Here is a 144179-nt window from a genome sequence, read left to right as displayed (position 1 = left end):
TGGTGGTGTCTCCCTCTCTGACACAGCAAAATGTGAAACTATTGGCGGTAGTTGACCAACACACATTGTTCTGAGAGATTTCTGCAATCAATTAATTGTGCAATTCATTACACTTCTAAACAAATAGTGTGCTCCTGAACTTAAATTTCCAGCTGTTTTAAGGATTGACATACAAAAACAACTTCATGGTCCAGCAGCAACAGAATTCGTGTTTCTTTACCTTATTTGTAAATCTGAGGAAGTTACGTTTGTACTGGGTTGCTTTTACAAGAAACTGTGAACATATTGCGGGCTTGGTGGCCGTGCGGTTCTAGGCGCTGCAGTCCGGAACTGCGGACTGCTACGGTCGCAGGTTCGAATCCTGCCTCGGGCATGGATGTGTGTGATGTCCTTAGGTTATTTAGGTTTAAGTAGTTCTAAGTTCTAGGGGACTGATGACCTAAGATGTTAAGTCCCATAGTGCTCAGAACCATTTTGTGAACATATTGGTGCTCTTCTTTAGGTATCTTGGTTGACTATGGGGTGAGGAGCACGGAATGTTAATGAAATATATTGCGATTTTACACGTTTGGGGATGGGGTGGGGTACAGCAGAAGAGGCAAAAGAGAGTACTTGTTCTATCAAATAAATTTTTTTTTATCTTATAAAGTTTCTCCTTTCAGTTGAAAGAGGGGAATATTTATCTTTTCTAATGCGCATGTTTAAAAAAGTTTAAGCTCAGCAGTATTTTCGATGTATGAAGCCATTTTGTTTCCTGTTTAGAATTCCTTTCGTTGAAAACGACTTTAATCTAATGACTGGCAACAGTTGGACATTTAGACATGTAAATTAGTTCACATTTCCAGTGACGATGTCAAACGAAAATAAATAAAAGAAACGAGTTCATTGTAAGGGATTGGGGTAAGTTTCGATAGCAAAATGGATCAAGAAAATATAGTTACTTCAATGTAAAATTTCCGAAGCTTGCAATGGGGCAAAGCATCTTCTCATATTGATTTACGTTTGTTTCGACAGGATTCAGTAATACAGAACTGTGATCTTCATTTGTAGCTTTACGATAGTAAAAAAATCTTTCATCTAAATAAAACTGCAGAATCCAAAACAATACCAAACATTTTGTTCAAAAATAAGAGGTTTATAGTGATGAGCACGCCCAGGCGTTTCTGCTTGCAACCGACCTAGCGTTCCCCGTGGCTAGCTGACGTGACGGCACTAACAAGCGCCGAGGCCTTCCTTTGAGTCGGTGTTGCTCAGACACGTACTATCCTCTCCTGCGGTTAGCTCGCCCACAGCTGTTGTTATCTTCTATACTGGCGCTGGGACGCACCGACTTGACATTCGAACTGGTTGGTCCCTCACAACTTCTATCGGGGACAGATCTGCGGATCTTCCTCGCCACACAAACACCCCTCTCAGTCCATAGAGACAAGTACCATGAGTGAACGACCGTTGTCCTTGTGGTGTCACCGCCAGACACCACACTTGCTAGGTGGTAGCCTTTAAATCGGCCGCGGCCCGGTAGTATACGTCGGACCCGCGAGTCGCCACTGTCAGGATTGCAGACCGAGCGCCACCACACGGCAGGTCTAGAGAGACGTCCTGGCACTCGCCCCACTTGTACAGACGACTTTGCCAGAAGGGGATCACTGACAATTACGCTCTCATTTGCCGAGACGATAGTTAGCATAGCCTTCAGCTACGTCATTTGCTACGACCTAGCAAGGCGCCATAGCATTTGATATTGAGATTATAACATGTTCCGTCAAGAGCGATGTACACCAATTGTGGATTAAAGTTAAGTATTATATCAACTACGTACTTTATTTGCTACTATTAATTCCCGTAACTGTTCCAGACCTCGCGCCAGCCTGCGTGAGCTTAAGCGCGTGCCTTTCGGCTTCCTCTCATAGTGACTTGGCTGTCTTGCCAAGTGACAACAGTCCTGATGAAAAATGGCAATGGCACTACTGTACTTTCGCGTTAGCGATAAGACGTGAGGACGGAGGATCCCTGTCGCGTATCGATGTACTTATATATACACTCCTGGAAATTGAAATAAGAACACCGTGAATTCATTGTCCCAGGAAGGGGAAACTTTATTGACACATTCCTGGGGTCAGATACATCACATGATCACACTGACAGAACCACAGGCACATAAACACAGGCAACAGAGCATGCACAATGTCGGCACTAGTACAGTGTATATCCACCTTTCGCAGCAATGCAGGCTGCTATTCTCCCATGGAGACGATCGTAGAGATGCTGGATGTAGTCCTGTGGAACGGCTTGCCATGCCATTTCCACCTGGCGCCTCAGTTGGACCAGCGTTCGTGCTGGACGTGTAGACCGCGTGAGACGACGCTTCATCCAGTCCCAAACATGCTCAATGGGGGGACAGATCCGGAGATCTTGCTGGCCAGGGTAGTTGAATTACACCTTCTAGAGCACGTTGGGTGGCACGGGATACATGCGGACGTGCATTGTCCTGTTGGAACAGCAAGTTCCCTTGCCTGTCTAGGAATGGTAGAACGATGGGTTCGATGACGGTTTCGATGTACCGTGCACTATTCAGTGTCCCCTCGACGATCACCAGTGGTGTACGGCCAATGTAGGAGATCACTCCCCACACCATGATGCCGGGTGTTGGCCCTGTGTGCCTCGGTCGTATGCAGTCCTGATTGTGGCGCTCACCTGCACGGCGCCAAACACGCATACGACCATCATTGGCACCAAGGCAGAAGCGACTCTCATCGCTGAAGACGACACGACTCCATTCGTCCCTCCATTCACGCCTGTCGCGACACCACTGGAGGCGGGCTGCACGATGTTGGGGCATGAGCGGAAGACGGCCTAACGGTGTGCGGGACCGTAGCCCAGCTTCATGGAGACGGTTGCGAATGGTCCTCGCCGATACCCCAGGAGCAACAGTGTCCAAAATTTGCTGGGACGTGGCGGTGCGGTCCCCTACGGCACTGCGTAGGGTCCTACGGTCTTGGCGTGCATCCGTGCGTCGCTGCGGTCCGGTCCCAGGTCGACGGGCACGTGCACCTTCCGCCGACCACTGGCGACAACATCGGTGTACTGTGGAGACCTCACGCCCCACGTGTTGAGCAATTCGGCGGTACGTCCACCCGGCCTCCCGCATGCCCACTATACGCCCTCGCTCAAAGTCCGTCAACTGCACATACGGTTCACGTCCACGCTGTCGCGGCATGCTACCAGTGTTAAAGACTGCGATGGAGCTCCGTATGCCACGGCAAACTGGCTGACACTGACGGCGGCGGTGCACAAATGCTGTGCAGCTAGCGCCATTCGACGGCCAACACCGCGGTTCCTGGTGTGTCCGCTGTGCCGTGCGTGTGATCATTGCTTGTACAGCCCTCTCGCAGTGTCCGGAGCAAGTATGGTGGGTCTGACACACCGGGGTCAATGTGTTCTTTTTTCCATTTCCAGGAGTGTATATATATATATATATATATATATATATATATATATATATATATATATATATCAGCCATGACCTGAAGTCATATCCGATGGCTCCCCATAACACGACGCTAGCAGTCACAGCGATGTGCGTGTCTAAAACCCTGGAAGGCTGAGACCTTCTCCCCAACTGCCTGCCATATTCCCCTACGACGGCCGTGCGGGGTGCTGCAGAACTGCGATTCACCATCGAACACAATGCGATGCCATTCACCAGCAGGACCGAGCACTACAGCACTCCAGACGCAGCCACTTGTGTTGCTGGTGGTGCTAATGCCAGCCTATGCATGGGACGCTAATCCCCTGCGCCGGCTGCTGCTTCTCTCCGACCAGCGGTGTGGGATGACACACGGTTGATGGACGTGTACTGCTTGTCGCCGGATCTCAGGCGCAGCGTGAAGGGCTACGGTGTGCTTGGTGCACACAGTATGGCGCTTCTCCTCTGTTCTGGTCAGACGTGTTCGACCGGAACCTTTCCGACGTGTGTGTCTGCCCAGACATTCGCATGCTGACCAACATCGTGCCACTGTCACATCCAAAAGCCCTGCACATCTGGATGTCGCACGATTCGACCAGCTGCCCGGACGGAGTCGCTCGGTGAGACCCCTTTCAAACTACATCAGGTGCTGACAACGCTGTCTCACACGAGTACAAGTCATCGCCGTCTCCTTCACAGTGACCGCTGGATACCGGACGCTGTTCATGCCGTTGTACAGCCCACCAGGCCTGGAAACGACATTAAACACAAACGAAAGTAATGCATCCTGTTGGCGGTTGTACTTTTCGCAAAGAACTGCCACTCTAGTAATTTACGGTGTGTACGAGGACGACGTTACATTCGCATCTGACCACGTCTTCTGCGTTGTTTCCTTTTTTTCAGACAGGCCAATTTAACTTTTGCTTTAAAAAATGGTGTCACAGTAGTGTAGTGAATGTAACAACTATACATGTGCCGAAGTGACCAGTCCTCTCATGAGAAATGATAGACACATATAAGTATACTGTGTAAAGGTGTACACATCAAATGAAATGGTTATCTGAAGGAATATCAGATTGTTTGGTTTGTTGGCCGCTACAAGCATCTCTGCTTGCCACAACACACGTGTGACACGTATTGTTTGGCTACCAGAGATTGTATTATTTGTATGCTAGATTTGCCGCGCAAAGACTGGAATGTTATTGTAAATGCTCCCCGACGTATGATTGAGGATAAAGGATATTTTAGAGGGCATTTTACAGAGAGACGACATTTTCGGGGAAAGGTAATTTGTACTGAGTTTATTTGCTGCAAGCGCTAACAGAGTAATTATTGTAGTGTAAAGATTTCCTTGCGTTTTACTAATCTACCTGTTGGTATCGAGGGTGAATTATCGGTGATGTGTTCACTATTCTGATAAGCTTCCTCCCTACACGGTCGGTATTTCACAGGAAAGTAAAGGGTGAATTTTTATTAATTCAAATATTGTACGTAAATGTAATTCCTTTGTGGTTTATTTATTTACTTAATCGTATGGCTAGGGCACCCCGCAGGACAGACTGTTCGCCTGGTGCCTGTCTTTCAATTTAACGCCACTTCGGTGACCTGCAGTCGATGAGGATGATAGGATGATGATGAAGACAGCACAACACCCAATCCCTGGGCGGATAAAATACCCCGACCCAGCCGGGAATCGAACCCAGGCCCAGAGGACTGACAATCCGTCACGCAGACCATTTAGTTGCCGGGGGCCGACATTCCTTTGTGGTGTATGACAGTGTTAAGGAGAAGTTATAGTTCAGTTTAGTACGAGTCACTTCTGTGTTATGAAAAGTATTTAATCTAATTTCAAAATACCTTTTTATTCGTTTACAAATATGTCAACGGAGCTAAAGCTCACTCTTGAATGAAAAGTAGATGTGGTTAAACAGGCACTGTCGCGCGTTGCATAACGCGTGGGCTGTGAGCTGTATCTTAAAAAAGACAACAGTAGTTTAACCAACAAGCAGCATTAAAATAAAGTATGAAAAGGTAACTTCCTGGCAGACTAAAACTGTGTGCCGAGCTAAGACTCGAACTCGGGACCTTTGCCTTTCGCGGGCAAGTGTTCTACCATCTGAGCTACCCAAGCACAATTCACGCCCCGTCCTCACAGTTTCACATCTGCCAGTACCTCGTCTCCTACCTGTGAGGACGCGGCGTGAGTCGTGCTTGGGTAGCTCAGATGGTAGAACACTTGCCCGCAACGGTCCGGAGTTCGAGTCTCAGCCCGGCACACAGTTTTAATCTGCCAGGAAGTTTCATATGAGCGCACACTCCGCTGCAGAGTGAAAATCTCATTCTTAGGAAAAGGCAGTTTGCCGGGCAGTAACTCATTTCAGGTATGAGTACATGCAGTTCGCCACTTCATACTCCTGCAGTACACACACAAGTCAGCAGAGAGTGTGACCAAACGCGCAACAGATGTGATGGTCTAGTGGGATACTGAAGATGTTGTTTTACTCCGTCGATATGAAGAGATACTGTTGTGACTTAGCACGACAGCCAAGTCACAACGAGAGCAAGCCGAAAGGCACGCGTTAAGCTCACGCAGATGGGCGTGAGGTCTGGAACAGTTAAAAGGAAATGAGAACTTAGAAAATGGACGCAGCTGCTGTAATACTTAACTTAAATCCACAATTGTAGAACATCTTTCGTTACGGTACATGCTTCATAATATTAATTATCAATTGAATACGGCGCCTTGCTAGGTCGTAGCAAATGTAGCTGAAGGCTATGCTAACTATCGTCTCGGCAAATGAGAGCGTATTTGTCAGTGAACCATTGCTATGAACGTCGGATGTACAACTGGGGCGAGTGCTAGTACGTCTCTCTAGACCTGCCGTGTGGTGGCGCTCGGTCTGCTATCACTGACAGTGGCGACACGCGGGTCCGACGTATACTAATGGACCGCGGCCGATTTAAAGGCTACCACCTAGCAAGTGTGGTGTCTGGCGGTGACACCACAGGTACCTTTGCTGAAGGCGATCATCGACGATTATTGCTGTGTCAGGAGCGCGACTTAATTTGGGCGAAGTAAGCTCCTTAATTTATGGGGTTTTCATGGAGCAGTAATTACGTGAGCCACTGCTGTAGATCGGCATACGTCACTGGAAGTTGTCATTGACCGTTGTCCGCTCCAAATAGCAACTCTCAGTTGGAGACCAGTTACTGAGAAGATCCAGGGGTCAATACTGGAATATGAACGAAGCTCTCTTCAAGAATTCGAATTCGAGATCGTGACGACTCTGTCGGCTGACTGAGCCTTCCTGGCATTACGACGAAGGCGTCTGTCTTTTGCTTTCGGCGTGTCATTTTGACGATCACTCAGGACTTATATAACTTTAATTCTAGGCTGTTCACCTTAGTGCGTCCGTCGAGTTTTGGTCCCCCTGTTCACGTTGGTCATCTGAATTTTAAGCTGAGACCAGTTCGAGAGTTCTACCTAGCCGTGAGCTATTTCTGGGCTGACATATAGCAGCGGAGGGTGCTCATGATCATTTTTTTGTCGACTCGATGGGAAGGGATTCGCTGCCTCAATCCCGCTGAACAATTATCACCGCAAATATCCTGTAAATTGTGCGGGCCAGCATCAGCCTCTCCGTTCTATCAATGGCAGCGGCCAACTCGTGGTACAAAGTGGTCAACATTTGATTTACACCAATGAGCATCTATACCGCATCGGGATTAGTGACACAAATAATGCAGTAGGTTTGCGTCACTAGATACGCTGCAGCACCGGTTTACTTGTCATGGTCACCAAGCAAACTGGTCCTGGCTCACGAAGCAACTGGCTTTCTTCACTCGGTCTGTTGAAGCTGCGTATTCCACTGATATAATCCTGCGGCCAGCTGCTTCTTTTTTTCCTGCGCCTAGGACTAATACGGTCGTATGGTTGGTTCGTCTCTTTGTGCCTTTTGTCGTTGCTAGGGAGCGTAATGACGCACATTTGACTTTTCATCACTCTATGTCTACGGCATACTGCCCGCCCCCGGTAGCTGAGTGCTGCCGGCACGGTAACTCAGCGTGTTCGGTCAGAGAGTCAGCTGCCCTCTGAAATTAAAAAAAAAAAAAAAAACTGAGTTAATGGATCAACGACGAACTGAAACCCGTGTCTTGCGACCTCCGCCCCGAGCAGATACAACGAACAAAAACGAACAAAATGAGACCAATAAAAAAAATTTAAAAAAGTGGTCAGCGCGACAGATTGTCAATGCTAAGGGCTCGGGTTCCATTCCCAGCTGGGTCGGAGATTTTTCTCGGCTCAGGGACTGGCTGTTGCATCGTCCTAATCATCATCATTTCATCCCCATTGACGCGCAAGTTGCCGGAGTGGCTTCAAATCGAAAGACTTGCACCCGGCGACCTGACTACCCGACGGGATGCCCTAGTCACACGACATTACTACTATTATTATTACGACATACTGGTCCTGCTTGCGACTGCTCCGTTTCCGAGACCTCTTTGCCACCATTCTGAATCTTACCTTTCAAATATAGGGCGTTGGATGGTTCCGGCGGTAGCTGCTGCCCTCCATGTGCTACTGTTTCCTCGTCTCTCTTTTTCCTCTGTATTCCTCTCTTTTGTGCTGTTGGTATTGTTCTTGGAAAATTAAAACAAAAAAAGGAAGCCATGTGAGGCAGCAGCTTTGTGACCTGGGGGGGGGGGGGGGGGGGGGGAGACGCGATCCTTTCGCACTTTGCCACTTTGTCTCCACCGGCCTGAGGCTTCTCGTAAAAAACAAAACAAAAAATCCTGACCAGGTCAATTTTTTTTCGCTTTACCTAGTACTCATCTCTCAGAGATGTAGAGATTCGCCAGAAACGAAACGTGCCTCGGGCTCCACGTTACACCGTAGCTCCCATTCTTCAGGTTCCATAACTGGTTAGGGACAGGTAAGTCACGTAACTAACATCCAGGTGATTTCAGTCATCTCAGAACAACTGCATAGCGGAAAACATGCAAGTCCAAAACCTGTAGCTTTCCATTATTCACGCGTAGTATAAAACGTAGCAAGGGATGCAACTTTATTTCGTTTATATAATTAAAGTTTTACAGCAGTGTAGAAAATGACTCACTTTCCTTGAGTTAAAGATAGATGCGAAAAGATTGACTGCGTGGTGGGACGAAAGATATTATTTTTCTCGACACGTTTCAAATTATAGAGAAGACTGGTAAACGAATCTCCACTGGCGAAAAAGAGATTTAGGCCTTTTAAAGATCATACAGACATGGGCACGATCTTCTTGAATGCGGTTCAGAAATCTCTTGCGGACGAATATACAGGATATCGAAATACAAAAATTTTTGAGAGACACATTTAGAAATATGATGACAGTTTCAGACTGCCAATATCTGCTTCCCTTACATTAACAACCGCAATTCGCACTCTTAATCTCCTGCAAATTACTCGAACCACGGGCAGTGAGTTACTCAACTTTAGGGCATCGCAATAAGTATCTCCAGTAACGAAAAAAATGATAACCTCATCAGTAGGCTGTCATGTGAGACTTACAGTTTGCAATAATCAGCAATAGTTACTCTGCAATCGTTTGAGAGAAATGCCTAGCGAAAAACATCCGAATCTACTATATGTGGTGTTTTATTTTTGGGTTTCAAGCAATTTCTTTTACGAAAAAGTATTTCAGAAACTTCTGATCCTTTATATTCAGAACTTTCTTTCAGCAGTGCAGCAGATGAGTGAACTTTCAGTTTTCTGCTTTCACTGAATCAAGCGTACACGTGGACACGATTCTTTCCGTGGCACGGCGAAAATGTCTGCCACAAAGAGTCCACGACAAAGAACTGCAGCACGGTGTCCAAACAATGCATCACAGTGCATTCAAGCTACACAAGAGCGTTGTTATAACACAAGCTAAAGGCGTAGGCTCTACATTACGGATCATTCGAGTTTTTTTCCTATTTTTTTTTCTTTTATTTGCGCCACATCAGTCAGCCTCCGATACATATTGAATCCCTCCCCTCACACACACACACACACACACACACACACACACACGATTCGCATACAATATTTACTTTGGTTATAAACATATTATGCACACCACGATGTGCTCCCATCACTGCCATGAGCTTTCACTCCAAACGCCGATTCAACACAAAACATACACGCCTCCAGACAGCTTTCATGAGGTGCGCTGCTTACAACACATAAGCTGGGGCCCATATGCAAGTGATGATATTCACTTACTTAACATTGTTCTCTGAATTTTATTCGTGGGCCCAAACAAAATACACTACGCCATTCAAGCCGCGTAGCCACACATACATAATGCTACCCGTGCGAGCCATTCTGTTTATTACTGATAGCCATTGTTTGTATTCAATCTTATTTACAGGTACTGAGATACAGTTTAGATTAATTGGTATCATATACATCAAAAATAATTTTCTTAAATACGTACGTGTTCAAATGTAGGGTACTAACAGCTATTCTAGATCAGAATACATGGGCGATATTTTAATCGGAATTTAAAAGTACTTTCTTTCACACTGTTAGCGAGAAGTTTTGGCTCGCACACACACGCATGGTTTCAAATTACTAAGCAACAGCTAGAAAGTTCCAAATGTGGAGATTTTGCCCCACCTGAAAGAGCCTCACCATCACCTACTTTTGCCCACACCTACGCAGGTGACGCAACGGAGATGTCAAGTTACTGGTTGTAGAATGCGCATTTATGTATAATTTTGTTCATGTTTTGTCACAATGTAGATAGTCATTGGGAATATTTTATGTATTCTGTGGCGATTCTTTGTGTCCTCCTTTTTATGTATGGACAGTATGAAGATGACAGCTGCCTTGTCGAATGTGGTAATTGCAGTGGGAAAAGTTCTTGTGGTTGTCCCACAAGAAAATAAAAGAAGAATGATATTTCCTATGGGTGCTGCCCTGCACAACGTATCGTCTGCGAAAAGTAGTTATCCCAATTTGACGTCCAATCCGGCACCAATATTCAGTGACAGATGGAATGCCGTAACATCTTCGAAACTCTGTTACAGCCTATCTGTCGGCTAAATTACATGCAGCAGTCCTGTCGTGTTACAAGACGAGCGACTGCGGCACCTGAAGTGAAAGATGGCAGAGCTGTACACCTTAGCCTGTTATTTACCGACGTGCAGCTAGTCCGTATGAGGCAGACAGTAATTATTAAACACCTGTCTCAGAATATAGAAAGATGTACAATCACTTCAAAAACAGCGTACAAAAAGATGAATTAAATAAAGGCCGAAGTAAATCCAGGTAAGTTACGTTCTACGAAGGGCATGTACATACGGATCTGCTATCACGCAGTGAAAGCTCCACATGGGAAGAGTCGAACAAAAATCTTGAAATTCATCGTCGTAAACGCCTTACCTGTAACAGACAAATAACAGAAATTACTATAAAGCAAGTAAAGTGTTAGCCACATTACATCGTTTAAAAAGTACAAGAGCACTGTTGAACCGGCCAAACAGTAGCTTGGTAAACAAATAGACAACATATTAGCATTACTGTGAGTCTGCTATTTAAACAGAATTGTTAGTAACGTACATCATTAATTCTTTGTGATTAAAAGCGCCGGCCGCTGTAGCCGAGCGGCTCTAGGCCATTCAGTCTAAAACCGCGCTGCTGCTACGGTCACATGTTCGAATCCTGCCTCGGGCATAGATGTGTGTGATGTCCTTAGGTTAGATAGGTTTAAGTAGTTCTAAGTCTAGGGGACTGATGACCTCAGATGTTAAGTCCCATAGTGCTTAGAGCCATTTGAACCAGTTTTTTTTATATAAAAAGCAAGACACTAACACTGAAGTAAACGATAATTCCTTTTTTTTCACAGGTTTATGTATCGAAATAGAAACGAAAACTATTTCAGTAGAGACTCAGTTTATATGTAAAGCTTCTATAGTAAGCTCCCTAATTTGGCCGACACAGAAATTGACCAGCTAGTGTACTTGTGAAATTACAAAACACTATAGTCCATACATTGGACTTGCCCGGTGTATACTGGTAATAAAATCCTCCTGGACTTCCATCCGTGTGGCTATGTTGAAATTTCGGAATTGCAGAATTTAAACGCAGCCACCCAGATGAAAGCTCGAGAAGATTTCGTCAATGGTAGCTTTTTTTCTAATTTCTTTCAATGTTCACGGGACACTTGCATAAAATCTAGGTTAGAGAGTTTTCTACCAAATGAAATAATGCCTTCATCATGCTGTGGAGTCAGTTCGAGCTAACCGGGCGTAAGCCTCAGTTACAGTCATGACAGGTAGGTGCGCTAGTGCAGCGCATGAGCCACGCTTACAGATTAGCACACATTTTTCATCACTGAACATCGCGCACTGAAAACCACCTATCATAGTAAAAGACGTCGAGCGTGGATAGGGCTATATGTCAAAAATGTTTCTAGACAAGATTAATAAAAAATGGAGAAAAGTTAAGATGATTTTAATGTTAATGTTAATGCCCCACCCTCCCAACTCACTTGGGTAAAAACACAGAAGGTCCATATAACTACATGTAACTAGGAAAAGTCCTTCTTTGTGATGATGTTCAACTCGCGCGTCGTATTGACTTGAACGTCGGTTACGTCGTCGAAGCGTTGACCCGTCGTGTGAATTTCTGCACTTTGCTTTTTGTGGTAAGTTCGGATTGATAACATCAACTCTCGCTAGCTGTGATGACATTTTAGCAGAAAAGTACTTTGCATTTCGATGAGGTAGCGGCAAGTGTCCACATATCACTGTTTTTGTTCCGGATTCACGGCGGATGTGTGGGACAATTTTTGCACACTCAACACCAACATGATAGCAGTAACTAACAGTTTGTGGCAAGCTAAGAATGTACCGTTAGTTAACTGCAGTACTGCAGTACAACACCGAGCTTACTGTTTCATACACAGGAGCGACATCTCATTACCACATAATTATCAAATAATCTGTGGCATGAACACTTCATCCTTATATGAGCGACTGTAGATGAAATGCTGTCTAGCAAGAGTACACCCGTGTGCGCCTTAGCACCTCTGCGCATGCACCACCTGTGTAGTGGCCCATCATTTATGTTTCCGTAGTAGTTTGCGGCCCGTCACAAACAAACTTTATGAAGTAAAATATTTGGTAAGTAATTATTATTACATGCTTAAACTTCCTGTCACTGGTATTTATAAGTTTTATGATGAAAAATTACTTCCCTACGCTACAAATTACCATTACTGTGGAACCCGTCGGTGGCTGGACAGTTTTGTTATTAACAGAGACAAAAGAGTGAGCGACTGGTAAAACAGATTGACTACCGACTCTCCAGAACATGGAATGATTTTCCTCGGTTTTTTTCTTTTATATTCATACTTTCGGTCCCCCTTCTCACCCCCTCATCCCCCACCCTTCATCGCACCGTAAGTTAACGGTTTACTTATGTTCCTCTTTAGGTTCCGGGTACTGGCTCCGAATCCACATATCCACATTAGTTTATTGTGAGCTGCGACATGATTTTTAGAACTGAGCGAAGTTATACGAATCGGGGCGAGAGATTAATATCAGCTGTACTCCAGTATCACGTTGTAATTGCAAATATTGGTCATTCCCACATTTCGTATTTCTTGCGTTCAGCCACTTTTGACTGCCATAACGAAACCGGTCGTGCTTTTAAAAGAAAGTAACCGTACAACTGCAGCGGTGTTTTTTATTCAATATCTAGGGAGTGTGGCACTCAGAACATTTCGATGAAACTTCCGTATGGCAGTGGTCTCCACTCTCACTGACATCGAAACATTGGAGCTCAACCTGCCCGTACTGAGCTACACGTGAAAGGGTGCCGGCGCGACGTCACATGAATGTGGTCTAGGGGGTGCTGCTGGCCAGGCCCCGGTCAAAGCTGCACGGCGGATTGGCAGTGGCTGGTACATCGGTAAGACTGATGTGGCTTTTAGGCGGTTTCGCACGCTCGTTTAGGCAAATTCTGGGATGGTTCCCAAGTTCCGCCTCAAAAACTACGATACACAAGCAGTCTAAATACAAGCACACACAGAATACAGTTTAGACAGTTGAGATAGGTGGCGCCCACGACTTTCCTCCCTCAGGTAAATGACGAATGAGGCAATGGGAAGAGCACAAGGCTGTAGTGAAATAAAATAAATTTTCCATATCTTGAGTACGGAAAAAAAGATTAAGGCTAGCGAAAATAAGAAAGAGAAGACAATGGAGCAATAGTTCAAACATCCACAACTGTCGTCAATAATACTTCTACAAGCTTCTCTATCTCACTCATGTACAGGGTGGTCAGAAAAAATCTGAAAAACTTTTAATGATGTTCCAGAGGAGGCTGTGCTGAGAGTGCTTGCTAACAAAAGAAAGTTCGATGCGTTCCACCATTTCCGAGTTATTTAGCATTGAAGCGACCCAATCAGATTGTTGCGCGAAAGAACTAAAGCTCACCGGCAGAGACAGTGTCGCCAAAGGTGTTCTTCGTTTCTTTCCTTCACTTCAACAGGTCCTACCTTACGGACCCACAGATGTCAATTTATTACCGCATTTTAGCGTGTACAAGAGCTTCAATTTGTCATGCAACGGCCTGAATGGCAAACTCCCATACTAAATAACTCGGAAGTGGCATAACGTATAGAATTTTTTTGCTTAAGAATTGTTTCTCAGCGCAAACTCCCATGCAAAACCCTTACACGTTTTTCAGACTCTTTCCGGACACCCTGCATACAAAGTGATTCGGCTGCCCCTAGCGATGTCGTTTTACGCAACCCGCAACGTTATATCTGGCCTTCAAAAACCATGTTCGAGATTTTCATATTCTTTTTCCCGCTCTTAGTCCTATACAAAAAATGAGCAGTGCCTTTTTGTAGCAAACTAAATGCAGGTAAATTCTGCGGCGCGTTTTCGCAGGAGGCCACAGTTATTGAGTTATTCAAGAGAAACATGCAAATGTGACCTTCGAACGCACTTCTACCCCTACTGTTCCTTACTAGTCAGGATTTCTAGTGTCTTGTTCGTTGCACTCCCTCCAAACACTGTACAAAAATTGACGACTACACGAACTATTCCCGATATTCGACCATTTTTGGTCTCTGTTAACTGGGGTGTTACGCCACCAGCATAATCGGCTCTTTCGTTAACGTTACCATGAGGGTAATGAAAGAAAAACAACCTTTGTAATCGTTACGCTAAAACTAATTACACTGACAATTCGATCAAAACTTAACCCTTTCAATCACAGTAGTATCGTAGTTAGAAGGCCTGACGAATACGAAGCTGTAAATTATTTATTTTATGCTGTCAAAATTCACAAAATTTTAGGTAAAATTTACGCAAACACCAATTTTACAATTTGTAAGTGCTCGACTAAGCCGGTGGCATAAAATAAATCGTGCACTCCCAATTTTTTTTTTTTTTTTTTTTTTTTTTTTTTTTTTTTTTTTTTTTTTTTTTTTTTTTTACAGTGCTAGGAGGGAGTGTCATGAACGACATACCAGAAATCCTAAGTTGTGGGGGCTGAGTGTCGAAGTGAAGGTGCGTTTTAAAGCCACTTCTGCATTTTTCTTGAATAACTCTAAAGCGTATCCTTGTATAAAATTCTATATTAAATTTCCTACAAAAAATATGTCCTGTTCATTTTTTCTGTAGGAGATATAGCTTGCGTGTAGCGAACTAGACAATATGAAAATTTCATACGTGGCCGTAACATTAAGGGCTGCATAAAGCGACATCAGTGTGGGCAGCTGAACCACCCTGTACACACACACACACACACACACACACACACACACACACACACACACGGTCGGTACATCCGTTTTTGTATCACATCTACTTTTGAAACAACGTCGCATGAGCTATCACTTGTGTATCTAGACTGCCTTTGGCATTAAACCTTATGTTCATATTCCCTCTGTCGTGTGCTTAACTTATAAAGACATGTTGGTTTTACTCAAAGTCTGACCAGGAAGAAGCTTCACGAAAGAAGACATAGTACTGAATAAACAGACGGATCATTGATGAGCATAACTGAACAGATAGTCAGTCTTTCTAAGTTCTTTTTTTAAAATAATGTCACAAGAGGTTTTAAATCACCTCAGTGTTTTTCTATGCGACATATTCATTTCTTTAGGAAGTCTGTTCAAAAAATTCATGTACTTCGTCTGCAAAATTTTTCTTCGCTTACCTTTCACTTATTGTGCATGGTCTCCTTCGAAATGCTTTCCTCCACAATTGATAACACCGCACCCAATGCCGTTCCACTTCCGGAAGTGGTCTTGGTATGCATTTACTGGATTGTACGGAGCGCCGACTGTGAATTTTCTCTTATCTCGTCCGTCGTTGCAGATCTTCGTCCCTCCAACTCGATTCTCAACTTTGGAAATAAGAAGTCCGCAGGGGCCAGGTCTGTAGAGTACGGGGGACGACGCATCAAAATGATCTCGGTTTTTTGTGCAAGAGTCACACACCAACAGGGATCAATGTGCGCGTGCGTTATCGTGATGCAAGACCCGTGAACTGTTGGTTTGTTGTTTTGGGGAAGGAGACCAGACAGCGAGGTCATCGGTCTCATCGGTTTAGGGAAGGACGGGGAAGGAAGTCGGCCGTGCCCTTTCAAAGGAACCATCGCGGCATTTGCCTGGAGCGATTTAGGGAAATCACGGAAAACCTAAATCAGGATGGCCGGACGAGGGATTGAACCGTCGTCCTCCCGAATGCCCCACATTTCGGGCTGTTTCCTTCTACCATTTTCTCGCAGGCGTCGTAATACTTTTTCCTGAAGCACGAATGTATGATGAACTAATCCTTCAAACTGTAAGAAAGCTACCAGCATGGTTTCGGCGTTTGACCTCACTTGGCCAGATTTTTCTTTATATATATTTTTTTTTTACTTGAAGAACCTATCCCAACCCATTGTAGAGATTGAACGTTGGTCACAACATCGGAACTATAGACCTACGTCTCATCATCAGTTATGATTCTCTTCATCTCATTCTGATTTGTGCGATCCGAAAGCTCTCCACAGAATGTGAGGTGAAGGTCTTTCTGGTCTTGAGACATGAGCCGTCAGACGAACTTGGCGGCAGCACTGGGCATTTCGAGATGCTGTGTCAGGATTTGGTGACATGATGCAACTGAAACGCTTCGTTCTTCTGCAATCTCTCGGGCAGTCAGTCTTCGACTGGCACACACAATTTTGCTGACGTTCCTGACGTGAGTGTCGTGGGTAGTCGTCGAAGGACGTCCTGAGCGAGAATAATCTTCAACTTTCGTCAGGCCATTTTTAAACCGTGTGTGCCATTCGTAACACCGGGTACGGCTTCAGCATTCATCACCGTAGGCTTCCTGCATCATTTGGTGTGTCTCTGTAAAGGTTTTCTTGAGTTTCACGACAAATTTAATGCGACGTGTTGCTCCTCTAACTCTGCCATCCAGAAATTCGCAACCTGTGCAAGAAAACGTTCCACTCAAAACAGCACTGAATTTTTTCCCACACAAGAATGAAACTTCCGGCAGTTACACATTAAACACAGGCGTGTGCACATAAACGTGGGAGTGTGAAATTAATAGCGTTTGCTGTATAACGGTTATGCTCATCAACATACTTACACAACTTCAGCCCTGTCAAAAACAACGACAACAATAATAGCAGTAATAATAATAATAAAATGCATAGCTTGTCTGAAAATAGAAAGATTTGTGTTGTGGAATTTTGTTGTTTTGAGCTCAATTAAGTGAAATTTATGGAATTTCTAACTGGGAGTCTTCTTGCTTTTTTTTATTTCTTGGATAAGTGTACAAGACCCGAATACACGTATTAGTTAACGAAATAGCTGCAGGGCCGGAAATCAGACATTCTTACGTTGCACTCACACAACTTAGGCTTATTAAAGCGTATTTTAATGTTAAATGTTCGCTTGTATCACGCTTATTTCATTTCGTGTGCACAGATGCCAACCGCATTTGGCTCCAACACAGCTTTGGGGCGAAATTATGAATTTTCCGGAATTTTTTGAACAGATCTCGTAATTACGGGATGGTTAGTTACACTTTTTTTTCTTTCTTGGTGCAGATCAGATGACGGCGGCAGTTGGCCACAACTGGTCGTCGTTCAATACTATTCACTTTCATTGAGACAAATAAAAACGGCAAGACCATAATAAGATCATTGACACAAAAGACAATACGTTGCACTCGGAAAGTCCAAATGTGGCACGAAAACTCAAAGCTGATAGTACACGGTGCATGAAAACTTTCGGTTAAATACACACACACACACACACACACACACACACACACACACACACACACACACACACTACCTGGTCAGTAGTATCCGGACACATATTTGTGGACATCAATATGGGATGTGCCCAGTGGAGGCTCGGAAGTATGCATTCTGTGTGTTTACAACTTTTTAAATTCACATAAACGTGGGAGTGTGAAATTAATAGCGTTTGCTGTATAACGGTTATGCTCATCGACATATTTACACAACTTCAGCCCTGTCAAAAACAACGACAACAATAATAGCAGTAATAATAATAATAAAATGCATAGCTTGTCTGAAAAAAGAAAGATTTGTGTTGTGGAATTTTGTTGTTTTGAGCTCAATTAAGTGAAATTTATGGAATTTCTAACTGGGAGTCTTCTTGCTCTTTTTATTTCTTGGATAAGTGTACAAGACCCCAATACACATATTAGTTAACGAAATAGCTGCAGGGTTGGAAATCAGACATTCTTACGTTGCACTCACACAACTTAGGCTTATTGATGATGATGATGATTAGTGGTGGTGGTGGTTAGTGTTTAACGTCCCGTCGACAACGAGGTCATTAGAGACGGAGCGCAAGCTCGGGTTAGGGAAGGATTGGGAAGGAAATCGGCCGTGCCCTTTCAAAGGAACCATCCCGGCATTTGCCTGAAACGATTTAGGGAAATCACGGAAAACCTAAATCAGGATGGCTGGAGACGGGATTGAACCGTCGTCCTCCCGAATGCGAGTCCAGTGTGCTAACCACTGCGCCACCTCGCTCGGTTTAGGCTTATTAAAGCGTATTTTAATGTTAAATGTTCGCTTGTATCACGCTTATTTCATTTCGTCACTTTCTCAGACAAAGGATCCTGTTTGGGAGGCACTAGTTCCTTTGCGGCTAACTTTTCTTGTTGAGTTTCTTTCCTGTTAGCACTTAAAACAGATTTAACAGAGTTCGTGTTGACTCTGCACAGGGAAGCCGATTTCTGCACAGTAAACAACCAACTCCACGCACAAACTGCCGTTTGCGGAAATGATTAAATTCAAGTAGTACTATCTACCAACAACGTCACCTGACACAAATGCGCTGAGAGCAAGAAAGGCGAAAAACACACCGTCTCAGACCCCACATTTAAGTGAATGTCAGAGAAACCAGCAAGACAGCTTTTCGTGAGAGTTCATAAACGAAGAGCCAAAGAAACTGGACGCCTGCTTAATATCATGTATGGCCACTGCGAGCACACTGAAGTGCCGCAACACGACGTGGCGTGGACTCGACTGATGTCTGAAGTGGTGCTGGACGGAATTGACACCATGAGTCCTGCAACTGTCCATAAATTCGTACGAGTACAAGGGGGAGGAAATCTTCTGAACAGCTCGTTGCAAGGCATCCTTGATATGCTCAATAATGTTCATATCTGGAGAGTTTGGTCGCCAGCGGAAGTGTTTAAACTCAGAAGAGTGTTCCTGGAGCCACTCTCTAGCAGTTCTGGACGTATGGGGCGTTGCATCGTCCTGCTGGAATTGCCCAAGTCCGTCGGAATGCACGATGGACAGGAATGGATGCAGGTGATCAGACAAGATGCTCAAGTACGTGTCACCTGTCAGAGTCGCATCTAGACGCATCAGTGGTCCCATACCACTCCAACTACACACGCATCACACCATTACAGAGCCTCCACCAGCTTGAACAGTCCCCTACTGCCATGCAGATTCCATGGATTCATGAGGTTGAGTCCATACCCGTACACGTCCATCCGCTCCATATAATTTGAAATGAGACTCGTCCGACCAGGAAACATGTTTGCAGTCATCAGCAGTCCAATGTCGCTGTTGACGGGTCCAGCCGAGGCTTAAAGCTTTGTGTCGTACAGTCATTAGGGGTACACGAGTGTGCCTTCGGTTCCGAAAGCCCATATCGATGATGTTCCGTTGAATGTTTCGCACGCTGACAGTTGTTGATGGCCCAGCACTGAAATCTGCAGCAATTTCCGGAAGGGTTGAACTTCTGTCGTGTTAAACGATTTTCTGTAGTCACCGTTCGTCGCGTTCATGCACGATCTTTTTCCGGCGGCAGCGATGTCGGAGATTCCATGTTTCAGCGGATTCCTGATATTCACGGTACACTCGTGAAATGGTCATACGGGAAAATCCCCACTTTCTCGCTACCTCGGAGATGCTGTGTCCCATCGCTCGTGCGCCGACTATAACACCGCGTTCAAACTCACTTAAATCTTGATGATCTGCAATTGTAGCAGCAGTAACCGATCTAACAACTGCGCCAGACACTTTTAGTCTTATATGGCGTTGCAGAACGTAGCGCCGTATTCTGCCTATTTACATATCTGTGAGTTTGAATACGCATGCCTATACCAGTTTCTTTGGCGCTTCAGTACGTACAATGTGGGCGTACGGTACAGATAAACCTGACGCACTCTAAGATCAACAGATGTCAGAAGCATGAATAAATGTTACAGTCTCATTATCGACGGTGATATGCTTTATGATTCTCAGCGCCTCAAATGGATTACTGTTCAATAGATTATAAAAGTTAATGTATGGTATCTCATACAGAATCCCACAAAATAGGTTTTTCTATCAGTATAACGTTACCATGTACTGATGTCCGATCTAATTTTGCTATGCAATGAGTGGACTGGCATGCCTGAGGAATATGGTACCGTCTATCGGGATTTATGCCAAGCAAAAGGCGGATAAAAGTCTGCTGTAGTGTGCTATCACCTGGTAGGATCGACGTAAATTTGTAGTTGAGAAGTAAAGGGCTAGCTGTGCACGCCAAGAACTGTGCACGTTGTTTATCAAGTCCGTGTGTATTTGGCCCGTAAGGCAATTACGTCACGCCAGTTGCGCATGCGCAAAATCTCCTTAAAAGTTGCACAACTAACAGTGTGCTCGCGATCCTGATGCAAACAAACCGAGTGTAGAGGTGAAATGTAGCAGAGCGGAGTAAATTTAGTGCTGAATACTTAAGATTACTACATCTACATTCCGTTTAACGGCATTGAAAGAAAAGTAACCAATAAATCTGCACGGTGTAACAAGTTGGAGTGTTGATGTGCTCTTGTGCTCTTGCACAACAGCCGCCACTGTGTGTGTCCACCGTTCGCGTTTATGGCGACTTGAATTCTGTTGGGGACGCTTTCGTTGAGGTGTCTCAGTGTCTCTAGAGGGCCGGAAGCTCACACTTCGAAGCCAGAGTAGGCAGAAATGTTGGCTGCAGAGGTCTGGGGCGAAGTCGACGCTGTAACTCATCCTGAAAGTGCTCCATGGTGTTCAGGTCGGGACTGTGGGCAAACTACTCCATCCACAAAGTATTGCCTCACAAACGCTGCTGTATGACAGGGTCATGCTGACACAGTCATCGTCTCCGAGATTTCCTCTTCTGCCCGCAGTACACAACACTGCAAAATGTGTTCATGTCCTTCCTTGCACATTTAGCGGTTTCTTAAACGCAATAAGGGAACCGTACTGTAGTCGGGAAAATACTGCAATACCGTGACATGGCTGATTTGATGAGATCTTTTTCAGTCCGATTCTACAAACATCGACAGTGCCTGCCGGTCAGTACATGAGGTGTCCCTGGTCTCGATTTAGACGTGGCTGTCCCTTCGCGATTCCGCTTCTCAGCCACAAAAGCATCAGTCGAACACTTTCAGGAGGTATTAAATGTCAGTGATGGATTTGTTAAACTCCTCCCGAACAGGCCATGAAGGCCCAACGGTACCTCACAAGGGGAGTGCCAGGGTTTGGAAATGAAGTTCGGAGTGGGACGGCGCGTGTTTGCAGCACTACGCCATAGTGTTACAATGAATGCCCCAGCCATACGGCCAGATGGCCAGCCATTCAAGAGAAAAACGCTCCGAAACTTTCAGTCCTACAGTATATAATACCCATGTGTCCGCTCATTGAACCGCTCACTGAACGATGACATCCTTTACTTTTCAGCGCCTGCAGACTCCACCGAGGATGTGCTTTCGCAATGTTGACGCATTGTATTTTGTATTCTAGCGGAATATACGTAGGCTGTTTGGATTTTTTTCCCTGGGAGTTCATACTCGTCTGAAGAATCGTCTATTGTAACCTCTTCGAATTCTTCATCTTCACCACCTTCATTCTCGTGAAGTAACTCTTCATCAACCACGATAGTGTTTTCACTTAAGAAATCTGTCACAGTGTTGTACAACTTCTGTGCCATCAGCATTGCTTCGTGTGGAATTGACGGCGAACCTTTTGACGCTAGTAAATCGTTTTCAACTCGCAGTGCATTGAAATGGGTAACTGCATCTTCAATCAGCAACTTCGGTTTCTCGCTGTCTAGAGAATCTTTCGGTAATATCTTCTACAAGTCCCTCAGAACTCGCGATGTGTTCACTTTGAAGCATTGTAACCACATAACGTTAGTAACAGGAAAAACTTTCACACACGTGTACTAGTTCCAAGCGCGCAAAAGCAACTGCTAGGTTCTTCTTCCCTGTTTGTAGCGCAGGGAGCGCGGATGCGCGGCTATCCCTTCGCTCTCCAAGTTTGTCAAATGCCCTTTTGTAGGGAACCTCCTTTACAGCGGTCTCATGGCACTAAAGTCGATCGTGTACCTGAACTAGTCGGATAGAAGCTGTACCCTCCTGTTCGACGGATGTTATGTATAAAATACATGATAGAAATGAAATATTGTCAGTATACAATACGAACGAATATTTGAAGGAAATAATTTGGTTGGAAAAGTTGAAAATGTTAAAAGAACAAAAGTTTTCAATTTTAACGTCATTGTTTATATATACATTTTTTTCAATAAGGAAAAGCAAATAGACACTTTGAAAATACGAAGCACGAATTGTTACCAATACTGCATCGGCCACCGCGTCATTCGGTTCAGTGAGCGGCCGCATGGGTAATATATACTGTAGGACTGAAAGTTTCGGAGCGTTTTTCTCGTGAATGGCTGGCCATCTGGCCGTATGGCTGTGGCAGTGCTGCAAACACGCGCCGTCCCACTCCGAACTTCATTTCACAACCCTGGCACTCCCCTTGTCAGCCCACAGGCGTAACTAGATGCAGATATGGAGGGGCATGTGGTCCACACACCGCTCTCCCGACCGCTACTTCTCAATCAAGCAGCCCCTCAGTTTGCCTCCCAAGGGCTGAGTGCACCCCGCTTGCCAACAGCGCTCGGCAGACCGGATGGTCACCCATCCAAGTGCTAACCCAACCCGACAGCACTTAACTTCGGTGATCTGACGGGAACCGGTGTTACCACTGGGGCAAGGGCGTTGCCCGATGGATTTGTTAATCACGTGACACACTATGTGTAGTCCGCGTTCGTGTGCACTGAGATCTCCTGAACTACTGATTCTGCTGCTAGGGCTTCACTAATGACAACACGGTACTCGCCGCTTCCATTTATACTGGCGGGTCTGCCTCTCGTGATATGTGATGGTCAGCTAGCGTAGGGAGCCTTGTTTTGAAAAAACTTTATGAAAAGACTTGTCTTGATGTATTAGTGGAAATGTCTTCTCTTTGCTTCTCTATTTTTATATTTTTTCGGTATTCCGTGACTCTTTCTATAGTCGGGCAATTTCGTCTGAAGGAAATATAACGAAGATTGAATTTCGTATCACGTGATGTCACCTTCAGGTGAAGGTAAGCAAGGAAAGTAGTAGTTCCGTCGACTTCGTGGAAGCAGGAGCGCTGTCATTAGTGTTCAGTCTGAGCGGTGTAAACTGCCAACAGAGCAGCCTCAGTTCCATCTGCGGTTCGGAAATGGAGCATGGCGATCCGCGGTCGCCGATTCGGTGCGGCGGAATGGCGGGGGGGGGGGGGGGGAGGGGGGGGGGATACTTAAGGGTGGGGTGGGGCGAGGCGCGCAGCTGCGCTGACTGGGACGGGCACAGAGGCAGAGACAATGCGGCGCCGCTTTTGTGTCGGCCGACAACCCCCGCGGGACCGATATCGGCCATGGCGCGGCGCGCAGCCTAGCACACGCCGCCCGCGGTTTGGAAACGCTCGCTTCGCGGATTGGACCCAGATGTTCAGCTGTTCGGACCCACCGCACGGGAAACAAACGCGCGGCCGAATGAATTACCGTCCCGGCTGGCGCGTAAAACGACATCCATATCGGTGTTCGGCAGACGATATCGAAGTACTAGTAGCCTCTATAGTTATTGGGACTACTTTATACGAACATGGCAACCGAATGGACTACCAGAATCTGGTTTCCCCAGTTCTACAACAAAAACAGTTTATGAAAACAACTCATATATAGAAAAAACAGTATTTTCTAATCTCAACGAAACTGTCAACCGATGTTTACATTTGAAGAAAAAACAAACACCACTAAAGTAAACCAATGAAAAACTAAAAACAGAAAATACAGACATCAGTATGAAAAAACGCCGGTCTTCTAAAACAGAAATAAGGGAAGGCCCGCCTTTCAAAGTTCAAGAGTACACATACCGAAGCTTGTGCTGTGCTGTGTTGTGCCCTTACTAGAGCTGAGCATCCTACACGACAACTTAATAATAACACCTGGTGGTTACTGTAAATATACGTGTATGATGTATTAAGCAAAACGAGGATAATGGAATGTAGTCGAATTAAGTCGGGTAATGCTGAGGGAATTAGATTAGGAAATGAGACACTTAAAGTAGTATAGGAGTTCTGCTATTTGGGGAGCAAAATAACTGATGATGGTCGAAGTAGAGAGGATATAAAATGTAGACTGGCAATGGCAAGGAAAGCATTTCTGAAGAAGAGAAATTTGTTAACATCGAGTATAGGTTTAAGTGCCAGGAACTCGTTTCTGAAAGTATTTGTATGGAGTGTAGCCATGTATGGAAGTGAAACATGGACGATAAATAGTTTGGACAAGAAGAGAATAGAAGCTTTCGAAATGTGGTGCTACAGAAGAATGCTGAAGATTAGATGGGTAGATCACATAACTAATGAGGAAGTATTGAATAGGATTGGGGAGAAGAGAAGTTTGTGGCACAACTTGACCAGAAGACGGGATCGGTTGGTAGGACATGTCCTGAGGCATCAATGGATCACCAGTTTAGTATTGGAGGGCAGCGTGGAGGGTAAAAATCGTAGAGTGAGACCAAGAGATGAATACACTAAGCAGATTCTGAAGGATGTAAGTTGCGGTAGGTACTGGGAGATGAAGAATCTTACACAGGATAGAGTAGCATGGAGAGCTGCATCAAACTAGTCTCAGGACTGAAGACCACAACAACAACAACGATGTATTAAGGAAAAAAAAGAAGTTGTAGATGAGCCGCGAACGTTGACGATAAAACAGGTGGTGAGGGCGCGCGACTTGAGCGATGCAACAAATCGCCTTCTCTGGGTCCAGAATTGCTGCCTGAGCGACGCAGCGAATAATTAATTAATTGTCAAAAGTTGGCGTGGCGCTGCGTGTATGTTCGATTTAATTGGTTCCTGTGGTATGACATAAAGAGTTAGTTAGTTCCCATGTAGTCCTCTCACCAACTAAGTGGATATATCGGCGTGCGTCTGGGTCTGATAGTAGAGCGACCCACTGCGTGGCGTAGTGAGTTACCGCAGCTGGCGGTTAAGGCTTTGGAGAGGGAAACCAGTTTGGACTGGTAGTACACGTACTTTAATTTGGGTACAGTTCGCGGAGGCAGCGTGGCTATTTAGTCTGTTAGGCCCCTGCTCATATACGTGGCTGTGATGGTTGTTTCGTCCCAAAGCTGGGCAACGGAATATACAGAGATTCTGTGGGATTTTCTGAATAGTCGCTGGTGATGCACCGGTTTTGGTGAATTTTGGTGCACGCGCTATCAATTGATTGTCGTCTTGTGGACAGTTTCCGTCGTAAAGTTTGCTGTGGTAAATCCAGCGTGAGCGTGGTTCGAGAGAGAAGTAGATTTGTAGGTGCCGAGTTTTTGGGAATCGGTGGAACCGATAATCTGTCCGTGTTGTAAGATTAGTGGTCGCGGCTCGTCCAGAGGTAACTGGGTTGTTAGCCGTTTTGTTGAAGTTGTTTGGTAGTGGTTGGTGTGTGTGTGTGTGTGTGTGTGTGTGTCGAGAAGGGAAAGCCTCGAACACATGTTCGTAGTTGTTGTTTAAATACCACTATCTTACAGCGGACCGAGAATTGGCTCCAATAAATACGAACTGTTTCACTATATTGTGATAGAGTGCACCAGTAGTTGAGTGGGTAAGCGACGAGAAAATAAAGGAACTATTTTACAAGCAGCACGCAGCTAAACAAAAACTTGATTAGTCAAAGTGACGAGTGGCCGAATTCAAGTAGGAAACTTAGTGTATCGCGTATTGTCAACGCCTGAAGAGGTTCAGAATTGTTTTAAATTGTCGCTTAAGGTTAAAATTAAAGTGGCGGTGGCATTTAGGATTTCTGTTTAATTTTTTTTTTTTATTAATGAATTTCCGTGTCGTGGGGTCTAGTCTTTGATGGCACTCGCTCACTTACGTGAATGAAATTGTATTGAAATAATTAGAGAAAATAAATTCAAATTTTCTTGAGGTAACATAAACATTACGTGTATTTTATTAGCATCTGGTGTGTGTATATACATTTTACGAGGAAAGCTAAGGGTGAATTCCAGAGATCTTAACACCGCTTGCTGGACACAAGTATAGGCAGGTATTTGTAAGTTGGCCTAATCAAAAGTTCATTGATTGAGTGGAACCACGATAAACCTACAGAGGGTATATATTCTAAAAAGTTAAAACGATTTCATTGATGGAAAGAGTGTCTAAGTAAATGCAAGTAGTATTGAAGTTGTCGTAATTTATTACGGAAAGGTCAACGATTACACCAAGGACAAAGATTAGTCAATCTGTGAAGCACGTGACGTCGTATTATTTACATAGCAAAGCTCGGCTAAGTGGAAAGAGATTTATTGGTAGCATAAACTATTTCAATTCTTATCGATATTCGCGGAAGCGTCTTAACAAAAACCGGTCGCAACACGACGGTATATGGAATAGGAATTTTGTAAGTAATTAAAAAGTTACGAGTCTTTTCCAGAGTAAATGTACTGCATTGTGAGACTTTCATTGTGTGGGAGAACAATTGCAAGCTAGATGGCCATTTATCTCGACATAATATAAACAGGTACTGTACTTAAAGAGATTTGATGCTTGGATTCGACCAGTAGCTTAGATAACGAGAGTTGTTACCTAAATTGGCCTATCTCGTAATTATTGCTTGATATTGGTGATCATTGTCATTAGAATGTTTGGATGTGTATATTCGTAGTGTAATCGTGTCATTGTTCGATCTCTACATTGTGTAAAGTAAGGGTGCTGTCTTTCATTATTCGATATTCGAGCCGGCTGCATAGTCAGTGGTTGAGGTTGCCACAGTAGTAATTAAACTAAGGGTGATCTGTCTTCAATTCGTTCCCTGAGAGTGCGATTACGGTACGAGCTAGACTTCGAGTTGTCGCCAGGCGCTCCACTACGACTGGAATCTTCTAAAATCAGATAGCGATCCGCAGCCATAACATCGACAGTGAAATTAAAAACTGAATCTGATTAAAGCTGTAGTCGTCGATTGGTTCGCCCAAGTATTTTGCCATACATTAACGGCATAGCGACTTTGGTACTGTACGATCCATTTTCGCTGTAAGTTCGATCTTGGGTACCGCCAGTCGGCGCGTTACAACCTTTCGGTTTATTGACACGCGTTGGACTAAAGTATGAAGACATCATGTGAAATACATCCTTGAACGTACAAAGGCTGTTCGGAAAGTATGATGCGATTGCTCGCGGAATGGAAACCACAGTGTTTATTTGCAGTGGTTAGCTACACCTTCCAGATACTTCTGTACACAGCCGCCACACCAACTGAGACATTTGTCACAGCATCGCACCAACTTTCCAATAACATCGTCATAGAAGGCAACCGCCTGTGATTTCTACCAGTTATCTACTCTGACCTGCAGATTTTTTGTCTGTGCCAAAATGTTGTCTTCATAACGTGAGCAGAGATGAAAATCAGAGGAAACCACGAAGAAGGCAATGCCTGGCAGATACGCTGTGCGGGCTGCATGAAATCAGGCGAAAGCTAGCGGCAGGCACCCATACTTGGCGGAGACACTGTAGTTCTAGGCATCTCTCCGTGCTCATTCTGCGCCCAGTACCGAAAAGAGCGACGTGACACGATCGACGGGCAGACTAGAGACGCTGCCCAACACATCTAAAGCTTCGTCGGATTTTCACTGTGGCCTGCATATTGCGAGCGAGCAGTCCTTATTTTCTGAACGGCCCTTGTAAGTGCTGCACAAGCTAGCCAGGCCTGCAAGTTGCCACTGTTGGATTTGACCACCTCTGCAAAGTCCTCATTTCGTTACTAACATCAGTCGCGCGTGTGTGTGTCTTGGGGCTTATGGGCGCTCAGCGTCGAGGTCATCAGCGCCCTGACACACATTAAAGGGAACGAATGTGGAACAACCTAATATAACTTAAACACACACGCAAAGAAAGCAGGAAAAGAAGGAAAATGCGACATAAGAAAGTAGAATGTAAGGAAAGGGAAAACGTAGCAACAAGAATGCCACAGTAAATTGTCATTGGCTTGCCACTTACATAAAATATGGGCGAGCTAGTCACACAGTGAGCAAATTAAGATCCTCTCCCTAAAATCTCTGTAAAAACATTTGACATGGCACAGAACCTGAAAACTTTAACCACATTCATTTGAGTATTTCCTAAAAAAGATGGCAGATCCACCGGCAAGTCAGCCGCGGCCCGCTGGTCAGAAAATAAAACGCAATCCAATAAAACGTGGCGCACAGTGACCTGGACGCCGCAAGCACCACACATTGGAGGGTCCTCTCGCCGGAGAAGGAAGCCATGCGTCATAGGGCTGTGGCCTATCCGAACCCGAGTGAGGAGAACCTCGTCCCGTCGACGGGGCTGAAAGGAAGTACACCAGTCGTGGTGACATCTTTTGCAAAGCCTCGTCACCAGTTTAGTCAACACCTCCTCACTACTGCTGTGGATGCCGAGTTGCCATTGTTGTTACTGCAGGCCGAGTTTGTGAGTCTGTGAAACGGCTTCTAGTGCAGTACACCGCAAAGACAATTTCTTCCTGCCACTAATTACACAGCTGTGCCCGAGGGTGAGGTAACAGGATAGGAGAACGAAGTTTCTACAACACTCCAACAAATTATTAACAAAGTCACGCAAATAAGCGAAAAAGATTTACCTATATTTGAGACTTGATGAATAAAGCTTGCAACACTGCATGTAATGTAACACAAAAAAGGCCCTCAATGGCTAAGTGCAAATAATCGTAGAAAACTTCACAGTGCGTAGCAAATGCAATTACAACTGTCGGTTCACTTCTAAGAGTTCACTATACAACTTTCCTTGTCTAAGTGAGTCCTGGGCGACGATCTGTAACCATGTGGGCGAGAGCTGCTCTTCTAACTTCCGAGTAGGCTTCTCTCCGTAGTCGTCCAGTCATTGGCGGATTGTGCTCGGCCGGCAGTTGGCCGGGGCGAGATCGATATCTTCATCCTCAATGCCGCCCGTGGCGCTGATGGAACTCGCGCAACTGCGGAGTCTCTATGGTACTGGCAACAGCTGACATATTCGCGCTGAAACGTCCCCTTTGAACAATTTGTATAGGACTGTGCTTAACCTGACACACAATATTTTTAGCGCAACGCAATCTGACTTTCAAAATTCCCTACAAAACAATGGCCCTCACTAACATTTAACTATACCTTTCACAAATCACTTACCTCACAAAAATCTTCGCTGCTCAAGCTACTGCAATACAGCAAGCGCCACTACTGCCAGCTAAATAAAAGATTCAAACTACTAAAGGCACTAACTACTGATAGGGATAGTTAGCAAATGAAAGATATTAATAGAGAACAAACAATGTATTTACCTTAATATCATCACAAGTCATAATATATATATCAGTTCATGACAAATTGCAAACCTCCGCCATCTCTCTCCCCACATCCACCACTGCTGGCGGCTCACCTCCAACTGCGCAACGCTACGCGCTGTTCACAGCCAGCTGCCGCTGCCCAACACTACAATGGCAGACAACAATGCAAACTAGCCACAGACTGCACACAGCACAGCCAGTGATTTTCATATTGAGCGCTACGTAACGTTGCCAATAAGAAAACATAAACAGCCTACTTACATAGAGAAAACATAAACAGCCTACTTACATAGCCCCCATGCTCCCCACAAAAAATTTTACAAATTGGATTGGGCAGTGGCCAATACAGATTTGAAAAATTTTTTTTTCATAATTACAATAACAAAGATATCAAATGCACACACTTATTGATACAATGTTGGCCAAAAGCTAAAAATTTCTCACAGTCCATAAAGACAGTCCTGATTCATCACAGTAAAATTGCAGTGTTTTTCTCAAAGTCTGAGCAGTAAAAGAAAATGCACACAGAAGTAGTGGATTTCCATGCAGTCTTGAAGAAGTAGTGTTGTCCTTCCAACGGAAAGACAGTGCTGACTCTTGACATGCTGACAGGTAATGCTCCACAACAGAGCAAACCGACAGCAGAGTCATTCGACGTTTTGAAGAGTATTGGTAGGTAAGTCATCACAGAGCGGACCCACTGTAGTCCTGGTAGGGAGTATGGTATTGGTGGGCCACCAGAGGTGCAGACCCACTGCAGTCCTTGTAGAAATAATGGTATTGATGGATCATCAAAGATGTAGACCCACTGTAGTCCTTGAAGAGATGGCCAGCAGCCATCTGTTGTGACTGTGCAGGTGCACAATTACCATTGAAGAGTCTTGCGGATAATATAGCAAGTCCATAAACCACCACTTGTGCACTCACAAAGTTTTTGAAATTGTCCTTAGAACCAGCAATGCTGTTATCCAGTCCCTTGCTGAGTTATTAACACACGTGCAAACACTAACAGTCCCTACTTCTCATATATTGTCCACATACTATGACCAACAGAAACGTGTGCAGTGAAATGTAACTAACAAGTTAATAATGTCATGAACTGGTGACAATTACAATTTTATAACATAAGAATACAATTACAAAGGTACAAAATACATCATTAAAAACATAATAATACAGATAACATTTGTAGTACAGGCTTTACAAAAGAATAGAAATAAACATATACATGGCAGGGTCGCCATATGAAACGTCCCCTTTGAACAATTTGTATAGGACTGTGCTTAACCTGACACACAATATTTTTAGCGCAACGCAATCTGACTTTCAAAATTCCCTACAAAACAATGGCCCTGACTAACATTTAACTATACCTTTCACAAATCACTTACCTCACAAAAATCTTCGCTGCTCAAGCTACTGCAATACAGCAAGCGCCACTACTGCCAGCTAAATAAAAGATTCAAACTACTAAAGGCACTAACTACTGATAGGGATAGTTAGCAAATGAAAGATATTAATAGAGAACAAACAATGTATTTACCTTAATATCATCACAAGTCATAATATATATATCAGTTCATGACAAATTGCAAACCTCCGCCATCTCTCTCCCCACATCCACCACTGCTGGCGGCTCACCTCCAACTGCGCAACGCTACGCGCTGTTCACAGCCAGCTGCAGCTGCCCAACACTACAATGGCAGACAACAATGCAAACTAGCCACAGACTGCACACAGCACAGCCAGTGATTTTCATATTGAGCGCTACGTAACGTTGCCAATAAGAAAACATAAACAGCCTACTTACATAGAGAAAACATAAACAGCCTACTTACAGCGCTTGTGGTGCTTTTTTCCTGACTGTGTCATGTTCGGACGATGCAGCAAGAACGATTTTCTGTGTTAAGTTGTGAGTCCATTATTTTGGAGCTAAGTGAACTCGAAGGTGGGCAAATTGTTGGTGCTCGTATAGTGTGGTGCTTCCGTAAGAAAGATAGCTGAAGTGCTTGGTGTTTCAAGGGACACTTTACCGAAGATTTATACCGCATCCACGGAGAGCGGGAAGACATCATCCGCTTAGTCACAGCGCGGACGAAAACGTCTGTTGAGTGACCTTGACAGACTATCATTGGAGGGTATGGAGACGAAAAATAAGAGGACGACAGCCGCAAAAGTCACTGCAGAACTGAATGTCGCACTCGCCATACCTGTCAGCACTAAACCAACACAATAGGTGCTCCATAACTCATCAGCGATGCAAATACCTGTAAACAGGAAATCATGGTGACGAAGCCATAAAACGTGGACCGTCGAGTATTGGAAGAAAGTCACTTGCCCTGATGAGTCTTGGTGCGCTCTGTTTCCAACTTCTAGCCGAGTTTACGTCCCAAGAGTGGAACACTGCGGGTGCTCGGTGATGACTTGCGCACCCATTTCCTGGTATTCCGTGGGCCCCGTGATTACTCTGCAATGCCGCGCTAGTGTCAACGATTATGTGGCCAGCTTGGCTGACGCGATCCATCCCATGCTACAATGTGTGTTGCCCAATTATGATGCTGTGTACCAACACGGCAGGGACCGTGTTCACACAGTTCGTACCGTCCAGGACTGGTTTTGAGAGCACTAGGATGAACGCTCACATCTCCTCTGGATACCAAATTTACCAGAGCTCAATAATATCGAATCTTTGTGGTCTGCTTTGGAGAGGAGCGTGCGTAATCGCTATTCACCCCCGTCACTATTACCTAAACTTCCCATTAATTTGCTGGAAAAATGGTATGATTCCCTTTGAAACCATACAGGAGCTACATTTATGCATTCCGAGATGATTGGGAACTGTTTGGAATGCTAGTGGTTTTCCTACACAGTATTACGCATGGTAACGCGGTTTTTGGTGCTTGAATATTTTTATCGACCCCCTGGGATGTGATAAAAAAGTGAGTCTGGGGTTTCAGCTTGAGACTGTGCACTTCTGTCAGTATACCCACTGAGGTGACTGGTGCCAGTGCGTCATGCTTTGCCTACAGGAAGCCCAAACAGAAAACAAATCACAAATGGAATTATTATGAGTAAGACCCATTCTACAAATCACTCTACGGCGCATTCAGAAGTGCTTCTCTGACAAGATTCTCGCGATTCCTTATTTGACTTACCTTGTTGTTTCACTTTGTTTGATTTCGAATTTTCAAAATTTAACATATAATTATATATCAATAGTAACGCACTTTTTCACAACTTCTCTCCGCTCACGAGCAAGAGAATTTGTGCTAAAGCAAAAGCATTCTCCTAATGTATTCCGCAGGTGTATCTACCTGTTTCTTCTACTCACGATTATACTTTTAAGACGGAACGTAAATCAAGCCTATGTGATGAGGGTTAATTAAACACGGCGTGGCAATGCTAACTGGGTTAGTTGTAGCCTGCGCATTGCCTATTTGCATCTGCGTCTGTGAGAGGTGCAGAGCGGACCTGAGAAAGCAACTTACAAAACAAGATGAGCAGACGCGGCTGCAAATGCTGCTGTGAGAGCTGGCCATAGCGCAGTTTGCGGCCGCGCCGGAAATAGTGATGTGGGGGTCAGCCAGATAAGGCTAAACGTCCAACGGAATCAAAAACGAGAGGGTGTCCGTCAACAGTTTCTTCTCACACAGATCTGCCTCCAAGTGTACAGTGCGTGCGAAAAAGGCGCGAGTCAGTCTCTGCCGCCGCGGAGCTTTCGGAATACCTCGAGTAATTTGCGTTAAGGTATTGGGCAGGATAACGATCCGCGAGACGCAGACCATTATGAACAAGGCACATCTCCTTGAGATGGGAACAGAGATGAACCTCTTCCCGAGACTGCAAATTGCTGCAGTAAAATAGAAGTCCAGATCAGTATGGTACGGCCTGTAAGCAAGAACTGAGTCCGAAGTGAGAGAAAGTTTAGCGGTCAACAAGAATACGGCCTGTCGCCGTCAAAGCGACAAACGATGAATGAAAACCAGTTTGATGAAAATGTATTTCTCGCTAACGCATAGTTCGTGGAGCAACCAGTTTAAGATGAGGTCCACGACAACACTTGATGACGACCATGAACTGCTGCAGTGAACTTAATACTGAATGTTTCTTTCGTAAGCCCATTGTATGTCATATCGGTTAACTACTAAGCTAAACACCTTTTGAACAGGCCTCCGAAGACCAGCCTATAGGCGTCACTGGATGCGGATATGGAGGGGCGTGTGGTTAGCACAGCGCTCTCCCGACTGTTGTCAGTTTTCGTGACCGGAGCCGTTATTTCTTAAGGGAACAAGCTCCTGAAATTAACCAAAAATTTAAAAAAATTCTTGATCTATAGAAAAGAGTATTTCATGGTTATTTCAAAAATGTATAGTTTATGGGCATTATCATTTTCCGTTCGTTCTAAAATTAAGATTGAACGTAATGTTGCACAGGGCCCACCTGTCAGTTTGAAGTGCGTCAGAATACGTGATGCATTATTTTGTTCTTCAGTTTTCTCTGTCGTTAGTTGCGGATAGTTAACACAGGTGTATTCCAGAAGGCACTGACTCCCGGAACCTAAGTACAGGCATGTTTAGAAGGCTATGGTCAGAATATAAACAAAGATCCGAGAATATATGATTTCGGAATTTCATACGCGTGTGTTTTTGTAGTTATTGTGTGTTGTTTTGTTTCTGTGTGTTTCTTTCCTGTGCTACAAATGCCTAGAGTAAAAAAAAATTTGCCCCAAACGGAAGTTTCGAGGCAACCGGTTCCAAACACAACCAAATGATACACATCAGTTGCTTCAAAAGTCGCCTGCGGAAACTCTGTCTACAGGGAGTGCTTCTAGACGTAAACTTTCACCTGAATGTAATAAGAACAAGCCTAGCAGCATTGTGATCAGCAGTAACGACGGAAATGTTGCTGTGAACGTAAATATGGTGTCAAGACTTATGAAGAGTGCTGTGAAATGTAAGTGCTGCAATTGTGAAGATAGTAGGCCTATTGACGTTCCTGAAGACATTTCAGCAAGTCTGTTAGTGATTGCCTGTAAGTGGTGTAAGATCGACAGTGATAATATGACATCGCCAGTAACTGATAGTCAACATTAAAATGTAAATATTCACTTGCTAATGCAATGCGATGTATTGGAAGGGGAAGGAGAGCTGCCCAGACTTTTTGTGCAGTGATGGTTTTGCCTCCACCTCCACTGAGGTTTGGCAGATACAATAAATTAATACATAATGCGTTATGTGGTGTAAGTGAACATTCAATGGAAAGAGCAGCAGAAGAAGCAGTAGCCTTATCTGAGAATGCAGACATTGTAGCAGCATTTGATGGATCATGGCAGAAGAGACGTCATATTTCTCTGAATGGGGTTTTAACTGCCACATGTATTGAAACTGGTAAGATACTAGATTATGAATGTAAAACAAAGCACTGCTAGGGTTGTTCAAGTAAATTTATTGGCACCCACGTTTGTGTAAAGAACTTTGATGTCTCAAGTGGAAACAAGGAAACGAAAAGAGTTCTAAACATTTTTAGACGATTAGAGGTCTGTCGTCGTGTGAGGTATATAGTCTACTTTGGGTATGGAGACTGTAAAGGACACACTACTGTTGTTAATGACAGGCCATATGGGGACACTCTGATAGAAAAGCTTGCATGTGTTGGGCATGTACAAAAAAGAATGGGAGCTCGGCTGAGAAAATTATTTAAAGACTTCAGTGGAAATAAACTGTCAGACGGAAAACACGTAGATGGTCCAAGTCGCCTTACAAAAAGTGAAATTGATTCTTTGACTCAATATTGTGGACTAGCAATAAGGAGAAATGTAGGAGATTTGGAGAACATGAGAGGAGCTGTTTGGGCAACATGGTTTCACAGAGTGTCAACAGATGAAACCCCACAGGTGGCTGACCAATCCTACAGGCATACAATATACCCACAAGCATTCCTTACAACTTGCTGTAATGGAGTCAATTAGGTCTATATATAGGGATCTGGGAAATAAAAATCTGCTTACAAAATGTAAGCATGGTCTCTCTCAGAATGCAAATGAAAGCTTCAACAGCTGTATATGAGTGAGAATACCCAAAACTGTATTTTTTGAGCTGATAGTGCTAAAGATTGGTGTAATGGATGCAATAATAACATTCAATGATGGTGCAATTTCAAGGATCAATGTTATGAAGAATTTCAACATCCAGATGGGAAAGAATATGGCTTCCAACTGCTACTGATAAGCGGCGGGTAACCGAAGAAGAGACAGCTGCAGAAGCTGCTACCAAGGGGTCACGGCTAAAGAAAAGATTGAAGAGAAAGAGTATGGAGGATAAGAAAACAGGAGGACAACTGGAGTATTCAGCTGAAATGTTCTAAACGAGCATAGTGATAAGTTAATAAATCTGTATCTTCTTTTGCGATTTACCGAAAACTTGAATTTTCATCATTCAGGTACACTTTTCTCCTAAATGACTGAAGTTAAACTCACGAAAATTGGTACGTTACAGATATTTAGAATGACCTCCTCTACCTCTCTTGCCTACTATTTCCTGAAAAATTTATATCATGATGATGATGTCGGCGATATTTGAGCTACATTTTTTAATATTTTTGTTGTAGTAAGATAAATTGCTTTCTTTTTCGCAGATCAGCATCAGGGAAGGAAATTGGGGTCATAAAACACTTATGTGAATGTTGTCTGTACTCTGACTATTTTTCCAAGCTGAGCAAGCTGTGGTTCCAAAGAAAATGGTACCGCAGTGAAATAGTGTTCAGTTTTTTTATACCATTATAAATATTGTTGTTTGTACCAAAATATAATAAATATCTCAATGATTTTTTTTCTTTTTTTTGGGGGGGGGGGGGATGCTTTGACTAATGACCCGAATTGTGTGTAATAATTTTGAGCTATCTCTCATTTGTAGATCAGCTTCATTATGAGGGTGAAGATACTGCTAAACATGCAGCCCCTTTAGGGGCGTGTGCCCTTAATCATGAAGCTCCTCAATTTTCCTCACAAGATGTGAGCGCACCCCGCTTGCCAACAGGGCTCGGCAGATGGAACGGTCACCCATCGAAGTGCTAGCCAAGCCCAACAGCGCGTAACTTCGGTGATCTGACGGGAACCGGTTTTACCACTGCGGCAAGGCCGCTGGCGTCATTTCGGTTAACTGCTGTTTCCAATTGGATTCCTGGTACACATTCGAGGGGGCCAGTCTCGCAACATCCCGAAACATTAACGAACCAAGAGCCAGTCCCGTAGTAATTGCCTTTCCTCATTCATGCTATCATGTGTCATTTTACCTTGCATTAAATTAGACTTTCAGTACCAGCCTTGTGTTAACTGCTAATTCCAACAGCTAGGCTTCTCTTTCTTTCCACTGGCCCATCAAGTATTCGGATGATGTCCAGAAGAAGCTACTTAAAGATTCTCAAAATGATCGTCCAAACTGAAAATGAAAATCAAACGTTACCGAAAAAAAAGTAACTAAATTTTCTCATATTGAGAATACTGAAGGGCGATTTGCTTCAATTGTAAAACGCATTCAACAACCAATATCGCATAAATCGTTTCTTTATTCAAGTCTACCGGTTTTAACAGACTACGCCACTAGATGGCTCTTACACCAGAATCTTGTAACAGATCTTAAATACTTCTCTTTTCATATTTAAAATTAACCACTTTAAATCTGTTACATGGCTCTGTTGTAAGAGCCATCTAGTGGCTTCAGTACACTATGCAAATGTTATCTTTGCAATAATACGTGTCAGTTGTACCATAAACGCCATTTAAAGTGGATTTGTACCGTTTAGAATACGTCCAGAGTATGTAAAGAGAAGTGCTATTGTGTACCGTGTTTATATGATGTAACAAGCATTTGTAAGAAATATGTATATGGACATGAACTTTTGCGCAGGTTCTTTTATGGTTTTAAATATTTTAGCGATGACAGACATTTTACAAGTGCTGATTTTTATGCACTTGACATCTTGTGTGTGAGGCTCAGCGTAGAATGAACGTGTTTTACAACACAAGATTTTAAGGTATGTAAATGTACAGGTCTACGTCCGGTTCTTGTAATACCGAACTAAAACTCTTATATCAAATGTTGCATCTTAACTTGTGAGACATATCCCATGTATATACACTTTCTTACAGACTTAAGGATGACAGCGTAGTCTGTTGAAACAGGTTATCTTAAATAAGGAAATATTTTATGCGGTCTTGGTAGTTAAATCCTTTTTTTTTCGTAAATACTTTTTCTGCTACAAGCATCGGAAACGAGGACTCTCTGATTTTGACAGACACATAGAGTCTCAGTCACGCCCAATTATATTTAGGAGACTAATGTCCACATTTATTTTTATATCAGACACTACCACATAAAACGATTCGAGTGATACCCGTGTCTGCTATACCTTGGCCATCTTGAGATTCCTCTAGTCGTAGGCGCCATTTAACGGCCATGCCCTGTCATTAAAAATCTAAAGTTTTGAAACTTGCTGTCGAAACTCATTATGTTTCTTGTCATAGTATTATAAAAGTGGTTGATTGTGAAATGGAAAATATGAGGAATAATAATGTTAGCCTCTGTTCTCCATATACAGAATGTCGATTTCTCAAAAAGAGTGCAAGTACTGATGCAGTTTACGTCGTAACATTGTATTTTTAGAATGCTTTGCAGCGTGGATTCATCTGGTATCTTGAAGAAGTAGACTGTTCCCTCAGTATCGATGAGCGCTCCACAAAATGTCATTGGTCTCGGTGAAGGATCTATAAAAAATTCTGGGAGGTTCTGATTTTACGTAAAGTCAACGAACGGATCCGAACATTCCGTCCAATCATCTCTCTATGTAATGTACAAAGTAGGAACTCCGCATAAAAACCCGTAGTACTCGCACATGAGGAAACGTATTCATTTATGACAATGCAATCACAGTAACGTTTGACAGGCACATCCGCTTGCAAATGAGACGTTAGGATGACCCCTCCCTTCCCCTTTACTGTAAATCAAGACTCCTTAAACAAAGTAAGAGACCGTATCCTGACATAGGCTCCGTATTAGACTTTACATCGAAAACGCTAAAATGCTCCAGTATCAGCCGCTTTCATAACTCACGGCTATTGAGAATATGTAACGCAGCATAAACAGGGCGTTCCAAGCGGAACTGTCAATATTCAGTGACATGACAGGAACGATCATTCGAAGCAGAAAGGTCAAGTAACACGCGCTCTAAAATGCACGTCTTAAGAGATATCCGCACTTCATCTTCGACAATGTGAAACAAACCTCTTCTAAAAGTTGTCTAGTAAACATGGGCTCCAAAACGCTTAACATCTATGAGCACTTGTTCAGAACAAGGATGGTGTTTCACAACAGCGAAAAAGAAAGAGTGCTCGTATTTCTTAAGGTAAGCACCTTAATGTCCATATCTACCGGACATTTTAAAATGTGGGTAGCAAAGAACTTGCAATCTCCACCATATGTACAATACATCGTATCATACCCTGGAAGATCATTCCAGAAACATGCAGAAAGTGGCGCATTGACATTTCAATAATAAAACAACATTTACATAAAATATCATGCACTGACTGTGCAAGTCATGCTCACGCAATATATGAAAGGAGCTCATTTCATATATACATGGCATTTTATGTAAATGTTATTTTATTATTGACATGACAATGCATCACTTTGTGCATGTCCCTGGAATGACGTTTCAGGACTTGACACGATGTATTGTACATATGATGGAGATGTATTTAGATGTATTTGCATAAAATGTGATAATAGCAACTTGGATTTGACGGAAAGAGGTATCAAAAATAAAATTATAGTTAGCAATCTTGGCTATTGAGGTTTTTACTTCTATATTTCACAAAATCCAGATTAATTTGACGACCCTGTGAAGACACGTCATAAAGCCAGCAAAAAGACGGAAGACTACGATGTTAGCACAGGTACTCAAACAGATGAACCACAAGGGCGCACGTGACTACCGTCAGGACGAAGAAGGGCAAGGTCTGCCTTACTGCTCCTGTCGTCAAGACGTTCAGCTGCGTGACGTCACCTAGCCACTGGCGGCCACAGCCCTCCTTAATGCCTGGCGACACTTCCTCGCGACGATGTCGAATCCCACAGTGGACTCAATTGGCGGCTTTATTTGCATACGGTCGCGGTCGCTCCCAACGTGTCGGGCCATCAGTCACGAATTGTCATTCAGCGAACGTTAATCAGCCCACTTAAGCAGAAGCAGTTGGTCGTTAGCATATGACCTCCAGTGCCACCTCTGGCCGCTTCCTGCTCACTTAGCTGCGTCGTGGCGCGCGGCAGCTCGAAGGCGCGGTTACCTGCAGCCGCCGACTTGAGTACAGTAGATACGTGTAAGCGGACTGAAATGGGATCTCGGTTACGGTTATCGGTGACGTTGTGATAAAAGTACGGAAACAATAAAGAAGTCGTAGCAAATTATTTCGCACCACGTCTTCGACAATGTCGTTTGAATCTGCTAATCTTAAGATGACCGTAGTGAGAGAATTAGTAAAACATAATAAAAACAACAATAACGTAAACACGCTGAAATAAAAAATACACAGTTCATAACAATTTCTATAAAAAACTATGTGAATGTCACTGCTGTCTGATGTTTGTGGATAAGAGCAGATTCACTGAACAAAAGTGAGACGCTAACTGCAAGAGATAAGACACAACGCCACGCTAACAAAAATTAAAACCATTTTAAAACTGTACACCCGATTCGAGCTGCATATGAGTTGTTTTTTTTTTTGTGTGTGTGTGTGTGTGTGTGTGTGTGTGTGTGTGTGTGTGTGTGTGTGTGTGTGTCTGTGTGTGTGTCTGTGTGTGTGTGTGTGTTCCTCGACTCCCAGCTTGCAAATATTAGACTGTACGGCCAGCATACCGACGCCTTCGACAAGGGCCAGCCACAGAACAAGTCACGCACTCCCTTCGAACTTATGGGCTTCGTGCGCGCCATAGAAGCTATCGAGACGTGACTGCTCATGCAAGTTCCGAATATTTCTCTCCTGTGCTTGATGTGGTAGTTTCATTCAAATTCTAAGGCACTGATACAACATCATACTTGTCTCTGAATAAATTTATACCGCAAAAGTTTTCTGTTTTTCATGTTCCTTATACAGCAGTTCTGATGTTTATAAAGTAATCATTTTGTCGTTTCACGTCTTGTTGTTTTCTTTTGAAGTGTCATGTCGTGCTATTTAGTTTCTACTTCTTTCTATTGTCATCAGCTTTCGAGTTGTTTACCTTGTGTGTTGTGCGCAATTAACAAGACTGCTCATGAATGTGTGTATGATATGGCTTCAACTCTGATGAGGGTAGAAAACTGGCAGAGCAGATAACAAAACACTTCTATCCTACAGCAGTAACATTTACGTTGTTGCCAGCCGCGGTGGTCTAGCGGTTCTAGGCGCTCAGTCCGGAACCGCGCGACTGCTACAGTCGCAGGTTCGAATCCTGCTTCGGGCATGGATGTGTGTGATGTCCTTGGGTTAGTTAGGTTTAAGTAGTTCTAAGTTCTAGGGGACTGATGACCACAGATGTTAAGTCCCATAGTGCTCAGAGCCATTTGAACCATTTACGTCGTTAACACGTATCAGGTTGCAGTATACTGCTATCAAGTCAATTAAAGATTCCAAGAACTTAGGTTTATGACTAAGAAATGACCTACAACTGACATACTCATTTTTGAAAGGACCTTATTCCCAAGTCTTAAGTTTTCAGGAATGAAGGAAAACATCCGACGGGTGAGTATATGGAATGTAACGTGATGGGTCTTTTAGTTGTTAAAGAACAGAACGAAATTGATATTTTGCTATTACTGTAGTTGCTAAGTTTCGCTATCTCGATGAAACAAACTCCAAAATCTTCGAATAAGGCCCTTTCTTGAGAAAGTGATTCACATGCAAGGTCAAGTTACGGTTTTGGTAGTATTTTAAGGTGTTTCTTCATATTTTCAAAGTACTAAAACTCTAATCAAAGTGCATACAAAAATGGTTTCATTGATCATAAACATCAGCAGCAATCTTATGTACAGGCCATTTCACCAAATCATTATACAAATATCTAAATTCATATGGACTACAATCAAGTAAACGTTGAGTGTCTTGCATTTTGTTCCTGTGAATGCCTTTCCACAATTAAATACAACATAAACTTTCTGAAATAAAAGATAGATTGTATGTTTCTGTAATCTTCCTATGAATACAGAAGCCACAACTAATGAATGAAACTTACTACGTTCAAAATGCTTTAACGAAGATGGTTGAAACCTGACTTTCTGGCATTTTGAAACATGTCTTTCTCGTGATTCGATCGAGAACGCCCATTCCTGTAGCATATTCGCCACCACTAAGAGAAGCTGTAGATATCTTCAGTCTCTTTTAGTTTTATGGTGAAATTAGGATTTTTGTAAGCACTGGCAATCATTTCACAGTACTCTTCCAACGTATAAATTCTATCAGATCTTCTGGTTACCCGTCCCACCGTGAAAATAACCCGTCACGGACATTATACGAATGTCCACGAATAGGAAAAAATTGTTCCACTATATCAAAATATTTAGAGTCCACCAAAGATGTGCATATTCGAATTATACAGTGATTCTTATTTTCCCCATTGCATCCGTCGGAAAGCAAACATGGTCTTTTGACATTTTCTAGTATGTATTCTTTTATATAATAAAATGGGAAGGAGCAAACTTCATTTCTTCCTTTCTTCGCAATGCCTTCATGATAAACAAGCATTACACACTCATTGTTCTTCTGGTTTCATTGTTCTTCTGGTTATGGACACAAAATACATTTACCCATAGCCGCCAACGGTGCAGTATATCCTGTAAACGCATTTTTGACAGTGCCAAGTTTTTCGTGAAGTCAAAAAAAATACCTAGAAGTGAATCAATATGTTTGCATTCATCTTCAGAATTTTCTTGCTCCTGGAGAACTTGTCACCAGGGCGTTTATGTACAACAAATTCAACAGCGGGTACTCTTTTAGCTGTATTGTTCAGCATAGGATTTTTCATTTTTTATGTGAGTGCGTTATTCATAATGTGTGGAATAAAGTCCTTTTCATGCAGAAGGATGTATTTATGTCTACAGAATCTGTTACCATTCTTAACTCATTTTGTCAAAAACTGGAGTAAGATGCTTTCAAAAATGTCTGTATAATTGCAGGTAACAAATATGTGAAAAGTAAATATAATTACAAAATAGCTGTACCTACATGTTGATCAAGACTACTATCACAAAATTTGTAGTTTGATTCTTCAACCCAAAAAGAGAGTAAGGTATCATGTTCATGTAGGTACGAAACTACTTTTTTCCTTACTTTTATGAAGAGGATATTTATTGTTCAGTTACTGGTGGGCCTGCTGATGAACTGTCCCAGGCCATCTACAGAAGGTAGAACAAGGTTGACTGGGTGTTGTGTGATGTCCTTAGGTTAGTTTGGTTTAAGTAGTTCTAAATTCTAGGGGACTGATGACTATAGATGTTAAGTCCCATAGTGCTCAGAGCCATTTGAACCATTTTTTTTTTTTTTTTTTTTTTTTTTTTTTTTTTTTTTTTTTTTTTTTTTTTTTTAGAACAAGGTTGGTCATAAGCAACATGTGTGATGCAACACATTATTTGACTGTACCGTTACTGTCACATTTCCCTACACAACGTTGTTGCATTCTACACCCGTGTTTCATGGTTATTATTTTGTAAATACTACACTTGTGTGCTTAACCCGGCAGGTTAGCCGAGAGCGCTAATGCACTGCTTCCTGGACTCGTGTAGGCGCAAAGGGCCCGGATCGAATCCGCCAGGCGGATTACCGACGTCGGTCGGTGTGCCGGCCAGCCTGGATGTGGTTTTTAGGTGGTTTTCCACATCCCGCTAGGTGAAAACCGGGCTGGTCCCCACGTTCCGCCTCAGTTACCCTGGCCTTGCTCTCGGCAGGGTGGCACCGTACCGCCATAGCCATCGCCAAAGAGTCATTGAGTTCGACATTTTTGCCTTTTCTGCGCGGACATCAAAGGCTAAGGTGCCGCAGCGCTCCCCATCCGGTGCGAGAGCAAGTGTTGCTTTCGATTCAAAATTCTGGTTACCTAATCGAACTGAGTCACCCAGCCACCAAATTTGGTGCGAAAGGCCTGACCAGTCGAGGAAACACTGCACTAGGCTGGTAATGACCACAGGTTTGTTAGTGTGCCTTTTTCACTTCAAGGATGGGCAGTTTCTGGTGTGTTTCCTTGTTTTTCTCTGCTTGGAGTCACACTGAAAACAGCACTGTAGAGATTTTCCGAAAGCTGAGTGTGGACGGCTTTGAACTCAAGATTCTGGGAGTTTATCCCTGATCCGTCATAAAGAAGGAACCGTCTCCAGCCGCCGTCTGATGCACACTGTCACACACTAGCTGATTTGGAGAAATGTTAACTCACGCAAATGACGGCAGTGCCATCTACATTCTGAGCAGCTCCTTAGTTCCTTACTTTGCAATGCAACTTGTGTTGCTTAGTTTGATTATAATTTATGGGATATTTTTGTATCATTAACTTTCTATTTCACGAGCTGTCCACATGAGCAGAGTTTGTTGTGCTTTCTCCATACAGTCTTCCACATTGTTTGATACCTCTTCACAGTGGTAGAGTCATTTTGTAATCTGACTTGAGTTTTAGAGAACTTCGCTCTCTGTTAATTCTACTGCAATTCATGTCAATCATCAGAGCGAATAAACACCTCATAATCCTAGTCTTGACATAGTTTTCAAGATTCTACACTCTTCTACGACATTTCCATGATTATGCGACCAATAAATAACCCTTCGTACATCCAGTTTATTGTTATCAGTGTCATGAAAAAAATGGTTCAAATGGCTTTGAGCACTATGAGACTTAACATCTGAGGTCATCAGTCTCCTAGACTTAGAACTACTTAAACCTAACTAACCTAAGGACATCACACACATCCATGCCCGAGGCAGGATTCGAACCTGCAACGGTAGCAGCAGCGCGGTTCCAGACTGAAGCGCCTAGAACCGCTCGGTCACAGCGGGCAGCCAGTGTGGTGAGATTCTTGTTTTGTGCAATGGAAAAAACTCAGTGATCAGTTCTGTTAAGAATTCATAGAAGAACATTGCACTCGTTCATCTTGTAGGATCAAGTAATGAGTCCTCATCTATTTCGTAAGAATCTAGAATTGTCAGTATTGCAGCCTTACGCTGGTTCTTGTGGTTTCTGTCAACATTTTTGGTGCCCATCTTGCAAAAAACTTGCGACAGCCTAGCTTCCGTGCGACGATTTCATGCAATAACGTCCGTAAAATTTATGCAAAACCAGAAGGCAGCTCAGTCACTGTGAATCGGTGACTTTCTTGCATATTCTTATTGACGTTTGCGAACAGTTCACAACTCAAGATATTTGGCCGTCCACATGACTCTTCATTGTGAACATTTGTTCGGCCACTTTTAAGCCTAATGCACCACTGGCGCACACCACCTTCAGTGATTGTTTTCGTACACTTCTCTCAGGTACAGATAAATTTCAATCAGTTTATGGTTTCTTGTCAACAAAAACCTTATTACTGAACGCACTTCGCAACTCACGGGATTTTCAGTTCCAGCACACATTTAATACTTTTATTGTGAGGAAACGGAAAACGACGGCGCTGGCACGGCAGGACGCCTACTTAACGGAGAAATGCTCAGAGAACAATGTGGCCGCGCTGGCGCCACCCATTGTTGCTGAAGGCGAAAACGTATCTACTTGCTGGATAGCCATCGTAGACACAATAGCAATATTGCGTGGCTCAGTGGCCCGCTTAGATTCTTTCTATCGGACGCCAGTCAAGCGACTTTCGTGTCTTCTAACCTCCCCCATTTATCCGACAGGGGAAAGGGAATCTCCGGTTTAATTTGGAATCGGAATGATGTTCGTTTCTGGTGACTCGACAGATTGTTGAGAGGTGAAGGCTAGAGTGAAACGAAGATCGAAAATTCGTGGTCGGGCGGAGATTCGATCCCATGACTGGTCGGTTTTCCGCTACACGCCCACATTTATGTTGATAGTTTGTCTATATAGTTTGATGACTGAGTACGCGACTATCAGAATATGTGATATAAGTGCTTGTATCTTTTCATTTGCAGTTACTTAGAAGCTTAAATTACTTACAGCGCCAATGGATTGCAGACCCTGGTTCAAATGGCTCTGAGCACTATGGGGCTTAACAGCTGAGGTCATCAGTCCCCTAGAACTACTTAAACCTAACTAACCTAAGGACATCACACACATCCATGCCCGAGGCAGGATTGGAACCTGCGCCGTAGTGGTCGTACGGTTACAGACTGAAGCGCCTAGAACCGCTCGGCCACACCGGCCGGCTGCAGACCCTGGATTTGACATAAATTTCAATTTGGTATCTCCGCCCTTTCCTGACAAAAGGGGGTCTATACAGATGGGAAGGGTTCCATTTTTATCGACTGAGGTCTCAGACCCTAAAAATGGTTCAAGGCAGGAATTTGGATTGTTTCCCAAACTGACACTACACGCACATGTTCCGATAACTAACCAAGCCATGAAATTATCCGTAAATTGTGCATTTGCACGCAGTGATAAACAGAATAATAAATCTTCAGCGTGAAGATCAGATTAAAATAGCAATAGTAAAATCGAAAATGGTAAGGAAGCTATAAAAAGATTTGAAAATTCAAAGATTACGGGGTCATAGCAAAGTCGGCAACACGCGCACTGATACCTCAGACATTAGCGATGTCTCTGTGCTGTGTGCAACGAAGAACGGGAGGCACTCCTGATCACACGCCCCCTCCCTCAGCACCGCAGCGTCATCGCGCAGACGTCGACATAGAGCCGAACATGGACTCAGTCTCCATAGCTCATGATCTCCGATGAAAAAGTAAACATCATGTTAGGACACCACTGCTATTCTATTCTCAGATGGAAGTGTGCTTCTGTAAATGCTGAACTTGTACTTCAAGAGAAGTGTCTGTAATTGTATTCATCGCGTGATGCTGTACTGTTTAACGAGATTTGCAGCTATTCAATACACTCCTGTGGCAATGGACTGTATAAGGTTAAGTAAATCTTCTAGTCTTTCTTGTAACAAAGTGACCTAATGCTTCATATGTTGTAGTTGCGATGAGCTATCTAGCAGATCAGTCGAAGAACCCACAGTTATGACCAGACGACTGTAGTTTCGTCAGGCCATAACACCACCCATGGAACCGAACCATTTGTAATGAATCAGGCGCTGGTGCAGACACTGTAGACCTCGCAGCAGACCGTGATGAGGCTGCACGATGGCAGTGTGGGTGGCGCATACCAAAAAGCACAGTTCCCCAGCTGTCGTTGAACAAAAAGGCTGTGAGTGTAACGACATAATTTGGCAGAATTAACACAGATGAAGTTGCCAGTGGCCCGGTGTTTTCTTTGGGCGTCGGCCCTCGCTTGTCCCAGTACGTGGCGGCAGCAGACGGCCACACGGGAAACAAACTCGGTGCCTCGGCGGTGCGGAGCTGCGTCAGGCCTGCACAGGCCAGAATCGCAGTTGTAGCATACTCCGATGTAGGATGGCCGAGCCGTTAAGTGCAATTGCAGCATCCAGTCAGCAGCTCGCAGAGAACATGATGGTGGAATAGGCAAAATGAGAAGTGAGAACAACATGTGATTGAAAGATTACTTGAAGCTTGCGCTAGAACTTCTAAGTTTCGTATGAAACTAAGTGAGAGCTGCGTAGACTCAAGGACTTGGTAATTGTTCGGCATATGCCCTGTGTCAACGGTGTGTGGGAGATCACAACCTTGAAAATTCGGGAACACAGTAAAAGAGAGAGATAGATAGACAGATAGATAGATAGATAGAGAGAGAGACGCGACTGTATTTGATAGTTGCGACCTTTACTGAGCAGGATCCCGGTTGTCGTTTTACGAGATCCCGTAAATGCAGCGGAAAGCCTGCCAGCTAATGAGGAAAGACGGCTCAGAAAACTGGAAACCAAGGACAGTAAGGACTTGAGAAAAACACTTGGTTCATTTAGTAGCTGATACACAGTACAAAAAAACTACGAACAACACATTTTGCTCTCTCTCTCTCTCTCTCTCTCTCTCTCTCTCTGTCTAGCTACCTCTCTGAGTCTCTAGCTCTCTCTGTCTTTTTCTGTGTTCCCGAATTTTCAAGATTGTGATATCATGGACGCTCGTTCATCTTGCACTGACTAATGTTTTACTTTCACTATTGCATGACTTCCTTTTTCCTTAGCCATTCAGCGCCGATAGACACTGAAATCCCCACGTCACAGCACTGTAGAATTCAACTAGGGCAGTCAGAAAAAGAAGTGGGGTATCGTGCGCTACTACATTTTCTGCAGTTGAAGGGAAACACGCAGCAACAATCCATGTTGACCCGTTGAAAGTATAAGGCAACAATGCACCATCATGTGACGCAGTTTGTAGCTGGCGTAGACGCATCCAGTGTGGTCAGACAAGTGTGAAGGACGAAGAACCAAGTGGCACATCTTATCTCTGAGAAGAACACGGAATCGCGAGAGAAGAAGAGGCCGTGGTACTCGGAAACCTGCGTCTCACAGGTCGACCTGCTAGTGCAAAAAGTTAAAATGACTCATGGATCAGTTTTCAACACGTACTCAGAGACAAAAAAAATTAAAATCGAAAAGACACAGCAGGAAGAAATTATGCGAATGGGACGCAAATCCTTGGATGTGATGTACATATACAGGCAAACATATGATTACAATCTAAGGAAAACTGGATGATTTATTCAACAGAAAGAGCTTCACAGACTGAGCAAGTCAATAACACGCCGGTCCACCTCTGGCCGTTATGTAAGCGGTTATTCGGCTTGCCATTGATTGACAGAGTTTTAGGGTGCCCTCCTGAAGGATGTCGTGCCAAATTCTGTCCAGCTGCTGCGTTAGATAGTCGAAATCGCGAGATGGTTGCAGGGAGCTGCCCATAGCGCTCCAACGTTCTCAACTGGGGACAGACGCGGCGACCTTGGTAAGCACCAAGATTCTAGCTGAGTGCGAGCGGGCATTAACTGGCTGACATGTAAACCCAGGATGACGTGGCATGATGAGCAACAAAACGGTGTCGTTCACATACGGCTGTGCTATAAGGATGCCGCCGATAACAACCAAATAGGCCCTACCATTAAAAGGAATGGCACCCCAGACCATCATTCCTGGTAGCTGGGCCGTATGGCGAGCGACAATGAGGTTCGTATCCCACCACTTCGACCTGGAATCTCATTGATAGTACCAGAATCAGTGATGAGCCCCTCTTCGAACTGAGCACCGATGACGACCGAACACCTGTCTGGGAACGTCCCGGACAGTAGTGGGACGCCATCCTGACTGTCGCCTACCATACGACCCCACAGCCACAAGTGATGGTACAGTGTGCCATTTGCTTTATTACCACGACCCTTTTGGTTCTCAAGCGCGGCACGCTTGCAGCAAGGCGGTGCTGCGTCGATATTCTATGCCCCGTTTTCTTGCCCTTCATGGCAAACTATCCTGGACTTGCATTTCAGCGAGATAATGCCCCCCACACAAGGCGAGAGTTTCTACTACTTATCTTCGTGCTTGCCAAACTCTGCCTTGGCCAGCAAGGGCACCGGACCTCTCTCCAGCTGACGACGTTTGGAACACCGTGGGCTGGTCCCTCCAACCGTTTCTCGATTCTGACGATCTAACGCTCCAAACTGGTCAGAATATGGCGCGATGACTCTTGTAAAGACATTCAAAAGTTATATCACACAATGCCAAGCAGAATAACTGCTTGGATAAGGGCCATAGGTGAGCCAACCCGTTATTAACTTGCCTTATTTGTGAAGCTCTTTCTCATGAGTGAATCATTCAATGCTTCTGAGATTGTACGAGGGCAGTTCAATAAGTAATGCAACACATTTTTTTTCTCGGCCAATTTTGGTTGGAAAAACCGGAAATTTCTTGTGGAATATTTTCAAACATTCCCGCTTCGTCTCGTATAGTTTCATTGACTTCCGACAGGTGGCAGCGCTGTACGGAGCTGTTAAAATGGCGTCTGTAACGGATGTGCGTTGCAAACAATGGGCAGTGATCGAGTTTCTTTTGGCGGAAAACCAGGGCATCTCAGATATTCATAGGCGCTTGCAGAATGTCTACGGTGATCTGGCAGTGGACAAAAGCACGGTGAGTCGTTGGGCAAAGCGTGTGTCATCATCGCCGCAAGGTCAAGCAAGACTGTCTGATCTCCCGCGTGCGGGCCGGCTGTGCACAGCTGTGCCTCCTGCAACGGCGGAGCGTGCGAACACACTCGTTCGAGATGATCGACGGATCACCATCAAACAACTCAGTGCTCAACTTGACATCTCTGGTGGTAGTGCTGTCACAATTGTTCACCAGTTGAGATATTCAAAGGTTTGTTCCCACTGGGTCCCTCGTTGTCTAACCGAACACCATAAAGAGCAAAGGAGAACCATCTGTGCGGAATTGCTTGCTCGTCATGTGGCTGAGGGTGACAATTTCTTGTCAAAGATTGTTACAGGCGATGAAACATGGGTTCATCACTACGAACCTGAAACAAAACGGCAATCAATGGAGTGGCGCCACACCCACTCCCCTACCAAGAAAAAGTTTAAAGCCATACCCTCAGCCGGTAAAGTCATGGTTACAGTCCTCTGGGACGCTGAAGGGGTTATTCTGTTCGATGTCCTTCCCCATGGTCGAACGATCAACTCTGAAGTGTATTGCGCTACTCTTCAGAAATTGAAGAAACGACTTCAGCGTGTTCGTAGGCACAAAAATCTGAACGAACGTCTCCTTCTTCATGACAACGCAAGACCTCACACAAGTCTTCGCACCCGAGAGGAGCTCACAAAACTTCAGTGGACTGTTCTTCCTCATGCACCCTACAGTCCCGATCTCGCACCGTCGGATTTCCATATGTTTGGCCCAATGAAGGACGCAATCCGTGGGAGGCACTACGCGGATGATGAAGAAGTTATTGATGCAGTACGACGTTGGCTCCGACACCGACCAGTGGAATGGTACCGTGCAGGCATACAGGCCCTCATTTCAAGGTGGCGTAAGGCCGTAGCATTGAATGGAGATTACGTTGAAAAATAGTGTTGTGTAGCGAAAAGATTGGGGAATAACCTTGTGTACTTCAATGCTGAATAAAACAACCCCTGTTTCAGAAAAAAATGTGTTGCATTACTTATTGAACTGCCCTCGTAATCAACTGTACATGTACATCACATCCACTGATTTCTGCCCATTTAGGTCAATTCCTTCATGGTGCGCAGTTTTTCTTGTCTTAGAGTGTATTTTGCGACATTTTATACATGACAAAGGCCGCCACCAATTGTGTTCCGCGACTACTGAAATCCATTCAAAAACCCCGCCGACTAGCGGCAGCAGCGGAAATGGTGGAGCTGTGCCAAGTCAATCCAGATGACCGCTTTATCCGGTAACTCTCTAAGTACTGGGTGTATCACTAAAGAAGAAAGCAAGCAGTGGATCAACGGACAACGTGATCTGTTCTTTGGGAGAGGCAAGGTGTGGTGCCAATGGACTATGCACGTGAAGGGCAGACTGTCACAGCAGCATACTACCGAAATTTCCTAACAGGGCCACGGAAGGCTGTCACGGTAAGGTTTCGCGGCAAGCTGTTAAAGAGGCTGTTCTTGCTCCACGACAACGCCTCAGCTCATTCCGCATACACTGTCGCACATGTAGTTTCTTCGTAATCGAATTGGAAGGACAATCAGCATTGGTCGTATTTTTATGTTTTTGTTTTTTTTTTTTTGTTTTATTATCCGCAAAATCTATTTTCGGTCACTTAGTGACCATTCTCAGTGCTAGAAGTTAAAAATTTCACATAACGATCAGAGAGTATAAAACGGAAAATCACAACTACATCTGCGTATGAACATAACAGTTGGTAGGAACATACCTGTAATATACAATTAAAATTGGTAGGCACTGGTGTCAACATGCTTAGAGCTATCACATGAACTGAGGCCGCTGTTTACATGCACCTGTTCAGCAGACCTCGGTGTGACAGGGCTTGGAACGTCCTCTATGTAACATGTGTCACGTGAAGACTTAATATTACTGGTTTTGCAAGATATTAACACAAATAACTCTTGTGCAGTTGTGAATCATGAAGTAATTCAAATTTAAAATGTACATAAAAAACATAGCAGACGAAGGGGGAAGGAAACATCTAAAATACAATGGCGTACTGTTTTTAAAAAACCAACTTAAAAAACATAAAACAGATCGATAATAAGTTGTCAGAGTGCAGGACAAGTAAAAGAGGAAAAGACAATGAAAAAGAATAATATATGTATAACATGAAATGAGGTATAACACAGTTTTATAAAAAACATAATAGCCACCATCTGGAGTGGGAAGTTAAAAGTACAACTTCGTGATTTAGGTAAAATGTTACGTTAAGACTAATGAGTCAAATATATAAAAAATAGTAATAGTACGAAAATGCCATTACGTAATAATTAAAATGCCGTGAAACACAATAGCCGGCCGCGGTGGTCTAGCGGTTCTAGGCGCTCAGTCCGGAACCGCGGGACTGCTACGGTCGCAGGTTCGAATCCTGCCTCGGGCATGGATGTGTGTGATGTCCTTAGGTTAGTTAGGTTTAAGTAGTTCTAAGTTCTAGGGGACTGATGACCACAGATGTTAAGTCCCATAGTGCTCAGAGCCATTTTTTTTAAACACAATATTCATTGCAAAAAAGTTTGTAGGTGTGCATAAACAATCTTGTTATCATATTTAACCGATATGATGATGTACCTCTCGTTTGTCCCTTTGGACAAGCTAGCATTATTATAACAATGGTTATACGCTTCCGCATAAGCACTGATTCAGAACGCATACATACATGACATCAAATATACACGGTTGCTTAATATAAAACATAGCACCCACCATTTGGCGTGGGAAGTTAGAGGTATATCGTTCTTGATTTGTGTAAAATATTACGTTAAAACTGAGGAGTCAAATATATAAAAATAGTAATCTCTACTTTCACCTCGGCCCTTCTATTCTCCTGACATGGAAGAAAGTGGTTTCTGTCTCTTTCTTTCGATGAAGAAACCTTTGCGTGAGAGGCGTTTCCTAAGTGACGGCGAGGTGGAACGTTTCTTGTACAGCCAAAATGTAGACTTATACAACCAAGGCTCCGGCAAGCCGATCATCTTCGGGAAAAAATTGTACCGCATTGAAGAGTGAATATGTTAGAGAAGAACTAACAACATCTAAGGTTCGAGGTTGCAGCTTGATTTTTTCGACGTGATAATTAAATCTTTGTGACTACTCCTCGTTACTTAAGAGAACAAAGAAAATCGTATACGCCCAATGCAGTGTTCCGTATGTACACGAATTTACAGTATTACAACGTGGCGTTTCTCTCGCACAGAGGGGAAAGTCGATCACTTGCCACGACGTGGAGGGGAACCGCCTACGGACCACACGCGGTCTGGCCGGCATACCTGTCAGATCAACGGTCGCTAATCAGAGGCAGCTCGAATGTTGAGAGGGACTGGGTCGGCTTCCCGTTTTTCAAGCAGCATTCGCCTCATAGAGCTGCAACCAATGTCAACAACACTGGGGATTAAAACATTTCTGGTCTGTTCTGACCTCAAGTATTTTGCTGTCTCCATATTTTCTTTAATCGCTCTATCTCCTTTCCCCCTTTTTGGTCTTATACACCAGCAGAGACTTTGATACTCTTGCTTCTTTCACTCTTGACACATGCCTTCCCTCCTGTATTTCATTATTTCTCTGCTGCTACGTTTATCTTCCATCCTTTCAAGTAATGCTTTCATAAATCTCGTATCTGCAGTTTCTAGTTCTTTCAGCGACCGTTTAGCAAGTGTCCAACAGTACGATCCATACAATAATATTGGCACTGGCACTACTTTACACAGTTGAAGTAATTTATCTCTTCTACTAATTTCGAAATGTTATTTGATTGCGCCATATAGGTACCGGATTTTCTGTACCTTTCCACTTACATCATCATTTGATATATATGGCGAACTAGAAATCCACCGACAAGTTTTCAGAGGTAGTAGAAAGGACCAAAACAAGGCAAAAATGTCGCGTGTGCATGGGTCTTAGAGTCTATACGTTAAGGGTTACTGGCACTTCATCATCTTTATTACTGTGAAACACATGTTTCTACTGAATAAGTGCTCACAGCTCTTAAGGTATGCTCTTAATGTATGTTTGCTGCATGTTTTTGCCTCTTTGTGGTCGATACTACTACATCTCAGAACATGGAAATCAGAGTCTTTTAACAATCTCAGAGTATGGAAATCAGAGGCAGTTTAACATAAGATGCGTCGCTCACACTAGTGTAGATAAACAAGTGCTCATAGCTCTTAAGTTATGCATTTTAGAGCCCGTGTTTGCTACACTTTTTTTTTCTCTTGTCATGCTGCGTACTATCACCTCTGAAAGTTTCTCGATGGAGTTCTGATTCACCCTGAGTAAGTAATACCACACTCACGATAAAGAAAATTGTTAAGTTAATGTGATGGCTTTTTATTACTTAGAATTTGGTGAGAGAGTATATCCAGTTGTTCGGGCATGAAATACATAGCATTGTCACGCCTTCACATTCTCCGTTGCTTAAATGATAGTCCTGTAATGGAATTCCAAAGTGAAAACATAAAGATCCCTATGATACCAAGTAAGCAAAAAAAAATATTGCGTACACTTGAGCTTGAGTTAATGAAACAATTCTATAAGTGAGTCTCATAGGCAGGCCCTTGTTAAATTAGTCGACAATGTCAGGTAAGTACAGAAGTCGAATTTCATTTTTAGTCAATCTTATGCCAATCTGTAGATACTCCCCTCATCTACTCCCCCCTCTCTCCCCCTCTTTTACAAGTAACGTCACACGCCTATGCCTGCATCCCGTACTGACACTAGCTGCGAATACCAGGTGTAGAAGTATGAAACCGGAATTTGATTGCAACAATTACATGTCTATTATCTGAAACTGATAAACATTATTTTATTCAAAATAATTTCCTTTGCTATTAATACATTTCTCCCACCTCCCTGACAGGCTACGAATGCCAAGCCCCCCCCCCCCCCCCAAAAAAAAAAAAGACAAATAAACCTTCTTTTGAAGCGAACCAGTCAGCTAGCCATTTTCGTACATTTTCTTACGAAATGAAGCGTTGTTCAGCGACAGCGTGTCCCAGTGATGCAAATAGATGATAATCGGACGGAGCCACGCCTGGAGAATAAGCCGCATGTCCTAGTATTTCCAAACTGAATGCCTCGATCGTTTCCCTGACCTGGTTTGCCGTGTGTGATGGGGCGTTATCATGCATCAATATGATTTTGTATTGCCTTCCTCCATATTCCGGTCATTTTTCACGTAATGCTCGATTTAAATCGATCATTTGCTGTTGGTAGCGATCACTGTTCACGGTTTCACCAGGTTTTAGCACCTCGTAATAGATGACACCCTTCTGATCCCACCAAACACAGAGCACTGTCTTCTATCCAAAGCGATTTGGTCTTGCAGGGATGTCGATGGCTTGACTGGGTTCGCCCATGATTCTCAAAATATATCAATTTTTCATCACCTGTCACTATTCGATGTAGGAACAATTTCTTTTGTATCTGGCGAGCGGCATTTCACAAGTGGTCTTTATATTTGCTTGCTGTCTTTCATTCCGTTCATGCGGAACCCATTTTCAGACTTTCTGCATCTTTTCCATAGATTTCAACCGCAGAGAAACGGCTTTCTGCGTCACATTCCATTGTTCCGTCAGTTCCTGTTAACCACGATGAATTCACGAAGCATCGATCACTGGAAACCCATCTCGCACTTTTATCACATGGCGTCCTGAAGGTCATGGGTCAGTACAGTCAGGTGAAGTCAGTTATTAACGATAGTACCATATTAGCCCAGCAACAAACGAAATTTGCGACCAAGTTCAACATTTCCTGGGAGGGAAATGCAACATGTTTTAATGGATAGAGAGTCGAGGACACTTCGGTGTGCCTCAGAGAAGTGCGGTGTATATCAATGTTCTGGCAGACAGTGTTAACAGAAGTCTCAGATTTTTCACGGATGATGCAGTGCGGTACTGCCTGTAAAAAGCTGCACAAATATTCAATTAGAACTTGATAAGATTTTAAAGAGGTTCTAAGATTGCAAACTTGGTTTACGTTTTCACAAATGCAAAACTGAGCGTTTCACGAACGAAGAAACGTAGTTTTCCGCAACTGCAATATCAGTAAGTCAGAATTCTAATCGGTCGAGCAATGTAAATATCTCAGTGCAAAAATTTTTGGGCAGAGGAATTGGAACGCACAGTCGCAGCTAATGCAGACGGTAGACTTCGGTTCACAGGCATGATAGTAGCAAAGTACAGACGATCTATAAAAAAGATTGCTTAGAAAACACTTGTACGACTCATTTTACAACATTGTGAAAGTGTGTGGGACCCATACCATATAGAACCAACAGCTGAAGGTACAAGTAGCGCCAATGGACTAAGGTTTGTCTAACGCACGGGAGGGCGTCACTAAAGTACTGAATGGCCTGAACTGGCATACATTTGAAGATTAACGCCAACTATCTCGCAGAAGCGTTTTAACAAAGTTTCAAGAACGAGTATTAATTAAGGCATCGAGTAAATTACTACACCCCCTCACGTATCGCACCCGTAGGGACTGAGAAGACAACATCACAGTAACTATAAGAGGCATTTCAGCAGGTTGTCTCCCAGCGCTCCATATGAGAATGGAATGGAAAGAAACCCTGATGTGTAGTGCATCAGGAAGTGCCCTCTGCCATGCACTTCGCAGTGGTTGGCATAGTATGAATGTAGATGTAATTGTAGAAGCTCGGCTCGACAAAGCGGAAGGAAATCTGTGTCCATGGCAAATTAAGAGAATTTGGGAAAGCAGGGAAATGCTAAATTTTGATGCCCTGTCCGGAATGTGAATCAACTCTGCACCGTGGCACCATATCACTGCTGTCTGTGGCTTTACGGAAACCATGTTGCAATGAAGTCTGGCGTGAAAGAGTGTCCCTATGCTGTGGACCTAAGTTAGCGTCCTGATACAACCATTAGATAGTCCATCAGATTCAGATCCGGATTGTTGGTAGGTCACTCTATAGCCGATATATCTTCGTTCCTAAGCCATCGAAACCCCTTTCCCTCTCCAGAAAACAATGTCAATAACGTTTCAGAAATAAACCGCTTTCAGGTGTGTATGGACTTTTACAGGAACACAACCGATTTCGTGATGTTAAATCACATCTTCAAGTGTACATCTACGAAATAGGATACTTAGAATCGACATTATGATAAAAAACAAATAACTAACCTAATAATGTACGCTTTATGACAACCAACTGTAATACTCACACGTCAGTAAAACATTTAAGCCCTGATGCGGGAAGGAGAGGGACCCAACCCTTTCAAAATAAAATAGTGTTACCTGCAACAGACTGGGCGTCATAGTCCAGCTGATCAATTTGAAATATGAAGCCCCGCTTGTTGTAGGTAACACTATTTTATTTTGAGGAAGCTGGGTCCCTCTCCTTCCCACATCAGGGCTTAAATGTTTTACTGACGTGTGAGTATTTCATATTGGCTGTCATACAGCACAGATTATTAGGATAGGTCCCTTGTAGATGTACATCCGAAGATGTGATTTGACGTGATGACAGAATGAAGCCAGTTGTATTATTGTAAAAGCTCATATGCAGCTGAAAGCCGTTTATTTCTGAAATATGGATTACTTCAGCTACGGTTCCCCTCAACAGAAAACTATCTGTAATGCCAATATTGGTGTCTAAAGTTTCTTGGGCGTTATCTTTCCATGGCGTATAACTGGCGGTTACTTTATTCTAACAAAACTTGGTCACTCCGAAATTGGCCCTTAACAAGGCACCAGAACTACACCGTGAATACTAAATGGCAGATAAAGCAATGCTTCTGGGAACATTAAAATTTGATTTCTGAGCTTCTTTTACTTTTGTCGGACTCACGGAAATGAAAGCTAGAAATAGGTCTCGGCTATGTGTCCAGTACATAAGAAGGGTGACAGATTCTGAAAATGGTTGCCACGAAGTTATGTCGTGCGTGCACTGAAACTTCGCTGTTGCAAAGATAATAAAATATGGAGAATAAAATTTAGCACGTAATCACCCGCTTTTTCTATTACCAAAAGGGACTGGACATTGTAGGCGTAGAAATACACCAAATCTTGTTCAGTAAGTATCTCCCACAACTTTTAATGTAAATGACTGAAAGCGTCACAACAAAACTTATTTAAGAATTTGAAATGGCACCGTACCAGCAGGCAGAATGTTTGGCGTAGGATACAGTCACACAGTCTTCTCAGTATTTATACAGATAAAATCTTTAATGACTGGAAGAATAAACTACTTGCAAATTTTACAATTAACGACATTATTCGAAATAAGACATGGCCAAAGAACGCTCCGGCCTCCCCAGTGCTCATTTAGCAGCAGCGAGTGGGACTGACTGAGCGAAAGAGGGGGGGGGGGGGAGGGGTGTAGAGAGAATGGAAACTGCAGCCAGACACCGCTAGAGCTAGAGCCTTGTCACGCACGAGCAGTTTGCTGACAGTACTATTACTGATAAACTACACTCTTGTTCTGCAATAGGAGAAATACGACATGTAAAAAAAAAAAAATCGTGTCGTTTAAATCATTACAAAGTGCTTAATATGCTATCGTACTATCACAAGCTGGAAAAACACTTGCCGAAACGTAATTACAGCACCAGCCACGAAGACGATATGATACACTTGTTTTCTGACGAACTACAGTGACTGGTGGCTGAACTGAAGGTGGTTATTATGGAAAAAATTAAGGTAGTTGAGGTTAAGTAGAGTGGTGGCACAATCTCTTACAGTGACATCATCAATTATTTCAATTCATTAAGTGTCTTAATTAAATGGGGGAATCATTGTGTAACAGATACGGTGGACAAGAGTGATGCTATCAAACAAAAAGTAAACCTACGGAAAACTCAGCTTCAGGATCATCACATTGAATAATTTCCTGTAACTCAAGGCAGTCATTTGTGGACCAGAAGTGACTGATTGCGTTTCAGTAATTGAAACATTTCGTCATAAGTTCTCAAAGATATCCGAAGACACTACACGACTGAACAGGATTTCGATTTATTTGTCAAGCCATTCTCGCTTTTGATGCTAACGTGCCTCTTTAATACCAACTTTAGCTAATAGAAGTAAAGTGTAGCACATAGCTCAACGACCTGTTTACCTAATCTAGGAATTTACAAGACATCTGTAAAATACTATCCCGGGAGCAATACCTTCGACTGCACTGACAAACTGGTAAAGTTACGAGGGCTTATTCGGAAAGTCAGTTCCGATCGGTCACGAAATAGAAACCACTCTGAAAATCAAAAATGTTTCATTTGCAACAGGTAGCTACAACTTCCAGATACTTCTCTAAGCACTCGTCGTTCCGACTTAGGCAAATGTCGTTGCGTTGCGCCAACTTTCCCGTACTCTCGTCATAGAAGGCAGCCGGTGTGCTTTCCGCCAGTACTCTACACCGGTCCACAGGTCGTTGACTGTACCAAAAGGTTGTCTTCAAAGCGAGCGGTTTGTGTGTGCGCTGATGAAACTCAGGGGCAGCCAGTTACGGGCAGTATTGCGGGTGATGTAACTCTTCCCATCTAAAATGCCGCAGGAGCATCTTCATCGCCCCTGCAGAGTGCGACCGATAATTGTCATGAAGAAGGGCCCACATGACAGTAGTGGGTTGCATGACATCAGGCAAAATCTCTCACCAGGCTCTCATACTTGGTGGGAGGCGCTATTTCTTGGACATCTTTACGTGTTCGCTGGGCACTCGCAAGGGAAACTCCCCATCGGATCCCCCTCAGATTTAGTGGTAAGAGGGTCCAGTGTACAGCCTGTCAAAAACTGAACACAGCCAAGTGTGAAAACACAAAGAAGGCGTACTGAACTGTGAAAAAAAACGGAATGAATATCAATTCGTAACTAATTTACAAATCTCTGGTGTCTTGTTTTTTTCTGTCTTAGAGAGTACATCTGGAACAACCGTTCGTGAAACAGCGAGATTAAAATCTAGACAGATTAAAATCTAATGCACGAAAAGAACGTTGCAAGGACTTTGTCAATTTCGTAACAGAAAAAAACATTCGCACCCACGTGTTGAACCAAACATTGAAATACGAGGGCTATTCGGAAAGTAAGTTCCGATCGGCCGCGAAATAGAAACCACTGTGAAAATACAATGAAGCGTTGCACAGATGTGCTGCGCGTTGTTTCTAGTATGCACACCGATCATGTCGCGTCGCTCGTTTCTGTTCTGACAATGGAAACTCCCCATCAACCCCCCCCCCCCCCTCAGATTTAGTGGTAAGATGGCCCAGTGGATAGCCCGTCAAAAACTGAACACGGATCAATCATGAAAACAGAGAGAAGGCTGACTGAACTGTCACAAAAAAGAAGCAAAATAGAAACAGTGAACGGTCGAAGAACAACACTTGCAATAAAGAGCAACCTGAAACAGCAACAGCGTCGTGGTTAAGTGGTGACGGTGTTGGATTGCCTCGCGGGCGATCAATGTTCAAATCTCATTCGCGCCTTTTTCTCCTCTGTTCGATTTATTCAAATGTGTGTCTGTGTCGTGGTGTAACGTCCTTTTGCAACAGCGAGGTGAAACGTGGGGATCTATAACGACAGTTGATTCTGCACAACTCTCTATTAGCAGCCGAAAGAAAGTGGCTTTCGAGCTGGAACAGCAGACGTCTGACGACAAGGCGACAAGTCAGCCGAATCCTCCACCTAAAAACACGTATGATGAGTCGTACGCGGCATTACTCACAGTACGCGTGTCATGTGACAGAAATCTCTTATCGACGCACCTAATTTGTATGGCTGGTAAGTGAGTGAGATATGTCTCGTTGCCCCTATAGGTGTTCGTATGAATGTGAGCTCACTCCCAAGGAAATGATGAAAACATAATACTTCGTCACATAAGATGCAACAAATGAACACAACAGTTTCACAGTCATACAGTTTCTCTGTGCTCTGCCAAACATATGTTTTTAACGTTTTTGAAGTTTCGTTTCGTTTTGTAAGTCTTGACTCTGGAATTCTTTTGCTGTAACGTATTTCGCACCCGTTTACATCTACATCTACATGGTTACTCTGCAATTCACACTTAAGTGCCTGGCAGAGGGTTCATCGAACCATTTTCATACTACTTCTCTACAATTCCACTCTCCAATGGCGCGTGTGAAAAAGGAACACTTAAATCTTTTCGTTCGAGCTCTGACTTCTCTTATTTTATTGTAATGATCATTTCTCTCTAGGTATGTGGGTGTCAGCAAAATATATTCACATTCGGAAGAGAAAGTTGGTGATTGAAATTTCGTAAATAGATCTCGCCGCTAAGAAAACTGCCTTTGTTTCAATGACTGCCACTCCACCTCGCGTATCATATCAGTGACACTCTCACCCCTATTGTGCGATAACACGAAACGAACTGCCCTTCTTCGCACTTTTTCGATGTTCTCCGTCAATCCTACCTGGTAAGGATCCCATACCGGGCAGCAATATTCCAGCAGAGGACGAACAAGTTTAATGTAGGTTGTCTCTTTAGTGGGTTTGTTGCATCTTCTAAATGTTCTACCAATAAAGCGCAGTCTTTGTTTCGTCTTCCGCACAATATTATCTATGTGGACTTCCAGTTTAAGTTGCTCGTAATTGTAATTCCTAGGTATTTGGTCGAATTGACAGCCCTTAGATTTGTGCGATTTATCGTATACTCAAAATTTATCGGATTTCTTTTAGTACCCATGTGGATGACCTCGCACATTTCTTTGTTTAGTGCCAATTGACACTTTTCGCACCATACAGAAATTCTCTCATTTTGTATCTGGAATTGATCGTCTGATGATTTTACTAGACGGTAAATTACAGCGTCATCTGCAAACAAACTAAGAGGGCTGCTCAGATTATCCCCTAGATAATTTATGTAAATCAGGAACAGCAGAGGGCCTATGACACTACCTTGCGGAACGCCAGATATCACTTGTGTTCTACTCGATGATTTACCGTCTGTCACTACGAACTGTGACCTCTCTGAGAGGAAATCACGAATCCAATCACACGACTGAGACGATACTCCATATGCACGCAATTTGATTAATATTCGCTTGTGAGGAACGGTATCAAAAGCCTTCTGGAAATCTAGGTATATGGGATCGATCTGAAATCCCTTGTCGACAACACTTCATGGGAATAAAGAACTAGCTGTGTTGCACAAGAACGATATGTTCTGAATCCGTGTTGGTTATGTATCAATAAGTCATTTTCTTCAAGGTGATTCATAATGTTCGAGTACAGTATATGCTCCAAAATCCTACTGCAGATTGAGGTCAGTGATATGGGTCTGTAATTCAATGGGTTACTCCTATTTCCTTTCTTGAGCACTGGCGTGACCTGTGTTACTTTCCAGTCTTTAGGAACAGACGTTTCGTCAAGTGAGCGGTTGTATATGATTGCTAAGAAAGGCGCTATTGTGTCTGCATACTCTGAGAGAAACATGATTGGTATACCATCTGGACTGGAAGACTTCCCTTTCTTAAGTGATTTGAGTTGTTTCGCAACACCTAAGATATCTACTTTTATGTCACTCATGCTAACACCTGGTTTCGAATTCTGGAATATTTACTTCATTTTCTTTCGTGAAGGCATTACGGAAAACTGTATTTAGTAACTCCGCTTTTGTGGCACCATCCCAAATTTCCATCGATATCGCGCAGTGACGGTATTGACTGTTTTTTGTCACTGGTGTACATTACATACGACCAGAATCTCTTTAGGTTTTCTACCATATTTTGAGACAATGTTTCATTGTAGAAACTAATAAAAGCAACTCGCATTGGCATCCGCACTAAATTTCAAGCTTCCGTGAAGCTTAGGCAGTCTTGGGGATTTTGTATTCTTCTGAGTTTGGCATACTTTTTCGTTGCTTCTGCAACAGTGTTCTGACGTGTTTTGTGTAGCATGGTGGATCAGTCCCGTTCTTATTATGTGGTATGCATCTATCTATTGCTGTCGATACTGTATCTTTGAATTTGAGCCATATCTGGACTACACTTACATAATTAGCTTCGAGGGAACGGAGACTCTCTCTTAGGAAGGCGTTTGGTTCAACACGTGGGTGCGAATGTTTTTTCTGTTACGAAATTGACAAAGTCTTTGCAACGTTCTTTTCGTGTATTAGATTTTAATCTGTCTAGATCTTAATTTCGCTGTTTCACGAACGGTTGTTCCAGATATACTCTCTAAGTCAGAAAAAAAACAAGACACCAGAGATTTGTAAATTAGTTACGAATTGATATTCATTCTGTTATCGAAAGAAAATGAAAAATTGTGAACTTTGGTGACCGGTGGGTGAATGCGTGACGCAGCAGCGCAGCTTCACTGCCCATCTGACAAGGATAGTAAACAGGTGACATATCGATAACAGGGCATAAAATCTTCGCCAGTTTCATTCCATGTGCTGAGTTGGACAGTAACTACGGCTCACAGACAACTGCGTGAACAATACACACGAATTTCAGCATTTGAGAGAGGACGTTTAGCTGAGCTCAGAGAAGCCGGTTGGAGTCATGGGCGAATCGCTCTACATTTGAATACGAGCGATGCCACTGTTCTGTTATGTTGGCAGGAACGAGTGAACAATGACCGGACACGGCGTCAAGAAACAAGCGGTCTACCTAGAGAGACGAACAACATCACGACACAGCAATTGTCAGAGAGGCGAGCAGAGCCACGGATTCATCGTTGTCGTGGATCTGAGGTGCAACTGGTGCTTCAGTGACCGTAAGGACCATCAGTAGGCGGCTCACAGAACAGGGGCTGAGCTTGTAAAGTGTTCATGAGGGTACGTCAAGCATAATTCCAAAAAGATGCAAATGGTTACCCACACATACTGCACAGCGGGCTCCTAAATGTATCACTTCCCACGAAAAATTGTGTCAGTATTAACAAACAATGTGGATTCCAGTAAATAATGTCCGCACTCACTATCCCTAGCATAAGTGGAGGGAGCTTGCTTACCTCTCGTCTTGTAAAGATGTAACTGTCGTGCCATCTGGTTTCTTCTCCGCTGGCCGCAAGTTCTGTCGTGCATGCAGTAAACAGTGCATAACCAAGTGGCAAGTGGGAAAGAATTCAGTGCTAATAAACTCGTAATTACGGAGTATTGGGATGACATTGGATTTTGTTTCTATACAAAGAAGCCAAAAATTTCAGAAAAAATATCCTGGTACCCGGTCTATGCTTAATATTTATAACAAGATAACTGGTCGTTAATCATTAGCTCTCGAGCACCACAAAAGTCACGACAATATTTCACACGATCTCAGAATCAAAATGAGATCGTACAAATATGTTTTCGAGGTAAATTTAACAATTAATGCCGTCTTTACGCGGAGTTGCACTTCACACACAAGTTCGCGTGTTGCCACCTCAAAAATCAATTGCAGACTGTTTTACATTAACACAACATCGCACAAGGACGTAATCCGATGTAAGTTTTCAACAAACTGTTCCGCCTTTACTTGAGATCAGATTTTCTTCACGGATTTATGTACTACCTCCTCGGAAACCGATCGTGCACTAGAAGTGAGCCATCTTAACAGTTAGCGCCTGCCCTCTTAGGGAGCACTTGTGATTGCTCCATCCAGTCCATCAATAAGCACTGACAGTAACTAAAATTTCTAATTAACATTTACTGATGAATTCACTAATACTGGAATTACACTACTGGCTATTAAAATTGCTACAACATGAAGATGACGTGCCACAGACGCGAAATTTAACCGACAGGAAGAAGATGCTGTGATTTGCAAATGATTAGCTTTTCAGAGCATTCACACAAGGTTGGTGCCGGTGGCGACACCTATAAGGTGCTGACAAGAGTAAAGTTTCCAACCGATTTCTCATACACAAGCAGCAGTTGACCGGCGTTGCCTGATGAAACGTTGTCGTGATGCCACGTGTAAGGAGGAGAAATGCGTACCATCACGTTATCGACTTTGATGAAGGTCGGATTGTAGCCTATCACGATTGCGGTTTATCGTATAGCGACATTGCTGCTCGCGTTGGTCGAGATCCAGAATATGGAATCGGTGGGTTCAAGAGTTTAATACGGAACGCCGTGTTGGATCCTAACGGCCTCGTATCATTAGCAGTCGAGATGACAGGCATCTTATCCGCATGGCTGCAACGGATCGTGCAGACACGTCTCGATCCCTGAGTCAGCAGATGGGGACGTTTGCAAGACAACAACCATCTGCACGAACAGTTCGACGACGTTTGCAGCAGCATGGACTATCAGCTCAGAAACCATGGCTGCGGTTACCCTTGACGCTGCATAACAGACAGGAGCGCCAGCGATGGTGTACTCAACGACGAACCTGGATGCACGAATGGCAAAACGTCATTTTTTTCGGATGAATCCAGATTCCGTTCACAGCAGCATGATGGTCGCATCCGTGTTTGGTGACATCGCGGTGAACGCACATTGGAAGCGTGTTTTTGTCACGTCCATACTGGCTTATCACCCGGTGTGATAGTATGGGGTGCCACTGGTTACACGTCTCGGTCACCTCTTGTTCGCATTGACGGCACTTTGAACAGTGGACGTTACATTTCAGATGTGTTACGACCCGTGGCTCTACTCTTCATTCGAGCCCTACGAAACCCTACATTTCAGCAGGATAATGCACGACCGCATGTTGCAGGTCCTGTACGGGCCTTTCTGGATACAAAAAATGTTCGACTGCTGCCCTGGCCAGCCCATTCTCCAGATCTCTCACCAACTGAAAACGTCTGGTCAATGGTGGCCGAGCAACTGGCTCGTCACAATACGCCAGTCACTATTCTCGATGAAATGTGGTATCGCGTTGAAGCTGCATGGGCAGCTGTAGCTGTACACGCCATCCAAGCTCTGCTTGACTCAGTGCCCAGGCGTATCAAGGCCGTTATTACGGCCAGATGTGGTTGTTCTGGGTACTGATTTCTCAGGATCTATGCACCCAAACTGCGTGAAAATGTAATCACATGTCAGTTCTAGTATAATATATTTGTCCAATGAATACCCGTTTATCATCTGCATTTCTGCTTGGTGTAGCAATTTTAATGGCCAGTAGTGTATTACTACTGATGAGTTCTCAGTGCAAGTTACGTCTTTATCACGGTTGGAATTGTATGTTAATACTTAAATAGTAAACACAAGTAATAAAAGATGAACTTCTTGGCGTCCAGCGTGGTGGGTGATTCACCACTGTCTCTCTGCTCCAGTACGATACTTCTCTTGCTCGACCGGCCGTTCTCACGCTATATTACCATTTAGCGCGTCGTCCAATGAGTCTGCCTTGTGATCTTAACTGCTCGCTAGCCTACCGAAAAAAAATCTTGCTATACCGTGCATTAAAACATACGAACAAAAATATGATCCTTGCTTTGTACACCAATAAGCCCATTTGCAGCGGTTTCAGGCACATTCGAATCTCACTGAGTGGAGTGTAATTGTCTCCAGTGATAAGCCCTGATGACCAGCCAAGAGGACGGCCGGTGTGACCGAGCGGATTTTTGGCGCTTCAGTCTGGAAGCACGCGGCGGCTACGGTCGCAGGTTCGAATCCTGCCTCAGGCATGGATGTGTGTGATGTCCTTAGGTTAGTTAGGTTTAAGTAGTTCTAAGTTCTAGGGGACTCATGATCTCAAATGTTAAGTCCCACGAGGCCGCTACAGTCGCAGGTTCGAATCCTGCCTCGGGGATGGAAGAAGTGTGTGATGTCCTTAGGATAGTTAGGTTTAAGTAGTTCTAAGTTCTAGGGGACTGATGACCTCAGAAGTTGAGTCCCATAGTGCTCAGAGCCATTTGAACCTTTTTTTTTTTTTTTTTTTTTTGTTAAGCTCCATAGTGCTCAGAGCTATTTGAACCAGCCAAGAATTGACTACAGTCGCCCCGGAGAGCGGTGCCATATCAACCCGACTGTCGCCCGCCGTACAGCCTGACAACCAGGAGTGGTAAGTCGTAGTCTTGGGTGCCATTTCTTTGTACAGCAGGACCCTTTGGTTGTCATCCGCTGCACCTTTACACCGCAACCATACATCGCCGATATTCTACGCCCCGTTTTATTGCAATTCATGGCAAGCCACCCTGGGCTTACATTTCAGCAAGATAATACCCGCCCACACACGGCGAGATTACCTACTGCCCGTACTCGTGCTTGCGAAAACCTAACTTGGCAAACAAAGTCGCCGGATCTCTCCCAAACTGTGACAGTGTTGGCAGCATTATCGACTGGGTCCTCCAACAGTGTCGCGATTTTGACGATCTAACGCGCCAGTTGGACACAGTTTGGCACGATATCGCTCAGGAGTACATGCAACAACTCTGTCAATCAGTTTCAATTCCTTGCATAATGGCCAGAGGCGAATCAACACGGTATTCACTTGCTCAATTTGTGAAGTTCTTTCTCTCATATAAATCACCCAATTTATTTGAAATTGTGTTTTTTTGTCGTAGTGCGTATTGCATATTCTAAAACCGCCATGTTTATAAATTTATAAACCTCACAGCTTAATGTTAAATGCGCGTATGTGAAGTTTTAGCCCGCTGGGGAAGGAGATTTCCTCCCCCCAGGGACTGAGTGTTTTGCTGCCCTCCTCATCATTTCATCCCCATTGAAGACGCGCAGATCGCCCAATGTGGCGTCGCACTCAATAAGAGCTGCAATTGGCGGTCAAACTTCCCGACAGGGAACTCCCGGCCACTTACGCCAAATCCTCATTTCCATTTTTTAACCTTACCCGTGAAACCGGTTAATATTTAGATTAAAAATAAAAGCAGCTAAGGGATCAAACATTCAGGTTATTCATCACCTGACGGATGTTGATTGTCACCTTCCCGAAATCCATAGAGAGTGTTTTCAGTTGGGGGCCTATTACTGACGGATATGGATATCCCCGTGAGTCGTTCTGGTATTGCCTAATGGTAAGGCGACCGCTCTCGATAATGGGAAATCTGGGTTCGAGTCCCGCTCCAGCACAAAGTTTCATTGTCATTATTCCATTATACACCAGAGGGTTGTCCGTATTCGCAATACGTCATACCATGAGTGACGGTAAGGTCAGCTGCTCTGATTCGGTGTTACTTGTCTTCTAGGTTCCGTGATAGCATCGCTGTGGTGCAACCCCACAAGAAACAAATCGCAAGGCGCCAAGCCGGGTAGCGTGATGGTCACACGAGTACCACCAGGTCAACGCCTGCAGTTGTCAACAGCTGTGCTTCGTGGCGCCTCTGTGGGCGGTTTTCCAGGCTAACTTCCCGGCAGCACGTTCAAAAGAACTCTGAGAGTTCGTCTTTCATGTACTGTAATATTTGGACATCTCTAAAAAGGGCAATAACAGAAATGGGAAGGAAAAACATACGTACAAGGAGGCTAACTGCGAAGGAACCGTGGGTAACAAGAAATACTTCAGTTGACCGACAAAAGAAAGAAGTAGAAAAATGTTACCTTTGCACTGGAAGACATTTGAATTTATTGGCTGACAGCTTTCCAGTATCCAGCTTTTATGTTGCAACTCCAAAGTAAACTCGTTGTATACAGTATTAGAGACAAGTGTTAAGTAGAGTTTACAATAGGCGTGAGATTTATTTTATATATTGTTGTGTTTTGTACATAAAACGATCACTGTAGCACCGGTGCAAAAATATGCAGATATGCTTGCAGTCATGGACTGCGCGGCTGGTCCCGGCGGAGATTCGAGTTCTCCCTCGGGCGTGGGTGTGTGTGTGTGTGTGTGTTTGTGCTTAGGATAATTTAGGTTAGGTAGTGGGTAACCTTAGGCTCAAAAAAGAAAAAAATGGCTCTGAGCACTATGGGACTCAACTGCTGTGGTCATAAGTCCCCTAGAACTTGAAACTACTTAAACCTAACTAACCTAAGGACATCACACACATCCATGCCCGAGGCAGGATTCGAACCTGCGACCGTAGCGGTCGTGTGGTTCCAGACTGTAGCGCCTTTAACCGCTCGGCCACTCCGGCCGGCGGTAAGCTTAGGGACTGGTGACCTTAGCAGTTAAGTCCCATAAGATTTCACACACATTTGAACTTTTTTTTTTTTGCAAATTCATTTGCAAGTGGTACATGTAATTTGACTAGTGTCTTGACAAAACTGATATTTTGTTACATGTTCCGCAAATATGCGGTGTTTTTCGTGTTATCTAATTAATTTGCCAGTATGTGGTATTTTAAACATGTCAAAGATGTGAACCAGTTGCGTTTTGAGCAAGCTATTTACGTCGTAATGAAATCCGTACAACCTCAGTCTATTAAGTTTGAAGGAAAGTGCCAGCTTTACCGGATTCTCCGTCGCTAGAGCTTTCCAATGGCGTATAAACTTCAGCAATGGTAATTTGTTTTTGAGTTACGAATTTTCGTAAATTTTGTGTCACTTGACATTAAAAGTTGCTTCCATGTTTTGGTGGCTTTAAATGTTGTTTGCAAGTCGTGGTATATCAGAGACTAAAATGAGCATTGTATGTTGTGCTATCAGTTGGTATTGATTTATTACATAGTTTCAAACGTGGTAGAGATTTTGGATTAACATTAAATGTCGTTATACGAAAAACGTCATTTCGTCTTTTACGTCAGTAGGCATATGTGAGCCGGCCGCAGTGGCCGAGCGATTCTAGGCGCTTCAGTCTGGAACCGCGCCACCGCTACGGTCGCAGGTTCGAATCCTGCCTCGAGCATGGATGTGTGTGATCTCCTTAGGATAGTTAGGTTTAAGTAGTTCTCAGTTCTATGGGACTGATGACCTCAGATGTTAAGACCCATAGCGCTCAGAGCCATTTGAACCAAGCATATGTGATCATTTCAGGCGTATTGAAAACATTATTATTCAAATTACGAGCGATAATCTTTACTTAGCTGTCTAAACTTGTCAAGCGAACTTCTTGTCCAATTTAGAATTAGATAGAATACGTGGTGGGCCACATCAAACCAGTCAGAAGACTGATGACTCAAAAAAAGAGTGTTAGCCATTAACCTACACAGAATTTTTCATATTCTTCATTAACTTTATAATTAAACCATACAGTATGTACAAGAAACGAGAGTTGAACACTGGAAAATCAAACAAAGTGATCAGACTAAGAAGGGTGCAAGTTAAGGATCCAGTATATCGCCCCTACTGTTTAATCTATAACTCTAAGAAGCAATGAAATAAAATAAAGATCCAGGAATGAGATTAGAACTGAAAGTGAACGGGTATTAAAGATAATATTTGCTGATGACATTGCTAATGATTGTCGGTGAAAGCAGAAAAGAACTGTGCGATCTGTTGTGTGGAATAAGCTTCATATTGACCACATACTATGGGTTGAGAGTAAACAGGAAAATTAACGAAAATAAGGTGGAGCATCAGAAATAACAACAGTGATAAACTAAACATAAAAATTGGAGAGCATGAAGTAGGTCAGGTTGAGAGAGGACAAGTTACTCTCTCACCTATTTTTCGTATACGGAAAATTATTAAGGATTTTGTTACAACCTGATTCTCCTTGAGTGAGACTCTAGAAAGTTAACGGCCTGAGCAGACGTTGATGGAGCCTGGTGGGGCACTAAGAGCATGAGATGTTTTTAGGGTTCTTAGCTCATAGAAATGGCATGATTGGAGTTGAAAGCAATTGGCGGTGAGCCCATCCCTCAGTAAATCTTGCGGGGCAAGTCTACAGCCATACAGGGCAGACAGAGTTGCCCCCATTTGAGACAGGTCTCCAGCAGAACAATGCCGCAATACCTCCATTGGCGCCAGCCACAGGCTGGGCTGGAGGCAATGGACTAAAGGCATGCATCTACAGTCGTAAACTGGGAATTGTGTGCAGAGCCATTTATAATAAAAATTCACAGGTTTTTGTGTTCGCCGATACTGCAAGTAGGCCTGTGACCCACTTCCATCGACTGCCTCAGTTGTATAAGAAACTCTGGTGTCTGAGAAACGTTTAGAGATAGAATCTTTATTACACTTCATAGCTAGGACTAACAAGCTCCAAGGCATAGGCGATTTAGATAAAGATTTATAAGATTGTATCTGTTCGCTTGTTGCTGTGGGAAGCGATGTGACTTCAGAGAAAAACATCTTCATCCTTCGCGAAAACTTAAAAAAGCCAGTAACTGGCGGTTTCCTTTTTTTCCAGAGACGCCGGTTTCGTAACTCTTGCCCTGGTTCGACATGACTTTGTGCTGTCGTGTGGGAGGGGAGATTCAGCGCCTCTAGAGCCCTGTGATTGGCTTAAGACGGCGTGAAGGTGATGTCTTGCGTGCACTTTGCAGGAAAACGGATTTTTTTTTCTTAGAGGTGCGAAGCACTCGGGTGCTGGACTTTGGTCTGGTAGGAGAAGACGTCTGGTCGATGCTCTGGCATGTGTGGTTGGTGCTTGGGACATGTCCTGAGACTGACTTCACTTGCGAATAGTTAGACTGGGGAGCCTATGGTGACGTTCTTACTATACCGACAATGTAACTTCAAAGGTCTCAGAGTATTCGTTTGTCGAGGGCACACTTATTCGTTTTTGGTTTACCGGTCTTGACGCTTGGTATCCTTGTGCGCTCTGTCGTATAAGTGAGCCAAATTGGTCCTTGGTACGACCAGCGAACGGGTGTGTCACACCCTGAAATCTACCGTGGTTTCAGGGCTCTGGTAGAGAATGAATTGCGATCCGTCTTCCTGATAGCTAGACCGTGAGATTTTTGCACTTCTTTCGTGGCCGCGATGATTCACAGGTGCCGCCTCACGTCTCATCTCCGCCGCACCCATCTGGCCAGCTGCAAGTTACATCGCTGCGCGAAGCGAGCAGGGTAACGTACTGCTTCTCCGGTCTTGTTAGGGAGCACAGATCTCAATTGCCACTTGCTCTCATCTGCACCTATATAGAGAAAATTCTGTAGATTTGAACAATCGACGTCTGCTCATCGTCAGATAAGTTCAGATTGCGGTATCCACATTTTTAGGTCCAGAGTACTTGACTCACTTCTGCCACCCAGGATCCTTGACAATTATGATCTTAAACCGTTAGTTGTTTACGGTACTCAATTAAAACTTGTTTAGCATAATTTATGTCTGTCTTTATTTTCGGAAAATAATTGTTGTCAGTAAACTAACTTTTGCATACATTCACAACTATTTTATACTGGGTGTTACAAAAAGGTACGGCCAAACTTTCAGGAAACATTCCTCACACACAAACAAAGAAAATATGTTATGTGGACATGTGTCCGGAAACGCTTACTTTCCATGTTAGAGCTCATTTTATTACTTCTCTTCAAATCACATTAATCATGGAATCGAAACACACAGCAACAGAACGTACCAGCGTGACTTCAAACACTTTGTTACAGGAAGTGTTAAAAATGTCCTCCGTTAGCGAGGATACATGCATCCACCCTCCGTCGCATGGAATCCCTGATGCGCTGTTGCAGCCCTGGAGAATGGCGTATTGTATCACAGCCGTCCACAATACGAGCACGAAGAGTCTCTACATTTGGTACCGGGGTTGCGTAGACAAGAGCTTCCAAATGCCCCCATAAATGAAAGTCAAGAGGCATCACCAACAATGCCTGCCCAAACGTTCACAGAAAATCTGTGTTGATGACGTGATTGCACAATTGCGTGCGGATTCTCGTCAGCCCACACATGTTGATTGTGAAAATTTACAATTTGATCACGTTGAAATGAAGCCTCATCCGTAAAGAGAACATTTGCACTGAAATGAGGATTGACACATTGTTGGATGAGCCATTAGCAGAAGTGTACCCTTGGAGGCCAATCAGCTGCTGATAGTGCCTGCACACGCTGTACATGGTACGGAAACAACTAGTTCTCCCGTAGCACTCCCCATACAGTGACGTGGTCAACGTTACCTTGTACAGCAGCAACTTCTCTGACGCGGACATTAGGGTTATCGTCAGCTGCACGAAGAATTGCCTCGTCCATTGCAGGTGTCCTCGTCGTTCTACAGTAGGTCTTCCCCAGTCGCGAGTCATCGGCTGGAATGTTCCGTGCTCCCTAAGACGCCGATCAATTGCTTCGAACGTCTTCCTGTCGGGACACCTTCGTTCTGGAAATCTGTCTCGATACAAACGTACCGCGCCACGGCTATTGCCCCGTGCTAATCCATACATCAAATGGGCATCTGCCAACTCCGCATTTGTAAACATTGCACTGACTGCAAAACCACGTTCGTGATGAACACTAACCTGTTGATGCTACGTACTGACGTGCTTGATGCTAGTACAGTAGAGCAATGAGTCGCATGTCAACAAAAGCACCGAAGTCAACATTACCTTCCTTCAATTGGGCCAACTGGCGGTGAATCGAGGAAGTACAGTACATACTGACGAAACTAAAATGAGCTCTAACATGGAAATTAAGCGTTTCCAGACACATGTCCACATGACATCTTTTCTTTATTTGTGTGTGAGGAATGTTTCCTGAAAGTTTGGCCGTACCTTTTTGTAACACCCTGTATAGCCAACCGCATGGGTTAACTTTCAAGGTTAAGGAATTCTACTACTATGGAGGCAAAGTAATAGAAAGCAAGGCGGCATAATGACAAACTAGCTTAGGGCAAATAGGAGACCATCGCCAAAAAGATTGTACTAGCATCAAACGCCGGTCATAATTTGAGGAAGAAATGACTGAGAATGTACGTATTGAGCACAGCATTCTATGGCAGTGCATCACTGACAGCGGGAAAACCGGAAAACAAGAGAATCGAAGCGTCTGAGACGTTGTACTGCAGAAGACTGTTGATAATTAGTAGACTGATAAGGTAAAGAGTGGGGAGTTCGTCAGCAGAATCGGCAGTAAGGTGGACATACAGGCAACTTTGACCCGAACGATAGGACATGTAGCAGAACGTCAGGGCAAAAACTCTAGAGAAAGATGGAAAATGAAATGCTTCCAACAAATAACTGGGAACATAGGCGAGTGCAAGTTCTACTCTCAGATGAAGAGCCTGGCGTAGTCCACAATCATTCCTCCCATTGCTCAGACCATTTTTCCACGTCGCTTTCCGTTGGGCTCTTCAGGAGCTCTGCCGAATTTGATTTCCGTCGGAGTAAGAGAAAATTTGTTTAATAAAGTTCTCGCCCCCGCCACTCAGTTGATCTACTCTGCCGAGAATCGTCACAACGCGAGGGTATAGTTCGAAGTCGAGAAGCACTCTCGCTCTGTTCCGCCACCTTCAATAGCTATTTAATGATGCGAACACTGTCATTTACCTCGTATCGATGCAGGCCTGTACCAAAACTACTTATCCCTAGCATGATACGGCGACGAGTCGCAGTGTGTCTTCATACATCTCCGCTTTTTCCACCTGTTGCTCAACACGGTTGGCACAGCTGTAGTCGTTAATAGTAGTGGTCCCAATTTTGGTAATGGACCAAAATACCATTACCGCTATTTGATCGACAAAGGCATGATAGACTGAGACGGTTTTCTGGTCACAAGAATGCCTCGAATTAAAGCCCAGTACTCACTACATTCTGTCATTGATTGGGGGTATCTGTTGAAGCTGACGCCCAAGGCGAATTGTGGTATCAGGCTCAGCGACACCGTTTTCGTGTTTTAATAGAATAGGCTGTCTGGTTTCAGCCTCTCGGCCCTTCTCATTTCCGTATTTATTCACAGTTTACCACCTCAGTCATCCCCCCACGACACAGGTCACTATTTGAACACATTTGACCCGACCATACTATTTCAGTACGTCACTCGGAAAGACGTGAGTACGGGCCACATAAGTAGTGTTAGAGCAGGCAGACAACACAGCACCAGCGAACTCAACAAAATATATGACCGACTAGTTCAGTCGCAAAGGGGATCATTTCCTTGCTGGCAGCTTCGCCACAAGTTTGGAAGCGAAGTTGAAACGCAAAACCTCCAACTCCTAAGGAGTGGTACATTTTACGCCCAGCTCGGCCAGTAGGCCGCTTTTTGCATTTGAGAAAGCTGCAGCAAGTCCCGTTTCTGGCAACAGCCTTTTGCGAAGTTGTTCCCATTCGACGCTACACTTTCTCTGCGGAAAAGCCAAACGGCAGGGCGTCGGTCCAAAGGCACCTGCTGCTCGTTGCCTCTCCACTCCAGGTTCACAGAGGGTCTTAACTCGCGCTTCGTTCTCTTCAGCAACCATACTTTTCTAAAATTGATGATGACTATTGTTTCTAATCCTGCGGAAAGTAAAGTACTAACTGTAGGAGGCAGCGGGTCAGTCGAATGATGCTTCGGACTCTGACAAGTGTTGTGTGTTTTAGTATCGGCGAATCAGCGGTTTCAGCTAACAGCATCGTCTTTGCTTTCCTCGGTAAACGCACGAGTGGAGAAAAAATAGAATTTAAATGTTCTCTTTCCCAAAAATCAGCAGCCTTACAGGCACTATATTTGAAACAGGTCAGTTATACGTATACATGAGTCATGTATCAGCTGTAAGAAAACTGCAAATAACCTAGAATTGTTTCTCCTTCTGAGACACGTTATCACTTAAAATATCGAAAGTTCAAGTCACTCTCAAACTCGTGAGTGAGCGATGGGGACATTGTGGGACTGCAGCGTTGCTGTCCTGATGCAGACCCAGCGAAGATGGTGGGATCTTACCTAAGCCTAACCCGTCATGAGGTGCCGAATGTGTGTCTGCTTCATGAGGGTGAGTATGTAATGAAAAGGAGGGAGAGATCGAGAGAGAGAAGGAGAGAGAGAGAGCAGGATCATAGCCGATATATCTTAAAGAAACTGTTCCACCTAGCAAGGCGTCAGTCGGATCACTATCGACAGCGTCAAACGAACTCCCTCTTTGACACACTACGAAAAGTTTTGTGTTGCAACTCGGAACGCTAGCTCAATGTCCTACTCACATCCTTGCTCCCTCCCCATACCCCGGTTGCTACATACGATTTTTTCCCATCCTGGTTCACAATGATCACCCTCTATGTTCACCGCTACAGGACACTAGCGCTCGTTACCGTATTCGGGGGTCAGTACAGAAACAAGTCAATAGAAGAAGCTAAAATCATCATATGATACTCTGTACTTGTGCCTCTTCTGGAGGCAGTATGTTCTAATCTGTTTGGCTCTGGATGTGCAAGAGCTTGTGTTCCATCCAGTCTTAAATGCGTCAAGCTGGCCAGCTAGAAGCGTTGAGCACATTACTGCAGTACGCTCATTTTCATTATTTAACTGCATTAATTGGGCAAAAACCACTGTTTATGTTGCCTATGTGATGTAAATTTCAGTAACTCAGTTGATAGCAGATTTTCGCTGTGGGTATTACCTTTTCCAGTCCTTTCACGGAATGTCTATGACGGAGTTTATGTAAACTCAGTTCTATAAAATTTAGCAGTCGATTGTTAAGCACTTTGATATTAATCACACCAGGAGCAGCAGACTTAGAAAATAGCATATTTTCATTAAATTCTGAACTAGGATAAGAATTTTTAACTGCTTTAAAATAAAGCTTCTGTAAAGTTTAAAACAGTTTTCATTGAATTACACAACCTTTACTGAAGCCGAACTACTACGTACAAAATTTCAAAGTGCCAGCCAGTATTTGCAAAGTCTCCTGATGATGTGGGGAGACAGGGAGGACTAGATTCAGAAACAGCTGGATGCCTGGGAAAAAACTGTGAGACAGTAAGGAATGAAAATGCAAACAAATGTGAGATAATGGTTACAACTAGATAGAAAGATAGACCAACTAGCAGAATAAGTATAGTAGGTGAACAATTGAAGAAGGTAGAAAGTATCGAGCCTTGGAAAGTGTGATAGACGGAAATGGAAGAAAAGAGGAAGTGAACGTGGTAGAGGCATTGCTGCGAAGTTTTAGGAGCCTGGTTTGCAACAAAGACGTCCCATAAGCTAGCAAAGAAGTAATATATAGAAGTTGCTACATTCCAGTACTAGCGCATGCATGTGAAACAAGGTTAGTAAAGAAACAAGATGTAATCAGATTCCAAGAATATGAAATTAAGTTCCTCAGTCTGAACCACATCCTTCGCCAGGACTTTGATTACCTCTCATCGTGCCCTGAAATGAGGGACATCCTACTCGAGACACTCCCCCCCCCCCCCCTCCCCACACACACACACACACACACACACACCCAGCCCGGCCGCTTCAGTGTGGGACAGCGCTACTGCTACGGTCGCAGGTTCGAATCCTGCCTCGGGCATCGATGTGTGTGAAGTCCTTAGGTTAGTTAGGTTTAAGTAGTTCTAACTCTAGGGGACCGATGACCTCAGATGTTAAGTCCCATAGTGCTTAGAGCCATTTGAACCATTTGAACCCCCCTCCAAATGTGGTGTTCCGTCGCCCACCCAACCTTCAGAACATCCTCGTCCATCCTTATGCCACTCCCCTTGCCACAAGGATCATATCCCTGTGGAAGACCCAGGTGCAAGACCTAACTAATCCACTCACCCAGCACTTCCTATTCCAGTCCTGTCACAGGTTTATCGAGCTGTAGGCTGTAATATGGCGGTGCGTGACGCACATATGTCGGTGAGTGAGAATCAGAGTGCTGCAATCGAGTTTCGAATTCGAAGATTTCGTGCACACATGGAGCATCCTTCCCTTCAGCTCGGCAGCGCCAGAACAGATACGAGCCGCATTCCGATCGCCTTGGGTTCACAGTCATCGGTCATCCTCCATGTAGTCCAGACTTGGCACCACCCGTTTTTCATCAGTTTCCATGACCTGAATACCACCTTCGATGACTTCACTTCGATAGTGATGAAGCGGCGGACGGGGAGGTGAGGTTGTGGCTCCGTCGACAATGTCAAACATTCTACAGTTAAGAGTATCAACAAACTGGTCTCTCGTTGGCAGAAATGAGTTTGTCGCAAGGGTGATTATGTTGAGAAATAAGTATGTGGACATGAAGAATAAAGATGTATTATTTTTTTTAAAGTTTGTTTTATTTAAAAAGCTATGAGAGTTTTCACATAAAAATTTCGGAGGCATTACGTTCCCCATACGCCCACGTACCACATTTGAAGATGACTGTATCTGTTACGCACGTTCACGAATCTATGTTACTTCTGATTGAAATTATACCGTAGTAGCATATAAGTGGCGCAAGTGAGTGAGTTTTCAGTAATGGAAGATAAAGTGTAAAACATTCCCCATCTCATCTCCTCTAACCCCGCAGCGGACACACAACTTACCCCTCTGGCCCTGAGTTAAGCGACCATCTTGGCTTAGCTCACAGCTGAATTCACCAACAGCATTTAAAATTAAGCACATCATAAAACATTAATTCATCTGTAAGCAGTATTTTTGTTTGTTACTAACAAGAGAACCTCGCCATCGCACCCCCCTCAGATTTAGTTATAAGCTGGCACAGTGGATAGGTCTTGAAAAACTGAACACAGATAAATCGAGAAATCAGGAAGAAGTTGTGTGGAACTATGAAAAAAATTAGTAAAATATACAAACTGAGTAGTCCATGCGAAGATAAGCAACATGAAGGACGCTAGCAGTCACGGAGCGCCGTGGTCTCGTGGTTAGCGAGAGCAGCTGCGGAACGAGAGGTCCTAGGTTCAAGTCTTCTCTCGAGTGAAAAGTTTAATTTTTATTTTTAGTTTATGTGACAAACTCTTATGTTTTCATTACTTTTTTGGGAGTGATTACCACAGCCACAAGAAAACCTAAATCGTGCAAGGTGGAAGAATCTTTTTACCCATTCGCCAAGTGTACAAATTAGGTGGGTCGACAACATATTCCTGTTATGTGACGCACATGCCGTCACCAGTGTCGTATAGAATATATCAGACGTGTTTTCCCGTGGAAGAATCGGTTGACCTATGAGCTTGCGATCAACTGTTTTCGGTTCTCATTGGAGAGGCACGACCTTTCGTCTACTAATCTCACGGTTCTGCGGTGCGGTGGCAAAACACAGATACTAAACTTATTGCAGTAAACAGAGACGCCAATGAACGAACGGACAGATCATAACTTTGCGAAAATAAAATATTCAGTCGAGGGAAGACTTGAACCAAAGACCTCTCGTTCTGCAGCTACTCACGCTAACCACGGGACCACGGCGCTCCTGAGCTCATATTCTCCTTGATGTTGCCTATCTTGCTCATGGACTACTTAGTTTGTATATTTTACTAATTTTTTTTCATAGTTCCACACAACTTCTTCCTGTTTTCTCGATTGATCTGTGTTCGGTTTTCCAAGGCCTATCCACTGTGCCAACTTATAACTAAATCTGAGGGGGGTGCGATGGCGACGTTCCCTTGTAAGAAGAAAAACTACGTTCTTAAGAAGCTCTTATCGTTAGTTGAGTTCGTTGGATTCGTCTGTTAGTTTATAATACATATTATAAAAATGAACATACAAAAATGTATGCACTCGTACGTGTGTATGTGTATGAATGCATGTTCCACATCTCCTCCAAAACTATTGGACCAATTTCAACCAAACTTGGTACACACATCCCTCACTGTCACGAAAAAATCGCTCTTGGGGTAAGAGCCACCTACCTATCGTAGTTGAGATGATACGACGTCATAAACAGTAGGATGCGTGAAAAACTACCACATCATGCATGCCGTTTAAATTTATTATTTCTGTGTTACTAGCTCTGTTCGCAACATACTTCGCGATGCATCATGCATTAAGTTTCAGTACATTAATTCTTTACTACTAGGACACTCCTGCAGCCGAGTCAACTTAAGGAAATCACTGACGCCTGCTAGTACTTTCGACAGCTTTCAACTGCGAACCGCAAACGTCTGCTAGGCTATGAAGAGGCGTAGCCATAGAGACGATCACAAAATCACGTTGTAACACACGGAGAACCTGTACTTCTACATTGTACATTTCTTTGTACGACTGCCTCACAATTACACAGGTGTTTTCAATAATACTTGAAACTGAAATTTTTCAATCTTACACTACAAACATTGTCCAGTTTTTGTTTCCGTTTCTAACAGACAACTGGCGAAATGAACAGCCGAACAAGGCCGGGTTTGTCAGCCAGTATCACGGTTGAGAACAGCGGGCTGCACGACAACTAGATGCGAACCGCTGGCGGCCAGTGGCCACAGTTAGACTGCTCCAATAATTTCGAAAACATGGTACTATTTCTAACCTGAACAGATACAGGCCTGTAAATTTACCTTTACAGCTTAATGGCCAATAAATTTTTAACTTCTTAACAACCATCTGCAGCAATATACACACCTACTAAAGCAGCATGTAAGACAGAGCAGCTAGTCCACGTATGAACAGAGCTTTACCGGCTGAAATAACGTAGAGACACTGCGAGATATTTAACACCTGCTACCGCTCTGCCTGGTGACCGTAGTTGACTAGAAGGTGGGATACTACACTCCGCACCCTGGAGGTATCGCGTTCAATCCCAGAGAAGGGCGGGGATATTTCGGCGTTCCAGTCCTTCCAGGACGGCTCCAGGTCCAATCATCCTACTGGCAAAATGAATACCGGAGATGTTTTCCGGGGGTAAAAGGCGCCCCGGCCGAGCGGACCGCCACCCCTCCGTTTACTTGTGCCAGGGCGCACAGAAGGGCTGCACTTTTCCTGCAGTTAGGCCGACTTTACCTTAACTTCACAGCTCTGCCTTAAAGGCGTGTTGTGTGTGGCAACCGTTGAACCACAAGAGCGTACTGCACACGTGCGCCACTTACACTGAGGAGCAAAAGAGACTGGTACACCTGCCTCATATCGTGTAGTTCCCCCGCGAGCACGCAGAAGTGCCGCAACACGACGTAGCAATGGACTCGACTAATGTCTGAAGTAGTGCTGGAGGGAACACCATGAATCCTGCAGGGCTGTCCATAAATCCGTAAGAGTACGAGGGGGTGGAGATCTCTTCTGAACAGCATGTTCCAAGGCATGCCAGGTATGCTCAATAATGTCCATATCTGGGGAGTTTGGTGGCCAGCGCAAGTGTTTAAACTCAGAAGAATGTTCCTGGAGCTACTCTGTAGCAATTCTGGATGTATGGGGTATCACATTGTCCTACTGGAATTGCCCAAGTCCGTCACAAGGTACACGAATGGATGCAAGTGATCAGACAAGACGCTTACATATGTGTCACCAGTCAGATTCGTATCTAGACGTGTCAGGGGTCCCATATCACTGCAACTGCACACGCCCCACTCCATTACAGCGCCTCCACCAGCTTGAAATTGACACAATGAATCCTGCAGGACTGTCCATAAATCCGTGCGACATGCAGGGTCCACGGATTCATGAGGTTGTTCCATACCCGACGCGTCCATCCGTATACAATTTGAAACGAGACTCCTCCGACCACGCAACATGTATCCATCATCAACAGTCCAAGGACGGTGTTGACGAGACCAGGCGAAGCGTAAAGCTTTGTGTCGTACAGTCATCAAGAGTACACGAATTGGCCTTCGGCTCCGAAAGCCCATATTGTTGATGTTTCGTTGAATGGCTTGAACCCTGACACTTAGACCCAGCATTGAAATCTGCAGCAATTTGCGGAAGGGTTGCACTTCTGTCACGTTGAACGATCACGTTCAACGATTCTCTTCACTCGTAGTTCGTCATGTTCTTGCAGGATCTTTTTTCCAGCCACAGCGACGTCGGAGATTTGATGTTTTACCGCATTCCTGATATTCATGGTACACTCGTGAAATAGTAATACTCGTAAATCCCCACTTCATCGCTACCTCGAAGATGCTCGTGCGCCAATTATAACACCGCGTTCTAACTCACTTAAATCTTGCTAACCTGCTACTGTAGCAGGAGTAACTGATCTAACAATTGCGCCAGGCACTTGTTGTCTTATACAGGCGTTGCCGACCGCAGCGCCATATTCTGCCTGTTTACGTATTTCTGCATTTGAATACGCATGCCTACATCAGTTTCTTTGGCGGTTCAGTGTACCATTTTCCGGCCAGCACCTGAGGCATGTGCAACTTATACTGTCCCTCGGGGAGCCTGTACTCACTCCCTCAGCCTCCACCAAAACAACGTGTACATTGTCATGAGACCGTAGAATAACCACGCTGTTTTAGTGGAATCCCCCGCTTCGGTGTGGGTAGGCACATACACTCCTGGAAATGGAAAAAAGAACACATTGACACCGGTGTGTCAGACCCACCATACTTGCTCCGGACACTGCGAGAGGGCTGTACAAGCAATGATCACACGCACGGCACAGCGGACACACCAGGAACCGCGGTGTTGGCCGTCGAATGGCGCTAGCTGCACAGCATTTGTGCACCGCCGCCGTCAGTGTCAGCCAGTTTGCCGTGGCATACGGAGCTCCATCGCAGTCTTTAACACTGGTAACATGCCGCGACAGCGTGGACGTGAACCGTATGTGCAGTTGACGGACTTTGAGCGAGGGCGTATAGTGGGCATGCGGGAGGCCGGGTGGACGTACCGCCAAATTGCTCAACACGTGGGGCGTGAGGTCTCCACAGTACATCGATGTTGTCGCCAGTGGTCGGCGGAAGGTGCACGTGCCCGTCGACCTGGGACCGGACCGCAGCGACGCACGGATGCACGCCAAGACCGTAGGATCCCACGCAGTGCCGTAGGGGACCGCACCGCCATTTCCCAGCAAATTAGGGACACTGTTGCTCCTGGGGTATCGGCGAGGACCATTCGCAACCGTCTCCATGAAGCTGGGCTACGGTCCCGCACACCGTTAGGCCGTCTTCCGCTCACGCCCCAACATCGTGCAGCCCGCCTCCAGTGGTGTCGCGACAGGCGTGAATGGAGGGACGAATGGAGACGTGTCGTCTTCAGCGGTGAGAGTCGCTTCTGCCTTGGTGCCAATGATGGTCGTATGCGTGTTTGGCGCCGTGCAGGTGAGCGCCACAATCAGGACTGCATACGACCGAGGCACACAGGGCCAACACCCGGCATCATGGTGTGGGGAGCGATCTCCTACACTGGCCGTACACCACTGGTGATCGTCGAGGGGACACTGAATAGTGCACGGTACATCCAAACCGTCATCGAACCCATCGTTCTACCATTCCTAGACCGGCAAGGGAACTTGCTGTTCCAACAGGACAATGCACGTCCGCATGTATCCCGTGCCACCCAACGTGCTCTAGAAGGTGTAAGTCAACTACCCTGGCCAGCAAGATCTCCGGATCTGTCCCCCATTGAGCATGTTTGGGACTGGATGAAGCGTCGTCTCACGCGCTCTGCACGTCCAGCACGAACGCTGGTCCAACTGAGGCGCCAGGTGGAAATGGCATGGCAAGCCGTTCCACAGGACTACATCCAGCATCTCTACGATCGTCTCCATGGGAGAATAGCAGACTGCATTGCTGCGAAAGGTGGATATACACTGTACTAGTGCCGACATTGTGCATGCTCTGTTGCCTGTGTCTATGTGCCGGTGGTTCTGTCAGTGTGATCATGTGATGTATCTGACCCCAGGAATGTGTCAATAAAGTTTCCCCTTCCTGGGACAATGAATTCACGGTGTTCTTATTTCAATTTCCAGGAGTGTATTTTTCAAAGCTTGTTACCTGTGTTTTACGTTCTGTTTTATCTTACTGTTCTGAGTCTTTTCTTGACACCCGTCTCAATCTGTTACCGAGCGGGCGCTGAAGACCTTGCCGTCGTGCGCCCATTCTACCCTCTCCATCCATCCATCCATCCATCCATCCTACCGTAGAATAAGTCGACGATTTAAAAACCAGTCACATAAGGTGTTCGGCAAGTTGCTGTGCAGTTACAATATACCGGGCGGTTATAATTAAACTTTGACTATTTAACACGTTGAAACCCGGAAACCAATTACCGAACGAGTACCATACTTGGTAGCATTAATGTCCAGAGCGTGGGGTGTATGATTTCCATGCGTCACAGCGCCACCGTCCAGTTCCAACTATGGTCACGAAGTGCCGTGATCAGTTATCATGATTCATAGTCACAATTCATAGTGACAAGTCACAATTCACCTGTTGACGTGTCAACATGACCTTGGAGAGAAGGAGTAGAGCGTTTCTGGTACAGCTCTATTATCAAGCCGCCCGAGGTAGCCCAGCGGTCTCAGGCGTCTTGTCACGGTCCGTGTGGCTTCCCCCGTCGGAAGTTCGAAATCTACCTAGGGCATAGGTGTGTGTGTCGTCCTTAGCGTAAGTTAGTTTAAGTTAGATTAAGTATTGTGTAAGCTTAGGGACCGATGACCTCAGCAATTTGGTCCCATAAGACCTTACCTCAATTATTCAAAAAATTTTCTATTATCAAAACAACAGTAATGCTGCAGCTGCAACTTCGATAATACAGGCGGCTGATACGATTACGGAAGGGTCCTCATTCTCCACCTGCTGTGCGAACATGACGAAGAACGAATCAACTGGAGAACTGGGCATCGCTCCAGGAAGAGGCCGACGACCGGTTGCACCACGGGTGGCTGATTAAATCGCTGTTGCGATGGCAGACAAAGCTGCGTGCAATTCTCGACCGTTAGGCAGTGCGCGTGCTGTGTCACGACAGTTGAACATCCCGTGGTCCACTACACGGAAGGTTCTTCGAATCATTCTCAAATGGTATCCGTACAAGATACATATCGTACAGCAGCTTGCACCACAGGACGCACAGCGACGTGTTGACTTCGTTCTCCACTTTCTCGCAAGGCTTGAAGTTGGCAAGGTCTGGCCCTGGACCATCCTATAGACAGACGAAGCTCATTTTTCTCTGACGGGTGAGGTGAACACACAGAATTGCCGAGTGTGGGAATCTTCACTTCCAGCCACTGTGCATGAAGTTCCCGTGTATGATGAACGTGACTCGGCACGGTGCGGCTTCACGGCTCGTTCGTCATTGGCCCATTCTTCTTTTGAGCAGGTTGGCGCTCAAGGAACAAAGACGTGCAGTGTGGCTGACCGGCATTACTGCGATATGCTTCGCCAGCATGTCATACCTCCCCAGCAGGAGAGAGACTCATTGAACTCAACAGTTTCCATGCACGATGTGGCCCCACCGCACATCGCTCGTGAAGTTCACCTGCTTCTCCGAAACACATCTGGAAACGATCGAACTATCAGCCGATCGTTTCTAAATGCTTAGCCGGCACGATCACCTATGACCTCACTCCCTGTGGTTTCTGGTTGTGGGGCTAACTAAAGGACAGGGTTTACCAGAGGAACATTCACACATGTGCTGATCTGAAGTGCAGTATATCGAGAGAGGTAGTCAGCATACGTGCTGACATACACCGTTCCACTGTGGAGAATGCAATCCTACGCATTCAGACTCTACTGGACGGTCATGGGCGCCATGTTGAGCCCTTCTGTAACAGTAATGGTACCGGTATGTATTGGTATGACGAACCATAGTAGCACATTATAGAAGTTTCAGTTGATTTGATTCCGCATTATTTCTCTTCCTCCTGACCTTGACATTAACGCTACCACGTCTGGTACTCGTACGGTAGTAAATTTCCGTCTTGTGTTAAAGAGGGAAAGTTTAATTATACACTACTGGCCATTAAAATTGCTACACCAAGAAGAAATGCAGATGATAATCGGGTATTCATTGGACAAATATATTATACTAGAAATGAAATATGATTACATTTTAACGCAATTTGGGTGCATAGATCCTGAAAAATCAGTACCCAGAACTAACACCTCCGGCCGTAATAACGGCCTTGATACGCCTGGGCATTGAGACAGACAGAGCTTGGATTGCGTGTACAGGTACAGTTGCCCGTGCAGCTTCATCACGGTACCACAGTTCATCAAGGGTAGTGACTGGACTATTGTGACGAGCCAGTTGCTCGGCCACCATTGACCAGACGTTTTCAATTGGTGAGAGATCTGGAGAATGTGCTGGTCAGGGCAGCAGTCGAACATTTTCTGTGTCCAGAAAGTCCCGTACAGGAACTGCAACATGCGGTCGTGAATTATCCTGCTGAAATGTAGGGTTTCGCAGGGATCGAATGAAGGGTAGAGCCACGGGTCGTCACACATCTGAAATGTAACGTCCACTGTTCAAAGTGCCGTCAACGCGGACACGAGGTGACCGAGGCGTGTAACCAATGGCACCCCATACCATCGCGACGGGTGATACGCCAGTATGGACGTGACAAATACACGCTTCCAATGTGCGTTCACCGCGATAACGCCAAACACGCATGCGACCATCATGATGCTGTAAACAGAACCTGCATTCATTCGAAAAAATGACGTTTTGCCGTTCGTGCACCCAGGTTCGACGTTGAGTACACCATCGCAGACGCTCCTGTCTGTGATGCAGCGTCAAGGGTAACCGCAGCCACGGTCTCCGAGCTGATAGTCCATGCTGTTGCAAACGTCGTCGAACTGTTCGTGCCGATGGTTGTCGTCTTGCTAACGTCCCCATCTGTTGACTCAGGGATCGAGACGTGGCTGCACGATCCGTTACAGCCATGCGGATAAGATGCCTGTCATCTCCACTTCTAGTGATACGAGGCCGTTGGGATCCAGCACGGCGTTCCGTATTACCCTCCTGAACCCACCGATTCCATATTCTGCTAACAGTCATTGGATCTCGACCAACGCGAGCAGCAATGTCGCAATACGATAAACCGCAATCGCGACGGGCTACAATCCGACCTTTATCAAAGTTGTGATGGTACGCATTTCTCCTCCTTACACAAGGCATCACAACAACGTTTCACTAGGCAACGCCGGTCAACTGCTGTTTGTGTATGAGAAATCGGTTGGAAACTTTCCTCATGTCAGCACGTTGTAGGTGTCGCCACCAGCGCCAACCTTGTGCGAATGCTCTGAAAAGCTAATCATTTGCATATCAGAGCATCTTCTTCCTGTCGGTTAAATTTCGCGCCTGTAGCACGTCATCTTCATGTTGTAGCAATTTTAATGGCCAGTCGTGTAACTATCCGGTATGTCGGATATGACGTCCGCGGACAGGTGTTCTTACCGACTGAGCTCTTCACAGCTTTACTTACGCCAGTATCTCTCTTCTACTTTCCAAACGATCCACTAGGCTGTAGCTAAGCAAGTTCTATATGACACACTTAGCTCAATCGATAAGAGCATTGCCCTCGAGAGACATAGTCCAGCACACAATATTAACCCCACAGGAAGTTTGAAAGGGAGTGAAGGAGTCAGAAATTCTGAGTGTGCTCAAAATATCTAAATGTTTTGTAAGGGTATGTGATCTGTTGCTACTGTATTGGTGAACCATGTTGAACTGTAGGCCCTGATTCGCTGCTCTGTTTCGCCGTAGCATTGTGTTGGCCTTCAACGCGGTTTCCGTCTGTAGCAACTCTCTGTTTTGTCCCGTGTCGTGTGGCGCCCGCCTGCTGCGTATGTGGACACAACTGTACTCTCTGTGTCTTGACCGCGAATAAGCCAAATCTCTATCGGTTGTCTAGCAAGCAAGCTTAGCGCTCCCAACATCGCATATTTTAAGAGAATCATACGGGAGAATCAGTGAGGAGCGAAGTGGGACACTGAAGTACTGCAGAATGCTGAGACGCGTTTGAAGTTCGCTAACGATGTGGATACCGCGGTAAGGAATACCACAGTAGGCAGTGCTGTTGATGGAGAGTGGACATCTTTAAAAAGAGCAATCAGAGATGTTGGAAAGACAAACATAGCCGCTAGGAAAGGAATTGCGAAGAAACCTTGTGTAGTGGGTGAAGTAGTACAACTGATCGAAGAAAGAAGTAAGTACAAAAATATTCAGGGAAAGCAATATAAATCACTTAGGAATAAAATAAATGGTAAGTGTAGAGAAGCCAACACGAAATCGCTACGGGAAAAATGTCACAAAACAGACAAAGAAATGATTGTCGGAAGGACTGTTTCAGCCTAAAGGGAAGTCAACCTCCGATGACATTAAAGGCACAATATAGAGCAGTTAGGTGGGAAGACAACATTAAAGGCCTCTATAAGGGGTAGTAATTGTCTGATGATATGACACAATTCCGAAGACAGCAAGATCTGATAAATGTGAGAACTATTCCACAGTCACCTTAACAAGTCATGCATCCAGGTTACTGACCTGAAGAAATTTTGAGAACTGTAATATGACGCTCAGTCTGATTTTAGGAAAGGTACGGGCACCAGAAAGACGGTACTTGACGTAGCCCTTGATTCTGGAAGCAAGACTGAAGGGAAATGAATATGAGTTCACAGGATTTGTCGACCTGGAAAAAGCGTTCAACAATGTGAAATGATGCACGATGTTCGAAATTCTGAGAAAAATAAGAGTAAGCTATAGGACAAGACGAGAAATACACAACATGTACGAAAACCAAAGATTGGAAAACCAATCAAAGATTGGAAAACCGGAAGCGAATTACTCGGATTAAACCGTAAGTGACGCGGGAATACAGCGTTCCGCCCACAATGTACAGTCTGTTCATCGAAGAATCAGTGACGCAAACAAAAAAAGTTCGAGAGTGGAATTAAAATGTAGATTGAAAGGATATCAATGATTCGCTTATAACATTGCTATCCTCAGTGAAGGTGAATAAGACTTACAAGATCTGTTGAAATAAATGAACAGTCTAAAAGCACAGGCAAAGATGGAATCCCTGACCAAAAGAAGTCTTCTAATATCATAAGCCTTAATTTGAGGAAGAAATTGTGAGACGATTGTGTGTGTACGTTTGGAGCACAGCCTTGAATGGTAGTGAATCATCGACTGTAAGCAAACAGGAGCAGAAGAGAGTGGAAGGGTTTGAGATGTGGCGCAAGAGATGAATGCTGAGAATCAAGTGGACGTATGAGATACGGAATGAGGAGTTTCTCCTCATAATCGGTGAAGAAAGGAACATAAGGGAAACACTGACAAGAAGATGGAGCACAATGATAGGAAATGTATTAAGGCATCAGGGAGTAACTTCCACTGTTCTAGAGGGAGTTATACGGTTAAAAACTGCAGAGGAAGACAGAGATTGGAATGTAGTCGACAAGTAATTGAGGACGTAGGTGCAGGTGCTTCCCTGATATGAAGAGGTTGGCACAGATGTGGAATTCGTGGCAAGCAACACCAAAATGGTCAGAAAACCGATGACTCAAAAGAAAAGAAAGAACTCTCCTATATACGCTTCCGCAGCCAAACAGTCTCACTGCCATAAGAAGAAACCGGCTTCGGTTCCTGTTATTCCAGGGATTTTTCCTTGGCTGGAGGACTGGCGCTCTGAGCCTTTTTAGGGCAATTGAGGAGTTACTCGAATGAGAAGTACTGCCTCCAAGATCGGAAGGTTGAAAAAAAGGCTGGGGGAGTTGGATGCAAACCACATGCAGCTCTATACCGCAACCACTGAGACACCACTACTGTGGTCGGAATATACGGCGGCCGGTTGGTAGCGTGTGGGCATCAGAGACTAGTCACATAGTTTTTATTCTCTGATTAATGAAATGTTCACTCTAGCTTTCGTTACATACGAACTCAAGCTCCATCGTTCGCTCCGAGGTGTGGGCAGGAACCATGCATTGCCAGTGAGATATTTTACGGTGTCATCCAACAGGTGCAACGTCTGAAAAACTTTCCTAACAAGACTGATCGTCTACGTCTGTCATGCATTGCTGTTAATAAAGGGGAAAACCAAAGACTTAACAAATATCCTAATTTTCTTCAAGAATTTGGCAAGAGTACCCAACACACACACACACACACACACACACATATATATATATATATATATATATCAGCCGGCCGAAGTGGCCGTCCGGTTAAAGGCGCTGCAGTCTGGAACCGCAAGACCGCTACGGTCACACGTTCGAATCCTGCCTCGGGCATGGATGTTTGTGATGTCCTTAGGTTAGTTAGGTTTAACTAGTTCTAAGTTCTATGGGACTAATGACCTCAGCAGTTGAGTCCCATAGTGCTCAGAGCCATTTGAACCATTTGAGAGCCATCAAAAAGTTAGTATAAATTTGAAAACTGAATAAATCATGGAGTAATGTAGATAGAGAGGTACAAATTGACACACATGCTTGGAATGACACGGGGTTTTATTAGAACCAAAAAAATACAAAATTCAAAAAATGTCCGACATATGGCGCATCGTCTGATCAGAATAGCAATAATTAGCATAACAAAGTAAGACAAAGCAAAGATGATGTTCTTTACATGAAATGCTCAATATGTCCACTATCATTCCTCAACAATAGCTCTAGTCGAGGAATAATGTTGTGAACAGCACTGTAAAGCATGTCCGGAGTTATGGTAAGGCACTGGCGTCGGATGTTGTCTTTCAGCATCCCTAGAAATGTCGGTCGAGCACGATACACTTGCGACTTCAGGTAACCCCAAAGCCAATAATCGCACGGACTGAGGTCTGGGGACCTGGGAGGCCAAGCATGACGAAAGTGGCGGCTGAGCACACGATCATCACCAAACGACGCGCGCAAGAGATCTTTCACGCGTCTAGCAATGTGGGGTGGAGCGCCATCCTGCATAAACATCCTACGTTCCAGCAGGTGTTTATCAGCCAGGCTGGGAATGATGCGATTCTGTAACATATCGGCGTACCTCTCACCCGTCACGATAGCAGTTACAAAACCAAAATCACGCATTTCCTCGAAGAAGAAACGCCCGATAACGGTATATGTGGTAAATCCAACCCATACCGTGACTTTCTCGTCGTGCAATGGAGTTTCCACGACAGTTCTAGGATTTTCCGCAGCCCAAATTCTACAGTTGTGGGCGTTGGCAGGCCCTCGGAGCGTGAAATGAGCTTCGTTGGTCCACAACACGTTAATCAACCAATCGTCATCTTCTGCCATCTTTTGAGACGCCCACACCGCAAATTCCCTCCGCTTCACTAAATCTACATCTACATCTACGTGATTACTCTGCTATTCACAATAAAGTGCCTGGCAGAGGGTTCAATGAACCACCTTCAAGCTGTCTCTCTACCGTTCCACTCTCGAACGGCGCGCGGGAAAAACGAGGACTTAAATTTTTCTGTGCGAGCCCTGATTTCTCTTATTTTATCGTGACGGTCATTTCTCCCTATGTAAGTGGGTGGCGGCAGAATGTTTTCGCAATCGGAGAAGAAAACTGGTGATTGAAATTTCATGAGAAGATCCCGTCGCAACGAAAAAGGCCTTTTGTTTTAATGATTGGCACTCCAATTCACGTATCATGCCTGTGACACTATCTCCCCTATTTCGCCATAGTACAAAACGAGCCGCCCTTCTTTGAACTTTTTCGATGTCATCCGTCAGTCACATCTGATGCGGACCCCACACCACACAGCAATACTCCAGAATAGGGTGGACAAGCGTGGTGTGAGCAGTCTCTTTAGTTGACCTGTTGCACCTTCTACGTGTTCTGCCAATGAATCACAGTCTTTGGTTTGCTACCCACAATATTATCTATGTGATCGTTCCAATTTAGGTTATTTGTAATTGTAATCCCTAAGTATTTATTTGAACTTACAGCCTTAAGATTTGCGTGACTTATCGCTTAATTGAAATTTAGCGGATTTCTTTTAGTACCCACACTTCTCTTTATTCAGGATCAATTGCCACTTTTCGCACTCTACAGATATCTTATCTAAATCATTTTTCAATTCATTTGGTCATCTGATGACTTTACAACACGGTAAATGACAGCATCATCTGCAAACAATCTAAGATTGCTATTCAGATTGTCTCCTATGTCGTTAATATAGATGAGGAACAATAGAGGGCCTATAACACTTCCTTGGGGAACGCCAGATATTACTTCTGTTTTACTCGATGACTTTCCGTCTATTACTACGAACGGTGACCTTTCTGAGAGGAAATCACGAATCCAGTCGCACAACTGAGGCGATATTCCACAGGCACGCAGTTTGGTTAAAAGACGCTTGTGAGGAACGGTGTCGAAAACCTTCTGGAAATCTAAAAATATGGAATCAATTTGACATCCCCTATCGATAGCATTCATTACTACATGAGTATAAAGAGCTAGTTGTGTTTCACACGAACGATTTTTGTGAAGAACAATTTTGAATTACATTCTAAATGCACCATGTCTCGTTTCTAGTTTATTGAGCTAAATACAGGACAGCCTACTTGCAACCATCGCTAATCCTGTTTGATTCAAGTGGAAAGACTAACGAAAAAAGAGTGCATTAGAGGAGCGATTCAGAGTTATCACTGGAGCAGAAACATTGCCAGCAAGAAATCTAAGAAAAAAAAATCGGACGAAACCCATAGTAAAAGTTTTTTCCTTTTCACTCGAGAAATTTTTAATGGTTGTCTCACGTCACGCGCAACTGTTTATTTCAAGCATAGGCTACTTGGTCTCTCATCGTTATAAGAAAGCCTTCAACGATTACTCAGCTTCTGTCTTACATTAGTATGCCTACATCTACGTCCGCATGCATAATCAGCAAGCAACTGTACAGTACCTGATGGAGGATACTCTGTAACGCAATATTAGTTCCTATTCAACTCTCGTCTAGAGCGAAGGAAACATGACTTGTCTATAAGCCCCGTAAGCGCTTAATCTCTCGCTTTTTATTCTCTTTATCCCAAGGCGATACGTAAGACTGTGGCTGCAGAATGGTCACGCAGTCTTCCTAGAATAAAAGTTCTAAAATTCCGCTATAAGTTTCCTAAGTGCGTCTGTTGCACTTCCATATCGGCTATAGTATATGTTATGACTCTTGAAGCGTTTCTCTGAATTCGTTCCATGACTCTAGTAACGTCATTTTGATACGCATTCGAAACGCTGGAATGCTACTCTGCAAATTGGTCGTAGTATCATCTTACAAGTGAATTCCTTTGCAGACGCACTGGACTTTCTGAGAAATGTTCCAAGGAATTTATGTCGTCGATTCGATTTCCCAGTTATATATTTACATATTCTTCCCACTTCGTATTTTTAGTATTGCAATTAAATACACTGTTCTGCAAAACTTAAGGACGAGCTAGATAAAGTAACACGACATATTAACCACTCAGAGGAAATGAATGAAACTGCGCGAGCACGTTGCCAGAGATATACCAATCGTGCACAAAATGTTGAACACATCATGGCGTGAGGTCAACGTGACTAAAGTGTCAAATTTGGCTGGCCCAGCAACTCGACGCAGTTGAAGGAATGGGAAAAAGACAGTGAGTGCCAACCAGCGAGCAGTTGCGGTGCAGTGTGGTGGAGACAACATTTGGATGACTTCACACGGGGAAGAATTATCATCGACCAACTGGAAGGAGGACGAAAGTTGGCGAATGAAGCCCAGGAGTTTGGAATTGGTCACACCGTTGTTTCACATGCACGGGGAGAGTTGCGAACGCCAGGTAACAGTTCATGATGCGGATGGATTTTGTACGGATAGCATCGGAGGGTACGCCTCAGTGCCAACCAAACAGTAGTGTATGGAATGCCGGTGAGACGTGCGACTGCACGAGTGCTGACTTCCTCGTGTATAGACGAACCCGCTACAGTCTCCATTTCTTCCTGAACAGTTCAAATGGCTCTGAGCACTATGGGACTTAACTTCTGAGGTCATCAGTCCCCTAGAACTTAGAACTACTTAAACCTAACTAACCTAAGGACAGCACACCCATCCATGCCCGACGCAGGATTCGAACCTGCGACCGTAGCTCCTGAACTGTCGCAGCAGCATTACGCCTTGTGCTCGGTCGGCCACTACGGGGTCTATCGTGTAAACAACCCGTGGCTTCGAACTTCGAAATCATTCTCGGCACAGTTGCATTTGTGAACGGACCTTTACCCGTTCGAATCCTCTTCCTATGGCGATAGGATCGTAACGCTGAACTAGCACATTCCCCATTCTGATAATACAGCTTCACTAAAAGCGCCTTTTCAGGTAACGTCAACATGCTGCGACTGCTGGCGCATCTGATTCTCTCTCTCATTACAGCTCCTTTTATAGACGATTGTCATGCGCAGTCAGTGACGTTTTGCTGTCCAGCGCCATCTGCCTGTTTACATACCTCTGTATTTGAATGCACATGCCTGTACCAGTTTCTTTGGCGCTTCAGTGTATATGTTATATAGTTAAGTCGTTTTATTGACGTTTCTGTACCATTATTAGCTTCAGAGTCCATATTATAACATTTTCAATACAACTACGCCAATTTCCCAGTATAAAAAATCTATTTGTCACCGTATATGCGCTAAGTAGGGATTAAGGTTCCCAATACGTCCTCTTCCGTGCCAGCATCAGCAGTTAGATGATGGCTATTCAGATGTACAAAAAAATGTTAAAATGGTTCTGAGCACTATGAGACTTAACATCTGAGGTCATCAGTCCCCTAGACTTAGAATTACTTAAACCTAACTAACCTAAGGACATCATACACATCCATGCCCGAGACGGTATTCGAACCTGCGACCGTAGCAGCTGTGCGGTTCCGGACTGAAGCGTCTAGAACCGCTCGGCCACAGAGGCTGGCTTCAGATGTACCCTAAGGTGACAAAAGTCATGGGATACCTCATAATATCGTGTCGCATCTCCTTTGCCTGGCATAGTTCAGCAACCTGACGTGGCATGCTCTCAACAAGTAGCTGGCAATCACCTGCAGAAATACTGAGCCATGCTGCCCTTATAGCTTTCCATAACTGTAAAAGCACTGCCGATGCAGGATTTTGTGCATACACTGAACTCTTGATTATGTCCCATAAAGACGTGGGTCCATGGTTTCGTGGGGTCTGCAGCACGCTCGAACCCTACCGTCAGCTCTTACCGACTGAAGTCAGGACTTACCTGGTTAGGTCACGATTCTCCTGTCGTCTAAGGTCTACCCAGTAAGCACACGAGTCCAGGAGAGGCTCTGCAGCCGATGTGGTGCCGTTAGCAAAGGCACTCGCGTCGGCCGTCTGCTGCCATCACCCTTTAATTTCGCTGCACTGTCCTTACGTGCTACATCGATTTCTGTCGTTATTTCACGCACTTTTGCTTGTCTGTTAGCACTGACAACTCTACGCAAACGTCGCTGCTCTTGGTCGTTGTCCGCGGTGAGAGGTAACGCCTGAAGTGTGGTGGTCTCGGCACACTCTTGACACTTGCGGATCCCGATTTCCGAAATGGACTGTCCCATGCGTCTAGCTCCAACTGCCAATCTGCGCCCAAAGTATGTTAAGTCCCGTCTTGCGGCCATAATCACGTCGCAAACATCCTCACATGAATCACCCGAGTACAAGTGACAGCTCCACCAAATTACTGCCATTTTATACCCGGTGTAAGCGATACCACCGCCATCTCTACAAGTGCATATTGCTATCCCATGAATTCTGCCACCTCAACGCATTTGTGTATTGCGGTAATCTGTGCAACATTTTCCGTGGTGTTTAGTAAAAGAACAACCAAATCGTTTTATTTTAATTGAGTATATTGTGAGTTATGTGAAACACTGTAATAATTGCACAGGGTAAGGTCCTTTGTTAGTAATTTATTTACATCACTTCTTGTTAGACATCAGATTGTAAGCCCACTTCCTAATGTTTAAGTTTCAAAAACATTCTGGACATCTTTTTGTGTACTGTGAACCTGAAGTAACAAATTAAGCGGTAATTAATAAATATTTATCCTGATTGAACGTATTTTTTATTTAAATTTAATTAAAATCCATACATGAACGTTTCGATAAGCCCCCCTGCAGATCATAAAGAGTAAAAAACATTCTCTCAGGTTTGGATACCCAGTATCCATCGTAATTTAGTTTGTACAGTGATATAATGATGTTAGGGGATACTGTGAGTCCATTTCTGGGAGATTTATTCTTTTTTCTTTTTTTATGATCTGACAATGGAGTTTTCAGTAAGCGTCATATATGTATTTAATTAAAGTAAAAAAGAATTGTGCGGCGGAGACGTGGTGTTAAATAACTGCCAAAATAATGCATTCACGTATATCCACATGAACCTTTTAGCGTATTTGGTGAAATTAGTTGGCAAATCGAAACGCATCTAGATCTTGCTATGTACGACGAAGAAATTAAATGATAATTGGAGACACTGACATCGCAGATTGTATGTAGGATTTCTTGCTAGGCAGTTTTGACCGTAGGTTACGTGTTCTAGGTTAGAGGTTAAATGTAGAATTTCTCACTACACAGTATTGACAATAAGGTACTATTTACTACACGACAGAGCGTCAAGGTTGTTTCAGCAATTTTCGCAGCCTCTAAGGATGGAGCTCTTGATGAAAATGATGTGACGGAACCTGTGAGGGTGGGTAATGGCAGATGGCAACTCTGTTACCCTTCAGCTGTTCTGGCAGTGTCTGTAAGTGGTAAGAAAGTGAAAATCCTGACCATGCAAGAAAATTACCACATACATAAAACCAAAGCAGAGGGGAAAATCCTGTTGAATGACCAAGTACACATGCCAAGCAATTCATTATTTATACTAATAGATAAAATAATAGAATAACGTTCGAAAAACTATTAATATAATAATACTATCGAATGCAGTAATAATAGAACCCAACCCCTTTACACTCACTCATCCAGGAACCTCTCCACAGAATATTGAAACGAAAAGTCAAAACAGCTGTCACCAAAGTTTTCAATCACTCGTTAACAGCTAGTACGCCCCCCCCCCCCCAAAAAAAAAAAAAAAAACGTCGGCTCTATCCCCCTCTCACTCTCTCTCTCTCTCTCTCTCTCACACACACACACACACACACACACACACACACACACACACACGGTATAAACATCATAAACAGAAGGTTAGTATCGAACATATACTTCGTTAGGTTGGCAACAAATAGGTAAACATACAAGAGAAGATGAAACACGTAACGGAGTCGCAATATTTACGCTGTGAAAAAGAGTGTACGATGAAATAGATATATCGAGTGACAGAAGAACAATAGTCCACCACAAAAAAGAGTGAGAAACATGGTGAACAGTGTGTGGAGGGCGAGAACACAAAGGTGTGATTACATGGCAGTTATAAAAGTGGTAGTGCGACCTCCAGACCAGATGTGAGGAAACACAGATCAGCAAATCGTAAGTAAGTACTTTTTTACAAAAAAACGCGAAGTGAACTGTTTGATAATCTATAACTAACAAAACTGTTTCGCTATAGATCACACTGATGACGCCTTAGAACAGGAGAAGGCGAAACGCGTATGGGATGAATAAAGTAACTAGCAGCAGGAAAAGGCAGTTTTATTTACAAAACAAGAAATGTGTTCGGTCGGTTTATGATGGTTGTGGGACGCTCTTGTTCTTTGATTACTAATATAGGGAAGAAATATCAGCGTTTAACATCCCAGTGACACCGAGGTTATTAGACTGGACTACCAATATATCAAGAGCTGAAAGTACGATTGGCATTTAATAAGTAATGCAACACTTTTGTTCTCGATCAGATTCAGTTGAGAAATGTGGAATTAGTTGTGGGACATTCTGGAATGCTGCCGCTTCAGCTCTTATAGTTTCATAAAGTCCCGATAGGTGGTGGCGCTGTACCTGGATTTCAAAATGACGCCTCTAATGGAGACGCATTGCAGGCACAGAGCCGTCATTAAGTGTGCTTTGGAGAAAAATCGGGCGTCGCAGATATTGAGAGGCGCCTGCAGAGTGTCTAGCTCTAGGGAGACCTGGCAGTGAACAAAAGCACGGTGAATCGTTGGGCGAGACTTCTGTCATCGTCGAAACAACGTCACGCAAACCTGTCCGATCCCACGCAGTGCCGGCCCGCCACGCTACAACTGTGACTCCTGCAACACTGGAACGTGCGGGCACTCTCACTCCAGGCTACCAACGGATCACAGTCGAACACCTCGCTGCTCAGCTGCACGTCTCTGTTGGCAGTGCCGACACGCTGGAGCTACCTTCCTCGCCTTCTAGCAGAAGGCCGTAGAGACCAACGAAGGACTATCGGTGCGGAATTGCTTGCGGGTTACAAGGCTTACCGTGAAAATATTTTGTGGAATATCGTCACAGTCGACGAAACATGGGATCATCACCAGCAACTCATGGAGTGGCGCCACCCTCTGAAGAAGATGTTCAAAGCCACGCCCTCGATAGGTAAAGTCATTGAGACGGTCTTCTGGGACTCACAAGGGATTATTCTGCGTCTGCATCTACATCTACGTGATTACTCTGCTATTCACAATAAAGTGCCTGGCAGAGGGTTCAATGAACCACCTTCAAGCTGTCTCTCTACCGTTCCACTCTCGAACGGCACGCGGGAACAACGAGCCCTTCAATTTTTCTGTGCGAGCCCTGATTTCTCTTATTTTACCATGATCATAATTTCTCCCTGTGTAGGTGGGTGCCAACAGAATGTTTTCGCAATCGGAGTAGAAAACTGGTGATTTAAATGTCATGAGAATATCCCGTCGCAACGAAAAACGCCTTTGTTTTAATGGTTGCTACTCCAATTCACGTATCATGTCTGTGGCACTATCTGCCCTATTTCGCGATAATACAAAACGAGCTGCCCTTCTTTGCACTTTTTCGATGTCATCCGTCAGTCCCACCTGATGCGGATCGCACACCGCACAGCAATACTCAAGAATAGGGCGGACAAGCGTAGTGTAAGCAGTCTCTCTGGTAGACCTGTTGCACCTTCTAAGTGTTCTGCCAATGAATCGCAGTCTTTCGGTTGCTCTACCCACAATATTATCTATGTGATCGTTCCAATTTAGGTTATTTGTAATTGTAATCCCTAAGTATTTAGTTGAATTTACAGCCTTCAGATTTGTGTGAGTTATCGCGTAATCGAAATGTAGCTGATTTCTTTTAGTACTCATGTGAATAACTTCACACTTTTCCTTATTCAGGGTCAACTGTCACTTTTCGCTCCATACAGATATCTTATCTAAATCATTGTGTAAGTCGTTTTGATCATCTGATGATTTTACAAGACGGTAAATGACAGCATCATCTGCAAACAATCTAAGATGGTTACTCAGATTGTCTCTTATGTCGTTAATATAGATCAGGAACAGTAGAGGGCCTACAACACTCCCTTGGGGAACGCAGGATACTACTTCTGTTTTACTCGATGACTTTCCGTCTGTTACTACAAACTGTGACCATTCTGACAGGAAATCATGACTCCAGTCGCACAACTGAGGCGATACTCCGTAGGCACGCAGTTTGGTTAGAAGACGCTTGTGAGGAACGGTGCCGAAAGCCTTCTGGAAATCTAAAAATATGGAATCAATTTGAGATTCCCTGTCGATAGCACTTATCACTTCATGAGTATAAACAGCTAGCTGTGTTTCACAAGAATGATATTTTCTGAAACCGTGCTGATATGTGTCAATAAATCGTTTTCTTCGAGGTTTTTCATAATGTTCGGATACAGTATATGTTCCAAAACCCTACTGCATATCGACGTTAGTGATATAGGCCTGTAATTCAGCGGATTACTCCTACTTCCCTTTTTGGGTATTGGTGTGACTTCAGCAATTTTCCAGTATTTAGGTACGGATCTTTCTGTGAGTGAGTGGTTGTACATAATTGCTAAATATGGAGTTATTTTACCAGCATACTCTGAGAGGAACCTGACTGGTATACAATCTGGACCGGAGAACTTGTCTTTACTAAGTGATTTAAGCTGCTTCTATGTTTCTCGTCTTGGCAGTTGTTCTTGATTGGAATTCAGGAATACCTACTTCTTACTTGGTGAAGGAGTTTCGGAAAACCGTATTTAATAACTCTGCTTTTGTGGCACTGTCATCAGTGCCTTCACCGTTGTTATCGCGCAGTGAAGGTATTGATTGCGTCTTGCCACGGGTGTGCTTTATGTATGACTAGAATCTCTTTGGGTTTTCTGCCAGATTTCGAGGGAGACTTTTGTTGTGGAAATTATTAGAAGCATCTCGCATTGAAGTACGCTCCATATTTCGAAATTCTGTAAAACTTTGCCAATCTTGGGGATTTTGCGTTCTTTCAAATTTAGCATGCTTTTTTCGTTGCTTCTGCAACAACAATCTGACCAGTTTTGTGTACTACGGGGGATCAGTACCATCACTTCTTAATTTATATGGTATATATCTCTCAATTGCTGCTTGATTCTCTCCCTTATGGTACAACGATCAACTCTGAAGTGTATTGTGCTACCCTCAGGAAATTGAAGAAACAACCTCAGCGTGTTCGTCACCACAAAAATGCAAACGAACTTCCCCTTCGCCGTGAAAATGCAAGGCATCACATGCGTCTGCACCCCCGAGAGGAACTCACAAAACTTGAGTGGACTGTCCTTCCTCCCCCACCCTACAGCCCGGATCTCACACCTTCCGACTTAGATCTGTTTGGTGCAATCAAGAATGCATTTCGCGGGAATTTGTATGTGGGTGGTGGGGAGGTTACTGATGCCGAGAGTATTTAGGCTCGCCGGCCGGTGTGGCCGAGCGATTCTAGGCGCTACAGTCTGGAACCGCGCGACCACTACGGTCGCGGGTTCGAATCCTGCCTCGGGCATGGATGTGTGTGATGTCCTTAGGTTAGTTAGGTTTAAGTAGTTCTAAGTTCTAGGGGACTGATGACCATAGGATGTTAAGTCCCATAGTGCTCAGAGCCATTTGAACCATTTTTGTAGCGCCTAGAACCGCTCGGCCACCATGGCCGGCTGAAATGTGTACTTTCTCTTCTAAAAGTCAAGGTATCTACGATCTTCTTCTTGTCTAGTGTCGAAACGAAAGAAAAGTATCAAAGAAAAGCGACCACCTCGTTTGCCAACAGCGCTTTGTGAGCGCAGCCTTACACTATGTGATCAAAAGTATCCGGACTCCTCCCAAAACATACGTTTTTCATATTAGGTGCATTGTGCTGCCACCTACTGCCAGGTACTCCATATCAGCGACCTCAGTAGTCATTAGACATCGTGAGAGAGCCGAATGGGCTCAGAACTCAGGGACTTTGAACGTGGTCAAGGATTGGGTGTCACTTGTATCATACGTCTATACGAGAGATATCCACACTCCTACACATCCCTAGGTCCACTGTTTCCGATGTGATAGTGACGTGAAAACGTGAAGGGACACGTACAGCACAAAAGCGTACAGACCGACCTCATCTGCTGAATGACAGACATAGCCGATAGTTGAAGAGGGTTGTAATGTGTAATAGGCAGACATCTATCCAGACCATAGCACAGGAATTCAAAACTGCATTAGGATTCACTGCAAGTACTATGACAATCAGGCGGGAGGTGAGAAAACTTGGATTTCATGGTCAAGCAGCTGCTCATAAACCACACATCACGCCGGTAAATGCCAAAGGACGCCTCGCTTGGTGTAAGGAGAGTAAACATTGGACGATTGAACAGTGGAAGAACGTTGTGTGGAGTGACGAATCACGGTACACATTGTGGCGATCCGATGGCAGGGTGTGGGTATGGCGAACGCCCAGTGAACATCATCTCCCAGCGTGGGAAGTGCCAACAGTAAAATTCGGAGCCGGTGGCGTTATGATATGGTCGTGTTTTTCATGGAGGGGGCTTGCACCCCTTGTTGTTTTGCGTGGCACTATCACAGCGCAGTTCTACATTGATATTTTAAGCACCTTTTTGCTTGCCACTGTTCAGGGGGACGATCGAGCACCTGTTCATAATGCACTGCCTGTGGCGAAGTGGTGACACGACAATAACATCCGTGTAATCGACTGGCCTGCGCAGAGTCCTGACCTGAATCCTGCAGAACACCTTCGGGATGTTTTGGAACGCCGACTTCGTGCCAGGCCACACTGACCGACATCGATACCTCTCCTCAGTGCAGCATTCCGTGAAGAATGGGCTGCCATTCCCCAAGAAATCTTCCAGCACCTAACTGAACGTATGCCTGAGAGAGTGGAAGCTTTCATCAAGTGTGAGGGTGAGCCAACACCATATTGAATTCCAGCGTTACCGATGGAGGGCGGCACGAACTTGTAAGTCATTTTCAGCCAGGTGTCCGGATACTTTTGATCACATAGTGTTCATAGTAAGCGCCGAGACCGAGAAGACCTCCGTTCGTTGATGTTCCTGGCGCCCTTGACAGCTCGACCTCGAAGTAAGTCGTCGCATTTCTGGAAGCTTCTCGGCATGGAGAGCAGCGACGCTACCGCTCTGGTACGCCCTCGGCTGGTCGCTTTCCCTCCCTCCGTAGAGGCGGAGGTGGTGGAAAGAGAAGGATGCGGGCGCCGGAGGGTAGTGACCCGGCCTCCCGGGGCGGCCGCTCGGCTCTCGGTTTTCCTGTTGCGGCCTCCGCCAATAGCAGGCGGCGACGGCTCTTGAGCCTTGGACTGCAGCGGCGGGGCCAGCGGCTGGCGTGATCGAGTGCGTGACGTACTGTGCTCCATGTACGTGGCTGGCTGGGCCTTCCTAGCGCTATCTCTCCTCAGTGCGAGTCGTTGCTCCCAGCCAGCACATCGCCAGCAGAACTCAGGGTGACGGAAGGACCCCGACACTCGAGTCCTGCGGCGATGTAGTAGTCCACTCTAGTCGCGTTCAAATGGTTCAAATGGCTCTGAGCACTATGGGACTTAACATCTGAGGTCATCAATCCCCTAACACTTAGAACTACTTAAACCTAACTAACCTAATGACATCACACACATCCATGCCCAAGGCAGGATTCGAACCTGCCACCGTAGCAGTCACGCGTTTCCGGACTGAAGCGCGTAGAACCGCTCGGCCACCGCGGCCGGCTCCTTACTTACAAGAATGGTCTTTGTTTGTGCAGAGCGTCAACTTAGAAGTGGCTCTCTGCCACAGTCCAAACTTCGGAGGGTGAAAGAAAGGTGAAAATGGACACGTGTTTTGGCTTAGGTGCCCAGACTCAATTTTCGTTCTTTCTTTGGGCCTTGCCCGCTCCAACGCGAGGTCGGCCGTGTTATTACGGATTTGGCAGTATTAGTGACAGAGGGTGTTAGGATGCCCTTCCTGTCGCCACCCCCAACCCGCCGGGACGTAAGTAGTGCACCCCGGCTTTCTGCGTCCACTGTAACTCACGAAATAGTGCGAACGTCTGCAAATGTCTGTGAGTCGGAACGTGGGGACCAGCCTAGTATTCACCTACGGGATGTGGAAAACCGCCTAAAAACCACATCCAGGCTGTGCTTTTCTTTGTCTTTAGCTGTCACAGAACTATGTGACTTAGTTTCTTCTCTGACATCGTGAAACACAATTGAATTATTGACAAAAGAAATAAGCAGTTCAGAATTTATTAAAAGTAGATTTTATCGTCACACATGTTGTACAATTAACAGTAATCGATATTTAAAAGAATATAAATTTTAGTATTTCAATTTTTGCTTCGATGCTTCAAGAGAACTAATCGATTGCTTAGGGTCACATCGGCCGTACATTCAAAGCATAAAAGTTCGTTGCACCTACTCCAACGTGCGAAGGCACATATGCAAAAGTCACATTATTTTACTGTGAACATCGTTAGAAAAAGCAAACTCGTTAACGGTGCCAAATATACTCTAACAAAACAAGAAAGATGCACCACTAAGGAATTATCCGAATGGGACGGGAATTGATAGATGTGATGTAAGTGTACAAACGAATAAATGGTTACAATTACAGAAAAACTAGATAATTTATTCAAGAGAGCGTGCTTCACAAATTGATCAAGTGTAGAACGTCTTGGTGCATCTCTGGCCCTTATGCAAGCCGTTATTCGGCAAGGCCTAGATTGAAAATAGTTGTTCGATGTCTTCTTGGTGGCTATAGTGCCAGCCGGCCGCGGTGGTCTAGCGGTTGTAGGCGCGCAGTCCGGAACCGCGCGACTGCTACGGTCGCAGGTTCGAATCCTGCCTCGGGCATGGATGTGTGTGATGTCCTTAGGTTAGTTAGGTTTAAGTAGTTCTAAGTTCTCGGGGACTGATGACCACAGATGTTAAGTCTCATAGTGCTCAGAACCATTTGAAGCATTTTTGCTATAGTGCCAAATTCTGTCCAATTAGCGCCTTAGATCGAGCTGGTTGGAGGGCCCTGCCGATAATGCACCAAACGTTCTGAATTACGGAGAGATCTGGCGACCTTGCTGGCCAAAGTAGGGTTCGGCAAGCACGAAGACTAGAAACTCTCGCTATCTGCAGGCGGGCAATATCTTGCTGAAATGCAAGGCCAGGATGGCCGGCTATGAAGGGGAAAGAAGCGTCGACGTACAGATGCGCTGGACGGTTGCCGAAGATGACAAACGTATCGGTCCCGCTATAAAAGTAAACGGCGCCCTTGACCACTACTTGTCGGGCCGTACTGGCGGCCGGCAGTCAGGTTCGTACTCACCGCTGTCCGGGATGTCTCCAGACATGTCTACGCTGGTCATCGGGGCTCAGTTCGAAGCGGGATTCATCGGTGAAGACAATACTACTACGGTAAATGAGACTCCAGACCGAATGTGCGCGACACAACTGCAGACTGAACTGCTGCTGTTGGGAGGTCAATGGTAGTCGACGCAATGGGTGCCGTGAGGTCAGCGCCCTTTCTGTGGGCCGCCTATTAATAGTCCTCATCGTCATCGTCACTGAAGCACCAGTTTCACGTTGGATAGACGGTAAACAAGTATCCGGGGCTCGGGTTCCTGATTGACGACTGTTCGCCCTTCTATCGTCTCTTTGGGGCGACCGCCTCCTTCTTGACGTTGTGTTCACGCATGGTTCATCCACTCCTGCCAACTTCGTCGGATAGCGGCATTGCTCCGGTTCAAATGTCGAGCGATTCGCCGGTTACTCCAACCGGCTTCTTTGACCAACTACACGTTCTCTCTCAAATGCTGACATCTGCGTACAATACTCACGCGCCAGTCTGCGAGGTATCGTTGCTGTCCAACTGAGCATACAGCAAACACACGCAAACGCCTTATTCCCTGATATCCTTGCCAGCTGCGCGGTGAAATTGCGCTGCAGCGTCACGAATTCGTCCATTGGCCGCCAAAGTTACGATTTTGCATTTTCCGCCGATACCTGATTCACGCTAAACCACGCATATTGAAGCATTTTTTTTTTTTTTTTTTTGTCTTCCAAAGTTGGATCCTACAATTGACGATGGACCAAGAACGTATTTCAATTGCCGCTTCTACGATTTTTCCTTTGTTGTGCGATGATAATGGGGCACTTGTGAAATCGGCAATTATTACGTTATTCTTCACCTGTCGGTAAGAGTATAATCACAGTGCTGATAGAACCGCGTACGCTTTGGTGCAATTACTTTTAATGAATACTTCGGTATTACGATTTCATCGACAAACAACCCATCGTACAAGCACCCCACGAGACAGTAATGTACCGAAACTGCTTCATTTCTACTCGGGTCACAAAACGTTGTCCAGAAACGGATGATAGGTTCCTTCTGTGAGCTTCCCAGATTTTTTGGCTGTTGTATACATGTTCTGATGCAGTTTCATTAACTGCTTTACGTCTGGTTGGACTCGAGGACCAAATCTGCCGGTGACTACTTGGCGAAAAACAAAAACTGTTGGTAACATTTTCCCGGAAGGTCTTAATCCGTACTGGGAAATGTACAACGGATTCAGTTGGCCGTCAACTATTTCCGTAACTTTCCGACCTCGAAACGACTACTTTCTCGTACTAGAAATGTGACACATCCGGTTTGATCCGCATAAGCCGCGCGAACGAACTGAAGATGTCATGTCGAGACATTGTCCGTCATGTTCACGAAAACAATCGAGTGTCGGCACCAAGCCGAAATAAGCTGTCCCTTTATTTTCACGCTTGTTTCACCCTGCGAAATTTCGACTGTGTCAGAGAGTGACATGTGGAGACCTCTCTTGAGCACCAGCGGAGGTTACTTGGTGATCGAAACGGATAGAAAAGAACGTGAGCTATAGACACTGTACTCTACATCAAAATCAAAACAAAATAACAACCAAGTCAATGTGCTTATTGTACTCACACGGTTTTAGAAAATCAGTCGGAACGTATAGTATTTGTTTGCATAGTTTTATCATGCAGTTATGCGATGATGGAGATTAGAGTATTCTAAGTACCGTGTTTTATACGTCACGAGACGCATTTCCACCCTTTTTTTGCATCAACATATTATCGTAACGTTTCATTAAAAAACCTCTAACACAACTGACTTCGCAACTGGAAACTATTACACTCGTCGTCGTTTTTAGGTTTACACATCGTTATTTAAACTCGAAAAGACAAGGAAATGTGAAACGAAAATTAAGAAAAATACACGAGCAGCCGATACAGGCACTAAAGCAACAACAAAAATTCCTAGATAGTCCTTCCAGTCCGACAGCTTCTTGTTGTTGTTGTTGTTGTTGTGGTCTTCAGTCCTGAGACTGGTTTGCTGCAGCTCTCCATGCTACTCTATCCTGCGCAAGCTTCTTCATCCCCAGTACTTACTGCAGCCTACATCCTTCTGAATCTGCTTAATGTATTCATCTCTTGGTCTCCCTCTACGATTTTTACCCTCCACGCTGCCCTCCAATACTAAATTGGTGACCCCTTGATGCCTCAGAACATGTCCTACCAACCGATCCCTTCTTTTAGTCAAGTTGTGCCACAAACTTCTCTTCTCCCCAATCCTATTCAATACCTTCTCATTAGTTACGTGATCTACCCACCTTATCAGCATTCTTCTGTAGCACCACATTTCGAAAGCTTCTATTCTCTTCTTGTCCAAACTAGTTATCGTCCATGTTTCACTTCCATACATGGCTACACTCCATACAAATACTTTCAGAAACGACTTCCTGACACTTAAATCTGTACTCGATGTCAACAAATTTCTCTTCTTCAGAAACAATTTCCTTGCCATTGCCAGTCTACATTTTATATCCTCTCTACTTCGACCATCATCAGTTATTTTACTTCCTAAATAACGAAACTCCTTTACTACTTTAAGTGTCTCATTTCCTAATCTAATTCCCTCAGCATCACCCGATTTAATTTGACTACATTCCATAATCCTCGTTTTGCTTTTGTTGATGTTCATCTTATATCCTCCTTTCAAGACACTGTCCATTCCGTTCAACTGCCCTTCCAAATCCTTTGCTGTCTCTGACGGAATTACAATGTCATCGGCGAACCTCAAAGTTTTTATTTCTTCTCCATGGATTTTAATATCTACTCCGAATTTTTCTTTTGTTTCCTTTACTGCTTGCTCAATATACAGATTGAATAACATCGGGGAGAGGCTACAACCCTGTCTCACTCCTTTCCCAACCACTGCTTCCCTTTCATGCCCCTCGACTCTTATAACTGCCATCTGGTTTCTGTACAAATTGTAAATAGCCTTTCACTCCCTACAGTTTACTCCTGCCACCTTCAGAATTTGAAAGAGAGTATTCCAGTTAACATTGTCAAAAGCTTTCTCTAAGTCTACAAATGCTAGAAACGTAGGTTTGCCTTTTCTTAATCTTTCTTCTAAGATAAGTCGGAAGGTTAGTATTGCCTCACGTGTTCGAACATTTCTACGGAATTCAAACTGATCTTCCCCGAGGTCCGCTTCTACCAGTTTTTCCATTCGTCTGTAAAGAATTCGCGTTAGTATTTTACAGCTGTGACTTATTAAAATGGTAGTTCGGTAATTTTCACATCTGTCAACACCTGCTTTCTTTGGGATTGGAATTACTATATTCTTCTTGAAGTCTGAGGGTATTTCGCCTGTCTCTCCGACAGCTTACAATCACTAAATTCATTGCATTAATAAATAAGTGCTTCAAAAAAATGGCTCGGAGCACTATGGGACTTAACATCAATGGTCATCAGTCCCCTAGAACTTAGAACTACTTAAACCTAACTAACCTAAGGACAGCACACAACACCCAGTCATCACGAGGCAGAGAAAATCCCTGACCCCGCCGGGAATCGAACCCGGGCGTGGGAAGCGAGAACGCTATCGCACAATAAGTTCTTCATTGAAGTATTTAAGTGCATATCAGGATGATGGTCGCATTTTGTCTATAAATGTTATTTTTGGCATTAAAAGCTTCTTGTGATAAATGTCCGTGAGGAAATTAATGTTTTTATGTGGCTACATTAATTACTTCAATGTTAATTAGAATAAATCATTTTAATTCATTCGATGACTGTACCGACGTACTTTGACGTCCTGCATAGTGTGCAATAGAACAAAATTGTTATAACTGATGTAACCAAAATTATATAATGTGATCCATGGAAATCGCCACACATGAGGTGTGTTGAATCAGTTTATTGAAGGATCACCTTAGGTAGCCTATTATGTCAATATCAATTACGTGTATTATTGTTCTCTAGAACGGTTGTTATTACTTTTCGTGTACATAAAAGAGAGAACTGGACGTGTGTCTTTTCATTCACCCATAGGTATAAACAAGAGTAAACGTGTTTAGTGTGTCTGGTATCTAATAAGTTATACCGGATAATATGACGAATTCTCTGACGTTGCCAAGTATTTTCTTACCTTTATGGCTCTTTTAGATACAACGACGTATTTTTTTCTGTCCCTCGAAAAGAACCATCGAAGAGGACCTGAACGACACAACACGTGTGGAATCTGTTCGTATAGTAACGAGATACCTGTGCCCCGAACTACGGGTACACCATCTGGAGACGAGGTCGCACAATGGTCCCGCTCTGCCGTACCAAACGTAGCCAAACACGCGACTCACATATTTCTCGCAAAGCGAAGTGAGGACCCGGCTAGGGTGGCAGCGGCGTCGCTTTCGCGGGAAGAATAGGAAGTGGCAGCACGCAGTGGAGCTCAAGTCACACGCCACATACCTGTACGCCAATGCTCTGCATAGCTCAAAAATAACAAAATTTGCTTGACAATACTTCTCCCACAATTTGACAACTCTTATTCGTAGCGTAATGTGGATGAATCAAGGCTGTGTCTCAACATATCGATGACTACTTTATTTCTCATGCTTGATTTTTTTTTTTTTTGTTAAATCATAATGTAGGATGTATGCGTTTTTCGAAACTATATAGTGTCGTTCGTACACAACACCTATTACAACCAAATATCACAGATAGTACAATGTTTTCAGAGTTTCGTTGCTCGCTTTGAGGTTCATTTACGAGTAAGTTTTCATAAAGCTATTTCCTTACATTGTTCATAACATCGCAGAAATGCCTTCCCAATAACACAATTGTTGTGCGTATATTTTATGCAAGCTACCTCCAACAGCAATCGTATGCTTTAGAAAATGCGTCATACAGAGCTGTATTAACGTTTCTTTATCGCTACTGCTGGCTTCGGTAATATATTAACTAGCGGAAAAATGTTCCTTCGGAGCCCCAAAAGGGTGAATATTTTTCTGTTTAAAAGGCTCTGACAGAAAGTGGGGATCTAGCTGGCTCATCCCAGCTGCGTCGCAAGAAATTTAGACTTGGGAAGATATTCGTGCTATTTTAACACAGAACATTCTGAATCCTTTTACCTAATCTCTCTTTGTAGCGTCACATTCATACTCAGCATCTCCATTTGACTGCCACTCTCCGTGTATGGCTCCCTCGCACTGTCTCCTTTTCCTCCCACTGATTTACACCATATCCCACTCCCGTTGTCTCCTCTCTCACATACACTGTCAGTAGACGCAGAAGAAGGCCGCTGCAACCGTGGCCGAAACGTTGGTTTTCTCCAACAGTAGTTCTGTACAATATGACGCGGTACCATACCCAGAAAACTTTTACGTCGAATGTCTCCTTTTTCTTTCGTAACGACACTGCATCTAACGTACATCAGGAGCTCAAAAACTCTGGGGGGTCCGACATATGTTTTCATCTACACCAAAGTATTTAAAATGCCCCCTTCTCTATACCTACGTGTCAAATTTCGGAAGTCTGCGAGGGTCCTGACCCTCAAAGCCTATGTATGGTCCCCATTCATATGCGGTTTTGATTTCGTCTCTCTCCTCTCTCTTTTGGTCCCACTGTATCTATCTCCATCCATCTCTCTTTCTCTTTTACTGCTACCATCCCTCTCTGTGTAACACGGAAAGCATTTTGTGTGCCGGTTTCATTAATAATTCGAATGTATTTATCATTATTAGGCTGATAACAGGCTCATTCGGTACGGAAAATGTTACTGATATCACAAAGCACGGTGAGTGGCAGTAAGGTGCCCTGTGTTATTCGTATGTCTCTCCTTATTAACTCAAAGGCGGTTTTTAACGGATTATGCTTGTCTGGGGTGCGTGCGAATGTGCATGCATGTCCAAAGGAACTGGGACTGCGGTGACCAAAGCTGTTACCAAACACATCAAATGAATTCGCGTATAAGGACTACCATCAGCTGTAGAATGGAATGACGACAATGAAAGTTTGTGCCGGGACGGAACGCGGACCTGTATTTCCCGCTTAACGCAAACGGTCACCTTAACGGCTTTGGTTATCCGTGCACAACTAACGGCGAGACCCAAACTTCCATGTGTCGTCCAACATGCGTCTACGACCTGTACTCGTGCATCCATTATGCATATTCCTGTATAGCTGAATGAAGTCCTAATTCGCGATTGCGAATTCATTTGATGTGTTCGTAATGGCTGTGGTCGCCGCATGCATGTCCAAAGGAACTTTGCATCGTAATCAGAATGACACAGGCACGTCAATATCGTATTCATTTGCCGATACCGGGCAGGCGACTTTCAAGTAGCACGTCTGACCCGTACTGGAATAAACGTAATGTATGTAGGAGTACAGGTCGTAGACGCTTGGTTGACGACAAATGTCGTCATTCCATTCTACAGCTGGTGGTAGGCCTTACTCGCAATTGCGAATCCATTTTATGTGTCTGCAAAGTGAGGTCGGCCCGAATAAACAGGGGTGGTAAGCGTTGTCCTTCCACGGTGACTGCTGGTAGCTAAGGTTTGGTCTGGGATAGCACAGCGCCACGTGCAGCAGTCGGGGACGCCTTTCCCACGTTTTCCTGACTTCTTTTGAAGATTTGTATCTGCCGCTTGTAGAAACCGCAAGCCACCAGAAACAAACTTCAGCATCGTAGCGGCGCTCTCTGAATTTCTCGAACCCAGTTGCGAAGCTATGGACATTGCCAGGAAAACGTGTAGTTGGCGTAAAGAAGTATGACGTCATATCGCAGTGTTGAAATGAATACTTTTTCGTAGTGGGGGACAATCTCCTGTTGTCACGGAATGCTGCAAAAAACTCGTTGTTTTCTGCGGGATTCTCCGTTGGAGGGAGTCCACGTGGTTGGACCGCAGTGGTTCGCTATTTCGCGATCCGCGATTGGCACCGCTTTGTCTGCAAGGAATTCGCAGGGCGTGAGTGAGTGCCGCATGAGAGGCACTGGTCGGTAGGACGCGAGGGGCGCCCGCCTCGGCGAAGCACTTGTGGGCAGGACGCGAGAGTGTGCCGCACCAGCGCGGTAGAGGCCGCTGCATCTCCGAGTCCTGCTCTGCAGCTGACGTTTCTGCCTTCACCGAGGGGGCCGCATGTCTACACAGCACAGCTCAGCACACCACAGTCTCACCTATGGTGAGCACAATTGCCACCACTGGCAGAGCAGTTAAACTCATTTCGCACTTGTAGAATTCAGGACGATAGCCTGTCTCATCTCCTTTGCAGTGGTACACGTGTGGTCTTCTAAATTTTAGTCATCAGCATCGAATCACTGTTACGGTCAAGCAATACGGTCGGTGATAGTTGTCAATTATCACTGAACTTCGGGAGGGATTAAATTCTTAGGAGGAAAAGAAATAATTCTGATAGGGAAGTGACATTGCTTTCCATCTAATCTTTGTGTAAATTTGGACTGAGCTAATTATCACAGCTTTTGATTATTCATTAATATGTTGATCTCACAAATGTGTCTATGAATAAATGTGAGTTTTGAGTTTCTGTTAGACCCCTTCCAATACATTAAGTTGTAGGCTTTTAATTTATATCCTGGAATGTACAGGATGACAGTTATTGAACTATATGAAATAAAATCTTCATAACTCCTGAACAGTTTGAGCTAGGATGTTCAAACTAAAAGCTTGGCCGCGGGACATGATGGGAATTAATATGTGAATATACACTCCTGGAAATTGAAATAAGAACACCGTGAATTCATTGTCCCAGGAAGGGGAAACTTTATTGACACATTCCTGGGGTCAGATACATCACATGAGCACACTGACAGAACCACAGGCACATAGACACAGGCAACAGAGCATGCACAATGTCGGCACTAGTACAGTGTATATCCACCTTTCGCAGCAATGCAGGCTGCTATTCTCCCATGGAGACGATCGTAGAGATGCTGGATGTAGTCCTGTGGAACGGCTTGCCATGCCATTTCCACCTGGCGCCTCAGTTGGACCAGCGTTCGTGCTGGACGTGCAGACCGCGTGAGACGACGGTTCATCCAGTCCCAAACATGCTCAATGGGGGACAGATCCGGAGATCTTGCTGGCCAGGGTAGTTGACTTACACCTTCTAGAGCACGTTGGGTGGCACGGGATACATGCGGACGTGCATTGTCCTGTTGGAACAGCAAGTTCCCTTGCCGGTCTAGGAATGGTAGAACGATGGGTTCGATGACGGTTTGAATGTACCGTGCACTATTCAGTGTCCCCTCGACGATCACCAGTGGTGTACGGCCAATGTAGGAGATCGCTCCCCACACCATGATGCCGGGTGTTGGCCCTGTGTGCCTCGGTCGTATGCAGTCCTGATTGTGGCGCTCACCTGCACGGCGCCAAACACGCATACGACCATCATTGGCACCAAGGAAGAAGCGACTCTCATCGCTGAAGACGACATGTCTCCATTCGTCCCTCCATTCACGCCTGTCGCGACACCACTGGAGGCGGGCTGCACGATGTTGGGGCGTGAGCGGAAGACGGCCAAACGGTGTGCGGGACCGTAGCCCAGCTTCATGGAGACGGTTGCGAATGGTCCCCACCGATACCCCAGGAGCAACAGTGTCCCTAATTTGCTGGGAAGTGGCGGTGCGGTCCCCTACGGCACTGCGTAGGATCCTACGGTCTTGGCGTGCATCCGTGCGTCGCTGCGGTCCGGTCCCAGGTCGACGGGCACGTGTACCTTCCGCCGACCACTGGCGACAACATCGATGTACTGTGGAGACCTCACGCCCCACGTGTTGAGCAATTCGGCGGTACGTCCACCCGGCCTCCCGCATGCCACTATACGCCCTCGCTCAAAGTCCGTCAACAGCACATACGGTTCACGTCCACACTGTCGCGGCATGCTACCAGTGTTAAAGACTGCGATGGAGCTCCGTATGCCACGGCAAACTGGCTGACACTGACGGCGGCGGTGCACAAATGCTGCGCAGCTAGCGCCATTCGACGGCCAACACCGCGGTTCATGGTGTGTCCGCTGTGCCGTGCGTGTGATCATTGCTTGTACAGCCCTCTCGCAGTGTCCGGAGCAAGTATGGTGGGTCTGACACACCGCTGTCAATGTGTTCTTTTTTCCATTTCCAGGAGTGTACTTTGGTTTAGCGAAAAGCCCAATTTCAAAAATGGTTCAAATGGCTGTGAGCAGTATGGGACTTAACGTCTGAGGTCATCAGTCCCCTAGAACCTAGAACTACTTAAACCTAACTAACCTAAGGACGTCACACACATCCATGTCCGAGGCAGGATTCGACCCTGCGACCGTGGCGGTCGCGCGGTTCCGGATGAAGCGCCTAGAACCGCACGGTCACTCCGTCCGGCGCCCACTTTCATTTCAACGGGTTCGTCAACAAGCAAAACTAGCGCATTTGGGGGATTGAGAATCCGAATTTCACGATCGAGAAGTCTCTTCACCCTCAACAGGTGACTGTGTGGTGTTCACTGTCCAGTCAGGGAATAATCGATGAGATATCCCTCGATCGCACGGTGACTACCGAGAGGTACGTGGAGGTTTTGGAAGATGATTTCATTATCCAAAGTGACCCTCATTTCGACAAGACGTGGTTCACGCTAGACGGAGCTCGAACCAACCGAAGCAGGAGAGTGTTGGATGTCTTTGGTGGAGCACTTCGGGTGCCGCAGCCTGGCTCTGGGTACCCAGAGGCCACTGGCGTGAGCCTCGGTTGGCCGCTATTTTCTCCGGATCTGAACTCATGCGACTCCTTTTTGCGGGGCTATATTAAAGACAAGGTGTACAGCAATAATTCCAAAATCATTGCTGAACTGAAAACAGCCATTCAGGAGGACATCGACAGCATCGATATTCCGACATTTCAGCGGGTCATGCAGAATTTCGCTATTCGTCTGCGCCACATCATCGCAGATGATGGCATGCATATCGAACATGTCATAACCCAAATCCGAATATCTGCAGTGACGTTTACATGTTCAATAAAGTGGTTGCCGCCATGCCCAAAATCACCGCCGACATAATACTCCAGTCAGACGTAGGGTGAGATACTTGGTTTGCAAATTACAAATTACCCACTTTAAGGGGGGTAGGGCGTCAAACGGGTCGACTTGGAGCAGGAGAGACATCGCAGGACATTTTAATTTCCACTGTCTATACTTTTACAAATAAAATAAAAAAACTTTGTCAGCATGACCAGGAGGGATTCAGAGTTCACACTCATAGCAGTAGAAGTTCAAGAACGTAACAAAATAAATTTTTTTACGTGTGAAATTTCAGCATTTTTTCGCTTACTATTGCCTGCATTTGTTGCTGTAGGTACACTTTTCTTCATAAGTAAAAGAGATTCTTCAGTGAATTTTGCACAGCATACAAACCATACTTACAAGTGTATGAAACTCGAGAATTTATTTCATTTATGAAAAATGAATGAGCTGTTACATTTTAAACTTCATGTTCAGAAAAAACTGAAAATTTATAGTTAAGTATCGCAATTTTCACCATAGCTTTTAATAGACTTGAAAAATTCTAGAGTTTCATAAGTGTGGTTTGTATGCTGTGCAAAATTCATCGAGGAATCTCTCTCACTTATGGAGAAAAGTGTACTTATAGCAACAAATGCAACCAATAGTAAGTGAAAAAATGAAGAAATTTTACATGTAAAAAATTATTTTCTTATGTTTTTGAACTTCCACTGCTATGAGTGTGAATCCTGAATTTTTCCTGGCCCTGCTGACAAAGTTTCATGAATTTATTTGTAAAAGTATAGACAGTGGAAATTAAAATGTCCTGTGGTGCCACTCCTGTTTCAAGTCGGCCCGTTTGACGTCCTACCCTCCCCCCCCCCCCGTAACAACTATGTCTACAGCCACTATTTTCGCGTTATCTGTTTAACTTTGTGCACAAGCATTTGTAGATTAGTTTTTGAGGAGATAGTCTGCACAAAATTAGTTTGCGGGGTTCAGCGAAAATCATTGCCGCGAATTTTGCCTTCATCCATCTCGCTCTCCTTTTCTCTGCCACTTTCTCGCTCTGGCACTGTCTCCACTCTTCCACAAGCACTGTCTGTCCGCTACTCTCTTCCAGCATAAAACAGCGCGACTACGTTCGCTAGCCAAAATGTTTGGCGAGGAAGAGGATTGAGGACTGATGCAGTTGGTTCCTACTTTTCTGTCAGAGTCTTTTAAAGTGGAACACATTCGCCTTTTTTGAGCTTCGACATGATCATTTTTCCGCTCGTTACCTTCGTTTCCTTGCTATAGCCGTGTATGATGTTTATATGAAACGAATTCTATTTTGTCAGTTTATTTATATATTTCGACACGTTTATATCCACTAGTGTCCAAAATTAAAGCAACAAACTGCTATTTTCCCGTTCTAATTTACGATATAATCATACAAACTGTCAAGAGGTGTGCGTAAGATCGTGTTCTGCACGAGAGATGGCATTCTGGTCAACGGACAACAACTCCAGCGATGGCGTCAGGGCACCTATGAAACGAGGCAGTGTCTGCAGGGTTGTCCCACATCCACAATCGCCGTGTACACAGTCACAGACAGTGCAGTATGGCACAGAGAAGACGCCTACCAGGCTCTCTGCTGTGGAGGGCCTTAGGAAGAATGGAAGCAGGACCGTCGCAACCTGATGTGGTCTGATGGCTTAATGTGAATCGTCCTGTTGTTTCTCGGATGAGGCGATAGTTTATAGAGACCGAGACTGTATCTCGAAGACCAGAGCAAGGCCGACCACATGTCACAACAAAAAGGGAGGACCTTCATTTGGCTGTAAGGGCACGACGGTAGCGCCTTAGTATTGCACGGCAGCTGGCGGCTGACCTCGCAGCATCCACTGGACGTGTTGTATCGATGCGAACAGCGTGCAGAAGTCTTCGGCAGAGTGCCCTTTACTGCCGGGTATCTGTTGCATGTGTGCGTCTGACTTGCATTCACATAAAGAAATGTCCAGAATGAAGTCGTCAATATTCCACCTGGACGGTCGAACAGTGGGCCAATATTCTCTTCATACATGAGTACCAATTTGGTCTGGAGAGTGATTCGCGACAGATTCGCATCTGGAGGGAACGTGGAACGGTTTCGGGACCCAAACATTGTGGAAAGAGACCGATATCGAGGAGGGTCCCCACTGGTGTGGACAGGGGTAATGTTGACCACTCGAGTACCTCTTCGGCAAGGTCAAACTGCTATCAGGTATCGTGATGAGATGTTGGGACATCACATGCGGCTGTCGCGACGTGCTCTGGGCCCAGACTTCATACTGAAGAACGATAATGCTCGACCAAACAGTACACGGGTGTCTGATGTTTTCTTGGAATTTGAATCCTAAAGAGTATGTGTGTGATGCACTAGGGAGACGGGTTGCATCACATCAGCATCGACTAACCACTCTCCAAGACTTGCGAGCAGCTCTGCGGAGAGAGCGTGCGTTACTGCCTTAGCATGAGATTGATGACACTATTCACAGCTTGTTCCGTCGTTGTCAGACCTGTATTGTTGCCAGAGGTGGTCACACCCCATACTGAGCACACTAACCAGTTGTTGGAATATGTGTGCAAATGCGTTAAGTTGGATAAAAACGAAGAACATTTTTGTTTACCGTTATGCATGTTGCAATCGATTACATTCTGTATTTTTTTCATTGTTTCTACTTTACTAGCACCTGTGTATACTCTTTTTTGGAAAAATAACCGCAATCCTGAAAAATTTCCGTTTGTTACTCCAATTTTGGATACCAGTGCACATTAACACATGTAAATAACAAATAAGTACTCTTAATATAAAGCTAACACAAAATCGTTTGCTTTACATTTTTTCTGGGTACTTTGCTTATCGATTGCAATTCATTGAAAACGACCTGTTTATGATTCGTGTTTTAGAAGCGTAAAAATGTTAGCAAAAATGTTGTTTTTGTTGTTGTTGTTGTTGTGGTCTTCAGTCCTGAGACTGGTTTGATGCAGCTCTCCATGCTACTCTATCCTGTGCAAGCTTTTTCATCTCCCAGTACCTACTGCAACCTACATCCTTCTGAATCTGCTTAGTGTATTCATCTCTTGGTCTCCCTCTACGATTTTTACCCTCCACGCTGCCCTCCAATACTAAATTGGTGATCCCTTGATGCCTCAGAACATGTCCTACCAACCGATCCCTTCTTCTGGTCAAGTTGTGCCACAAACTTCTCTTCTCCCCAATCCTATTCAATACTTCCTCATTAGTTATGTGATCTACCCATCTAATCTTCAGCATTCTTCTGTAGCACCACATTTCGAAAGCTTCTATTCTCTTCTTGTCCAAACTATTTATCGTCCATGTTTCATTTCCATACATGGCTACACTCCATACGAATACTTTCAGAAATGACTTCCTGACACTTAAATCAATACTGGATGTTAACAAATTTCTCTTCTTCAGAAATGCTTTCCTTGCCATTGCCAGCCTACATTTTATATCCTCTCTACTTCGACCATCATCAGTTATTTTGCTCCCCAAATAGCAAAACTCCTTTACTACTTTAAGTGCCTCATTTCCTAATCTAATTCCCTCAGCATCACCCGACTTAATTAGACTACATTCCATTATCCTTGTTTTGCTTTTGTTGATGTTCATCTTATATCCTCCTTTCAAGACACTGTCCATTCCATTCAACTGCTCTTCCAAGTCCTTTGCTGTCTCTGACAGAATTACAATGTCATCGGCGAACCTCAAAGTTTTTATTTCTTCTCCATGAATTTTAATACCTACTCCGAATTTTTCTTTTGTTTCCTTTACTGCTTGCTCAATATACAGATTGAACAACATCGGGGAGAGGCTACAGCCCTGTCTTACTCCCTTCCCAACCACTGCTTCCCTTTCATATCCCTCGACTCTTATAACTGCCATCTGGTTTCTGTACAAATTGTAAATAGCCTTTCGCTCCCTGTATTTTACCCCTGCCACCTTCAGAATTTGAAAGAGAGTATTCCAGTCAACATTGTCAAAAGCTTTCTCTAAGTCTACAAATGCTAGAAATGTAGGTTTGCCTTTCCTTAATCTTTCTTCTAAGATAAGTCGTAAGGTCAGTATTGCCTCACATGTTCCAGTGTTTCTACGGAATCCAAACTGATCTTCCCCGAGGTTGGCTTCTACTAGTTTTTCCATTCGTCTGTAAAGAATTCGTGTTAGTATTTTGCAGCTGTGACTTATTAAGCTGATAGTTCGGTAATTTTCACATCTGTCAACACCTGCTTTCTTTGGGATTGGAATTATTATATTCTTCTTGAAGTCTGAGGGTATTTCGCCTGTTTCATACATCTTGCTCACCAGATGGTAGAGTTTTGTCAGGACTGGCTCTCCCACGGCCGTCAGTAGTTCCAATGGAATATTGTCTACTCCGGGGGCCTTGTTTCGACTCAGGTCTTTCAGTGCTCTGTCAAACTCTTCACGCAGTATCGTATCTCCCATTTCATCTTCACCTACATCCTCTTCCATTTCCATAATATTGTCCTCAAGTACATCGCCCTTGTATAGACCCTCTATATACTCCTTCCACCTTTCTGCTTTCCCTTCTTTGCTTAGAACTGGGTTTCCATCTGAGCTCTTGATATTCATACAAGTGTTTCTCCTTTCTCCAAAGGTCTCTTTAATTTTCCTGTAGGCGGTATCTATCTTACCCCTAGTGAGATAGGCCTCTACATCCTTACATTTGTCCTCTAGCCATCCCTGCTTAGCCATTTTGCACTTCCTGTCGATCTCATTTTTGAGACGTTTGTATTCCTTTTTGCCTGCTTCACTTACTGCCTTTTTATATTTTCTCCTTGCATCAATTAAATTCAATATTTCTTCTGTTACCCAAGGATTTCTACTAGCCCTCGTCTTTTTACCTACTTGATCCTCTGCTGCCTTCACTACTTCATCCCTCAAAGCTACCCATTCTTCTTCTACTGTATTTATTTCCCCCATTCCTGTCAATTGCTCCCTTATGCTCTCCCTGAATCTCTGTACAACCTCTGGCTCTTTTAGTTTATCCAGGTCCCATCTCCTTAAATTCCCACCTTTTTGCAGTTTCTTCAGTTTTAATCTACAGGTCATAACCAATAGATTGTGGTCAGATTCCACATCTGCCCCTGGAAATGTCTTACAATTTAAAACCTGGTTCCTAAATCTCTGTCTTACCATTATATAATCTATCTGATACCTTTTAGTATCTCCAGGGTTCTTCCATGTATACAACCTTCTATCATGATTCTTAAACCAAGTGTTAGCTATGATTATGTTGTGCTCTGTGCAAAATTCTACCAGGTGGCTTCCTCTTTCATTTCTGTCCCCCAATCCATATTCACCTACTATGTTTCCTTCTCTCCCTTTTCCTACACTCGAATTCCAGTCACCCATGACTATTAAATTTTCGTCTCCCTTCACAATCTGAATAATTTCTTTTATTTCATCATACATTTCTTCAATTTCTTCGTCATCTGCAGAGCTAGTTGGCATATAAACTTGTACTACTGTAGTAGGTGTGGGCTTCGTATCTATCTTGGCCACAATAATGCGTTCACTATGCTGTTTGTAGTAGCTTACCCGCATTCCTATTTTCCTATTCATTATTAAACCTACTCCTGCATTACCCCTATTTGATTTTGTGTTTATAACCCTGTAGTCACCTGACCAGAAGTCTTGTTCCTCCTGCCACCGAACTTCACTAATTCCCACTATATCTAACTTCAACCTATCCATTTCCCTTTTTAAATTTTCTAACCTACCTGCCCGATTAAGGGATCTGACATTCCACGCTCCGATCCGTAGAACGCCAGTTTTCTTTCTCCTGATAACGACATCCTCTTGAGTAGTCCCCGCCCGGAGATCCGAATGGGGGACTATTTTACCTCCGGAATATTTTACCCAAGAGGACGCCATCATCATGTAATCATACAGTAAAGCTGCATGCCCTCGGGAAAAATTACGGCTGTAGTTTCCCCTTGCTTTCAGCCGTTCGCAGTACCTGCACAGCAAGGCCGTTTTGGTTATTGTTACAAGGCCAGATCAGTCAATCATCCAGACTGTTGCCCTTGCAACTACTGAAAAGGCTGCTGCCCCTCTTCAGGAACCACACGTTTGTCTGGCCTCTCAACAGATACCCCTCCGTTGTGGTTGCACCTACGGTACGGCCATCTGTATCGCTGAGGCACGCAAGCCTCCCCACCAACGGCAAGGTCCATGGTTCATGGGGGGGTTAGCAAAAATATTTTATTCAATTTGTAGTGTTTCCAGTTTTGCAAGATTTTTGGTAGCCATTTTAAGTTCTTTTAAAGGCATTTTGAGACCCCATTTTAGCCGTTCTCTTAGTCACTGCAGTACCACTTTGCGCATATTTGTATAGACTTGAAGGGCCCATTATACACCGACAGTGCGTCATGAATTTTTATTGCTCAAAAAAAAAATGCTGATCGAAAACGTAGTTTGGTAATCGCAGAATCGACCCTAGAACCCTTGGCATGTGCTCTCTACGTCAGCTTAAACTATATTTACCCCTCAGACCAGATTTTACGTTCATATATTGAGTGCATAAGTACGGTAACTCTGAACCGCTGGATCTCGGTAGCAAATAGACATCGGAGAATGTTTCAATGATCCGCAAGAACACCATGTTCAGAACATATGTAAAAATTTCGTGGATTTGCCATGAATAGAAAGCATAGAAGCGTCCATCCCCACAATTGGTTTTTTGGTACATAAAAATCATGGTTTTTTGGGTGAATCTTAATATTGGATACAGAATTTTGAAAAGGGGAAAATGGTGATTCTGGGTCAATGTCTAACAGTTAAAATTTGAGGTATTTGCTATGCTTATTTATTTAAATAATGGCGGCCCGGTGTTCTGCACAAGTACTGCAGCTCTGAACTCTGGATAACTGTAATGGATAATTATATCTAAAAAGATTGCGAAGTTCCGCGTGAATATTATCTAAAGCGGATATAGACACTTTCGATTGCCTGTAATGAAAAGAAATAGTAGAACTGCCCATCCCCACCATTAATACTTTTCCTACCCAAAAATCATGGTTGTTCGGGGTTTTCTTACGAACCTCCAATAACGAAATACAGCTTTCATAAGCCCATAAGCCGCCTAAGGTCAATCCTAGACCACATCTAATGCAAAAGAACCAACCAATTTGCTCATTTTGCCTGGACTGGAGGAAGTGGGTAACGTTTAAATTTTGACCCTGTCCTGTAGGGTATCTACAGTATGACAGCTGTTCTTCCGAACGTTATACAAATGGTCTTCAGGCCAAGGGCTATGCAAAACACTTCACTCCTTATCTCCGTGTTCAACAGAACTCGTGATATGACCGACTGAAAAATTGAATTTCCACGCGGGCCTTTGGAACACAGCCAGCTGCTATTTACTGGGTCACTGCTTATTCTGTATTGCAGCACATACTACGTTGCTAAAGAGGCACAGTTATGAACAGTGTATAGATAAAATGTGGCTTCCACGTCAGCAGTTGTAATGACATGTGAGTAATGTCAGTCACTTTTTCTTCCTTCCTGGCAGAATAAAACTGTGTGCAGCCGGGAAATACTTTACGCAAGAGAGCTTCTGTGAAGTCTGGAAGGTAGGAGACCAGGTAGGCAACTGGTTGAAGTGAAGGTGTGGGCAGCGGTCATGGATCGTGCTTGGGTAGCTCTATAGGTAGAGCACTTGCCGGCAAAGTGCAAAGACCCGAGTTCGATTTTCGGTCCCGCACTCAGTTTTAATCCCCCAGGAAATTTCACCATCGAAATGATGCGGGCGCAGGTCAAACATTACGTGGCAGCAAATAACAAAAGCTTCACTATGGCAGAAATTCAAGAATTGTTAGAGGAAGCAGTGGCACAAATAACGCCAGAGTAGTGGAGTAATGTTGTAAACGACACAGAAACGGTTGTTAAAGAAGCATGGAAAAGTGAAGTGAATGTGCAAAGTAATATCGAAAATATAATAACATATATCTTTGAGCAATTGCAGTGATTCTTCCACGGACCAGAGCCCAGATAACTAGCGACGAGAAAGAAAGTGACTCAACTAAGTGGCATTTACCCTTTGCCATACTTCGTCCTTATTTTTGTGTTTGTGTTTTAGACTGAATGGTGTCTGCCGCTTTTTCACAATAAATATCATCTTATTATTATGGAATACCCATCTACAGATGCATGACGAACTACATGCAAACTACAGTAGTTAAGTAGTTTATATTATTTTAATGTTGTAAGTTACATTTTTTCCACGTATGCCTCAGATCGATTTTAGCACCCATTTCGTAACGAACACGTTAACCAAAAGTGAATCGTTCTTACTATTGTAAACGACAGTCCACTTCCTGTTGCTTTTGTTGAGATACACAAATAACAAGAAAACGATATCATTTAGTATTCAGGAATGCGATCGTTAAGCGAGAAGGATATTACGATTCTGTAAAATGAATTCAATACTGCACGTTTGAAGGCAGCGTGAGAAGGTACTCAACTGTTACTGCTACAGCCATAATGCACGTGCACGCTCCGTCGCGATAACATCGCCCCTTCCCACGCTCAACAGCGTTTCGCTGTTATTCAGATCCAAATAATTTGGAGCCTGTTTTTTTTTATGGATGATATTTCTGAAATCTCCATCTATTAGTAAACTTGAACGGTTCTTTCTTAATAAATAAATAACATCCTAGTTGAAAAACTTGTCCGCAGTGCTCAATGTGGTGTCACCGCCAGACACCACACTTGCTAGGTGGTAGCCTTTAAATCGGCCGCGGTCCGTTAGTATACGTCGGACCCGCGTGTCGCCACTATCAGTGATTGCAGACCGAGCGCCGCCACACGGAAGGTCTAGGGAGACTTCCTAGCACTCGCCCCAGTTGTACAACCGACTTTGCTAGCGATGGTTCACTGACAAAATACGCTCTCATTTGCCAAGACAATAGTTAGCATAGCCTTCAGCTACGTCATTTGTTACGACCTAGCAAGGCGCCATTACCAGTTACTATTGATATTGTGAATAATGTACAGTCAAGAGCGACGTTCACCATTTATGGATTAAAGTTAAGTATTCCACCAGATGCGTCCGTTTTTCTAAATTCTAATTTCCTTGTCCTGTTCCAGACCTCACGCCAGCCTGCATGAGCTAAAATACGTGCCTTTCGGCTTCCTCTAATAATACGGTGTTGGCTCTCCTGCCAACCCACAACATTGGCGACGAGGCCATACCGCGTTCGTAGCTATACTGCCCTGATTTACTTGTGTAATGGCTTCGCCACCATCTCCAGATGTACTGTCCGAATTTTATCACTTACAGAATCAGCAGACGCAGGCCTTACTGGATGCCCTTGGACAGCTCGTCCAGGGTCAACGTGCTCTGCAACACGATGCAGCAGCCGCCGCTCCACCGCTAACGCAGCCACAAAACGCAGTTGCACCACCTTTTCGTCCTTTTGATGCTGCACTGGAAAGCTGGACGGAGTGGTCACGCCAATTTGAATTCCATCTCGCCGCCTACAGAATTCAAGGTAACGAGCGGCAGCCTTTTTTGTTATCTTCGGTCAGGGTGACCACGTACCATGTGATAGTCACATTATTTCCCCGACGCGACATAGCAACTCTGTCCTACGACGAAATTTTGTCTGCATTAGATGCATATTTCAAAGAATCAGTCAATGTAGTTGCCAAACGGTATACCTTCTTTCGTACAAAACGTACGGCAGGTCAGACTAATAGGGAGTGGGTTGCAACCTTGCAAGGCCTTACTACGGATTGTGCTTTTGAGTGTGAATGTGGACTCCCTTATTCAGATACTATGGTACATGATGCAATTGCACAGAACGTTTCTGATGTTCGTATACGGGAACGGATTTTGAAACTAGTCAATCCATCCCTTCAAGAAGTGATGGACATATTGGATCGGCAGGACACACTTGACTTTGCTCAGGACTCATTTGAAACTTCGCAACCCATGTGTCAGGTTAACCGGCCCGCCAGGCGAGCTGCACGAAACAGTAAACAGTCCTCGCGCCCGGCCGCGCCGCTGCTGCCAGGCTCTCAGCCACGTGTACCGCGCCGGCAAGCAAATGCAGTGCTAAAATCATGCCCGCGGTGTGCTACTAGACATTTGCATGAGAATTGCCCATCACGCCAAGCTATTTGCTTCTACTGTAATAAAAAAGGACATGTTCAGAGTGCTTCTGTACCAGTGTCACTTCACGTTGCACGAGACAGTCGCTCTTGTCGTCAGCAGGACAATAAACTTTTTGTGGACTTGGACATTAACGGCAAAGTGATACCATTCCAGCTCGATAAAGGGGCTGCAGTTTCAATGATCAATCAAGACACTTACAAACTGCTAGGCACACCTCCGTTGTGTGCTGCAAATGTTAAGTACCTATTCAGGTCACGAGATCCCTGTGTTAGGGCAATGCAGCCTTCTTGCAACATACAAGGGACAAACAAAACTTGTGTCATTTTACGTCCTTTGTTCTTCTGCTGCAGTGAACTTGTTTGGTTTCGATTTATTTCAGTTGTTTAACTTGTCTATAGTAAATCAGGTCCCATCAGTGAACCAGACTGTGCCTTCCAACAGTGTTTCTCGTCTATGTGAAGAATTTGCAGACATTTTTGCACCGGGCCTTGGTTGCGCTAAGAACTATAAAGCACATTTGGAACTAAAAGTAAACGCGCAACCGAAATTTATCAGAGCGTGCAATGTTCCCCATGCATTGCGTGATGAGATCGCAAAAACATTACACGATTTGGAATCACAAGGTGTAATTGAACGTGTGCAGGCTTCTGTCTGGGCATCACCCTTAGTAATTTTGCCAAAACCTTCCGGAAAATTGAGACTTTGTGTGGACTTCAAGGCAACAGTGAATCCACAACTAGTGACTGCAATTTTCCTTTACCCCGCCCGGAAGATCTTTTTGACAAACTGTGCCCAGGTAAATATTTTTCGAAGTTGGACCTAGCAGATGCGTACTTGCAAATACCAAAGGACGAAGAATCCCAGGGCGTTTTGGTGGTTAACAGGCATCTTGGTTTGTATCGATTCAAACGACTGCCATTCAGGTGTGCATCCGCCCCTGCATTGTTTCAGCAATATCTACAAACTGTTTGTGCGTCAGTCCCTACTGCAGCAAACTATCTGGACGATATTGTGATCTCCGGGAAGACGGAAGAAGAACATTTAGCCAATCTCAGAACATTATTTCAGGTCTTGCGACAAAATGGTCTTCGCTTGCGGAAGGACAAATGTGTGTTTTTTGCTCGTGACTTACCCTACCTGGGACATGTACTCAATGCCCAAGCCATACTCCCAGTCCCGAGCACCTCCGTGCCATACAAGACTTGCCTTCGCCGCAAAATTTGAAGCAGCTACAGAGTGTGCTGGGAAAAATTAACTATTATCTTCGCTATGTTCCCCATGCCTCTTCCATTTCAGCTCTGCTTCATCGCTTACGCCGTAAAGGTGTTCCGATCGTCTGGACGACGGAATGCAAACGCGCCTTTCGCCAGTTGAAATCGGCGTTGCTTTCCAATACTTGCCTTACGCCATTCGATCCCCGGAAGTCCCTTTTGTTGATGCTGGATGCATCGGATTTCGGGATCGGTGCTGTGCTTGCGCACAAAGATAGTTCGCACGATCGCCCTATTGCCTTTGCGTCCAAATTGCTCTCGTCTGCGCAAAGAAATTATTCACAGATCGAGACAGAAGCATTGGCTCTCGTATTTGGTGTTACAAAGTTTCATGATTTCTTGTATGGTCGTCACTTTACCATCATCACAGACCACAAACCTTTGACCTCCACGTGCAGCGCAGAAATTCATTCGCTGGTCTCTTTTCCTCTTCCAATACCGTACGATATCTTGTATCGGTCCACTGCTAAGCACGGAAACGCCGGTGCGTTGTCCCGTTTGCCTGTTGCTGAGGATAGAGCATTCGATTCCTCCGAACTTGCTTGCATGTTCATTGATTCGGAAACCGATGACGTGTTCGAATCGTTTCCGATTGATTTTCGTCGTGTAGCTACAGCCACAGCTGCCGACCCTGTCCTTGCTACCGTTCTGCGTTTTGTTGCTACGCAATGGCCCTTGTCAAAATCACGAATCGGGGATCCGTTGGTTCGCCGATTTTTTGCTCACCAGGAGAGACTTTATGTACGACGTGGTGTTTTGCTGTTGCGTTCTGATAATGATCAGTCCAGGGTCGTGGTCCCACGTTCGTTACAGTCCTCTGTCTTACAGCTTCTCCACCAAGGACATTGGGGTATAGTGAGAACGAAACAACTTGCTCGTCAGCACTTTACTTGGTTCGGAATCGATGCTGCGATTACGAATATGTGCTCTTCTTGCAGGGTGTGTGTCGAACAACAATCAGCACCACCGCGGAAATTCTTTGCATGGCCAAAAGTCACTTCCCCTTGGCAACGCTTACACATCGATTTTGCTGGTCCATTCAAGAATGCTCGATGGTTGGTTGTGGTAGATTCATTCAGTAATTTTCCTTTTGTTGTCCGGATGTCTTCCACGACGTCATCTGCCACCATCCAAGCGTTATCTGCTATCTTTTGCACTGACGGTCTTCCATAGACTATTGTTTCCGACAATGGCCCACAATTTATGTCCGCAGAATATCGGTCATTCTGCAAGGCCAATGGTATTCAACATCTGACGTCCGCGCCGTTTTCGCCACAGTCAAACGGTGCCGCTGAACGATTGGTCAGGACTTCCAAGTCACAGATGTTGAAGTTGAAAGAGTCGCATTCTCTGGAGGACGGATTATTGCTCTTTTTGTCCGCGTATCGCTCTCAGCCCCGAGATGGTCGCTCGCCGGCTGAGTTGCTCCACGGTCGCCCTCATCGAACATTGATGTCTTTGCTACATTCACCGCATCAGGTTCCTGTGCAGCGGCAGACACCTACTTTTGCCCCAGGCGACGTTGTCTACTACCGCAACTATCGAGGTTCACGGCGTTGGCTCGCAGGGCGCAGTCTTCGCTGCCTCGGCCGCGCTATGTATCTGGTTTTGGGGGCCTCTGGTGAGGTGCGGCGGCATCTCAATCAGCTGCGCCTCTGTCGTCGCACGGGATCTGCCGCTCCCCGTCTGCTTTCAGCGACGGTGCCGTCCGGTCAGCGCCCTGGGGACCCATGTACTGGCTCGCCTCATCCCCAGGTGTTACCGACGCTGCCTTCCATTTTGCCCCATGGCGACGCGCCGCCGCGGCCGCTGCCGCCGCCTGTTCTCGCGCCGGCGACGCCCGCAGTGGACGCGTCGCTGCAACCGCCCCGAGCGCCTCCCTGGGTCACGCGCTGCCGATCGCTTCCCGTGACCAATTGTCCTCCGACATGGAACTCTTGCCCGCTCCGGACCATATGTCGTCTTCGCCCGTCGGGTGCCCCGGCCCGATGGAGGTCGACCCTTCGGCCCCTCCTGTCTCTCTGCGGGCGCATACACCGCATGTTGGCGTGCACCCTGGAGCAGGTTTTCAGGCGTTTCCTAGCTCCCCGCGGTCCGAATGGCAGGGTGCGGGTGGCACAGCCTCGCCTGTTGTTAGGCTCCCCACCTCGTCGCATACGTCAACATGGGGTCCTCCCCACGGCGGGCGGAAGCCTTATGCCACAACAGTTCGCCGATTTGCGGGGGAGGAATGTGGTGTCACCGCCAGACACCATACTTGCTAGGTGGTAGCCTTTAAACCGGCCGCGATCCGTTAGTATACGTCGGATCCGCGTGTCGCCACTATCAGTGATTGGAGACCGAGTACCGCCACACGGCAGGTCTAGAGAGACTTCCTAGCACTGGCCCCAGTTGTACAACCGACTTTGCTAGCGATGGTTCACTGACAAAATACGCTCTCTGTGGTGTCACCGCCAGACACCACACTTGCTAGGTGGTAGTTTTAAATCGGCCGCGGTCCATTAGTACATGTCGGACCCGCGTGTCGCCACTGTGTGATCGCAGACCGAGCGCCACCACAAGGCAGGTCTCGAGATACGGACTAGCACTCGCCCCAGTTCTACGGACGACGTAGCTAGCGATGCACACTGACGAAATCTCGCTCATTTGCAGAGCAGATAGTTAGAATAGCCTTCAGCTAAGTCAATGGCTACGACCTAGCAAGGCGCCATTAGTAACATTGCATGTATCTAAAGAGTCTCACTTGTATCGCCACAATCTCCAGATGTACCAAAAGGATGGATTAAAGTTAAGTATTCCAGAAGCTACGTACTTTTCTTTATAGCATTCATTACGTATCCTGTTTCAGACTTCACGCCATCCTGCTTTAACTTAGCGCGTGGCTTTCGGCTTTCTCTCATTGTGTCTAGGCTGTCTTGTCTAGACACAACACTCTCATTTGCCGAGAGGATAGTTAGCATAGCCTTCAGCTACTTCATTTGCTACGACCTAGCATGGCGCCATTACCAGTTACTATTGATATTGTGAATAATGTACAGTCAAGAGCGACGTTCACCATTTATGGATTAAAGTTAAGTATTCCACCAGCTACGTCCGTTTTTCTAAATTCTAATTTCCTTGTCCTGTTCCAGACCTCACGACAGCCTGCGTGAGCAAAAACGCGTGCCTTTCGGCTTCCTCTAATAACACGGTGTTGGCTCTCCTGCCAACCCACAAAACTCAATTTCAAGAATAGGTATGCCATCTTTCGAGAGGAGAGCCGTTGCCGTCTGTTCTTCCGTAGCTATATTGAAGTGTTCATTACGACCTGAGATACTAATGGCAAAAGATATTTACTTCTTGCAACAGGGCAACATCATGCGTGGCACAGAAATTCTTTTAAAGCTGTGGATACCCTGTTAATGTTTATGCTACTTGTAGAAGTATATGACTGTGGTATTTAGGGAATTTTACAACAGACTAGTAATTCGTAAATGGAAGAGAAAAGATGGTGGTGGTAAGTTTCTACGGGGCCAAACTGCTGAAGTCATCGGTCCCCTAGGCTTACACACTACTTAATCTAACTGAAACTAACTAACGCTAAGGACAACACACACACCTAGGCCCGAGGGAGGACTAGAACCTCCGACGGGGTCAGCCGTTCGAACCGTGGCAAGGCGCCCAAGACCGCTCGGCAGGAGAAAAGGTGTGCACAGCTCTTGTTTCCATTTGACTCCTCTTCCAGCAGTTACTCGGAAGATTCGTACAACTGATTGGCTCTGAGCATTATGGGACTCAACTGCAGAGGTCATTAGTCCCCTAGAACTTAGAACTAGTTAAACCTAACTAACCTAAGGACATCACAAACATCCATGCCCGAGGCAGGATTCGAACCTGCGACCGTAGCGGTCTTGCGGTTCCAGACTGCAGCGCCTTTAACCGCACGGCCACTTCGGCCGGCCGTACAACTGATTCTCCCTGTCTTCCGTCGAGGCAGTTTTCTGCTTATTGTCAATTTCTCGTCTGTCCGTGGGGTTTGTTTCCGGGTCATCTGTTACGGTATCTTTTTTTTGCAGTTTTGCTCTGCTTCCGTCTTTACTCTGTCTTTGTTTTGACTCCTCCGGTTGTGTTGCGAGTTCGAGAAGAGTCTCCGCACATTGCTTGCTCACCTGTTGTCGCTGTCAGTTGTATTTATTCGACTAAATGTTACAAGTTTCTTGAACATAGTTTCACTTCTGTTTGCTGTGGCGTAGTCTGTGTTTCTTCTTCTGACGACGATGCGGTGAAAGTCAATTTGCCAAAGTCGGTTAAAGAATGTGTGATATTCTCAGTCGGGATCTTAGTCTCTATTCGCGAAGCGGCGAGTGTATGTGCCACGTACGTCTGCACGCTGCCTGCCGCTGCATGTGGGTCATTACCAGTCTGCCACCGCCGCGCCGGGTCGCGGTCGTATGCGCCACGGCCTACACCTGCAGCTGCATTAATATGACACCTGCGTGGCCTCGCGCAAGCAGAGCTAGGCACGCGTGTTCTAGGGCGGTCTGTGCTGAAGCGAGCCGGAGAACTGCAAGTTCTCGGCTGATTGTCATGCAGAGACTGAGAGAAGTATTCAGACACTGGGAGTAAAAAAATGGTTCAAATGGCTCTGAGCACTATGGGACTTAACTTCTGAGGTCATCAGTCCCCTAGAACCTAACTAACCTAAGGACATCACACACATCCATGCCCGAGGCAGGATTCGAACCTGGGACGGTAGCGGTCTCGCGCTTCCAGACTGTAGCGCCTAGAATCGCTTGGCCACCCCGGCCGGCTCTGGCAGTAATCAGAGATGTAAACCTTAAATGAGTTTTGACTCAAAACATGTTTCAGTCTTTACAAATGTGTAATACATGTCAATCTGAACATATACAGAACAACAAGTAAGGAAACACGCATTACGTAAAAAAAAGAAAGGAAATCGAAATATACAATGGGCAAAAGTGTTCAGACACTCAGCAGGCCCGAGCGGTCTAGGGCGCTGCAGTCATGGACTGTGCGGCTGGTCCCGGCGGAGGTTCGAGTCCTCCCTAGGGCATGGGTGTGTGTGTTTGTCCTTAGGATAATTTAGCTTAAGTAGTGTGTAAGCTTAGGGACTGATGACCTTCGCAGTTAAGTCCCATAAGATTTCACAGACACTTGAACATTTTTGAACTCAGCAGGCAGTATTTCATAACGCGTCCCTTCCCCTGTATTACAGCCCTCAGTCTTTGTGGCTTGGATTAAACAACCTCTTTCGTTACATCCGACCCGATATTCACCCAATCTTCTTCTATCAACGCATGAAAATGTGCCAAACTGCTCACAGGTCGTTTGTGTAGTCTCGTTTTCAGATCATACAGTTGTTCCCGATGGGATTGAGGTCCGGAGACTGCGGTGGGATAATGGGGCGGTGGGGAGTGTTGTATAGGATTAACAGTTTGACAATTTCCGACGCGTGCTTAGGATCATTGTCTTGTTGGAAATAAACGTCACCTCCAAGATCCAACTTCGCAGCACTTTTCGTCAAACTTTTTTCGAGTACATCGAGATAGAAAAATCTGCCCATGGTGCCTTCAATAAAGACAAGCTCGCCTACACCTCTAGAAGACATGCATCCCAACACCATCACATTTTATTTTTTATTTTTTTATTTTTATTTTATTTATTTATTTATTTTGCCTCTGTGTTTGCTTGAGGCCACACTAAACTGCGGCCATCCACGTGGCTCAAAGTAAATTTGCACTCATCACTTCACAGAATCTTTTCCCAAAAGGTCACATCCCTGCCGACAAATTCTTCTGCAAAAGCATCCGCTTTCTTGCGTTACACTTACTGACGAGCGGACTGCGGCTTGACAATTTGGCATTCTACCCAGCACTGTTCACACATCTGCGCACTGTTTTAACACTAACTTTGCTGGCAACGCCTTATGCCAGTTCTGCCGCAATAGCAGGGGCCGTTATCCGCGGGTCGTTTTTCATCATTCGAAGTATCTTCCTCTTGCTATGTTCGTGAGGGAAAACGCTCCTGTCGTGGACGACTAACGAGAGTTTTTTCTTCTTTCCATTTCTGGACGATACTAAATATAGTTTTTCGGCTTCGGTTGACGAACTTGCCGGCCGCGGTGGTCTAGCGGTTCTAGGCGCTGCAGTCCGGAACCGCGCGACTGCAACGGTCGCAGGTTCGAATCCTGCCTCGGGCATGGATGTGTGTGATGTCCTTAGGTTAGTTAGGTTTAACTAGTTCTAAGTTCTAGGGGACTGATGACCACAGATGTTAAGTCCCATAGTGCTCAGAGCCATTTGAACCATTTTTTTTGACGAACTTGGCTAGTTCTGCATATGATTTTCCCTCACTATGGAGCCGCACAATAAGCCTTCGCTCTTCGACTGTCGTTTACCTACCTTTACGGGGCATCGCGCTACGCTGGTCTTTTCTGACGAGGCCCGTGCTTTCCTGCAGTACGAGACAGCTGCCTTGCGTACACTGACTGCTTGCTGCCGCCGAGTCGTGCCTTCAGACTGCGGTTGACTTGGCAAGTGGGGCGGTGTCGGAGTACTTTTGTCCCGTGTGAAACACACGCCTGTGTTGGTAACACGGAACTAATCGTTTCAGGTAGAGGGTACGGTGACATTCACACAGTCGACGCCTTTCGAAATATTCCCTGCATTATGGCACAAACGCAGATACACATTCCGTGTATGCATCAGTCACAATTGACCGTGAGATACGCATGTGACCTGTGTCTGAATACTTTTGTCCGCCACTTTTGTCCGCACACGTTAATGAACCAAGGGATCTGCTTCAGTAACTCAATTCTGACTTGTCTTACGCGACTCAAAACACGAAAGGTACTGTGCGTGGCAACAACGCATCGTGAAGGTACGCGAGGAATCTAACTTCGAAAAGATGCGACCGAAAATGGTAATGTCAGGAAAAGTTATAACTTAATCAGTCTACGAAATACCTTCAAAGACAAAAAAAAAAAAAAAAAATACAGCTGCACACCACAAAGCAATTACCCCAATGGGACGGAAATCGGCGGATGTGATGTGCATATACAGACAAACAAATAATTACTATTTTAGAAAAATTGTAAGATTTATTCAAGAGAAAGTGCTTCACAAACAGAGAGACGCAATAACGTGATAACATTTCTCCTCCTTACGCAAGCAGTCATTCAGCTTTGAATCGATTGATACAGTTTTTAGATGTCCTCGTGAGAGGTATCGTCTACATCTACATGATTACTCTGCAACTCACATTTAAGTGCTTGGCAGAGGGTTCATCGAACCACAATCATACTATCTCTCTACCATTCCACTCCCGAACAGCGCGCGGGAAAAACGAACACCTAAACCTTTCTGTTCGAGCCGTGATTTCTCTTATTTTATTTTGATGATCATTCCTACCTATGTAGGTTGGGCTCAACAAAATATTTTCGCATTCGCAAGAGAAACTTGGTGACTGAAATTTCGTAAACAGATCTCGCAGCGACGAAAAACGTCTTTGCTTTAATGACTTTCATCCCAACTCGCGTATCATATCTGCCACAGTCTCTCCCCTATTACGTGATAATACAAAACGAGCTGCCCTTTTTTGCACCCTTTCGATGTCCTCCGTCAATCCCACCTGGTAAGGATCCCACACCGCGCAGCAATATTCTAACAGAGGCGAACGAGTGTAGTGTAAGCTGTCTCTTTAGTGGACTTGTTGCATCTTCTAAGTGTCCTGCCAATGAAACGCAACCTTTGGCTCGCCTCCTCCACAATATTATCTATGTGGTCTCTCCAACTGAAGTTGTTCGTAATTTTAACACCCACGTACTTAGTTGAATTGACAGCCTTGATAATTGTACTATTTATCGAGATATCGAATTCCAACCGATTTCTTTTGGAACTCATGTGAGTCACCTCACACTTTTCGTTATTTAGCGTCAACTGCCACCTGCCACACCATACAGCAATCTTTTCTAAATCGCTTTGGAACTGATACTGGTCTTCGGATGACCTTACTAGACGGTAAATTACAGCATCATCCGCGAACAATCTAAGAGAACTGCTCAGATTGTCACCCAGGTCATTTATATAGATCAGGAACAGCAGAGGTCCCAGGACGCTTCCCTGGGGAACACCTGATATCACTTCAGTTTTACTCGATGATTTGCCGCCTATTACTACGAGCTGCGACCTTCCTGACAGGAAATCACGAATCCAGTCGCACAACTGAGACGATACCCCATAGGCCCGCAGCTTAATCAGAAGTCGCTTGTGAGGAACGGTGTCAAAAGCTTTCCGGAAATCTAGAAATACGGAATCGACTTGAGATCCCCTGTCGATAGCGGCCCAAATTAAGTACAATTGGTGAGTTTGATCGTCAACACAGTTAGTTGGTTGCAGGGCTCTGTCAATAATGCTCCAAACGTTCTCAATTGGGATGAAATCCGGTGTCCTAGCTGGCCAAGGCAGCGTTTGCCAAGCACGGAAACAAGAACTAGAAACTCTCGCCGTGTGCGGGTACACATTGTCTTGCTGAAATGTAAGCCCAGGCTGGATTGCCATTAAGGGCAACAAAACGGAGCGTATAATACCATTGATTTTCCTATGTGCAGTAACCATGTAGCAGGTGACAACCAAAGGAGCCCTGCTACAAAATGGAATGACGAGCCAGACCATGGCTCCTGGTTGTCGGGTGGCATGGTGGGCGACAGTCAGGATCCGACCGCTGTCCGGGACGTCTCCAGACAGGTCTTTGGCCTGGAGTCTCGTTTACTGGACTAGCATTGTCTGCGGTACGAGTCCCTCGTCGAACTGAGCCCCGATGACCAGTGAAGACGTGACTACAGTTGCCCCGGAAAGCGGTGGGATACCACCCCGACTATCGGCCGCCATAAGGCCCAACAACCATATTCTATGCCCTGTTTTGTTGCCCTTAACGGCAAACCATCTAGAGCTTACATTCAGTAAGACAATGCCGGCACGCAGACGGCGAGACTCTACCGCTTGTCTTCGTGTTTGCCAACCCTACCTTGGCCAGCAAGGTCGCTGGATCCCTCCCCAGTTGAGATCGTTTGAAGCACAATGGGCAGAGCCCGGAATTTTTGAGACTCTAACGCTCTAATTGGACAGAATTCGGCACGATACCCCTCAGGAGGGTATCCAGAAGCTCTATCAATCAATAGCAACCCAAATAACTCCTGGCATAAGGGCCAGGGGTGGATCAACGCGTTTTTGGCTTGTTCAATTTCTGAAGCTCTTTCTCTTGAATAAAAGATCCAAATTTTTCTGGAACTGTAATCATTAGTTTGTCTGTACATTTGTCTGTACATGTTTATCACATTGACATATGTCCGTCCCATTCGGATAAGCCATTTATGGTGCGTCGCTCCCTTTTCTATCTTAGAGTGTATGAGTCCAACAGAGAAACAATACAGGGTGATTCAAAAAGAATACCACAACTTTAAAAATGTGTATTTAATGAAAGAAACATAATATAACCTTCTGTTATACATCATTACAAAGAGTATTTAAAAAGGTTTTTTTTCACTCAAAAACAAGTTCAGAGATGTTAAATATGGCCCCCTCCAGACACACGAGCAATATCAACCCGATACTCCAACTCGTTCCACACTCTCTGTAGCATATCAGGTGTAACAGTTTGGATAGCTGCTGTTATTTCTCGTTTCAAATCATCAATGGTGGCTGGGAGAGGTGGCCGAAACACCATATCCTTAACATACCCCCGTAAGAAAAAATCGCAGGGGGTAAGATCAGGGCTTCTTGGAGGCCAGTGATGAAGTGCTCTGTCATGGGCTGCCTGGCGGCCGATCCATCGCTTCGGGTAGTTGACGTTCAGGTAGTTACGGACAGATAAGTGCCAATGTGGTGGCGCTCCATCCTGCTGAAATATGAATTGTTGTGCTTCTTGTTCGAGCTGAGGGAACAGTCAATTCTCTAACATCTCCAGATACTGTAGTCCAGTTACAGTAGCACCTTCGAAGAAAAAGGGACCAAAAACTTTATTGGCTGAAATGGCACAGAAAACGTTCACCTTAGGCGAGTCACGTTCATACTGAGTTGTTTCCCGCGGATTCTCAGTGCCCCATATACAGACATTGTGACGGTTGACTTTCCCGTTAGTGTGGAAAGTTGCTTCATCACTAAACACAATCTTTGAAACGAAAGATTCATCTGTTTCCATTTGAGCAAGGATAAAATCACAGAAATCGATTCTTTTATTCTTATCAGCTGCAGACAGTGCTTGAACCAATTTCAGACGATAAGGTTTCATAACTAACCTTTTTCGTAGGACTCTCCATACAGTTGATTGTGGAATTTGCAGCTCTCTGCTAGCTCTGCGAGTCGATTTTCGTGGGCTGCGAACAAATGCTTGCTGGATGCGTGCTACATTTTCATCACTCGTTCTCGGCCGTCCAGAACTTTTCCCTTTGCACAAACACCCATTCTCTGTAAACTGTTTATACCAACGTTTAATACACCACCTATCAGGAGGTTTAACACCATACTTCGTTCGAAATGCACGCTGAACAACTGTCGTCGATTCACTTCTGCCGTACTCAATAACACAAAAAGCTTTCTGTTGAGCGGTCGCCATCTTAGCATCAACTGACGCTGACGCCTAGTCAACAGCGCCTCAAGCGAACAAATGTACAACTAAATGAAACTTTATAGCTCCCTTAATAGATAGTGCTTAGCTCTGCCTTTTGTCGTTGCAGAGTTTTAAATTCCTAAAGTTGTGGTATTCTTTTTGAATCACCCTGTATTATTAACCAGCGGATTATCTTAAAAATTTCGTCTCGATGGCAGCTGATAAATATGGGGTAAGAATAGTTGACACTCCTTCCGAATAACGTCTCAGATTCACAAAACAAATAATATTACAAATGGTTCAAATGGCTCTGAGCACTATGGGACTTAACTGCTGAGGTCATCAGTCCCCTAGAACTTAGAACTAATTAAACCTAACTAACCTAAGGACATCACACACATCCATGCCCGAGGCAGGATTCGAACCTGCGACCGTAGCGGTCGTGCGGTTCCGGACTGTAGAGCCTAGAACCGCTCGGCCACTCCGGCCGGCCAAATAATATTACAGTTCTACGGAAAACCTGCAAACACCGGGTGATCAAAAAGTCAGTATAAATTTGAAAACTTAATAAACCACGGAATAATGTAGATAGAGAGGTAAAAATTGACACACATGCTTGGAATGACATGGGGTTTTATTAGAAGAAAAAAAAATATCGACCGTTATCGGGCTTTTTTTCTTCGAGGAAATGCGTGATTCTGGTTTTGTAACTGCTACCGTTACGGGTGAGAGGTATGCCGATATGTTACAGAATCGCATCATCCCCAGCCTGGCTGATAAACACCTGCTGGAACGTACGATGTTTATGCAGGATGGCGCTCCACCCCATATTGCTAGACGCGTGAAAGATCTCTTGCATGCGTCGTTTGGTGATGATCGTGTGCTCAGCCACCACTTTCGTCATGCTTGGCCTCCCAGGTCCCCAGACCTCAGTCCGTGCGATTATTGGCTTTGGGGTTACCTGAAGTCGCAAGTGTATCGTGCTCGACCGACATTTCTAGGGATGCTGAAAGACAACATCCGACGCCAATGCCTTACCATAACTCCGGACATGCTTTACAGTGCTGTTCACAACATTATTCCTCGACTACAGCTATTGTTGAGGAATGATGGTGGACATATTGAGCATTTCCTGTAAAGAACATCACCTTTGCTTTGTCTTACTTTGTTATGCTAATTATTGCTATTCTGATCAGATGAACCGCCATCTGTCGGACTTTTTTGAACTTTTGTATTTTTTTGGTTCTAATAAAACCCCATGTCATTCCAAGCATGTTTGTCAATTTGTACCTCGCTATCTACATTATTCCGTGATTTATTCAGTTTTCAAATTTATACTGACTTTTTGATCACGCGGTAGGCGTAAAATGTTTGGTGTCACTCACTTGTGGTTTTAGATGCATATTCCGGAGACGGATTCACGTCACGTGCTCTGAATCAAGTAAAACCACGCGAAAACGACGCGATTTCTTGTAATATGGCTTCAGTAGGGTGTTCGGAAATTTCCTTTGGAAACTTCTGGGACTTGTAGTGAGAAGTGAGCAGGTAATATTTTAAATTGGAACTCATGTCCGGAAAAGTACCGTTTCCGTGCTAAAACCATTCGAAAACATGTTGGCAACGCGACCACTTTTATAAGTAATTGATTAGGCGTGACCCAGCAGATAATTTGTTTTGCAGTCCACTCCTACACAGCCAAAGCAATTGCCCGCGTGCTCGTTGACGGGTTCCCTTCAACGTGATGCAGTACGGCCTCTTCCAGTCCGGGTATGTGACGTCTCCTCTGAGCATCACAGTCACACCTGTTGACGTGAAGGTACCCCTTTCTCGAAGCCGTTGCGTACCTCTGGCGAAAAGGGTATGCGATGGAGTCGGACGTTGTGGAGAACGATCATGATAAAGGCGACGAGTTGCTCCATTACCGTGAACCTCGCCGCTCAGGAGGATTTTGTCGGCGTATTCTGCAAACATGTACTCGGTCACGTTGTTCAAATACTCACAGACTCGTAAATGAGGCTCGCACCACGTCAGAGAGGTAGGATGAAAGTCAAGAGCTTGCAAAACGATCGATTCCGCCAGATCCAATTCGGAAGGAAGATTAAACTCTGGTGCTTTTTGCACTACAATACAGATACAATCAAATGTCTATGGGAATTCTGTGACAGCAAACAACATAAATCGTACATATCGATTTTTCGAAACCACTGGTCTCATTTACGAACGCTAAAGCTTCTCAGGTTTTGCGACGTTGTACGTATCTCATTTAAATTCAGACAGAAACATGGCGGTCATATATTAAGAGAAACGACGACGGCAGTAAAATAAGATGGATACTATTAGCACGATGTCAGCTCTTACACGTCAGCATCCAACACTCGAGGCTGCGTGTTCAGATAACGCTAATCGTTCGAAGGAAAATTAAAGTGCCGGAGACATATATGCCGTACGAGAATGCGGCAATGCTTCGTAATTACCAACTATTTTATTTTATTTTATTTTTTGGTCTGCAGTCTTCAAACTGGTTTCATGCGGCCTGCTACGAATTTCTCTAATGAGCTAACATTTTCATTTCAGAGTAGCGCTTGAAACCTACGTCTTCAATTATTTTCTGAATGTATTCCAATCTCTGTCTTCCTCTGCAGTTTTTACCCCCTACAGCTCCCTCTAGTACCGTGCAAGAGATTCCCTTATGCCTTAAAAGATATCCGATTATCCTGTCCCTTCTTCTCTTAAGTGGTTTCCTTACATGCCTTTTCCCGCCAATTCTGCTGACAACCTCACTCTTACATTATCAGTCAACACAATTTTCGACATACTTCTGTAGCACCATATCTCAAATGCTTCGATTCTCTTTCTTTCCCACTTTCATAGAATGCATGTTTTGCTACAATACAGTGCTGTGCTAAAAACGTACATTCTCAGAAATTTCTTCGCAAATTAACACGTATGTTTGATACTAGTAGACTTCCTATCGCGTTATATGTAAATTGAAGTTGGAGGAGGGAGGGGGGAGGGGTAAGGAGAGGTAAGACATTACTGACGTTGCATTCCGGCATTACGCGGAATCGGCGACGAGTGAAAATGTGTACCGGACCGGGATTCGAACCCGCTTGCTAGGCATGTGCGTTAACTGCTGCTCCATCCGGGACACAGCGTTATCGCAACTGCGCGGACCACCTCGGCACGACTCACGGCCGACCCGCACTCCCACAGAGCGCCACCTATCTGCACTCCCTGTCCATTTCCCCCATGTTACGGCGTAAAGTCATGCGCCGGCACGCCAGTCGGGAACGCTAGAGAAGAGACGGCTGTGAGAAGACGTCACTCAGTCGCACGCTGACCGACCCCTCTCCAGGACGACAACGCGACAGCACTGGCCCCTATGCGAAGAGGACACAAGCGCCGCGACGGACTGGTGACGGCGCCAATGACACCGCCTTCCTTGCCCTCTCCCCCACCCTGCAACGCTCCCAAAACCTTCTCCAGATCCAACTTGATCAGTTCACCACGTGGTGCAACCAGTGCCTGCTCAAGGTCAATCCTTCCAAGACCCAGGCGATCATTGTAGGCAAAACCACCCCTACCTTCCGTCTCCTCGATTTCTATCTCCCTATCTATGGCCATCCTATCAACCTCACACCCACCCTCACGTACCTTGGTGTCACCCTTGACCGTCGCCTCTCCTGGACCCCCCATCTCCGGACGATCCGAGCCAAGGCACTCTCCCGACTCCGCCTCCTCAAGCTCCTTTCTGGCCGCACATGGGGTCTGGACCCCTCCACCATCCTCCACACCTATAAATCCCTCATCCGCTAACCTCTTCTAAGCCCATACCGCCTGGATCGCCGCCCCTCCCACCTTCTACAAACCCCTTCAAATCCTGGAACGCCATGTGCTCCGCCTCGCCTATCGCATCTGCCTTCCCTCCCCCTGGCGGATCCTGTATGACTCAATTCCGTTCCCACAACTCCTCCTTTTCCTCGAACGGATACACCTCTCACAACCTTGATCCCCCTCACCCACTTGTCTCTCCAATCCTTTCCCACCCCCGTCTGCTGCCGCGCCTGTACTTCCACAACCCACCCACTCTCCATCTCTCCAGACTCCATACCCTTGCCCAAGGTGGCTTCTGCCAGCTTCCCCTCCCTGATGATGCCCTCCTCCACTCCATCTACCCCTCCTACCAACTTTGATCCTCCCCTTCTCCCCCCTTTTTTTCTTCCAGGGCACCCTCTCTCCCTTCTCTCCCTCCTCTCTTCCTCCCTCCCTCCCCTCCCCCCAGGCTTCCACAACCCTCCTACCCTCTCCCCTCCCCCTTCCTTCTCCTCTCCCACTGACATCACAACCCCCCCCTCCTCTCAATCCTACCCGAACCTCTTCCCTTTGTTGGAAGGTCTCCGGCTTTGTGCGTGAATACTGCATCTTCGTGCACCGGAGATCGTCGCCAGTGCTCGTGTGTGTCTTTGCGTCAGTGCTTCAGTGTCTCTCCATTTGTGCTCCTCCGTTCACGTGTGAAAACTCGTTCTTCCCCGTTGTGTACAGTGATGAACGTTTTTTATTCAAACAGTGCGCCTGTGAACGGCTTTATTTATTTTACTATGTCTGTCTCCCGTTTTTTTCCACCATGCTTGTTTGGTTTTCTGTCTTTCTGTTTCCTGTATGTGATCACTGTGGCCGAAGAGCGGCATACATTGTCCGCTGCCGACCTACCTTTATTGTCAAGATATTAAAATAACAATAAAGAAAACAACTGGTGACGGCCCAGTTCAGTGGTAGCTTCAAGATTAGACACTTGTATAGCAGCTTCAACGCTACATCACTTCGCTTGTTCTCTCTATGCATCAGACTTGGGTTTGTCTATACTGAAGAAGATTGAATATTTCGTATGTCGCCCTTTGCTTGCGACACATCTGTGTAATTGCAAAAGTTAAGTATTGCAACTTTCTTTTCGTAATAAAACTCATTAATACGACTGCTTTGATTGTTTGTCTAACGATCCGAGTATGCAGGCTTCCTTGACACCACACTCCATGCTCGCTAATCTGAGATTCCCCAAGGACGTCAGGCGTTCATGTGCATCTACACTGAACAAGGTGGGCCCATTGCCCATCTAGGCGAATCAGTTGTACGAATGCGTGGTGTCTGTTCATTCGGCCATGTCCAAAACAACAGACACCACGCTATCATGTCATATTCTTATAGTACCCCAATACCAATGTTTTTTTTTTCTTTATTGGATTTCAATTCCCCCCAACCCCTCCCCACAGGGGGGGCTGGCAGCAGCGTAATATGCTACTCTACAGCCTACAGAAAAGTTATAGAACATAACGAGAATAGAAACAAACAAGAAAAACAGGCGATAAAACGGTGACATTGTAAAAAACTGTAAAATGGCGGTAACTTGTGGAATTTAAAATATAAAAACACTGCGGTGATGATGCAGATAAAGACACAGAAGAAGTAGACAGGCACAATTAAAAAACACGGCAACAGTCTGGTTTCTCTTTGCATGAGATAAAAAACACAACTAGCGACAGTATGGCGTCTGTTCGCAACACTGTCAGGGGAAGACCCATGAGGGGGAAAAGTGGGGAGGAGAGGAAAAACAAAAAGGGGGAGCCGAAGGAGGGAGGGGACATAGACAAGGGGGGGGGGGGCTGGGCAGACACAAGAAGGACTGGGAAAGGCAGTGGAGAGGAGAGCAGGAAGGTCTCAGGGGAGAGAAGGGAGGCAGAGAGAGGGTACGCAGGGAAAAAACAGTATGGGAGGGGGGGGGGGGAGAGCGAGCCCGGGGAAAGGACAGAGGAAAGGAGGGGGAGGTGAGGATTGGAGTTGATAGGAGGGATGAATGGAGGGAGAGAGGGCATCATCCGGGAGGGGGAGTTGACGGAAGCCACCTTGGGAAAGGAGATGAAGGGTGTAGAGATGGAGGGTATGGGGGACACAACAGTGAAGGTGCAGCAGAGGGTGGGGTTAGAGAGGAGCAACCAGGGGATGAGGGGGATCAAGGCAGCAGGAGGTGTAGAGAATGCAGATATGTTTGAGGAATAGGAGCAGATGTGGGAAAGGATTCAGGTCATAGAGGACAGAAGGCATATATGGAAGGCGAGGTGGAGGTTCAAGTCCTCCCTCAGGCATGCGTGTGTGTGTTCGTCTTTAGGATTATTTAGGTTAAGTAGTGTGTAAGCTTAGGGACTGATGACCTTAGCAGTTAAGTCCCATAAGTATTTCACACACATTTTTTTTTTTTTTTTTTTTTTTTTTTTTGAAGGCGAGGTGGAGTGCATTGCGCTCAAGGATCTGGAGGGACTTATAGAATTGGGGGGGGGGGGGGGTGGATATACAGGCAGGACTGGCATAACAGAGGATGGGAAGGATTATGGATTTGTAGGTGTGGAGGATGGTAGAGGGTTCAACGCCTAGCCCAGCCAGTGAGGAGTCAGGGGTGGTTATGGGATTTGGATTGGATAGAGTGGAGATGAGGGATCCGGGTGAGGAGACGGTCAATGGTGAGGCCAAGGTAGGTAAGGGTGGGAGAAAGGAGGACGCGCAGATGGTTAGGGAGAAATCTAGGCGCCGGAAGGAGAGAGTGGTACAACCTACGATGACTGCCTGGGTCTTGGAAGGATTGATTTCCAGGAGCCACTGGTTACACTTTGCAGCAAAAAGGTCAAGGTGATTCTGGAGAAGGCATTGGAACCGTGTGAGGGTAGGAGCGACGGCAAGGAATACGCTGTCATCGGCATACTGCAGGAGATGTACTGGAGGGGGGAGTTGGGGCATATCTGCCATGTACAGGAGGTAGAGGAGAGGGGAGAGGACAGAGCCCTAGGGCACACTGCAGAGGGGTAGAAGGTGTGGGAATCGGCCTTATGGATGGTAATGTAGGAGGGGCAACGGGAGGTGAAGGAGGCCATCAGACGGACGTAGTTGACAGGAAGGGCGTAGGTCTGGAGTTTAAACAGGAGACCGGGATGCCAGATACGGTCGTAGGCCTTTTCGAGGTCGAGAGAGACAAAAGTGGCGGAGCGACGGGAATTAAGCTGGAGGAAGTGGAGATGAGTAAGGCATAGGTAGAGAAGGAAGGTCGAAAGACACATTGGGTGTTGGGGAGGAGGTGGGTTCGGTGGAGGTGGTGATGGATGTGCTGGTTAAGGATGGGTTCCAAGAGCTCGCTGAACACCGAGGTGAGACATATAGGGCGATAGGAAGAGGCATCAAATGGAGGCTTGTTGGGTTTGGAGAACATCAGGATATGGGAGATTTTCCACAGATCGGGGTAGAAGCTGGTGGCAAGGATTACGTTGTAGAGGGTGGCAAGGATTGTAAGGAAGGACGGAGGGCAGTGTTTGAGGTGGCGATAGGTAATGCGGTCGTGGCCGGGAGCAGTGTTGCGTTTAGTGCAGAGCGTGACGCTGATGTCCTGTGTAGTGATGGCAGTGTTAAGTTCAGATGGTGGTGTGTGGGCCAAGTACTGGAAGCTAGGAGCAAGGGGAGGACGTCAGGGAGGATGGAATAAAAATACCGCTGTGTAACAATAATATTTTTAGCAAGTGAAGTGACACATAGCAAAACTGAGAACTCGGGTGACTATGAAATGCATAAGACTGTCTTTTATGAAGTTACACAGATGATAGTTTAAAAGACAAAGACAATAATAATATATTTGAAAAATAAATGGTACCATTCTACTGATAAATGTTCTTCTGCGGTCTTCAAACAATTTGTATTTGTGAAGGTTCTCTCTCTCACACACTCTCTCTCTCTCTCTCTCTCTCTCTCTCTCTCTCTCTCTCACTCTCTCACTCTCTCTCTCTAGTTGTTTTCCGAAGCGTTATAGCGTATACTACTTATCCAGGTCTGTAACGAAATGTGATTTACTGAGCTGATGCCAAATGACAATACGTTAAAACGTTATTTGAGTTTTATTTGTAGAACTGTTAAACCTTTGTCAAATAATCTCAGTTTTCAGGATTATAGCACTGGCTGCAGCGGAGAAAAAATGGCAGCTCTGGAGCGCTGCATTCCGCCGCCATTACGCGGCACATTTAATTTACATAACTGCTTCACAGGCGTGTTACTATCAGCGCAGACTATTTAATGCTTTCTCTTCTAGGAAAGCTAGAGACCTGGGC

This window comes from Schistocerca piceifrons, chromosome 6 (genome assembly GCF_021461385.2).
Source record: "Schistocerca piceifrons isolate TAMUIC-IGC-003096 chromosome 6, iqSchPice1.1, whole genome shotgun sequence".
In the NCBI taxonomy this organism is placed as follows: Eukaryota; Metazoa; Arthropoda; class Insecta; order Orthoptera; family Acrididae; genus Schistocerca; species Schistocerca piceifrons.
This window is presented reverse-complemented; position numbering follows the sequence as displayed.